Source organism: the organism of the source record quoted next, unplaced genomic scaffold, assembly GCF_019419815.1.
Source record: "Pyrus x bretschneideri cultivar Hongxiangsu unplaced genomic scaffold, Pyrus_bretschneideri_v1 Contig4, whole genome shotgun sequence".
Lineage (NCBI taxonomy): Eukaryota > Viridiplantae > Streptophyta > Magnoliopsida > Rosales > Rosaceae > Pyrus > Pyrus x bretschneideri.
The window spans coordinates 1,129,729-1,273,009 of NW_025999723.1; the positions used below are offsets into that span (position 1 = coordinate 1,129,729).

The 143,281-nt window shown below is 35.6% G+C and overlaps 11 protein-coding genes, 1 long non-coding RNA gene and 4 pseudogenes across 22 annotated transcripts; 11 read left to right on the top strand and 5 right to left on the bottom strand.

Annotated features, from left to right (window-relative positions):
- Positions 1–331: 331 nt before the first annotated feature.
- On the bottom strand, positions 332–3,990 carry LOC103936568 (protein phosphatase 2C 57). Its single transcript, XM_048565032.1, has 11 exons — positions 3,592–3,990; positions 2,655–2,783; positions 2,261–2,363; positions 1,982–2,092; positions 1,789–1,868; positions 1,600–1,653; positions 1,233–1,349; positions 1,083–1,137; positions 939–971; positions 787–833; positions 332–698 (listed from the first exon to the last, which is right to left on the bottom strand). The coding sequence occupies exons 1-11, from the start codon at positions 3,900–3,902 to the stop codon at positions 572–574; spliced, it is 1,167 nt and encodes a 388-aa protein (XP_048420989.1). The 5' UTR covers positions 3,903–3,990; the 3' UTR covers positions 332–571.
- Positions 3,991–4,482: 492 nt separating this feature from the next.
- Positions 4,483–6,511, bottom strand: LOC103936567 (protein PLASTID TRANSCRIPTIONALLY ACTIVE 7). The gene is made up of 4 exons (XM_009346418.3): positions 6,361–6,511; positions 6,184–6,240; positions 6,023–6,082; positions 4,483–5,005 (listed from the first exon to the last, which is right to left on the bottom strand). The coding sequence occupies exons 1-4, from the start codon at positions 6,406–6,408 to the stop codon at positions 4,670–4,672; spliced, it is 501 nt and encodes a 166-aa protein (XP_009344693.1). The 5' UTR covers positions 6,409–6,511; the 3' UTR covers positions 4,483–4,669.
- A 2,448-nt stretch (positions 6,512–8,959) lies between these two features.
- LOC103940162 (RNA-binding KH domain-containing protein RCF3) lies at positions 8,960–13,505 on the top strand. The gene is made up of 8 exons (XM_009350245.3): positions 8,960–10,053; positions 10,587–11,063; positions 11,304–11,552; positions 12,075–12,329; positions 12,445–12,524; positions 12,691–12,799; positions 12,897–13,023; positions 13,145–13,505. The coding sequence occupies exons 1-8, from the start codon at positions 9,361–9,363 to the stop codon at positions 13,162–13,164; spliced, it is 2,010 nt and encodes a 669-aa protein (XP_009348520.2). The 5' UTR covers positions 8,960–9,360; the 3' UTR covers positions 13,165–13,505.
- Positions 13,506–15,611: 2,106 nt separating this feature from the next.
- On the top strand, positions 15,612–17,447 carry LOC103940163 (50S ribosomal protein L9). Of its 2 annotated transcripts, none has more exons than XM_009350246.3 (6): positions 15,612–15,772; positions 15,933–16,103; positions 16,196–16,330; positions 16,428–16,547; positions 16,866–16,970; positions 17,055–17,447. In XM_009350246.3, exons 2-6 carry the CDS (start codon positions 15,951–15,953, stop codon positions 17,217–17,219), a joined length of 678 nt encoding a protein of 225 aa, XP_009348521.2. In that variant the 5' UTR covers positions 15,612–15,772; positions 15,933–15,950; the 3' UTR covers positions 17,220–17,447. The 2 variants fall into 2 exon arrangements, with proteins under 2 accessions (XP_009348521.2, XP_048420999.1); XM_048565042.1 differs by having other exon boundaries at positions 15,615–15,772; positions 15,938–16,103.
- Positions 17,448–18,169: 722 nt separating this feature from the next.
- On the top strand, positions 18,170–25,343 carry LOC125468711. 7 transcript variants are annotated; one of them, XR_007251075.1, is made up of 5 exons: positions 18,170–18,340; positions 18,595–18,771; positions 19,299–19,465; positions 19,589–19,729; positions 25,212–25,343. XR_007251075.1 is itself a non-coding variant. In XM_048564956.1 (5 exons), the coding sequence occupies exons 1-4, from the start codon at positions 18,295–18,297 to the stop codon at positions 19,681–19,683; spliced, it is 495 nt and encodes a 164-aa protein (XP_048420913.1). In that variant the 5' UTR covers positions 18,185–18,294; the 3' UTR covers positions 19,684–19,729; positions 25,212–25,343. The 7 variants fall into 7 exon arrangements, 5 of the variants coding, with proteins under 5 accessions (XP_048420916.1, XP_048420915.1, XP_048420913.1 ...); XR_007251074.1 differs by lacking the exon at positions 25,212–25,343 and adding an exon at positions 20,026–20,206 and having other exon boundaries at positions 18,172–18,340; positions 19,599–19,729; XM_048564956.1 differs by having other exon boundaries at positions 18,185–18,340; positions 19,579–19,729.
- On the top strand, positions 25,336–26,326 carry LOC103936576 (kinesin light chain-like). The gene is made up of 2 exons (XM_048564954.1): positions 25,336–25,959; positions 26,053–26,326. Exons 1-2 carry the CDS (start codon positions 25,604–25,606, stop codon positions 26,300–26,302), a joined length of 606 nt encoding a protein of 201 aa, XP_048420911.1. The 5' UTR covers positions 25,336–25,603; the 3' UTR covers positions 26,303–26,326.
- Positions 26,327–27,640: 1,314 nt separating this feature from the next.
- Positions 27,641–29,938, top strand: LOC108866348. Of its 3 annotated transcripts, XR_007251268.1 has the most exons (3): positions 27,641–27,878; positions 28,640–29,040; positions 29,326–29,938. XR_007251268.1 is itself a non-coding variant. In XM_048565664.1 (2 exons), exons 1-2 carry the CDS (start codon positions 27,770–27,772, stop codon positions 28,920–28,922), a joined length of 345 nt encoding a protein of 114 aa, XP_048421621.1. In that variant the 5' UTR covers positions 27,641–27,769; the 3' UTR covers positions 28,923–29,938. The 3 variants fall into 3 exon arrangements, 1 of the variants encoding a protein (XP_048421621.1); XR_001952224.2 differs by having other exon boundaries at positions 28,651–29,938; XM_048565664.1 differs by having other exon boundaries at positions 27,641–27,842; positions 28,651–29,938.
- Positions 29,939–32,373: 2,435 nt separating this feature from the next.
- On the top strand, positions 32,374–35,882 carry LOC103940165 (putative carbamate hydrolase RutD). The gene is given in 11 exon segments (XM_009350249.3): positions 32,374–32,585; positions 32,722–32,923; positions 33,570–33,652; positions 33,819–33,919; positions 34,062–34,157; positions 34,288–34,341; positions 34,469–34,617; positions 34,854–34,971; positions 35,083–35,154; positions 35,156–35,171; positions 35,305–35,882. Coding segments are annotated over 11 exon segments (1,209 nt in total). The 5' UTR covers positions 32,374–32,464; the 3' UTR covers positions 35,502–35,882.
- A 1,301-nt stretch (positions 35,883–37,183) lies between these two features.
- Positions 37,184–39,391, top strand: LOC103936563. The gene is made up of 4 exons (XM_009346411.3): positions 37,184–37,341; positions 38,717–38,789; positions 38,883–38,938; positions 39,049–39,391. Exons 1-4 carry the CDS (start codon positions 37,280–37,282, stop codon positions 39,161–39,163), a joined length of 306 nt encoding a protein of 101 aa, XP_009344686.1. The 5' UTR covers positions 37,184–37,279; the 3' UTR covers positions 39,164–39,391.
- Positions 39,392–39,456: 65 nt separating this feature from the next.
- Positions 39,457–42,666, bottom strand: LOC103940168 (protein ABIL2). The gene is given in 11 exon segments (XM_048565348.1): positions 39,457–39,787; positions 39,900–40,045; positions 40,139–40,227; positions 40,312–40,354; positions 40,460–40,552; positions 40,686–40,785; positions 41,191–41,304; positions 41,306–41,342; positions 41,445–41,527; positions 41,755–41,894; positions 42,476–42,666. Coding segments are annotated over 10 exon segments (984 nt in total). The 5' UTR covers positions 41,863–41,894; positions 42,476–42,666; the 3' UTR covers positions 39,457–39,616.
- Positions 42,667–60,750: 18,084 nt separating this feature from the next.
- LOC103936557 (cyclic nucleotide-gated ion channel 1-like) lies at positions 60,751–67,894 on the top strand. Of its 2 annotated transcripts, XR_007251180.1 has the most exons (7): positions 60,751–61,605; positions 62,269–62,614; positions 62,733–62,927; positions 64,694–64,992; positions 65,103–65,226; positions 65,337–65,504; positions 67,514–67,894. XR_007251180.1 is itself a non-coding variant. In XM_018644824.2 (6 exons), the coding sequence occupies exons 1-6, from the start codon at positions 61,532–61,534 to the stop codon at positions 65,421–65,423; spliced, it is 1,125 nt and encodes a 374-aa protein (XP_018500340.1). In that variant the 5' UTR covers positions 60,751–61,531; the 3' UTR covers positions 65,424–65,642. The 2 variants fall into 2 exon arrangements, 1 of the variants encoding a protein (XP_018500340.1); XM_018644824.2 differs by lacking the exon at positions 67,514–67,894 and having other exon boundaries at positions 65,337–65,642.
- A 2,337-nt stretch (positions 67,895–70,231) lies between these two features.
- On the top strand, positions 70,232–78,927 carry LOC103936575 (annotated as a pseudogene).
- Positions 78,928–91,002: 12,075 nt separating this feature from the next.
- Positions 91,003–95,722, top strand: LOC103936574 (annotated as a pseudogene).
- A 12,353-nt stretch (positions 95,723–108,075) lies between these two features.
- On the top strand, positions 108,076–122,256 carry LOC125468955 (annotated as a pseudogene).
- LOC103937738 lies at positions 112,474–116,321 on the bottom strand. Its single transcript, XR_007251121.1, has 6 exons — positions 116,092–116,321; positions 115,451–115,991; positions 115,159–115,287; positions 114,755–114,827; positions 114,368–114,432; positions 112,474–114,164 (listed from the first exon to the last, which is right to left on the bottom strand). It is a non-coding gene; the product is annotated as an uncharacterized LOC103937738 (long non-coding RNA).
- Positions 122,257–142,038: 19,782 nt separating the features above from the next.
- LOC125468956 overlaps positions 142,039–143,281 on the bottom strand; it is a 4,248-nt pseudogene continuing 3,005 nt past the window's right edge.

Here is a 143,281-nt window from a genome sequence, read left to right on the forward strand (position 1 = left end):
GTTCCCTTTCTGGAAATGTATCATGGGTTCAAATCAGAGCTATGACACGAAATCTGCGAATTCCCACTACTTTCTTTTATCTTCCGACGATCCATTTCCTCTTCAATCCACTCAGCCAACAGTGTGGGACATTGGATGCCTACCCCCAATATGTACGAGAAGTGTAAAAAGTTAAGAACACCGATGAAAATTGTATTAAATTATGGTGATGTTCGGCGGTGTTCTGCCGTAGCTTTTCATAATTTTCGGCGGTGAACTCTCGAACAACATTCAGAAGCAATTTTACTTTCTGGCCTTGTGTTCGATGGTTGTTTTCTTGAAGAATGATATGTGAAGGGTTTATGCATGTACATATATTTTGAATTTTCAAGAACTGTCAATCACAAAACTAGCAATCCAGCCAAATCATCGATCACGTGAGTTCTTATTTACTACTGAGACCTACATCCCAACGTATCAAGGTGTGAGGCATGTACAATTCAGATTATACAAACGTAACGTGTGAAAATCCATGTTGATGATTTCCATGATTCCGTTATATACATTCTTCGGACTCCGGGATGTCTCACGTTCATGTTGAAAGCAAAGATGTCGAGATCCAAATTCCGAGCGACACAATCCCAACCGTAGCAAAAGCTTGGCCGAATTCATATACAACATTTTGTTGTTGAAATGGCAAACCTTGCCAGTCTGTCCGCCTGCGGATGAATAAAAAACTAGATCAGAAAACTCTGAAAATTAACAGGGAAGGTGAAAAGCCAGATTGCAGAGCTGACAGATACATACCCTAAATCTGCAATAACAATGCTGATGTTATCTTGCGAGCGTTGATCCTGTTCGATATGTGAAAATATCAGGTCATTAGATAACTAACTACCAAAGAAAACGATTTAACTAATGTGCGATGAGAAAAACAAATACTCTATGTAATTTGTTACCAGAGCAGCTTCAGCAAGCGCGTCGCAAGCTAGCTGAAAAAAACAAGATAGGAAAAAACAGGCGGTATAGTTAAGCACTAGATTGCCATTTTTATTACAACGTTAAAGCCGATTGACGCATTTAAATGAAGGCAGTAGTTAAACCTGAACATCTCCGTGTTTTCGAAGCTGATTCCTTACAAAAGTCACCGCATCTGAGCTGAAAGAGTGACCAAATTTTACATGAGCGATCAATTTCATGAGAAAACATGGCATTCGTCTGAAATTTTACCAAGAGCGTTAAATCCAACAGACCTGTTTATGTAGTCCCATAAGCCATCTGATGCTAACAGAACAAATTCTGAATCTGTCCCGAAAGTTACTTGAAAAACGTCTGGAGATGCAGTAACAAGGTCACCGTTGAATTGTACTCTGGCATAACATAAAAGGAGTTTGAATCGAAGTATTCTTAGATAGGCACAACGACATTCTAAAATACAGAGAAAGAACCATCTAATTTACGCTACTTACTCCGCTACTCTACATTAGTGCACAAACTAAATGCTTTTGAAAGCGTTCTACAACATACTGGCTAGCAGTGAACCGATACAAAAGCGTCCTAAACTACAAGGAGCAAACAAAATAGATGAAACTGATCGTCGAGAACATAAGGATTACCTACCGAGAAGCAAATTTTTCTGTCCATCTCCTTTCTTCAACTCCTTTTTTCAGCATCCTTTCCATTATAAAATGCAAAAAGCCATCAGTATATGCATCTTTGATTATCTATATGCCAAAGCTCCCATGAAAAAGCTGATAACAATTGATCTGTGTGTTTTGGAAAGATGAGCAGAAAGTTAAAAGACTCTACTCGTTTTTCTTTGTCTTGAACCGCATGTCACCAAACGCACGAGAAACAGCAATGTCGCCGCAAATTCTTCCATTGCTGATCTGTAGACGCCATATGCAAGTTGTCATAACATATCCAAGCTATAGATTATCAATGTCTCCTATTTTATACAGAAGAAATCTGACAATCATAAACAAAGAATAGAAAAACACACCCATCCACCTTCTTCTCTGATTCTTTTGATTTCTCGAAGAGAAGCCTTGTTGCTCCCGTACGGTCTATGAGGATGCGTAAGAACCTCTGCCTTTCCAGAACAAGATTGAACCTGCACCAGCCAGTCAGCTGATAAATGCAGCAAATTACACACAACCGGGAAATTGCTTCACCATTTTCCTATCCCACTCAACCTTAACATTCCTACATTCGTATCACTTTCCGGTATTTGACAAATGAAGTTCTGCGTGAAATACAAATGCTGAAACAAGGTACATACCGCACAAGAATCACCAACATGTGAAATAACCAGCGTATCGTTTCCAACGAACATAAGGGTAGCTGTCGAACCAGATCCGTCTTCCTCCCCATTGCTTTCGAGCCTTTACACAATCAAACACCATCTAAACCTTCAACCCAATTATATACATGTATACAAAACATATTTGAGGCAACATGGTTTACACATTTGATGCAAATTAGACCAAAATGAATTTAAGGTCTCGTTTGGTACGACTTCTGGAATAACTAAAAGTGTTTTCTGATAACCAAAAGCTCTTCTTTTGTTTGGCATAAAGACTTCTAAAAGTTATACATGTTTATGATAAAAACACTTCTAACATAAGTGCTTACGAGCATAAGTCCTTCCTACCAAACAGTCCAAACCAACTTACCAATTTAACAATTTGGAGTCAACTTTTTCAAACGTCTCCAGCAATGCCTCTCTAATGGCCTTGAAGTCGTTTCCACGTAGTAGCAGCCCGCCCTGCAAAGCCGCACAACACTCCTTGTAGAGCTCATCTCTGTTACAAAAAACCATTTTAATCCTTACTACAAAAATTGGCAATACCTAACAAATCGCAAAATGTGCAAGTCTAATTTTCTCAGACTAGTATATGTGTCACATATAATCGTCGAGTCTAAGTATTTTATCTCTCGCCCTTTGAATCTCAGTAACATCAAGCAAAATTAAAGACATCGACTTAACTTAGTTTTTGGGCTTAAATATTAAAATGGTCCCTATGTTTTAGTCGTTGGGTCAATTTAGTTCTTATGTTTTCAATTTGGCCAATTTGATTTTGTGTTTATTTCCGTTAACCAATTAAGAACATTTCCATCTAATTTTTGTAAAATTTTTTTTATAATAATATTATAAACTTATTTATTTGATTTATAATATTTAAAAATGAAATAAAACTAAAAATTTAAAAAAAAAAAATGTTCTCCTCCCAACTCCCCAACCTCCTCCCTAACATTACCCCCTCTCTTTTCTGTCACAACCTTAATCAATTTTCAGATTTGAAGTTTTATCTCTTATGTGTGTTATTTCTCATTGATTTGCATTTTTCTGTAAGGAGAAAGGATAATTATATCTCTTATAATTGTTCTTCTGAATTTTTTAATATAGATTGAATGAAATGTCCTTAATTGGATAAAAGAGATAAACACGATGACTAAATTAGTCAAATAAAAAACACGGGATTAAATTGGCCATATAACTTTAACACAGAAACCATTTTGACATTTAAACCTAGTTTTTGTGTACCAGTATAATATGTCCATAATCCAATTATTAAAATTTTAATTACATGGAATTAGTGATGGTCCAACCTGAGGAACTTGACCGAGTTGAACCCTGCATGGCCGTCAAAAACGGCGGCAAATGAGAACTCATCAAGGCCTTCGGACCGGACAACGACGGCATCTTCCATCTCCTCCCGGGCACCCTGCAGACTCGTCGAACCCCATCGGATTCCAGCCACCTCGGTCAGGGAAGAACCCGGCGCGTCAATGGCAATCGCCGAGCAGCTTGTGCATCTTGCTTTTATGTTAAAGCTGCTTTTTGCGGCGGCAGTCTTGAACGAGCCGCCGTGGTATTTGGTTAGGACGAACCTCTGCAGCTGTGGGCTTATCAAAGTCATTTTATCACCAGCAGTAGTAGCACTACTGGCACTGAGTCGGTGAGTTGGGACGAGTTAGTTCGGAACTAGGAGGAATGGTGGTGGAGGTGGAATTGTTGTTGTGAAGGATAAAGAGAGAATGAAGCTGCACCTCTAACTGGATTAACAGATTGGGTAGGAACGTGGGACCCCTTTACATTCATTTGACACTTTGACCTTTCACCACAGGTATGCCACGTCATATGTGGCCCACTTTAAGGTGGGGTCCCAAAGATGCTGACTAAGATTGTCAGTAGGTGGAGAGATTCGAATTAAATTTTAATCTCAATAACATCATTGTTAAATAAATGCTTGTTATGTGTTTAGAAAGTTCACTACTCATTCACCGGACAATTGTCACGTGATAGTTTAGTGACATGATAGAATCTCCTTTTGAAGAGCCACTTAAATGAACCGAGACGGTATTGTCTTTGTGTACTCGGTTCATCCAAATCATTCTCATTTTTTTGGGGTTTGCTAACAATACTGAATACGAACACCTTTAGACATCACATACTCAATAGGTACACCTACAAGCATCACGTACTTAATACAAACACCATAGCACAACACTCGTTAGGTCATCATAATCCATCGAGCAACACATTGACAATTGGCTCATATCGCATATCATCACCTTACAAGTTTACAAGTTTACTTAACATCGGAGACTAATGATAAACAAGATCAACTAAGGGGATTAAAAATCAACCATTACAACATGTATCAATGGTGTAACTAATTTACTCTTAAGTAAATTCTTCTTTCAAGTAAGAAGGCCCTGGCTTGAAGGGGTCAGATTCTTCATATGCCTCTGGTCTAAAAAATCCAGCATCATTCACTCGGTTGCTTATCACTTGAAGGATGGCTTTCTTCTTACCCCCGTACTCGTCTCTGTTGTTCTCCACATACTCAATGGCCTCGGCCGCTACGTCATTGACAAAATCAAACCGGTTATCCTCCGATAACAGTAGTCTCTCAATGTCCATTCCCAAGAGCTGCCCTCCGTCTTTTACCTTCCGAACCTGCTCCTCAAGAAATGGCACTCTCTCCATCTTGTATCCCAACATGTCATCCTTCTTTGTCTAAAGAATAAATATTGGCAAGACGGATATCAGTAAGTAATCGAAAACAATACAGAGAAAGCATGCTACTGATCTTGTTACAAGAATCATACAACTTCAGCTGAGGAAAAGATCAAATTTGCAGATAAAATAACCAGACACAGTTCCATAAACTCGAATTCACCACGAGAGCTAGCTCAAACGAGTAATGGGTTGTTTCCATAACATAATATAACTACCAAACATCTGTGTTTTCGGATTACATACACACTAAACCACACCAAATTGCAGAATCATCAACATGGACCGTATCCTTTTGATAAGCATTCACTTACATGAACATTCAAAATCTAGACTAAATTGCTGCTCCTAAAAATACCGTCCAAGTTTTGTGCGAACTTTGTTAATTTTGGGCCAAAAACTGATTTTGGCGTTTTTTTTTTATTTACAAAAACTAAAAAAAAAACTGAACCAAACCTATACTTGGACCGAACCAAACCGAACCGAACCTATTACGTTTGGTGCTAAATCGGTACAACCATTCATACCATACTGAAATTTTGCTACGGGTTCGGTTTCGATACCGAACAGTACCAAACCGAGCCCAGGCCTAGTCCAAGTTAGCGTTGCTTGCCGTTAATCAATTCTACCTCACAATTGGATTGCTTAAAGCTTGCCAAGAACTCTAAAAACCCATTACTCAGGCTTCGTTTAGTGTCTAGGATTAGACTGGATTGGATAACCCACTATTTCACTTATTTTAAGTAAGAAATAGATGTCAACTTCCAAATTTTGTCTCAATAGTTAAAACTAGGAGATGCATTAGTCATGACGAAAACTTATCCCACAAAATTTGAAAGTCATCCGTTTCTTCATTCAACATAGTGAGTTGTCCGATTCAATTCAATCTAATCCTAGACACCAAACAAGTCCCTTTTAGTGCCCAATTAGATACAATTCACAACCATCATACTCAACTTTCTATACAATTAACAAGGAAAATTAAGGATGATTCAATTGGGTATTTTTCTTTTGTACCAATTTTCTTCGCCGCCACACTCGCCGCCCTCTGCCATCTTTCTGCATTCGGGAAACCACCTGCAAAAATTTCACTTCAAAAAATCGAAAAAATAATTTCATAGAAAACAAAATTGAGAAGAAACCCAACAAAACAGTCAGAAATAGAAACAATTTGTCACCTTCGGCCTCAGGGAACAGCTCGAAAGCATCGAACTTTCCACTCTCAGCTGCACCTTCTGTAGTGGATAAAATAAAAGTGAACGTAATAAGTAAGAAATTAAGAACTGGAAATTCGCTGATACTGAATTTTATTTTTGTCTAAATTATTTTAGAGAGAGAGAGAGAGAGAGAGTTACAGGGGAAGGAGGTGAGAGAGTGAAGAAGGGGAGCGTGGCGGAAGCCATAGCTGTGCGTTATCCCCTCCTCCGCCTTCGACCGTCTTTAGGTTCATCCTTTATGCGTTTCGCGGCAAACATGTCCTCGCGTTAATCTGAATTTACATGTATGCCATCGCATTTGGTGCAACCGTCAAGAGACCAACCAAATGGATGATGACATGTTTACCCATTTGAAATTAAAAAAACTCGTAAATGAGAATGATATTTGGTTGTTCATGCATAAGACCATTTAGTGCGTAATATGCATGTGATTAACATTGAAAATGAATCTCACACTGATAAGAGGAGGAATCTTACATGTGCTTATAAATAGTCGGACTACTTATCGCTAATTGGTTTTATGGTGAAATCTTAACTTTTTTCATAGTATTAGAGCCACGTGTCAAGTCCAATGGCCACACGAGACCCACGTCATTCAATTTGTGTTGTCCATGTGTTAGGTTTGAAATTTCACTACACGTTAGAGTGCGTGTTGCGAATGAATCTCGTATTGATGAGATAAGAGACTTTGCATATACATATAAATAATTAAACTATTTTCCATATTGCTAATTAATTTATGGTAAAACTTCAACTTTCTTCAATTAACACATGAACTATGTCAAAAGTAAGATTATACGTGTAATTATCTCCTCACAAGTTAAGATCCGACATACGAATTTGGATGGCAACACTAGGGTTGGAGATTGGACTTTGACAATGAAAAACGATATAAGCAGTCTATAAGTTTGTTCACCGTAAATTGATTTGGTCATTTCGTGGAAAATTTGTCAATATTTTTGTTAAATTGTCATGTGAACGACCACGAGGTCACCTATGTAAGGATATTTTTGTTAAACCAACCCTCCACTTACACAAGAATATTGACATATTCTTATCAGAATGATTTACAATGTATAAATTCTGTCACATCCCCGCCCGGGCCCCCACCACATCCCGGGCCCGACTCTACTGTAGCACGATATTGTCCACTTTGGGCCCCAACCACACCCTCACGGTTTTGTTTCTGTGAACTCACATGAAAACTTCATAGTGGGTCACCCATCATGGGATTGCTCTCGCGCGAACTCGCTTAACTTCGGAGTTCCGATGGAATCTGAAACCAGTGAGCTCCCAAAATGCCTCGTGCTAGGTAGAGATGAGAATATACATATAAGGCTTATATGATCCACTCCTCTGAGCGATATGAGATGTTACAAATTCAGCAACTACTTCTATCGTTTTTCATTATCAGAAACCAAAGTAAAAATTTATGCCACTCTTAGAGACTATTTTAGCTAAAAAACCAAATAATAATATGAATTTGTAATAACAAAGACGTATCAAATTAAAGATGGTGAAAATCTCTTTTATTGTAATAAATTGGTTTAAATGAACATTTGCTTTACCATTCATGCAGGTCGAATCATATTTCTTCTAATATTAAAGGAATGTAACAAAAGGTGAAATTAAAGTTGTACTAATATTGTGAAGCACTCTCTCTCCTCCCATTCTTTACATCAAACCAATTGGTTTTCTTTTGATTAGAAAACCCTAAATAAAATAACATAACTATTCACTTTTGATTGATTTTCTTGTCTGCAAGGAATATGATTTGAAGAAATTAAATACGGATACAACTGCAACAAGCTCACTTTGCCATTAAAGAGAAATTAAACTATAATCAAGTTGTAAATCAAATGCAAAAGTTGCAAGCAAGGTGTTTAGATTCCTTGTACCAAAAGCAAATGCAAATGCAAATTTATATATAAAAATATCTTTTCAAGTTTAGGTCTTTAAACTATGTGTGGACTAGGATTCTTTTTGAATCCATTCCATCCGGATCCTCTGGATCCTTCAATGCCAAAGCTAGAGACAAAAATACGATTAACATGAAAAGATTAACATGGAAGAAGATGAATAGGAGAAGGTGAACATCAAATTAATTCCTAGCCATTGAATTCTCGGTTGGACGGATATGATTAAAGGATCTAGATGGAAAAAATCCGGGAAGGATCCTATTCTATTATATGATACATGAGAATTATATTAACTAATCTGGTCTAGATAATGTGTTTGTTTCTTGAGGCTGACTTGGCCATAGCTTAGGGTAAATTTCAGAATTAAAAAAATAAACAGCATGTAGTTTTATGAGCGGAAGTTGTCCAATTCAAAACTAACCCGACCTTTTTAGTAATATTAGCCTTACTCGAATTGTAAAAGAAAATTAGCTCACTCTGTAAAAATTCCAAGCTCCATCTTCAGTTTGTTTATTTGATTACGGGTTTGATTTTTATTCCTGTAAATTAAAGTAGTTTAAAATATTTTTTGTTATTATGACAACGTGTCTGTTCTCTTGCACTCAAGTCCGATTTCCATTTCCCTACTCTAGGGTAGATAGAAGACAATGTGTACCATTATGCAAACCGTGTATCTTCCACCTCACAATTTCTGTCGTACGCTATCCATGCTCAAGTCAAGAGTCCAAGAACCGCTAAACCGTCGTCGTTTCGTCATCTTCATGTGAAAGAGACTAAAAGTATAACAATTATTATTTATAATTTATTATTTTTCATTATTATTACCTCACAGTTGGGTTCTGGGGAAAGTAAAGTAAACCAGACTGAACTGCTAAATCTGGCAAATCTCCTCACGGACTCTGCAAATTGGACTCCTTCTCTCTGTCTCTCTCCTCCCTCTCTCTCTCTAGATTCTCCAAATCTTCTAGGGTTTTCAAATTTGAACAATTTTCTCACGCTTTCCGACGAACCAAACAGAAAATAAGGAAGGAAAAAAAATGGAAAACAGAACAAACAGAGGAGGACAAAGGACACTAGGAAAATGACCGAGCTCAGAACTCAGAAGTGACCCTTACCCTTTGCTTCTTCAACTCCAGGACGAAGACAATCTGAACCCCTAGACCTCCGATTCCCGGAAAGTTAAAAACCCTAGGTTTTTTGAGAGAGGCGGTTTTGGGAGATGGAGAGGTCTAGATCTAAACGGTACTACTATGAACAGGACTACGATACGGAGACTGTGGGTAGGACCAGGCCTCGGTACAATCACCACTACGCGAACAACAACAACCACCGCCACCGCGGAGGTGGAGGCGGCGGCGGCGGCGGCGGTGGTGGAAGACCCTCTAAGCCTCCTCAGCAGGACCCGTCGGTTACGGTAACTACGACGTACCGTATTCTCTGTCACGATATGAGGGCCGGAGGGGTGATTGGGAAGTCCGGTAGCATCATTAAGTCGATTCGGCAGCACACCGGCGCATGGATCAACGTGCATGAACTGATTCCGGGAGATGAGGAGCGGATTATTGAGATTACCGACACGCGGCGGCGGGACCCGGATGGGCGAATGCCGTCCTTCTCGCCGGCGCAGGAGGCGCTTTTTTTGATCCATGAGAGGATTCTGGAGAGTGATGTTGCTGGGTTTGGCGGTGAGGAGGAAGATGAGTATGGTGGTGGGGTTAGAGGCGGCGGCGGTGGTGGTGGGAATCGAGTGGCGACGCGGCTGGTTGTGTCGAGAATGCATGTGGGATGTTTGCTGGGGAAGGGAGGGAAGATAATTGAGCAGATGAGGATGGAGACTAAGACCCAGATTAGGGTGTTGCCTAGAGATCATAATCTGCCTCGATGTGTTTCCATGTCGGAGGAGATTGTTCAGGTTTCGGAACTTACAGCTTTACCTGCATTCTGATTCATGTGTTGCATATCACGGATTGATGAACTTTTCAGCTGCATTCCATTTTTAGTAGTAAGTGTCATGTTTGGAAACTTTTGTTTCCGATTAAACTTATTAGAAACTGCGAAAACCATGCTTATTAGAAACTGCGAAAACCATCACACCGGACATAAAAACGATTGTTGGAAGCTTAATGATGTAGTCAATGACTCGCACTAAGAATAAATTAGGTTGAATGACGGAGTATTTTCGTGTCCATGGAATTTGCTTGGGTGTCTGTAGTTCTAATTGGTAGTGTTTTTGTGAAAAAATGTTGAGATTTTAGTTGCATCATGTTGGACAGGAGAGCACTGAGTGTATTTGAACACCTCTTTCGATATTTAGTTATATTGAAGTTTGTTTAATGTAAACCATTGATTTTAGTAGTCGCTGCATTTTAGCAAGAGACTCAAATGGCTTTACGCAACTCTTTTAAGTTAGCATTCCTCTGAGCATATGTTGCATTTCTGCTGCAGGTAGTAGGCGATCCGAATAATGTAAAGAGTGCTGTGGCAATTATTTCATCACGCTTGAGGGAGAGTCAGCATCGGGATCGCAGTCATTTCCAGGGGCGAATGCATTCACCTGAACGGTTCTTTCCTCCTGATGATGATTATATTCCTCATATGAACAATGCAGGAAGGAAGACACCCATGGATGGGGCTCCCTTTGGACCACGATTATCTAACCCCAATATCAGAAACAACAACTATGCCCCCCGTTCATCGGGTTATCCAATTGAACATGGGTCTGCTCCCATGACTGATAATACACAGCCCTTTTGTGAAGATCTTGTGTTTCGAATACTTTGTCCAGTTGACAAAGTTGATCTTATAGTTGGAGATTCAACCGGAATTATGGAACTGCTTCAAAATGAAATTGGTGTGGATGTCAAGGCTACTAACCCTGTGGTTGGTGAAGATGAACAGATAATCATAATCTCTTCTGAGGAGGTACTTCATAATTTTCTATTGTTTATCTGGATGGATAGTATTTAACTTGCAAGGGTGCATTTTCTTCTGTTGTGTGTTAATTTGAAGAGATGATACACCCTTGTTGCTGGTGACTCTGCTAACTAATATGGACATGTTAATCGTAATGGTTGGCTTTTTGACATGCTTATCCTCCCCTGCCCTCTCCGTTGTTCTATCTTTTTTGTGGAAAGATGTTGACCGTTTTATGTGTGTATATAGGGTCCTGATGACGAGCTGTTTCCAGCTCAGGAAGCTTTGTTGCATATTCAAACTCGCATTGTTGATCTTAGTCCAGACAAAGAGAACACTATAACTACTAGGCTACTTGTCCCAACAAGTGATATTGGATGGTTAGAGGGAAGAGAAGGGTTGTTAATGGATATGAGGCGACTTACTGGTGCAGATATACAAATTCTTCCCATAGATGATCTTCCCACGTGTGTATCAGGGGATGATGTACTTGTACAGGTTTGTCATTCTACTTGCTAATTCATGGAAATGCCAGATTTATTGTTATGCGCCTTTCTTCTCGTTATCTGAGAAGCTTCATTGGCAGACCTTTTTTTGTTGGTTTGGCTGAATACCATCTTAGTGGACTTGCAAACTAAAGATGAGTTCTTACTTTTGAAACATCACATGATTGGCTCCTTTTTAAGCGGGCCTTGTTTATTTAGATATATGGTGATTGTCGACTGTGATATGTGAAAATTTTACTGGAGGATATAAAGGGTCTGGTCGTATCCAATTATGAATCTATCATGTTTGCCTAGAATATCATGTGAATGCTTGCTTCTATCCAATATCTGTGTGTGTTTGAATGTGGCGTCTACATTTTTAGTGTCATTTATCAGGTGAACTGTTTCGAACACTAAAATAAAATAAATGGTCAAGAAAAATAAATCCCCGAGGTTATAAAGGCCCGGACTACCTGGTGGAGAGGATCAATTACAATTTAGCCAATTCTGAATATCTCCTGCTTGTCATATACAGATTGTAGGGGAAATAAAAGCAGCTCGACATGCTCTTGTTGAGGTGACGTCAAGAATACGGAGTTACTTATATAGAGAGTTGTTTCGAAAGGATACACCACCACCTGCTTTTGCACCAGGCCCTGCAGGCAGTGCTTTCGCAATAGACCCATCTCCGAATAACACATTTCCAGTTCGTGAAGCTCATACTGGAAATGATCCTCCTATGAAAATGTATCAGAATGTGCCAACTGGGGGAATAGCACAACCATCAAAGGTTGCTTTCTCTATCCATTAAGCTGTTTCTTTTCGCCTTTGATCTTTTGTTCTCTTCAGTAATCATTATATGGTTGTACTTGAGTCTATCCTTTTTTCATTCACTGCTATTGTAGGATGCTGGAGGGATTGCCAATGAAACAGTAAAGCCACACGAAAGTGAACGCCGTGAAGATGCTCCGAGCTCTTTGAATAGGTAGCTAATTTCTTCTCCGCTTAACTATTTAGGCCTCTTATTAATCATAGTCTCTCTACCTCCCTCTCTGTCTCTCTCTCTTTCTACGCATATTTTTCTTTTTATATTTGTTACCAATCAATGTTGAGTAATTCTTATTATTGATGCTTTCTATATCTTCTGTTAGAATGCCTGTGACGCTTGTCACTAGGAGTATACTTGAAGTTGTAATACCAGAGCAGGCAGTTTCAAAGCTCATAACGAAATCGAGAAACAAGCTTGCTCAGATCAGTGAGGTCAGCCTGATGAACTCTTTTATTCATTTGCTGCCTTTGTTTTCCGACTTTAGCTATGATTAACAGTATTTTGTGACTTTTATTTCGACCTGAACAGTTATCAGGAGCTAATGTGACCCTGGTAGAGGATAGACCGGAGGAAACACAAAAGATCATTCGAATTTCAGGTACTCCAGAGCAGGCCGAGAGAGCTCAGAGCTTGCTTCAGGGCTTTATTTTAAGCAGTAAGTCTCTCTCTCTCTCTCTCTCTCCAAGTGTATGTTGTATGTCAGCCTACGTTCATTCTTGCATTTCTGATCGTCGCCTGCCCTATAATTTGACTCATAAACCCTCCTTTTTCATCAGCACAAGAAGACGGCCCTTAGACGAGCAGGAGCAACATCGGTGCTAAAATTTTGAGCCGGTCCTGCCGGGATATTTTGCTATTCAGATCACTTCTGGATGTATTGTCCTGCAAGGCAGGGAGTTTTTTGCTCCTCAGTTTGGGCACACATCGGTTTTATATGAATGTATCCACTGTAAATGTAATCTTAAAATGTTTTTAGATCTCGTTCTCTTCAACATTTCGATTTTCCTGCACGAATCTGGGACGTGGGAACACAATTTTTTTTTCTGTGTGTAGTATGTTTCGCGTTTATGATCGATGATCACGCTTCTGGTGCTGTACTTTTGCATATTCAAGTGTTGCAAATCAAATTAAGCTGTATCTCACTTTTGAAATGAATCTTTGCTACTATTGGTATACTGCAATTGGAACTGGATCCCCTCCAGACCCAATAAAACTGAGCCTACTGAGCAAGGGATTCAGGCCGTTGAAATTTGATCCAATAGCTACAAACAGGGGGTTCCTCTAAAAGTTATAATAATTGTGGCTGTTGGATCAAATTTCAACGCTCTGGATCCCTTGCTTAGTAGGCTTAGTTTACAAGGGTCTGGAGGGGATCCGGTTCCATTGTCCTTAACCACCAGGGGGTATCTCAGTGGTTGGAGCAAATTTCAGGCCCATATTCAACACAATTCGTTTTGGGTTCGATTTTTTATGCTGGTAAATTACACGGTAGTGACAAAGGAAGGTTAAAATGCTTCATTTAGTCTGTCTTGCGATTGGAAAGGTGGACTGCTGTGACTTGACCACTAAATCTCATTGGCCTTTAAACACCGAGTAGACCTTGTGAATGGTCCTACTAGTCCATTATTGGTTACACAATCATCATACCCATTGACTTTGGTTCTTGTTGGACTTGCATTAGGATTATGCTCTCAAGTTCGAATCTCTCTATAATGCTAATAAGATAAAAATACGAAACATTTCTATTGTAGAAATGAGTATGGTAGATTGATTAGAGTAATGTGTCTATCTCTTTACATCAAATGTTTTAGTATCTCCGTCTTACATCAAATGTTTTAGTATCTCCGTCTAGAGTGGTCTTTTAGAGGAATACACAAAAGAATTGTAAGCACTTATGCTCATAAGCTTGTTTTCTAAAAGTGCTTTTATTAGAGAGAAAAAAAACATTGTTAAAATTTTAAAGTTTTATGCAATGCTTAACTACATAGTATTGAAAAAATGTAAAGTCCACCAACACATGTGGGTTCTACTTTTATTAGGATGCCGGTACAACTGTGGTATGAAAAATGTGATAAGAGCAACACTTGTGTAAATTTTTAAGAGTTAGGCCAATCGAAGGGCCAAATGGCTCATTTTAGCCCTATGGCTCTGCAAGAAATTATATTTTAATGAACAATGCTAGGCTATATTTTATAGGTATTTTAACGAAAAGCTCCCGGTACTGTTCACTTTAACGAAAAACCACATTTTTACACTAAAAAGTCAATCATGGTATTATTTACTTTACCTTTTATTTTGTCATTTTCGTTAAAACTCAAAGTTTTCAAGCCATTTTCATTAGTTTTTCTTATTTTATACCATCTCCAACCGAAGGGGTCAAGGGGTCATAAGCCAAATATAACCTTTTGACAAAAAACCATCCCCAACCAAGAGGGCCAAAGGGCTATAGGCCAAACATAATTTATTATTTTAGTTAAATTAATATGGTTGATTAAATTAAACTACCATATTAAAATAAGATTTTCAGACATATTTTGAGTATCACTTGTCGTCAAATGAATAAGCCTCCAGATTTCTTATCTTTATATAATCTCAATAATTTTTTGGATGAGATTTCGAGTGACACGTATTGCTAATGTGAGTAACTCTCCAGATTTCTTATCTTTATGTAATCTTAATAATTTTCGGATAGGATTTTGAGTGCCACGTGCCGAGATGTAATTGGTTGTGCAAATTTTAAATTCGTCAAAAAAAAAAAAATTCAAATTCGAACAGTAACCTGACGGCAACATGACGTTAGCTAGCCGTTGCTAGCTGGAGTCATGCTGACGCCAAGTAGCGTGTTGGCATTCAAATGGGCCTAGTTGAACGACTGGCAAAATGTCAAGCTTGACATTCTAGTGCTAGAGGGCTGGTTAGTTGGTTGGCAAAATGTTAAGTTTAGAGCTTGAGGGCTTGCAAAATGTCAAGCTTGACATTATGGCATTGGAAGGCTAGGCTAAAGGGCTAGCTAGCTGGTTGGAAATGGCCAGCCTGCTGAACTGATTTGGGGGTTTGGGTCTGATGGAGCCCACAAACCCTTTGGCCTAACCCTCAGTTGGAGATGATTTTTGTGTCATTCCGAGCTATTTTTAGCTCTATTACACTTTGGCCGGGTCGGTTGGAGATGACCTTTGGATGCGTACTTTGTGAGAGTGCAAATTCGTTTCATTTTCAGGGGTGTTTTAGACAATTGGCTTTAAACCCCTGATTCTGAATCTCTCTCCCCCTTCGGCCCTTTCTTTCAATTTTCACTCTTCCACTGTGACTTTCAACCCCGTCGCACCAAAACCCTAAACCCCTCTATCCCTTCCCACTCGCCACCGTCGTTGCCGCCACATCTCGCTACTCGATCGCCGTAACCGGTACGTATTCTTCTCTTGAAATACTAATTATGATTGTTTTTCCTTTCATCACCGTGAAATTAATTACGCATCGCTGTTTGGTTTCGGAGAAACCGAAGGAAAATAATTTCAAAATTGATTTTCTCTTCTGTACGGTTTCTGATTAAATGCTTTGAATTAGGTTAGAAGAAGTTTGGGAATGGCGTATTTGCGAAATGGCAGAAATGTCCTCCGTCAAATCGTTAAAGACACCAACATCCACAGCTCCGGGGGCTCGGATCGGATGATGAATCCGCTGATATATGCTTCTAAAGGAGTTCGATTCCGACATTTGGAGGTTATCCTAACGACGGTGCGCATTTCTCCATAAACTCAGTAATTAGTGTTGGATTTTGATTAATGAATGATTAAATTTGATTAGTGGGATTAATTTGATGAATTTAGAGCGTGGACAAGCTCGGTAAAGCCGGTGAGACGGTGAAGGTTGCGCCGGGGTATTTTCGCAACCACTTGATGCCGAAATTGCTTGCTGTCCCAAACATTGACAAGTATGCGTATCTCATCAAAGAGCATCGCAAGGTTCTTTACTTTGTTCTTGGATGGATTGTGTTATAAATGTTCGTCTGCTGCCATTGTTTTGTTTGATTCAGTAACGCTTGTCGTGGATGTTTTTCAGAACTCCCTGCTTGAAGTAGAGGAAGAGGTTGAGGAGGTTAAAGTAGTTGCTGCGGTGTCTGAGGAAGCTAAGCAGAAAGCATATCAAAAGGCGGCGAAAATCCTGGATAATGCTCGTCTGGTTCGTAACATATTTCTATATATTTTAATTGTTGATTGAAGCATAGAGGGACGCATATGCCGGTTTATGTTCATTAATGTGGTTTTTTTTTATAGACTAATAGAATGCTTGATATAGTATAGAATGCTTGTTAGAAGTATGAACTGAAATTCGTTCAAATTTGTCGTTGATCTCGATTTCTTAATGTAGTTAAGCTCTCTTCTTAAAGTGGGTTGTGAAACTATAATTTCGAAAGCTGGTTGAATCTCTGATGCATACAAGAACTTAAACCTTTAGCTTTACATATAGGGGTGATCTGAACTTTACAAACTTTTACAGGTATTGCGGAGGCCCATCGACCTTAAAAAGTTCCGTGCGCGTGCAACAAAAGAGGACCCTATAGAATTGAAATCCCCCGTGACAACCGAGGATATAGTGGCCGAGGTATATGGTTTGTTCTCTATGGATTCAAGCTTCCTTCAAATTTTCTCTCTTTCCTTTTAGCTGATACAGTGTATGTTGGTTTAGGTGGCAAGGCAGCTTTCCGTGCAAATTCTACCCGAAAACGTCCATCTCCCATCTCCTTTGTTAACTGTGGGAGAGTATGAGGTGACACTGCGCCTTCCTAAGTCCATCTCTTTGCCGCCGGGGAAGGTTCAATGGACTCTTAAAGTTAAAATCCGAGCTGCATAAACACTGGACACCGTACCTTTCAATTTCGACCTCTCAGAACGTCGTGGGGCTCAACGTTATGTTTTTTGTGGGATAATTGTTGTATTTTCTGATGCCTTCGTAAAATTGAAGACATTATATCTATAGTATTAGACTTTTAGTTGCCCGTGGTGGAAATGCTTGTTTCTGTGTCATAAAGTTTTGATGCCAAAACCACTTTTCAATAAACAGATGGTTCCTCCTCCTCCAGATTATGTGAACATGGTATATACTACAATCGACTTTATATAAAATGGGTTTACCGTCGTTGTGGTTTCTTGGGTCACTATACAAAGGCAGTCTAACATATGATGTTGTATTAGTGGTCGGTGAACCTGTTTTATGTAAATCATTGTGTTTTGCAATTTTGTTATACGTTTATTACCATCGTGCCTGGACATAGCTTTCAATTGGCCTTTTAGCCATTTTCTGAGATTGACATAACTCCTCTCCTTGGTCTATGACAATGAAAATCGAGAGAAGTGATTCTCCAGTTTGTCCACCGTAAATTATTTAGGTCATTTTGTGAAAATTAATATCCTTGTTAAATTGTCACGTGAACGATTATGTGACCACCTTTTTAAGGGTATTTTTGTCGAACATGTCCCTCCACTTCAAGAGAATATTGACAAAATGTTTACAGAATGACCAAAATGATTTACACTGACAAACTTGGGACCACTTCTCTCTATTTTCATTGTTAAGAATCAAATAAGGAGTTATGTCAATCTTAAATACTATTTTGACAAGAAGGCCCTCCCAATTTTGTTAGGGGTTACTATAAAAATAAGGTTTTGCGAACGGACTAGTTAGAGAGGGCCCAAAAGAAAAGGGCCCGGTCTGGGATATGGGTTTCGTTTTTTTTTTTTTTGACGAGCCGAGTCATCCGACCCAAACCAACCCGAACTCGCTGAGTTAACCCGCTCACTTCAGCGTCCACCATTCTTCGTTATCCTTAACCGCTTTTGACAGCTCGGCCAGCTTTCTTAACCGCTTTTGACAGCTCGGCCAGCTTTCCGCTCTCACCCTCTTCTGCAACCCTCCTCAACCACCACTAATGGCAGCTGACCTTCTTCTCTCTCCTCCCTTCTCCAACAAAACGGGTGCTCTCTCTCTCTCTCTCCAGAATTTCCATATATTTCAGTTTTAATTTGTTTTGATTTATGATTCGCCGGTTTGATTCACCGAAGGTTGGATTTTTGGCAAAAAAATTTCCAAAATATTTGGAAAAAAAATGGTTTTTTACATATTTGAATTTGTTGGGGTTTGAATTCCCAATTGGAGTTGTTCATACAATACAACTACTGGGCTCTTACACACTAATGCTTTTGCTTTGGACAATCCGGGATGGGCAAAGTGTGCTTTCATCACATGATGCAGTCTGCCCATTTGCACAAAGGCAGCACTGCCTTCTCTGTTTGCCTCCCGAAAGAGAATTGCAGCATCAAGCTTTTCATGGTAACTCCAGCAGAACTTTTGCTTCTGTTGGCTCATTGGATGGAAACCTGGCAGACCAAGAAAAGCACTTTCAAAGGTCAAAAACTTTGCAGTTCTTTTGATTTGGTTTCTTTTGTATTGATTTTTGCTAAGTGCAGTTTCTAAAATATTAAGGGCTCGTTTGATGCTTAGGAATGAATTCGATTGAATAACTCATAAGAATCACCATGTATTTTGAAGTAAAAAATGAAAGGTTTTTCATTGTGTAGGAATTGGAGGGGATAAGTTATGAGGTGTTGATATCCTACTATTTTGCGGGGACCGGAAGCGGTAAGTTTACTTCATGAGTAATCCATCTTCTACCTTCAACTCAGAAAAAAATATTCATTTCTTCGATGACATACCTTGAATCTAGTGAGTTATCCAATCAAATCCAATCCTAGGCACCGAATGAGCGCTTAGTTTCATCTAAAAAAATGATGAGCCAATGACCCTAAACCAGTTTTAATGATTAGCAGGTTCAGAACTTCTCTTAAGCAATCAAGTAATAGATTGGATGGGATGAAAAATTTTGAGAGAGAATTGCAAGAGTTACTTGATGAATTCAAAGGTTGATTATGATAGGGAACAAGAATGATGGTATAGACCTACTTCAAGCCAATTATGAGGCTGTGAAGGAAAGGATGAATGGCGGCGTTAGAGGCATTGAAGAAGCTGCCACCATCGACATCATAGCTCTAGGATACATGGCTATTGGCGACTTGAAATTTGTTGATTCCCTACAGGCTATGGTAATTTCTTTTTTCCTTCTCTAGGGAAAGCATGTATAGTTTTTCTCTCCCATTGCCCGTCTGTAAGCTGTTATTGCTCTCCTTTTTGTTGGTGCATTTTAATGGACGACCAGTTGAATGAAGTTGTTGACAGTCTGAAGGATGGTGAACCGCTTCTGGATTCAGTCCTCGTGCACATGGGGAGCATGTATTCAACTTTGGGGATGTTTGAGAAATGAATGTCTGCATACAGGAGGGCTGTCAGTAACATGGAGAACATTTACGGTAAGCTCTCTTGTCAATTTGGAGCTTTTACTACTCGTAACTCAGCTGGCTGTTCCGAATTGGGTTATACGACTTCTTAGGTGAATGATACTAGGTGGTCAAATTACTCGATCTCCTGAAAATGCGTTATAATAATGTTGTGCATGAGTATTATTTAGTGGACATAATCTTACACAAAATGAAGTCATGACGTATGTGACTTTGCACGATTCCATTGTGGCTTCACTGATTGCTGCCTGCAAGATTGGAGTTTTTTTGTGTGTTTGTTGAGTGGTTATTGCCATCTTTTCTGCAAGGAAAAATTGTGTTTTTCTTACCACGCCAATTTTGGGCATGGCAAAAGTTCTCAGCTCCATCGGAAGAACTTCAAAAGCAGTAGAATTCTACAATAGTGCAACAACTCTTCTAGAATCAAGCAGAGCTGCTGAAAGTGAGGATTTGGTCATACCTTTATTGGCCTCGGCAATCTTGAGCAAGTCCACCCTTCCTTAGGAGGCTGGCCCAAAGCCTAAAAAAATAGGCTGGCATCCAAACAAACCCCACCACCCTTGAAAATAGGCCAGCCCAAAGTCCAAGTTAGTTTGTAAGCTGGCTCAAAATGGGTTGAGATAGGAACCGACCTATCTGGCGTCATAGCATGATGTCAATGGACAACACAAATTTTATTTTGCATCAGGCGCGTGGGAACACTCACTCGTGACCTCGCGTCCCCGACAAGATGGTAGGCGCACTAAAGGGGCGCGGGACTTGGGCCACGTGGCTAAGGCTCGGCCATTGGATTTTCAACCGCTAGTTTTTTGGACTGTTAGATTTCCAACGGTCAAAAAAATTTGAAATTCAAACCCAAAGGCTAATGACGCGGCACAATCTGGACCATTTGATTTTTAGATCAACGGTCTAGATTTTTCGGCTAAAAAACTTAAAAAATATAGATACAATGTCAGATATTAATGATATTTTTTTTTTATAAATAAAGAAAATGTTAGAAATTAAAAATAATGTTGTAAAATTGTGAGAATGAATGCCCACAATGGTGTAATTGTTGTTATGTGATGTTTTCAAAAGAGCAATAATGTGTAACTGTTGTTGTGTGAAGTTTTAAAACAGAGCAATCATTTCATTTTTTTTTTTGTCACGGATGTGACTCTATATAAAGAACATTTCGTGTGTGATTACAATACAACAAAGAAAAAAAGTGAAAGCAATAATATCAGTATCCCTTCATTCCTCTTGTTCCTGCAATTTTTCTGTGTTATAGTTACGAAACTAAATAGTGTGATATTTCCGCTTCTCTCATGTCCTTAGTAAAGATTATTTCTATAACTTTTGCTTATTTATAACACGTTATCAGCACGACTCTCTAACCTTAACTAGTTCTCATCTCCCTTCGCTGAAAAATGCTTCCTTTAAGGATTTTATTGTTCTTCTCACTCATTTGCCTCACCTGCTTGATGTACCCTTACCAAGATCTACTAGCACTGTGTTTGCTACCCCAGTGTTTATGTATATTAATTTTATTGCAATCAAAGATGATGTGGTACAATTGTCCATCTTAAACTGCAGATTTAATTTTATTGCAATTTTAGGTGGTGCGGTATAATGGTCCACCTTGCACTGCATATTTAAAATTTTCTATTGCTTGAGTGGTGCGGTATAATCATCCACCCTATGCTATATTGTTTCAATGAGAGCGGTGCAGTACAATCGCTCTCCTCATTAATCATGTAAATTTCGAGCTTAAAATTTCGAGTGCTTATCATTTTAGCTTGAAGATCAAAATGAAAATTTTGTAAGAATCAGAAGTTCTAACACTACATTCCTCCATAATACATATTATTGCAAGTTTTTACACATCTCATTTTTTTTTTAAGAAAAGAAAATGGCGAACTTGACAAAACTTGATTTTGTTGCTCTGGATTTTACTGGAAAGAACTACCTTACCTAGGTAGTGGATACCAAGATTCATTTGGAGGCAAGGAATCTTGGAGAAACTATCAAAGAGGAAAATAATGCATCTTCTCAAGATCGGGCAAAGGCCATGATCTATAGCCGTGATCACCTTGATGAATGACTGAAGAGCGAATACCTAACTATTGAAGATCCATTAGCCCTCTGGAAAGCATTGAGAAATAGATACAATTACCAGAAAACGGTGATTCTTCCAAGGGCTTGTTATGAGTGGACACACCCAAGGATCCATGATTTCAAGTCGGTTGCTGAGTATAACTCTGCACTGTTCAGAATTAGCTCCTAGATGAAACTTTGTGTGGAGACCATCGCTGAGGAAAATATGTTGGAAAAGACTTTTAGCACATTTCATGCCTTCAACGTGCTTCTACAACAGCAGTATAGAGAGCGAGACTTTACAGAGTACAACCAGCTGATATCGATTCTCCTTGTGGCTGAATGAAACAATGAGATTCTGATGAAAAATCATCAGTCCCGACCTACTGGATCGGCGACATTCCTAAAAGTGAATGATGCTTCCCTTGAAGTGAATACCACATCATCTCGTGACAATAATTACAAACGAAGACGTGACCATAAGTGAGGTCGGTGGAACGGGAAAGGCAATAATCATGGTGTCCAATTTTGCAACTAGAGTCCAATGCATAATTCCAGCCTGAGCTTCAAAAATGCAAATAGTCACAAAGATAAAGCTCGTATGGATAGCACTCATAGAAATCCTGAAGGAGCCTGCCATATATGTGGTGGCAATGAGTTGGGCACATATTTGTCGTACCCCAAAACACCAGGCTAAACCAATGGATGCACCTGATCCAGTGTGTGATTTATCAGGGCAATTGAACACAACTCACTTGAATATGTTAGACTTCATTGTGGAAAGAGGGAATGAAGTGTATTGGTCTGATTGAATCATTTCTGTTTGATGTACTTATATTATTGCTTTCACTTTTTTTCTTTGTTGTGTATTGTAATCACACATAGAGTGCTTTTCATATAGAGCCACATCCGTAATAAATCAAAAATGAAATGATTGCTCTTTTGGAAAACTTCACACAACAACAATTACACTACTATTTCTCTTTTGAAAAACATCATATAACAACAATTACACCACTGTGGGCATTCATTCTCACAATTTTCCAATACTCCCCCTTGGATGCCCACATATCAACATTAGTTGCCTCGTTAAAACCTTGCTCGGATTGTTGATAAGTGTTAAGTATGCTTACGCGCCCAATACCCATTGCCACCACACATATAACATGTTCTTTCAGGATTTCTAGGAGTGTTATTCATATGAGCTTTACCGTTGTGGCGATTTACATTTTTGAAGCTCAGACTTAAATTATGCCTTGGACCCTGATTGTAAAACTGGACATCATGATTCTTACCTTTCCCGTTCCACCAGCCTAGCATATGGCCACGTCGTCGTTTGTAATTATTGCCACGAGAGAATGTGGTATTCACTTCAAGGGAAACAACATTCACTTCTGGGAATGGCACTGATCCAGTAGGTCGGGACTGATGATTTTTCATCAGGAGTTCATGGTTTTGTTCAGCCACAAAGAGCACCGATATCAGCTGGTTATACTTAGTAAAACATCGCTTTCTATATTGCTGCTACAGGAGCACATTGAAGGCATGAAAGGTGCTGAAAGTCTTTTCTAGCATATATTCCTTAGTGATGGTCTCCCCACAAAGTTTCATCTGGGAACTAATTCTGAATATTGCAAAGTTGTAGTCAGCAACCGACTTGAAATCCAGGATCCTTAGGTGTGTTCATTCATAACGAGCTATTGAAAGAATCATTGTTTTCTGGTGATTGTATCTATTTCTCAATGCCTTCTAGAGGGCTAATGGATCTTCAACCTTTAGGTACTCCTTTTTAATCCTTCATCAAGGTAATGACGGATAAAGATCATGGTCTTTGCCCGATCTTGAGATGATGCACTGTTTTCCTCTTTCATAGTTTCTCCAAGATTTCCTGCCTCTAGATGAATCTTGGTATCCACTACCTAGGTAAGGTAGTTCTTCCCAGTAACATCCAGGGCAACAAAATCAAGCTTTCCCGAGTTCGCCATTTTCTTTTCTTAAAGAAAAATGAGATGTGTAAGAACTTGCAATAATATGTATTATGGAAGAATGTAGTGTTAGAACTTCTAGTTGTTACAAATTTTTCATTTTGATCTTCAGACCAAAATGATAAGCACTCGAAACTTCAGGCTAGAGATTTACATGATTAATGATGAGGGCGATTGTACCGCACCGCTTTCATTGAAACAATATAGCATAGGGTGGACGATTATACCGCACCACTCAAGCAGAAGGAAAATTTAAATATGCGGTGCAGAGTGGGCGATTATACCGCACCACCTAAAATTACAGTAAAATTAAATTTGCAGTTCAAAATGGACGATTATACCGCACCATCTTTGATCACAATAAAATTAGCATAAATAAACACTGGGTTAGTAGTTAGGAGTTATACCAAACAAGAAATCAAAGATATAAGTAATTGTTATATTGAGAATTAGGAGCAAGCATGATGCTAGCAGATCTTGGCGAGGATACATCAAGCAAGTGAGGCAGATGATGAAGAATAATAATAAAATCCTTGGATGAAGCATTTTTCGATGAAGGGAGATGAGAACTGGTTAAGGTTAGAGAATTGTACTGATAACGTGTTATATATAGGCAAAAGTTAGAGAGATAACCTTTGTTAGGGACATGAGAGAAGCGGGTGCAAAATATCACATTGTTTAGTTTCGTAACTATAACACAAAAAGATTGCAGGAAAAAGAGGAAGAGAGAGATACTGATATTATTGCTTTTACTTCTTTTCTTTGCTGTGTATTGTAATCACACACATAGTACTCTTTATATAGTGCCACATCTGTAACAAACCAAAAGTGAAATGATTGTTTTTTTTTAAAAAAACTTCACATAACAACAATTACATTATTATTGCTCTTTTGAAAACATCACATAACAACAATTACACTACTGTGGGTATTCATTCTCACAATTTTACAACAAGTATCCCTCCCTTCCTCTTTTTCCTGCAATCTTTTTTGTGTTATAGTTACGAAACTAAATAGTGTGATATTTTGCATCCGCTTCTCTTCTGTCCTTAGTAAATGTTATCTCTCTAATTTTTGCCTATTTATAACAAATAAAATAATAATTTTTTATTATTTTATAATAATAAATTAATAATATTTTAATAAAATGGACTAAGCTATTTAGTTTTAGGGATAGAGATGCAATTGGCCAATTATTATTTATTGCAGTCAATTACTATTCATTTAGGTAGATTAAATGAACTTTGGACCAACTTATTTTTTAAGGGTGAAGTTGCTCATAAAGAAGGAAAGTCTACCGAGGCAAAAACTCCTTTTCTAAGGTTTAATTGCTTTCCCCTTCTTTGTAGAATGGATTACTTTGCTCCTTGTGCACTGGCTGGTTCTTAGCCGGTTGAGTTTGATCACTTTCATTCTTTCTTGTCGTTTTTCAGAGTTTTGAACATATACAAAAAATTATATGGAGAAAATGATGGACGAGTTGGAATGGCTATGTGCTCCCTGGCCCACGTGAAGTGTGCAATCTGTCTCTCTGTGTGTGCTGTGTGTTGATCTCTCTCGCTCTCAATAGCTTCTCAGTTTCAAGGCTCTAATTCATTACAGGAAATGCAAATGAAGCCATCTCTTTATATAGAAAAGAGATAATTGAACATTGCGATTATTCAAAGCTAATTTCATAAGTTTCTGTAAAGCATATTGTGCTGCCGTTGTATGATAGTGGCGGTTGCTTAGTTATTACTCTTTGACTAGATGTTGTCGGGTACACTTGGTAGATGTTGGAATTTTTTCTAATCGTAAAACCTACAGTTTCTCTCTCTGTTAGCATATGAATTTGACAGGTGCTTGTAGAGGAAAGGAAGGCCGAGAGCTGCTGGAGGAATGTCTGATGATCATAGAGAGACATAAAGGTAAAGAGGACCCGAGCTCAGCGACACACCTTATTAATCTTGCAACTTCGCATTCACGCTCAAAGAATTATGTGGAGGCTGAGCGCTTGCTGAGAGCAAGTTTGCGGATCTTGGCAAAGACAGTGGGGCCTGATGAACAATCCATCACGTTCCCAATGCTGCACCTTGCCGTTACGCTCTACCATTTGAAACGGGATGAAGAAGATGAACAGCTTGCCCTGGAGGCTTTGCGCATTCGTGAAAAAGCATTTGGAAAGGGACTCCCTTCCCGTTGGTACTGTTGTCGTTTTCCTTAAGCTCAAATAAATTACAATGTCATTTCACATTTGTTCTTCGTCTGATGAGTTATGAATGATGTATTTGACAGCGGAGGCTCTCGTCTGTTTGGTGTCAATTCAAACCAGATTAACGAAGGACGACGAATCGTTACTCGGTCACCTGAAGAGGGTTTTGAGCATCCAAGAGAAAGAGTTCGGTCCCGAGAGCGAGGAGGTAACGATCACCTTGAAAAAAATTGTATTCTACTTGGACAAACTAGGGAGGAAAAACGACTTTTCCCTTTGCAGAAAAGATTGTCTGCACTTCGATTAATTCGTTCAGTAATCTTTATAATCTAAACTTTAATTTTGTTGGCACCGATAGTTCCGGCGGGCATCGTTCATGAAGTCAGACAACAATAATTTGGAGAGATTTATGACCATTACACGAGATGGTAGATCATGTGTTCTCGTATAAATGGTGAGATATATGTGTTAAAAGGTTAATAACTTAAGAATTAAAATTTTTCACCATTTACGTAAAAACACGTGATGTACTATCTATATTCCCGTTACAATTAAAAATTTCTCAATAATTTGGGTGTTGATAGTGAGTTACAATAGGAAGTGAGATTCTCCATCAATTTTTGTGTCAATATTATAAAATATCGTGTTAAAAATAAGAGGTGGCAGAATCCATAGAGAGTCTTATTTTTGAAAGAACAACTAATCATACCCAAATTTATAAGAAGGGTGATTTGAATTCGACTGCGGGGAGTGACTATATTACCCTTAATTAGTTGATCTAATCATACTTCAATCTACGGGAAGTGAGAATCAGGCTAAATATAATGGATAAGCACACTATTCTCAATCAACTGACGTAACCCGCATTATTAATGACATGTCCGGTAGATGGTAAGATCTTTTCTTCACGTCTATTTCTGCAAAAGGACAATCTATGACCTCACCTGGGCCCCATGTGTAAATTACCAATTTGCTAAAATACTACCCAAACTTTCAAGATTACAAGTCTAATGTCCCTTTCAAAAAGGAAGCACAAAAATGACATCCAAATGGAAACTTCAAATCGAATGGGATGCCATATTGCGAATTGCACATCCAATTATAGGACCACTAATGGAGAGAAAAGTACATGTCATTGGTACACAGTTACGTATCATTTCGTGTCAATAATACAATATTAAATGTTAGTTTTCTTTTATATAGCAATTATTCTTTTCTTAAAAAAAAAAAAAAAAAAAAAAAAAAGTGGGATTGGCTAGTGGTTTTGTCACGATAGTCTAAAAGATCAAGAAGAGTCACAAAGACATTTCAGTATTCCCTAACCACCATCATGTTATTCATCAACACCAGGAATTGAACCATGACATGGCGTGTGAAATACAAATCTAAAATTCGTCCTCAATTACTGTGTCACCAATAATGATTTTACGTAGCAATTATGAGTGACACAGAATGTGATGGGGGTGTTATAAGCATCATTACGTAACATCTCATGCTAATTATATAATATTAAATATTAATTTTTAATTACGTGATATTGTGTAATTGACACAAAATATAACAACGATAACTAAGTCAATTTCCCACCAACGAGGCAACGAACATATAATTTCCCACCAAAATTAGGACCTGGTACATTTTCCACATCGCGGTACAACCCTCTTCAGTACAACGTACTACTCCATGCAAATGAATTCGCACTAAGTTTCAGACTTTGGTGTTTTTGGATATGTATACCCTTTAAGTTGTAAACGGATATTACCGACTTGCAATATTATAGCTAGCAAGCAAGCGACGGTGATGTCGGAGGCAAGAAAGGAGGAGGAGGAGGTCTCTCTGTCGTCTGCATCTTCTTTTCCGGATCTCAGAAAACGTATGTCAAACCCAGTATTCCCATCTCCTTTTTAAGGTAGTTTTCTCTTTGTTTTCAAAATTTTCAGATGAAAGTTCAGTGCTTTATTGCTCAATCTTTGTTCTTTGAATGGGGTTTTCTAGTTTCCATTTGATTTTTTTAAATTTTGTGGAGTGATTTGAGTTGGGTTTGATGTAAATTTTCCATCTTTTTTTTATAAAAAAAATTGACGTTTCTGTATGAATCTGAGACCAATTTCCACTTACAGTAACAGAATATATATAGCATGAACTAACTTGGTATATGTCAATTTTGATTAGGTCTTCAGTGTGTCTACTAAATTATCGTAGAGTATTCAATTATATAATCTGGTTTGATTTTAGATTCCTAATTTTTAGGAGCGATATTCTACTTTAAACTAATCTAAATTGCAGGTAGAGGGACTCGAATTAAGGGGCACAGCCTCTAGGCTCTAGCCAATGTTGCTATGCCCACGACCACGAGTGCTTAGATTTCCAGTTAAAAGTTACAAACACTGAATATAATTGACTTGATGTTTGTTTTGGTTTTGCTTGTAGTTGTACTACTAGTTTGAGTCTTGAAATTATGTCGAAAGCATCAATCATTTGTGTCCTCCGTGACTCTATGAGGTTGTAGTGCTAATTTTGTTGCACCTCTACGTAAGATCGTCTGAATTTGCGTCTTTGTTTCTGCTTTATATGTTCCTGCCTTTCTGCGTTAGACAAGTTAAAAGCTTTTGAATTCCTAATTACGCATTCAAATTAGATGCCTACATGAGCGTACTTTTTCGTTGTAAGATTGATTACAGATAGACAAGGTATGGCAGCAGCAGGAGCACAGACTGCATGGCAGCGTAGAGCAAACTGTTGTTTTGTCCAAGAAGATGCGAGGAGCGCTCCAAGATTTTCTTCCTACCCGTCGTCATCTTCCTCAAAAGCAGAATCTGATATTGCACCTGAGAACATCAAACCAGATTGCATGCCTTATAACCGAGGTCCTGAACTAGCACCCAACACCAAGTGGTGGTTGAACCTGGAACCCAACTGTGGGCCTCAGGAGGAGTTACTTACGAACAGCTAAAGTTCTGGAGGCTGAACTTGAAGTTTTGAATACCGGAATTGTTCATAAAACTCCCATTAAAAGCGACTATTATCAGTGCAACGGGGAAATTATGCTGGATTATCGGTTCATTACAAATGTCTGCCTGTTTCCCCCATAATTAGAGTAATATGCCATGTTACTGTCTGGGTGGTGGTTTTCACACTCCCGTTATCTCCTTCTGCTGTCATCCCTTTGTTTATGCTACTTAATTCTTTGATTTATTCAATCTAAAGGCTAGAGAAAAAGGAGGGGGGCACGGGGAGAAAAGAGGAGTGCGGAAATCACTTCCCTTCCTTATTTATCTCCACAAGCCTTGGTATTTTTCATTCATTTAGTAACATTTGGAAATTCAGTGATCTCAATTGGTAATCTGTTTCAGCAGGGATGAGGTTGAAACCCAAAATGATGTACAAGACGAACGAACAAAAGCCGAGCTATCGGAAGCTTTGTGTCACTCTCAAACGCGAGCGAGGAAGGCAGAGAAAGCAGCAAAGCAAGCCTATGCAGAGAGGGAGCACATAATCACTCTGTTTTTCAAGCAGGCCTCACAACTCCTTGCTTACAAGCAGTGGTTGCAGTTGCTGCAGCTCGAGAACTTCTGCCTGCAGCTCAATAACAAACACCCACCATGGTCCCCTTACAGAGGCAGGCACATGAAGAAGGGCCAGCGCAGGGCCGGAAAACGGGGCAGCAGACGAAGGTCCGAAATTAACACGGGCGTTGTTGCATTCGCGGTGGGATTGGGTCTTGCCGGGGCGGGTTTGCTCCTCGGATGGACAATGGGGTGATTGTTTCCAACCGTTTAAACTACTCTTCGTGCTTTGCTTACCTCTTATTTCGCGGATTGGATTTCACTTGACTGTCTCCGTCTCCATTGCATGTGCTCGGAGTAGAAGTTTCGTATAAATGTATCGCCATGCTATTAAGTATAGAAAAAGAATATGTTGATACTATTGTAGATTGATCTATATTAATCTATATTAAATTAACCCGCATTACAATACAATTTTATACACTACAATAACAATATTAGATGGTATGGTAGAAAGAAATAGTAATTTGTATGAGTATATATTCTAAAAATTAATTGATATGGGTCAACCATTCCTATTGATGATCAAATTTTTTTTTTTTGAATACATCCTTGAATTCATTCGGGACGTGAGCAAAACTCATATCGGAAAAGAAAATGGCCCATGGTTTCCCTTTATTGGATGACAATAAGTTTTGTTTGAAGAGACTTGTGTATGGAATGTCTTAAGTACGATTCAATTTGTTTTTAGATTTGATAATCTTGTAAATACAATAATGAACTTGTAGCTCAGTTCATTGTTTGATAAAAACATTCTCCCTTACATCTGAGATCCTGTTTGTAAGTACAAGAACATGTTTTTTTTGTACATAATATTTAATTATCCATAATTTAAGCATGTAATATACGCACACGTAACCACTAACCACCAAATCTTCCTTTGCACATGATAAATGTGGGATATTATTTTTTTGGACAGGAACGATGGACGACAGCCGACCTTATCGCTATCCGACGCTCAATCCGACTATCCAACGTTGAATCAACTACTTTTTAACCTGCCATGATTTTTCATCCAATCCAACCACTTGTTATCCAAAAAGGACACCCATTCAAAACAACAGACAAGCCAAACACTGTTCCATTGCTTTACGGAAGAGGAGCTCGAACTAGACCGACAGTGCCGTATTTAGTATTCTAACATTAGATGGTGCTAATCAAGATATGTTAGACACTAATCCGGCGGTGATTTGGAACCTACCTATTTGTGCTTAGATGGAGTTTAAGCAGGTTTAAGAAATTTATTATATATCAAATAAATAAGTGCTTATTTAAAAATAAAAAAAATAAAAAACTATACTTGTATTTGATAATATGGGTATATTATTTTAATTAGGTTATTTAACATATAACATACAAATTTTTGCTTTAGTATTTTAGTGAATGTTATAAGATGAAATTTTAAGTGTTTATGCGTTCGCAATACTTTACGAAATATTTTTCAAATGTCTTGTGAATTTATAATGAATTTTGAAAGAAATAACGATGTTAAACATATGGTATAAAAAGAGTTATATATTATCCCTTTATTAATTAAAATGTTAGGTGGCACAATTTGATTGGACAACAATTAAAAAAAAAGAAAAAGAAAAATGTGGAGTCGGTCACATGAAAAATGGAGAGAAAGTTTTTCTTCTTCATTAAAACCAAGGTCCAAGAATAGCAGAGCCATGTTGTCTTCCATGTGTTCCTTTTTGTCTGAAATTATATTTTCTTCTTAGTTCGAAGCTTCTGTTACCTAGCATTTGCACAATCAACCGTCATTGTGATCTTCTCTATACCATTATGTGGTCCTTAAAGATCCTCACAGACGCTTCTTCGGACTGCCACCACCTGCCCAGATCATTAGCAAAATTTACCTCCACCAAAGCGCACATTTAATACCTGAATCAAGGAGAGTCAAACTTCTAGAATATGTTTGTTGGACAATTTGGCTATTACTTTTGATCCTTGACCTTTTTTATTTTTAGGGTTTAATTACACGATCGACGGATTAAACAATCCCATAAAAAAGACGAACACAATTGTCAAAAGAAAGTGACAACGAACCCCACGAATTGTTCTTTACAGTAACAATTAATCATACGTGGCCAAAAAAGTAATAATTTAATTAGACAATTCGTTGACAAGTCAATTCAAGTCACAATTGGACCTAAGCTCATTACTGATAATTATACTTTGCAAATTTGAACCGCACTAATATTTTTTTTCTAACAATTAATTGTCTAATCCACTAACGCTGTCATTATACCCAAAAAATGTGAACAATGCCCATGTGCCAAAAAAAAAATATAACAATTAATTAATTAGATTAATTATGCTTAAGTCTTTGAAACTCAATTTAAGTCTCGTTAAATTTCTTAAAACTCGAAATGTGCCGCCTAACTTCTTAATAAACTCAAATTGCTTCTCACTTCACTCCTTATTGATCGAGTTTAAAGAGTTTAATGAGACTCGAATTGAGTTTTAGGGACATATGTGTAATTAAGCATAAATTAAAGGAAAAATTAATGAAAAAGATTTGAAAATTTTGAGTTTTAACAAAAGTAACAAAATAAAGGGTAAAGTGAATAGTATCATGATTGATTTTTTTAGTATAAAAATATGATTTTTCGTTAAAATAAACCGTACTAGAAGTTTTTCGTTAAATTTTTTTAAATTAAATGAACTATTACATTACATGCTAGATGCTTCCTATTCTCTTCTTATTGGGTGAGATTGTTGATTTTGACCCGATTCGGCACAGCGAAGTATTCTCCCCCACACCGAAACAACCGCTGATTATCCGCCACGTGTTCCCGCCAACCGCATCCTATGAGGACGCGGCCACATCCACCAAGCTAGCTGAACACAACGCAGACTGCTCCTCTCTCTCTCTCTCTCTCTCTCTCTCTCTCAAATTCTATCTTGCTCTTCCGCCCCCATTACGATGCCGTTTTGCGAGGTCGGGTCGCCGCAGAATGCCGCGGCGGACGCCAAGCTCAACGCCGGAATCAAAATCTTCTACAGAACGTACGGCCGCGGACCGACCAAGGTCCTCCTCATCATAGGTCGCTCATCTCGAAGATTTTCAATTTTTTTCTCTTTCTTTTTCTGATCGGATTTAATTTTAATTTTAATTTTTTACGAACTGGTTTCTGGCCGGAAATTTCTGGGTTGTTGATGGATTTTGCAATGGATGGACAGGATTGGCGGGGACGCACGACTCGTGGGGCCCACAGATACAGGGCCTGACGGGGTCCGTTATCCCCAATGATGACCAGAGGGCGGCAGCCGCCGATTGCTCCGACAATGAGGCTGGTTTTAGCGGCGGTGGCATCGAGGTGTGCGCCTTCGATAACCGGGGCATGGGTCGGAGCTCCATCCCCACCAAAAAATCAGAATATACGTGAGTTTTCATCACTCATTGAAAAAGTCAAATTTTTTTCAGCTCCAGCTAATTTCAAAGCATTTTGCATCGTCCGATGCCAACTTTTAGCAGAAAAATGTTTTCAAATGTGTATTTTGCACTTTTTGTTGGCCGGAAAATTCTTCAATTGAAAGATGAAATATAAATTTTGGCCAAAAAATGTAAATAAAAATAAAAATATATATTCTTTTACATCTTTGGTGGTGGATCCCGCCAATCAAAAAGAGAAAGTTAATTGGAATCTCAAATTTACGTCAGTTTTATTGGAGTAGAACACCCATTTACATGTTCCGGAAGTGTAAAATGGGATCTAAACATGATTTTTTTCATCTCTCCATCGGAGATGCTCTTACTGCTCATTTGGTGTTTGTTAAGCTCAATTTAGTGAAAAAGTTTGATTTTTTTTTTTTTTGGACAAACGATAGGATAAGTACATCAAATTTATGTAAACTACGAAGGGGAGATTCAAATTAGGACGCCGAGGATGGAGCACACTGCTCTAGCCCACGTCTGCAAAAGTTCGATTTTTATTGAAGATATGCAAAACGTCTTACTTACTTGTATTTCCCGAAAATATGGGAATCGAGAGCTGAGCTGATGATGTCTATTTTTCTTTTTGTTGCAGAACAAGAACAATGGCAAAGGATGCAATTGCATTGATGGATCACTTGGGCTGGAGAGAATCCCATGTCTTCGGGCATTCGATGGGTGAGTTAGTACTTTCTTTTCACTGAGGCTCGTTGAAATTCAGTAGTTTAAGTTAATACTTTGCTTTTGGCACTGACTGAAGTACAAATGTTTTGTTAAGTTTATTTGGATTTAAATTCGAATTCTTTAGTGTTAGACTCTTACTTGAATTTTACTACCACGACAGGAGCTATGATAGCTTGCAAATTAGCAGCAATGGTGCCCAGTAGAATTCTGTCGTTGGCTTTGCTTAATGTGACTGGAGGAGGTTTCGAATGTTTACCAAGGGTTTGTAGCTTTGTACATAACTTGTCATCGTTGTATCAAATTTACCTTTAACGTTGTTCTCAGCTGCCCATGAACTAGAAACTGTACTTCAGTTTACAGTTGAAGTTGAAGTGTTGTCACTGATATGTTCAATATTTTTCAGCTTGACCGACAAACAATATCCATTGCTGTCCGTTTTTTAAGGGCAAAGACTCCTGAGCAAAGGGCGGCTGTAGACTTGGACACTCACTACTCGAAGGTTATCAGCGCTCTCGATCTGTCGTTTTGCTTTCTCTTAACTCAACATCAACAATCAGTGAAAGAAAAACCAGTTAGGAATGGTGTAAAGAAGAACAACTCTCTCACACTTTCACTGTGTTAATGTGCAGGGATATCTTGAGGAACATGTTGGATCCAAAACGAGAAGGGAAATTTTATATCAAGTAAGAAATCCGAAAGGAACTACTTATTGAATTACTTTGATTTTCGTTTCATTATTGCCAGCAATGGTTGAGCTTTGATACAATTTGTAGTACAACATCCATGCTCTGATCTGGAACCTATCTCCAGGAATACGTAAAGGGTATATCAGCAACCGGGATGCAGTCTAACCATGGTTTTGAGGGCCAAATAAATGCATGCTGGACGCATAAAATGACGCGAATGGAGATTGAATTGATCCGCTCAGCAGGATTTCTCGTTTCAGTCATCCATGGCAGGTGCAGTCAACATACCATGCAGTGCCTCTCAGATGTCCTATTTTTTCCTTCTTGTATATAGTAGGAATGGAATTTGTGTGCCTACAGAAGGGCACCGGTTCATGTGTACATTTCCGACTCTCAAACAAATCATCTCTGAAAATCAAGTTTCTGTGTGAAATTTGTCAGTTTTGATTTTCCATCTCATTACATCACATTTCTTCAAAGAACCATCTTGACATTCATTAAATTGACAGGCATGATGTCATTGCTCAAATATATTACGCAAGGAGACTGGCAGAGAAGCTGCATCCTGTTGCTAGAATGGTAGATCTTCCCGGAGGGCATCTAGTGAGTCACGAGAGGACTGAAGAGGTATATTTTGCTTGTCATTAGTTATGAGATTTTATGGAAACATCTGTTATAAGATTCAATGATGCTTGGCGGTGGAAAGGAAATCTTATGTTAATTTGTACTATATATCAGGTAAACAAAGCTCTTATGGAGCTGATCAAGGCAACGGAAGCAAAGACTGAGCCACACGATTGGACAAATTTGCCCTGAAAAAAGTTCAGGTTAGCAAATTTAACCAAAACGAAATGTTCCTTCTCTATTGTGTATAAGACCATGGACCAAATGGCAGCATGCCTGCTGTATAGATGTCAATATCATCCGTGATTATGTGCTAATATATAGTGTCTTTTGCAGGGTGGATAGTTACAAGAATTTCGCTTATCAGAACTAGTACCGGAGAAGGGAGAAGTGTATCGTTCATGTGCAGTGTATTTGAAAAGCTACATCTTTTCCTCTTATACCTCTTTGGCCTCTTTACATTGGCATTTGAGAATGCAAGGAGAGCCTTCAGAACTATAAAACCAGCAAGAGTTGGACATGCCATCACATAAGCTGCTGCTGATCGTGAAGAACCCCCCACGTTTTGTTCAACTGGGGTTCATTGATTTTTCATTATATCGGCGTTGGTGAATGCTGTGTGATGTGTTCTTCCCGGAAACCGGGATTTATTAACAAGAAATGAGGCATTTTATACAGACATGTTGCAATCGGAGGCAGGAACGGAGAGAGATCACAAGGGCCAATATTTAGGCAGATCTCAATCCTCAATTCACTTGCAACATATGAAGATAATAATTTTATCCATTTATACCGGAGACAAACTAGTCTTTACAGATTGTTTCGACTGTTACTATATAATTTCAACTGTTCAATTTTTTTTCGTAATTTGAAGAAAATAAAAGGGAAGAGATCTTCGCACTCCCCTTCTTTTATCTTTGCACTCCTGCTTCTTTTTCTAGTCTTACGACTTTAGGATTGAATAAATCAAAAGAAAATTAAGAGACAAAAATACCTTAGGACTTCAAAACTGAATGAATGTAAAGGAGTTTTAACAAGCAATTATAGTATTAACTCAAAACCTTTGTATCATTGTATGTAAGAAAAGCTTACATGTATGGCATTTATTTTCAAACTAGAATAGTGCGTGACGATGAATTTGTTTCACACAAGTTATACTCACGCAAAGGGTAATTTGGGAAATTGAATTATCAACTAACATATAGAATCACAATTAACTAGAGCCAATACTAACACAAGAATAATAGACACGTACCTGAGAACGAAGAAGACATGATGACCATAAATAAAGATAGTCTTCTACTCTCACAAAACTGTATGCTTATGCTTTCAATGGGATTTAGCACATCTTTAAGCGTGAATTTGGAAAGCAGGGCCATCTGCAGTTGTGATCCTCGTCGCCCGGTTGCGCCGGATACCTCTCCTGTCCCTGAAGTGGTTCGCTCCGATTGCGGCCTCTTCATATCCACCTCTTAGGAATACAATAGATCTCTAAATAACTCATAATTATCCACAATAAATCCTCCACATTATTATTTTGAATGTTTCATATAACCTATCGTTACAAAACTCTATCAACTTAACTCATACAGTCACTATTGAAATAATAGTTATGTTTTATCAAAATCTTACATTGTATACGTATAACAGCAAAAATATTCATAGGATATACGTGCAGCAGCATCAAATGCTGGTTAATTTACCTCAAACAAACATATCATCTTACCCGAGATACACATGTCTTTAGAATCGATAACCGTTGTTCATAAATTTGAATTTAAGACCTCTTACAAATTGAATACTGAATGTCGTTAAACCAAATGATGACGTTATAGATGAGAAAGATAATGTACCTGGCCCTTGCATGCATCTGAGAAAATTTTGTTGTTTGCTTGGATGAGAAGAAGGTGTCAAAAAATGAGTGAAAGGAAGGTAGGTTTCAGGAGAGAGAGAGAGGGGGAGAGAGAGAGAGAGAGAGAGAGAGATGCTATTGTTGTGCTGAATAAGATGCCATCTCTCAAGAAACGGGAGTTTATTGGATAGTGGCATGGCTGATATACCGCTGGAATATACGCAATATATGCCTTTCGCGTCTAAAACCCCAAAAACCCAGTTTCTGTACCTTTCTCCCACCACTAGAAGTAGGGGTACTTCCGTCAGTTTAAAACTAAGAACGAAACCCTCCTCTACTACGTCGTTTCGTTTTGTTTTTCCGGAAATGCAGCGTTTAGTTGGTCTAGAAGACTAGAACCCAATAAACCCCAGCGAGACGCCCTGCTCATCGTCTCCAACTTCTCAGCTCCACAGAACCATGGCTGCAGCACCTTCTGGCACGACAATGGCAGATGCCCAAACCCAGTGGGAGTTTAGCTGGTCTCTCTCTCTCTCTCTCTCCTTCCTCTCGTATATACCGATATCTATTTTTCTCTCCATGTTTTTCCGTTGAAATCTCTTTACTTTTGTAATTAAAGTCAACAGTTTCACCTGGATTTTTTCTAGGTTTGATTATTTTCCTCTTTCAACCCCTCAGGAACCGAAAATTAAAGATCTTCAGTTGATTTTTTGATATGGGTTTGTTTCGATTTGTAAAAAGCTCTTATCTCTATGTATATTCCTCATGAATTTGCTTTCTTGAGAATCTGTTTGAACCAATTGCAGTTTATAGTCTCTGATTTTCGAGTTCCTAGTTTCTTTTCGATAATTTTGCTTCTTGGTTAATGTTTGTGTAGCTTATATGGTTGGTTTTATGGTATTTCCACTCCATTGGATTTCTCTACTGTGTGCTCCCCATTGTTGTTGTCTTAATCTTGTGTGTATGTGCTGTAGCTTACTCTTTCGTGTTAAAACCGAACTCATCTTGTTCGTTGCAATATACAATACGTGCAATAACCGATGTTCATCATTCAGAGTGTGAAATACATCTCAAATTTTTTTGTAAAAGTTGAATTGCTGCTATATTTCGATATTTCGCTTCAGTGTTAGTTTTTCCAATTTTGGTTGGAGCTATTCATAGGAGCTGATGAGGTTTTAAGCTATGTTAGGGAGTAGTTCTAGAGCTGTTGGTGAGGTAGCTAGATCCAAATATGCTGAGGCGAACCTTGTTTAAAAACGTTGTGCATGGATTTTGAGATTACTCTAGATATTTTTTTGGAACAACTTGAATTGAAAAACTGCAAGGGGAAAACTATGCATCAAGGACTACGGGAGTATGTACGGTTGGATGGCCTGGTAAAAGTTTTACGAGGGCTGTTTCTCTGCGAAGCAGAGATCATGGATTCAACTGCACAAAATGGGTGTATCGGAGATGAAAATGCTTCGTTGGATGTGTGGGCACACGAGAAATGATAAGATTAGGAATGAGGATATCTGAGGTAAAGTAGGAGTAGCCGAAATTGATGGAAAGATGAGAGAAAATTGGTTACGGTGGTTTGGACATGTGAAATGAAGGCTTACTGACGCTCCGGTTAGAAGATGCGATTACGGGACAGAGGTTCAGGGCCGAAGGGGTAGGGGAAGACCTAGGAAGACTTTGGAAGAGACTCTAAGAAAAGACTTAGAGTACTTGGATCTAACGGAAGACGTGACACAGAACCAAGTGCAATGGCGTTCTAGGATTCATATAGCCAACCCCACTTAGTAGGAAAAGGCTTTGTTGTTGTTCTTGTTGTTGGAATCTATCTGCCTCTGTGAATTCTTTAGCCCACACAGTAGAAACATTGTCATTAAGAAAATGAAATTCTATGTGCAGTGACTTGGAGGTAGATTTTGAGTCCGAGGAAAGTGCTTCCATTGTCTATGCAACATTAGCTGTTGATAAGGAGGTGATGCTTCATATGTTAAAACTATGTTTTGCTCAGTTCATAACTTCATATCGGTTTGATTGTTTTCGTATCTGATTCCATATGTTACTGCAGTTGCAACCAGACAAGGTGAAAAGGCAGATGTCAGTTTCCAACTGCAAGCTTTCCGTGTAAGCATTTCCGTTCAATAAAATTAATTTTCTGAACTTTTATTATACTTGGTAAATCGGCTACAAGAAAAATCTGCCGAACCCGTGGTGGTTTTTATTCTTATGTACAGGCACTTCGAGGCTGTTGAGGCGAGATTTCTTCGAGCATCATACAGTGCTTTGTTAGATGCGTTGACACTCGCCACGAAAACAATTGAAGAATTTGGAAATGGATTGGAACTGTGAGCAGTTAGCTTTGCTAGTTTTTCAATGAAAGGGTTTGTAACACAATTATTCAAAGCATGAATTGTAGTTTGATTACTTGGCATACGACCTATAGCATTCAGCAATATGCTGTACAAAGCATTTAAACGCGATTTATATGTCGTTGGATGTACAATCCCTCGATTGAATGCATTATGCTACTGAACCCCATAATTTATGATTGCTTATGAAGTTTCGGACAGATTTGGCAATTTTCGAAGGCGCAATCGAACGACAATGTATTTCCTCTCGACATAATAGCTTTGAGAAGTCTCTTGCCAAGCAAACTTCTGAAATGGGAAGTAATATTGATATATATACCATACTGTTTATAAATTTGAAAACGTACATTGCTCTATAGAAAGGAAAAGGTAATCAAACGAATGCGAAAGCTGGAAGCGGCAATTTTCTGCTTCCAATGTCCATTCTCAATATCTAGTATTCATCCAAGTACGTGTATAACATGTCATCTTTCTTTGACTTTCGCCGGCTAAGCAAGGCCTTGAGTAGCCGTTTACTTTTGCTGGTGTATTGTTCAACCTCCCTGCCATTATCTCTTTCAGCAGGCAATCGCATTGAAGCTGACTTCCGAGGCTCCGAAGGGTGCTGTATATACATAAACATCTCAGTGTACGATTATCACAACAAAGGGAACCGTAATTTCAGAAGAACTGACACTCGGTAAACATTGTAAAAGTAGTCCTAGTCTTAGACTCACCCGTCGTCTGGCATTAGCAGGATTTGGAGTTGTCGGCCTACTTGAGTTCGGGGTAGTTGACCGACTTTTGTTTGGGGTCGTTGGCCTACTTGCAAGAGATCCAGACCGTAAAAGTGGAAATCGATGAGGTGAAACTGTTCGCTTGTCTGATTTGATAGTGAACATCATAAAAATCAGATTACTAATATCCAATTCACTACAACGGTGTCAATATCGCAATTTCCAAAATTCATACTCACCTGATTCTTTTTTAGGCATGGTAGAGGTAAAAGAAAAAACTCCACGTCGCTGGGGAGGTTGTGGAGAAGGAGACAGAGAACGCCCTTTGCTGCATAAAACATGACTATCGTTAATGAGAAAGGAAATTGGGTCACCAACTTGGTTCAAGCAAAGATACGGCAGTAATATTTACCTGACTGTACATGGTGGGGTTTCTCTAATTGTAGCGCGAACAGCTTTAGGAATTGAATCAGATTATAACAAGAACCAGAATATGTTAAACTCATGCTTAGTCACACGCACTGAAACAAGATGGGAGATTGGGAGATAGAGCATCCTACCATTCCGAAATTGATGCCATTCGTCTTCATCATCTAGGTTGCATCCTTGGTATTTGGATTTATTTCTGCTGCCTTCGTGCATGGTCTCACTAACTGAAAGTGATTTTGAGTTGTGAGAATTTTCGTTCATTTATATCTCCGTATTTCCAAAAAAAAAAAAAATTAGTCATACAAAATGTGTTGTATAGTTTGCAAAAGTAAATTGAGAGGATGGGTGTGTACTTGCCTGGAAAGATGTACCGCTTGTGGTATTTAGGAGTATCTATAATCGACGACTGTTGAGAAAGACCCTCATGATCGATGTATTCTTGACATGTCCTTATCCTCTAAAAGAAACATAAAAGAGTATTGGGACTGAAAAATATAGCCAGAAATTAACGGATTGAATTGAAAAGAGTCGACTTAGGCTTTCCTAAAAGGAATGACTACTCTTTCTGTAGCACCAGAATTCCATCAAATCAACCTACGGAACAATGGTTTAAAAAGGTGATGCGAAAAAAATTGTTTTCCTGACAGACGATTATCATGTAAAACTTTTGAAAACTGAGCTACGAACCTACGTAGTAGACTTATTATCTTATACCACAGAACCCAAAAGGCATTTTCCACTGATCATTTCAAACAGAAACACATATCAGACAAGCTTGTTCAAGATTTCTTTCTAAAATTAGACCTGAATCATAAATGTCTACCAGATGTTGACAAATTCATTATTTCAACTGTTACCTTACCTGTTCAATGCAAGATACCCGAAATTCTGTGCCAGAAACTTCATCCACCTTTTCATCAAAGAGATCGTTAACCTTATATGTAACAGAACCCAAATGATCCACCGTATTCACGAGTAGCCTTAATGGCATAATCTTTCAATGTTTCTACCACTCTGCACAACAAGAGGATTTTTGTTTAATTTAAAAAAAATATATTAAGGATGGAAAGAATTAGCATTACAAAACCCTGACTGCAAGGAACCCGAACAACTCACATTTGTTTCTGGTCATCATTTGTGTATGACAGTTCAAAGTACTCTGCTGCTGAGTACAATTGTCTTCTCAAATTCTTCAAGTCCTGAAAAAATAATGCAATGCACAAATAAAATCACACAACTTCAGTTGCAAGGTATTTTTGCACTATAACAGGCTAACATCTCCCGAATTCTGATATTTATAATTGAGGTATACGGAAAACCAAAAAGTATTTCGGGAAGATAATAAAAGCCCATACAATTTCATTTCACTCAACTTGCAAAACTAAGAACCAACTAAAACAGTAATACTTAAGCAAAAGAGGAGTACCTTGAGACTATCAGAGAAGAGCAAGCTCTGATGCATAGAAACCTCATCAAAATTAGATGCTACCCGTGGGATGGGCATTGTAGAGGTAGGCATCGTTCCCACGAGCATAAACTTCGAAAGCAATCCAAGATATCCTTATGCTGCAAACAATCAAGATAAGAACATTTGAAGTTACAGTGTGGTAAATGCACAACTCAGCCCCTGAAACCCACCAAATATCGAAAATTAAGTAAACCAAATCCTTCCAAAGAGAAAGAAACTCTGAGAGAGAGAGAGAGAGAGAGAGGGAAGGAGGGAGGGAGGAAGAGTTAGGTTATGCACCAATGAAAATTCCATTCCAACTTTGAAAATTGTAGACTCAAATAAAATCACCAGGTTTTGTGTCTTTGCAAGAAAGAGAGGAGCCTCTCCTTAAACAATTAATTAATAAAATACCCCAATCAACTATTTTAATTAGAGAATAGTCCTACCAGAGATAAAAAGTATAACGGGAATAAGAAATTCAACAACATAAAAGCTTAGTGCTTTGCCTCATCTCATCAATCATTTCAGACAAGAAAATAACAATAACTAAACATTTCACAACACTTTAAAGCTCATTTAGCTGTCAAATTTCAGCTCCCTCTCTTTAATTGCTGAGATAATTCTGGGTTTTCAGGCTTTTTTTTTTCAAAATTCGAACACAAAAGAACATGAAAATTAGATAGAAATAGTGGCCTACCGATCCTAAAAAGCATCAAACTTTGTCAAATTCATCACCCTTTTCTCTGTCACAGAAGGTAATTTTGCAAATGATAAAAAATTACAGTACACTTGAGCAGTTGGGCATTATCTCAGCTGAAAGTTCTTGACTTTCTTCTGTCTCTTGAACACAGTAACAAAAATTCCAATTGGGTAAGTTTTTGAAAGCAATCACTAACCTGGTAACTTTTTTCAGTGCTAGTTCTTCTGGAGCTGAAAGTAGAACTACCCAGAAGGCAAAAATCCAGAACCCGACTGATTCGAATTCAAAGTTTGAAACTTGTGGAGTGTACGAAACCTAAATGGCGAGGAAGAAGAAGGACACAAATAGGGAGCTCGTTTGAAAGTGGACCGTTTTGGTTTGGTACAAGATTTGACTAATCCAAAAGAAAACGACAGCTCTTCTCTATAGTTTTGGAGATTCTACTTGAGGACTTAAAAAAAAAAAGCAGAGAGAGGGAGGGGGAGAGGAGTGAGAGCGTGGAGGGACATCCATCAAGACTAGCATGCCTGTGTAGCAGCGATTCTGAGGCAGTTTTGATGTATTAGTGAGCAAAAGTCTCTCCTTTTGGTAGCAAGAACGCTGTTGGACTGACTTAACCAAGTGATTGCAAACTTTAAAAAATAATTCAATTACTTATGGCTTATTCTATTAACACCCAATATATTATTAATTAAATCTTACATACTTAATATACCTCACATTTGTTTCTCAATTAAAAATTATATTAATATACCCACATACTTTCTCATAATACCTTTACACCCCACATTCTTATACACCTAATATTTTCCACATACACCCCACATTTTCCATACACCCCACATTCTTCAAATCTTATAAGACCATCTTCAACTCTTGGGGTAAAACCTAAAATTTTTAGCCTATAAACAGTTTTTCTGCTCTAACCCTTCTGGCATAAATTTTTTAGCATGAGATTATTAAATAATAAATTTAGGCTAATTTTTTCTTTTAAACTAATTTTTTTTAAAAAAAAAAATTATGTACACTATCATAATTTAATTTTACGAACATTTTAACCTAAAAATATTTAAATTCCGATAAATAGTGAAAGATCACTAAATTTGGGTGAATTTTGAGTTAAATAATTTTTTTTAATTATTTTAGCCGTTGAATTTAAATTTGGGTCGTCAGATCTTTTTTTACCGTTAGATTTGATTATACACGATCTCAGCCGTTGGATTCAATAAATCCTGAGAAACATGCCCATGTGGGTTGGGTCCCGCTTGTGGTGCCCACACCATTTTTTGAGTTAAATCCTAGGGGGAATTTGACTTTTGTTTGGCTTCTAGCTCTTAGTCCACATATTTTGCATGGGTTGGGTTGGGTTGGGAGGGGGAATAAAACCTAAAAAATAGCATTTAGCCTAAAGTTGGGTTGGGTCTAATATCATTTTCAATTTTAATAAATTAAATTAACTTAGGATTAAAACCCTAACATTCTCTAAAAAGAGAGAAGTCTACAATCCGGTATATTGAGCTTGAATTTCATTGGGTCATCACAGCCAATCTCCTTTTCTCTATGTCACCTCCCAGACTGGGCCCCCACCACATCTCGGGTTCAACTCCACCATAGCACGATATTATCCGCTTTGAGCCCCGACCACGCCCTCACGGTTTTGTTTCTAGGAATTCAGACAAGAACTTCCCAGTGGGTCACCCATCATGGGAATGCTCTCGCGCGTTACTCGCTTAACTTCGGAGTTCCTATGAAACCCAAAGCCAGTGAGCTCCCAAAAGGTCTCGTGCTAGATGGAGATGAGAATATACATATAAAGCTTACAAGATCCACTACCCTCGGCGATGTGGGATGTAACACTCTGTCTCTTAAGCCATTTGCTAACAAAAAAAGGATTTCTGCTAAAACAATGGCAACTAGAAAGAACCTAACAGAGCAAAAGTAAATCCCATAAGATGAATAAGAACGGAAAAGGCGTTGCTGGGTTGGCCTCCTATGAAATTGGGTAGTATGGAAAGCAAAAGCAGACTTAAATAATTACCGATGTCGTTGAATAATTAAAACAATGACAAATATGAAATTTTACTTCATGTGAAGCTTTCGAAATATTGATATCATGTTCCATTCGTTAAATTTTTTCTCAATCAACATGTTTATAGTTTCAATAGTTAGAATTTTGAGAGGGATTTTGATTGTTAAAGAAGATAAATAATACATTAATAGTAATTTGGGATATATTTAGAAATTTCTTATTTTCTTTAAACCTCATAAGGTCGAAATTGTCATTGCATAGTAAGTTACATAAGCCACGTAATATTAAATTTTAATGTAGAGTGCATTCAACATTATGTGGGGTGCTAATAAAAAAAGCCTTACTTATATTATAACGTTTGGTGTAACAGGTTGTGTTTCTAGTGCACTAAAAAATTTATTTATCTTTACTCATTAGCGACTTTGTGGGTCCTAACTTCTCGTTAGTGTTTTATTTTCATTTATCTTTTGGGAGTATTTTTGCTCACCACTTTAATTATGGTGTATGCTCATCATACACCTCAACATTTGATACGTGTCATTTCAACTAATTATAATTAACTTTAATAATAAATGTTCTTTTCTAATTTTGAAAAAGATTAATCATAATTAGTTGAAATGACACGTGTCAGATAATGAGGTGTACAATGAGCATGCCTTATAATTTGTCGTGGTGAGCAAAAATGCATCCTTATCTTTTTATCGATAAGGTGAGGGCCCACTTTCTATAACACAAACAGTGGACCACATCCAAACATTGGAAATTGCGGTGTTGTTTTTTCTTCTACTTCTTGTTCTTGAGATGGAGGAGAAGAGCCTATTTTGTTGGGTTTCCCACTTCCGATGGTGGTGGGGGTGGTGGTGGTGGTGGTGGAGGGAAAGGGGTTCATGGGTTCCACCTCTTTTCATAAAATGATTTGAAACTTTGAGTCTTTGAATATTTTGGACTTCGTGGGAATTTTCCCATAAAAAACCCTAACCTCTTTCTAGACAAGTTTGATAGGTTTAATCTTTCCTTTTTCTAGACTAGTTTGATAGGTTTAATCTTTCTTGTCGACATTACGGAAACATCATTGTAACAATATCTCAAATGAATTGTGGCATAGTTTTATTTTTCTTGCATAGCATACATAATTAACTTAAAATACCATTCCAAGAAAGTTCGATTTTAAGAAAGTTCCTCAATTGGTAGACATGCGTAATTAACTTAAAACACTGTTCCAATAAAATTCGATTTTAGGGAAGTTTCTCGATTGGGAGGGAAATGGTACGCTGCTAGGCCCGCTGAAGGCCTTGTAATTGATTTTGTAAGGCAAGGAAAGCTTCTGGTATACAGTCAGAAGTTCTCCCGAGTTATACTAGCGCCTATACTACTACACATATAATATAACACACATGAGAAATGCCAAGGAGATTTTTTCAATAGTTGAATTCTTCATAGATCATTTGTCATCTCACTGTTTAACGTCAATTTTGGTGTTAACATTATAAAATATTGTTCCAAAAATATAAGACAATAAAAAATTCATGATAATTTCACTTTTGAAAGAGTCTCTTTACTATTCTTAACACACATAGGATTGGATGAGGAAATATGCGGGTGTTGAAAAGCACATGTCAATGACCACGCACGCATGCTGTTGGTAAAAGCCTAAATACGTGACTTGGAGGCACTCATCATGCCTCATTAAACAAGGTCACCGAGGAGAAGTAGAAGAAGAAGATGAGACCCCATTATAACATCATTTTCAACTTCCGATTCTATACATATGTAAGTTAGATTAGTTAATCAAAACGCATAAGTGTCTCTTCTCGCATTTCTTACGGGTTCAAATTCTCACCCTACAAAGCATGCAGGTTTATTTATTGATGAAGGTTTAGGGTGACCCACCACCGTTGAAAATGAAATAAAAGGTGTTGATTGATTTGGAGTAGACAGCTAATGTGGATCTTACTGAATACCTCGTTTGCTACTTTTTTTTTCTTTTTCTTTTTCAACCCATAAACCTGTCTGGGCTTTGGAGTTGTGGACTTGTAGTTTCAGCTTTGTACTTTTGTTTTTGGTGAATAATTTATAAAGAAAACTAATGAAAATGACTTGAAAACTTTGAGTTTTAATGATAAGGATAAAATAAAGAGAAAAATGAACAGTAACAGGTTTGACTTTTTAGTGTAAAAATGTGGTTTTTTGATAAATTAAACAGTACCGTGAACTTTTCGTTAAAACTCCCTAATTTATGTAGTATGATCAGTGGCGTGATTGATGGCAATTGAGTTGGGTGGGTCGTGCAAATTCAAAAGACTAATAAATAAGCAACATAAGTACATAACATTATTTGGTTTTGGGATAGGATTTTCACATTCGATTGTTAATCTCTCACACCAACTCTTTATTTTTGCCTGTTAAATTAATAAAAAAAAAAAAGAAGAAAAAAAGACACCGTACAAGATTAATAAAGGTGTGAAAAATTACAGAAATATGTATGTTTATTATTCAGCTCAAGAATCTTATTCGTTAACTCAAAAAAAACTTAAACCCCAAGCCCAAACGCTAACTCAAAAGTCTTGTCTGTTGTCTTATCTTTGCACTCGAGGTTTTGTGTTCTGAGTTCTCTTCAATTCTTATATCTTTTGATGTGTGTGGAAATATAGTCATCTAGCAAGGCTTGGACCATTAAGTCATTGTGGATCGTTTTAAAAATAGGGTCATTTTTGAACTGTTTGGGTTTAGGCTTTTTGATATTTAGGCCCATATTTAAAAAGGCTCCTAAGTTAACAGGTTGTTACCTTTTTTTTCAAAGGGACAATGGCGAAACCCAGATAAAGAAAAAAGAAAAACACACGTACAGCTGAATGAGATAAAGGCAAGAAGACGTTCGTTGGTGATGGAATTAGCACAAGATTGGTTGTTTTGATTCTAACAACTTAAAAACCTCTATGTATATTTATTTGTGTATTGTATTTGATCCCTATAAACAGCTAAGGCAAACTAAGTTACAACCTTCTCCTTGTACGTTTTTAATTTCTTCTATCATATTTGTCTTCCTTTTCTCTCTTCTCATGTACGACTCTATTATGTGTACCATATGCTCGATGAAATATCTTGGTTGACAAACTTTGGTAGTCTTCAACATTACTCCACCATATCCTGAATCCACTCTTGACAAACCTCTACAAATAATAATAGTTATCAACATATGTTGACATAAACTTTCGACATACGTAGGCATAAATTGGCAGTTGCCTACTGTGGGAGGAAATGGCCTAATAAAACATTTTTGCTTGATATTTGACCTCATTATTTAGAAATCATGACTCCGTCACTGCTTGTCGTCGTTCAGTATAAACAGCAGCTCAAAAGTCAACAAATATGGCGGTCAGTCTCAGAAACGTACGATGCTCGTCCTCCTTCAATCATGCAGCGGAGCCAGTATTTGCCGCAAGGTGTGCCGCTCACCGACATTGACTGACGCGAGGTTTGACAATTAATTGTTTATCAGCGGAATTTTATTTAAACTAATCTTCCTGCAACTTGCATTTTCACGATAGCAATAAATTAGTTATTTGTGTGTTCTGATTAGTGATTATATATATTCTTTAATCCCAAGTCTTTTTATAAGGTACATGTCATTTTACCAAACCTTAAAAATAAAAAATGACCGAGTCGAGAATCGGACTGAAATTAATACTAAATAACAACCTTCGTGTTAGAAATGCAGATAAAACCGGCATTTGATGAAGACATCAAGCCTTTGATTATCAGAAAATATTCACTTCTAGACCTGTTTGGATTCCACTTAGCAACCGCCGTATATCCAGCCACAACATATAGGACAGGAATATCAATGATACTACCTGCAGGCTGCAGCTAATTGACTCATTAATATAAAGCAACTTAAACAGAAAAGAAAAAAGAAAAAAGAAGTACAGACGCGAGCTGAATGAAATGAAGCGAGAAGACGAAGGAAAACAGTACTCGTCGTCCTCCAGTCCAAGCAGCAGCTCAAAATTCCACAAAAAATGGCGGTCGGTCTCGGCAACGTACAGTGCTCGTCCTCGTCCGATCATGCAGCGGAGATACTATACCTGCCGCCGTGTGTGCCGCTTATCGAGGGTTCCAGGAAACCAACCCGGACAAAGACGGGAGATTGGACTTCTAACTTTTTATCAGCGAAATTTTAATTAAGGTAATCTTTCCTGCAACTTGCATTTTATAACAGTGATAATAAATGGTTTGATCGCGTGTTCTGATTAGTGATTAATTGTTATATGTTCAAAACTTGCATTTTATAACAGTAATAATACATATCTATTGATGCTCCTGTCCTATATGTTGTGGCCGGATATATGATGGTTGCTAAGTGGAATCCAAACAGGCCTACAAGTGAATATTTTCTGAAATCAAAGGCTAGATGTCTTCATCAAATGCCAGTTTTATCTGTACTAGCCTTCATGTGCGTGACATTTTTTGAATCACGATGTACTACACGCTACTTACACGTTTTAAATATATTTATACGCTTGAATTGCTTCTATAATATTTTTTATGACAAAAAGAAAGTCAAATATTTGAAATAAGTGAATAATATTAGACCATGCTAGAAGAAACCCTCAGTGTAGATAACATCGTTTGTTAAAAAAAATCATTTGACAACTAATTGAATCACATCATTATGCGTGTGTGAAAGACATTGTTTATAACGGGCACCACACACGCTAGTGTTTAAAAATAGAGAAAGAATATTTAATAGACAACCACGTACAAAAGATATTTTTTGAATCACAATGCGCTACGCGCAACTTACACATTTTAAATGTATTTATATGCGTGAATTGTTTCAATATTTTTTTATTTCATTATTTTCTTTTTTTATCACCAATGCTACATGCTCTTAAGATGTTTTGCACACTATCTTCACGATTTTCTTTATTTTTTATTATATTTTCATTTCCCCTTCAAGTGGGCACCATCAACTTTCACTAATCCCTTCATTTTTTTTTTCTTTGTTTCCACTCATATATAAATATATATATATATATATGTATATATAATATTTTTATGATGACAAAATTACAAAATTACCCCCTGTATTATTTGATGCATTACTTTGAGTTGTTTTTTGAACTTTTTTGTTTAGGGGTATTTTTGTCCTAACATTTTTTATGAAGCCGGTGACCCCAAAAGGGCCTCTGTCTTTATATATAACTAGCCTCTCTGCACGCACTAACGTGCGTGCGAGAGGCATTTTTGCATCACGGGCGCTACGCGCCCCAAAGATGTGTTGTTTTAAATATTCTTATATTTCTTAAGTGATTAATTTATAAAATGTGTTTGTGTCCATCACAACAATTTCTTATTATTTTCAATTTTTTATTATGTTCAATCATCTAACTTAGTCTTTTTGCACCTACCCATTGTACCCAAAAATGAAATTTATGAATTGTACACTAACCAATCCATCTTTTTTTTCTTTTTTTTTTTTTGCTTGCTAATTATTATGGTGTCTTTTTTTTTTTGTTTGGCTGATAGAATTTGATTTCACGAAATGAGCTATGCTTGATCATTATTATGACTTTGGTAATTAAGTTACTCAATCTAGTTAGAATTTTGTTATCTCCATCAGTACCATTTTACCCTTATATATTGTACAGAAGATCAAGAGTTAGGTTCCTTAAACTCTCATATAAAAAATAAAAAAATATGCTTAATTATTTAATGTTGTATAGAAAATATGAAATGATCAATATATTTTGTAACATGAGGATTAGTGGCTGTATTAAAAGGGTGCACAACAACATTTTTTTATTATGGTGGACAAAAAGGTATTATGGACAATATTTGGCGTCATTCGAGCAGGTTGGCAGATCATTTGTTCAATGGTTGTGTGAATGGGATAGTTGATGCAGTTAGAGGAGCGAGTACATAATTATGGGTGTGCCATTTTGGGTTGGGACTGAGATGTTCAACATTAGAGCATGGGCCAGGCTACGTGGTTCCAATTGCTTGAGTTGAAGAAAGGTTGATGAGATAATGGTGTTACCGTACAATCATCCCATCATTCCAAAGTGATAATAGTGTTATCGCATGCCATATTGTCATATTGCCACATTTGTTGAATAATTTAGGAGCATATGTGGTGAAGTACATATGTAAAAAATTTACTGCGTGCGAGATGCATTTTTGCATCACGGGCGCTACGCGCTCCAAAAATATGTTATTTTAAATATTCTTATATTTCTTAAGTGGTTATTTTAAAAATTGTGGATGTGTGTCCATCACAACAATTTTTTATTATTTTCAATCATCTCCAACGAATTCCATAAAAATTATTTAAAAATTAATTGAATGCAAATATGTGATTAAAACTGAAAATGGAGAGAGAATGAAAATTGAAAACATGAATTACTAACCCAATAAAAATTTCAATTTTAGGAAAAGAATATGTTCTGAAAAAGATTTTCACCCTAAAATTCATCACCATCTATTTGTATAAACAATGAAGAAGCAAACCTGAAGAGAACTGGTTGGATTAATTGGAACACTGCCAATTTCATTGATCCTTCTTCCCATGCGAATAAGAAATCAAATTGAGTATCTAATTATAGCTTTAAATGTAAATAGAAAGTATTAAAAGGCTTACTAAAACTATTAAAGCAAAAAACAACATTAATTTAAAATTTGGACAACCTGATTTCTGCATTTTCCTCTGATGTTCAACTGCAAGTAGAAATTCTGTTAGTTTAAGGGATTTAAGGATTAAGTGCATCTTTTCAAAGAGGATTAGCTTGGAAGGGATAATTAAGCATCTTTAAAAGAGGAGTTAAAATGTTCACATCAGTAATAACAGTAAAAAAATACGGCATTAATGTCAACAACTTTAATTTTTTTTTTTTAACAAACGATATTATCGAAAATAGAAGAGGAGTGGAGTATTATATGACCTTTTTTTTTTATTTTTTTTTTATTTTTCAATAAAACACAACTAATATTTCTAACACACTCACCACTGTTGAACGCAATATCATTTCTACATTTATCTTCTGGTACGTGGGTTCTTGGTAGTTTTTGTTTCTACGGTTGTTCATGGTTCTCTCTGAATTTGGAACTGATGACACCATTTTGAACGTCCTTTTCATTTTACGCTTAGAAATTTTTCCCTTGGCTGAGCATATGAAAGGTATTGAAGTGAAATTTGTAAACTGCAAGTAACTGAATATGGGGAGTTACTGCTTGGTAGTGGGTGAAAATTTTGATCTAACGGAAGTTGAAATTGATTAAATAAAAGAAATTCAAGGAGAGAAGAATGATAGGATAAGTAGGATTCTCCCACGTTGGTTGGTTTCTTATTTTTTAATATATTTTTGTGAGATATTAATATCTCTCCCTCCTAAAATATAGGAGGCACGGGCCTTTATTTTTTTCCAAATAAAACAAAATTTGAATTTACAGTTTTATTTGAATGAGGTATCTGGAGAGGATCCTCAATCTTATAAACGTGGTGTTTTTAATTATTTTAATGTTTTTTTATTGATTTTTTTATTATTAAGAGAGAAAATCATCTGGAATTATAGGTGGCAAGTGCATCGTGCAAAATGGAGTGGAGTGAAATTCATCCGGTTTTAACTGTTTGTATTTACCATTTGTCTCTTTTTCCGCAAAACTTCTTCTCTTTACAGCTTAACCCACGTGGTTTTAATCCTTTTTTTTTTTTATTATTTCAGTTTTTTTTTATGACAAATTACCCTTGCGAATTTGTTTCTACTATTTTCAGCGAGTTTTAATTTTTTTTGTTTGGAGGGTTTTTTGTCCAAAACTTTTTGGTGAAGTCTTGAGATACCAAACTCTCATTCTTGCCTTCTAACTGCTCTCCATAACTGCTAACTTTTAGAGGATAATTATCATGATTTTTTTAATTACCATATTTTGTTTCCAATACAGTTTCTGATAAGTTAAATTCTTTTTTACGTTTTTGTCCTTGATTTTGAGATTTTTTGGACTTTGATTGTGAAGGAAACAAAGGGACTTTCTTGGCATTTCTGAATGCTTCACCAAACTGGCCTTCTCCCTTTATATATATAGATTACCAAGAATACACTTTCCCCACCTTCCCTTTTCTTTGAGGCCTGACGAATAGGTCTGCAAACAAAATTGATGCATAAATCTTTAGAATATATTCCAAATGAGATCTAGTTTATGTTTCTATCAATTATTTAGCATGATTCCAAATGGTACTTAGCTTAATTATCGAACTAAGAAGGCACACATCACACCACTTTATTACAAAATTGGAAAAAAGAGAGTGAAAAATATTCAAGGAATCAATTCCAACTAAAATATTGAGCATTCAAGGAATCTGAACTCATAAATGATTACTAACTTTTTTTCCACTCAGCCAAATATGTGGTAAACTGCCAAAAAAAAAAAATATCCAAAACATAAAAGCTGTACTGAAAAGCTGAAACATGCAAGGAGGGCTTTTGAGATTAGATGAAGAGAAGTTAAGGCTTTTGAGACCGAAGATGAAGACAACCCAGTAGGATAAAAAAAAGGTATCTTGCACATTCCTTTTTGATCATCTCATGCTTCTGAAAGTTAACATGCCAACTAAACCTTTCATATTACATTGTGCGATGAATTTTCAGCATAAATTGTGAAGGAAAGGATGTCGATGGAATGAAGACTCTTCTAATTAACTTCTAACCAAAACAGTGGGAGTGTAATTAAGGTGTTGGATGAGGTAGAAAACATCAGATAGATGTTTTGATAACTATAACTATTTGCATGTATAACATAGGAGGCCATTCATAAAATGCAAACACATTCCGAAAGTGTCGAAAGTGCCAAGGCTAATTAAGGTTAGGGGAATTTTTGGAAATAACTCGGTGCTAAAAGAAAAAAGCCAACTGTTCTGCTATTCTCACCTTTCGTTTTCTTCAAGGCTCACTGCCAACATGAGCTCTACGGCAAGAATGGACTTTCCCACCTTTCCTTTTCTTCGATCTCCGACGAATAGGTCTGCAACCAATGAGTATGTAAAACCATAAAAAAACATGAATTGTATTTGTTTTAATAACTTGAATCGGATTTATAAAAATTGAAAGAGCCTGAAAAAAGAAAATACGACGACACAGTAAGTTGTAGGATAAAAAAAAGGGGGAGGACTGAGGTGCCAACTGAAATAATTCAGGGGGAGGACTGAGGTGCCAATTGAAACATCAAGTATTGGTACCAAAACACAAAAGAACTTAAAAGTCAAAATATAAAGCCTCCATAACAATATTTACTTTATCACACATCAAGTATTGGTACAGAAAGTTTATACATTTGAAGTAAATCAGTTAAGTTATTGTCATGTTTCCTGCAAAAGATCGTAAGCACCTAACCAACTGCAGCTATATAATACCATGACTTCAATAATAAGGAAACATATAACATTGAGAGGTAATTTTAGACACAACTTCCCCCCATCTGTTCGGAATGCAACCATCTTTTTGTTCATCACCCTTTGTCTAGTATGATAAGGAAGAAAGGCATACCAACCAACGCAAAAATTCACAAAAATGTGAAGGTCAAGTCAATCTATCCAAAAACTTAAAAAGTAAACTGTGAAAGGAAAACATGCAGTTATTCCAATTTTATTTCAAGATGATTAAATTAAAAGAAAGATCAACCCAAAAAAAACACAAACCAATGTAATTAGACAGATCCTTTAGCAAAAATCAAATCTTGGTAACATCCAAAGGTTCAAAAAACAATTAATCAAATTTGCAGCAATGAGAATGTTCATGAATAAAACCCATTACCAGAAAAAGCCAGTAAATGAAAAATCAAATTTGGGGATATTAATTCATTTCTGATGCAATCAGAAGATTCGAAACACTGTAGAAAGCAAATACAATTCAGAAAAAAATTTACAGATACATTTTTAAATTACAAAGTACCAGAGAGAGGTGGAAAGGAGGTGGAAGAACAGAGATGGAGATTGATATTGGTGGGTGGAGATATAAGGTTCAATGTTTACCCCCAAATCATTTATAAAAAAATTAAGAAAAAAGAAAGAAATACATACTGCTCGTGCTCCTCCTTTTAAACTCTTTGAGAGTTAGTGAGAGTTAGCTTGCTGAAATCAACAGTTTTCAATCAAGATCAACAATCAATCAAGGTTTTCTTCAAGCGATTATGTCACAAAATTTTCAAATTTGAAAGTGTAGCATTATCGAGAGAAATAGGTTTTAGTGTAAAAGAAATCTCTATTTGGTAGCTCTCTCTAAATCCAGTTCCTTATAGCCTGCAAATGAGTTGTGGAGATAATTTTAGTGAAAATTGGAAAGATTATGTAGTATGCTCGGTAGAGAAGGAAGGAAGAGGACCTTTTTTTCATCATATCGCCACCTCCATCTTTGTTCTAGACAACGTCCCAGCACCTGTATTATAGGTTTGACGTATAACAAAGTTTAAAACAACCACATATTATGCATGTATTTAGTTCACAAAAGAAATCAATGCTGATATTGTATATCGAAGATATAAAACTGTGTACTTGCCCTCTATCCGATAAAGGCACTCAAAATCAAAAGATGATGGTGAATTGGTGAAGCAGATGCTAAGATTAGCAATTGGATTAGCTTTTGTTCTACAATTGGTGATGCATATGCTAAGATGGCTTTGGAAAACAAAGCGATTGGAGTCATACCCTTCCAAATCAAGAGAAGCAAGTTGGCAAAATTTATCATACATTAGAGGCATACCTTTCTGAACTGTGCAATCAGAGTCGGCATTAAATTGGTAGTAGCCTGAAATTAACAATAAAAAATATATATCAAAATAGAGTCGGCATTAAACAGAGATGCAGGATAAAAATAAAATATGTCACGTATAAAGAGGTCATATTCGTCCATCTCATGCTTCTGAAACCACACAACGAACTCGTGAAAACCAAACTTAGCCTCCTTCCGATTACTCATCTCTAAATACTGGTGGTATGCAGTTGATTAGTGTTGAACCTCCCACCAAACACAAATTAAAGAAAATCCAAAAATTGCTCTTCAAAAGGGAGAATAATAAAAAATAACTCACGTTTTTTTCGTTTTACTTTTGCTTCTCTTTTCTTCACCGACCTCCTCCTCTGCTTGTTCGTCTTCGAGTTTCAGTCTTGCTGCCTTAATCTACAAAACCCAAAAGTGACTACAGTAAACACAAAACCCACCAAGGAATTACCTCCATTAAAAATGCCACAAAAAAACACATTAAGCTCCACATTCAATCATCAACCCAAAAACTTGAAATCCCTCGAGAACTTGAACAAACCCCCCAAAAACCAAGGAAAATACAAAAAATCTAAGACTGTATCATATAAAAAGAAAATGCTTACCAGATTGTCTTTGAGTGAGTGCGTGTTCTGCCTCAATGCAATCTTTGAGAGAGCAAGAGTGATGGAAGCTACTAAGGACACATAAGGAAAGATGGAAAAAAAAAAGAGAAGTGTGCAGATGATGGGACCAAATAAAAAAACTGCAATTGGAAAAAATCTTGAATCAAAGGTTGAAATCGAAAGCTAAATGGAAAGGAAAGTTGGGGTGCACAAAATGGAAAACTTACTTAAATATGGCGATCGGAAGAGAGAAGGGAAGATGAGCAACAGCCAGGAGATTGGGCTCCTGAAAGTGGGCGTCCGGGATCGAAGGTGTGAAGAGGATGGGCTCCAAGACGACGTCCTGAAATCTGGTTTCGAAAATTGGGCTCTTTTCGAATATTCATCTGTATATAGCGGTGGTATGTGGGCAGTTGTTGTTGAACCTTCAACTGAACTCAGATCATGGGAATCGTTGAACTGCTCTTTGGTTTCGTCGTGGGAATCATCAAACTGTTCTCTGGTTTCGATCGTGGGAAGTTGGAGTAGGACTGATAACTGAACTGGCAACTGTCTATTCCTTTTCACTTTCCATTAGGTTTCAAATTCTGTAGTTAATGTTATTACCTCTTTATCCTTCTTTTGGTATTAAATCCTTGATTTACGCGGAGTCATTAAGTAAGGGCATTTTAGGAATTATTGAATGCTTCACCAAACTGGTCTTCTCACTTTATATATATAGATAAAGAATTCTGACGTGAAGGTTATTATTTAGTATTATCCGATTCCCGACCGGTCATTTTTAATTTTTAAGGCTTGCATAATTTGGTTTGGTAAAACAACAAGTACATTACAACGAGAGGTTATTCAACATAACCGAAATATAGAATGGTACACGACTCGCCCAACCTAGAAAAGAAAAGGTAAAAACAGATGCAGAGCCGAACGAGATGAAGTGGAGACGTCGAAAGCAAAGCAAACAATGATCGTCGTCTAGTCCAAGCAGCACTCAAAAGTCAACAAGTATGGCGGTTGGTTCGATCATGCAGCGGAGGCACTATGTCTGCTGCCGCGTGTACCGCTCATTGAAGGATCCAATAAACCAACAGCAACACTGAAAATCTCGACACGGACGCAAGATTTGACTTTTAGTTTTTAATCAGCGGAAATCTTTATTAAACTAATCATTCCTTCAACTTGCATCTTCTCACAATAACAATAAATTAGTTGTTTTTTTGTGTTCTGATTAATGATCATATGGTCACGACTTGAATTATAGTAATCAAACACGAGCTAAATCCACACACATATATATTGATGCTCCTGTATGTTCTTGCTGGATGTATAGTGGTCTGTATATGTTCTTGCTATGGGGTCTCTTCTTGGTGGACCAGTATCATATCTAATTTTCGTCCCTTTTCCCCTTCGGGTTGGAGAAATTATTTGTAATACTTATCTGTAGCATGGATATATGTTCTGATAGTGATGATCAAAGCTCTCATCGGACTGTGAAAGTTTGAGGGCTTTGATCCCCATTATTTGATTATATCTATTCGTTCTAGGCAATAACATTAAAAAACTCTGCTCAAAATATGCGGGTTGAGTGGGAATTTTCTTTTATAATTCATAAATCAAAGCATAAAGGTTTTGTCAATGTTCTTATTTAAAGTTGAAAGGTTTTGTCAAAATATTTGGTTTGCGAGGGTCACATTGTAGAGGCTGATTCAAAAACCTGTTTCTTTCTATATGTCGCGTGCCAAATTTGTCTGTCGCTTCGGTTAGGGGGGATTCTTGGTGTGTCGAGAGTTGCTTGGGAGGTTCGGATTGAAGGTGAACTCCATTTTCATTTGCCTTTGTATATGAGGTGTTTACTTTTGGTTCTTTGATATATTCTATTAGGAACGTTAGGAAGACTAAATTTTATAAATAGTGACATGAAATTTGATGATTAAATTATTACTTATGTGTTGACTAACGTGCTTATTTTTTAGGGTATATGACATAATTATTGATGATTGGATTATTAATCAGTGTTGATTAACATGCTTACTTCTTATTGATGACAAATCATTTAGTTTACAAATTTGATCTCCCTAGCATTACTTTATTTTTTTTTATTGGCGACACATTATTTAACTTACAAATTTAATTTATAAATTTAGTATGTCTAACATTACTCTATTTCTAATGCATAGTTTTTTCTTTTCTTTCGTGAAACAACTATTTTGAATCCTCCAGCAGCTCCTTTTTTTGTTTAATTTTTTATCATTTTTTTAAGAAAAACTAATGAAAATGATTTGAAAATTTTGAGTTTTAATCAAAATGACAAAAATGTGTTGTAAGTGAATAGTACCATGAATATCTTTTTAGAGTAAAAATATTTTTAACGTTAAAAGTAAATAGTACCAATAGTGTTCTGTTAAAATTTTCTTTTTTTGTTGTTAGTTTTTTTTGGCTTCACTTGAAATAAAACGACTTCGCAGAGGATTTCAATTTACTATCATTATTGAGAGAGTGGGCGAGGACATCAATTACAGGAAATGCACCTTCTCCCTTACACCTATACTAAAACCCAAGACAAAGTTACTATTCATTAACAGTAAACGAACTAAAACGACCCTCAGCCAATTCTGTGTGCCTTTTTTGCACAGTAAAATACCGCATATGGCCTTTCTATCCACCAATTCTTCATTTGTGGAGCCTTCCTTTTAATCTATTCTTGATTTTTTTTTTTAAGGGGAAACTTAATACGAGTCCAATTTTATGAGCCATTATTAGTTATAGTCCAATTTTGTTTTAAATTTTGGGTTAGGTCCAGTGATTTATTATCCACTTAAGCTTATTTGTATTTTCTTGCCAAATTTACCCTCAAATTGACTAATTAAGTAATTATTGTTTTTTTAATTTGTGATTAATGTTATCCTTAATTATAAGTTTAGGGATTGAAATCTCTTTTTTTCTTCTCATTTCCCCAACCGTTAATTTCTCTTTTCTTGTTTCTCCCTCACAATATCTTTCTCTTCCTATGTTATTTTGCTGAGTAATCTTCTTCCATAATATTCCTCTTCTCCTCCTCTTCCATAACAATGATGAATATACATTTGATTGGTTAAAAAAAAAAAAATTGCATTAGTGTTTTGGATTCTTCGTTTTTTTTTTTTTTTTTTTTTTTTTTGCTTCTTTTTCTTTTATATATGTATATATATATATTTTATTTTTTTTCGAAGTTCTATTGAATTAGCATTTTCTCTAGTGTTTCCTCCCTCAATATCATTTTTCTTTCCCATTTTTTTTATTTGTTTTATCTACCTATATCACTTGTCCTTTTTTAATTTTTTCATATTATAATGTACATGTATCATGAATAATTGTATTTATCTACCTATATATATATATATATATTATTCTATTGATAATTTAAGATTAATTGTGTTTATCTACCTATACCATAGGATTTTTTTATAATACTCTACCCATATTAGAGATTAATTGCATATGTATCATATGTTTTTTTGTTTGTAAATTAACTACCTGCATCGCAGATTGATTGCATTGCCTACCTGCAACACAGATTAGTTGCATTATCTACCTACACTAGTTTGATTATATATTATTTAAATATATCTTCATGACATATTTTGTATTTATGTACCTATATCATAGGTTTTTTTCTTTTCGTAATCTACTGTTATCAAGAATGTATATCACAGTAGATTTTGTTGTTGAAAAACATGGCATGAATTTTAATTTTAATTTTTTTTCCTTGGATATTGAATAGATTAAAGGCTTTAATGATTCAAATTTGGATAAATCAAGAAATTTAAATCTATTTTCATTTAGATTATAAAAGGGCAAAATAGACATAAAAAGATCAGTTATACCTAAACTGATAAGGCACATGGAATTGGACTCAATTGAAAAGTAGCTCAATTCTTTGGACTCGGATCTAAATGCCCCTTTTTTTAAACCCACATACAGGACAGAGAAAGATAAAATAATAATTAAAAAATTAATGGCATGATAAAAAAATATTTAAATAATGTGAGTTGAACCAGACCACATAATTTGTGGCATAAAAAAACAATAAAAAATTATAAAGAAATTCAATGCATTGAAATAATTGTAAAGCAAGTTTGTGTGGCTACAAAGTCAAGGATGATATTATAAACGCAGGCAAGATTGACCCTTCTGAGTTGATTACAATGCAAACGCTCAAGGATACAGTGGCAGTAGGGAAGCAGATTGAAGATGGAGTGCCATTGATGGGACGTGATGCTGAACAGATCCAATGGCCAATGAAGTGGATTTTCTTCCCTCCTAATTTTCCTTTCCTTTCCTTTTTTTTTATTTGAATAGTTATAGTTAAGTTACGTTAATATTTTATGTTAATTTTTTTAATAGCTAGAAGAAGATAAAAAATAATTTGTGAAAGAAATGAAGAGGAGAAAATGAAAATAAAAGAAGAGAAAATCATATTTTACGGCGAATTCATCTGAAGTAGACAAGCAGTGGAAATAAAAAAAGGTGGAAAATGACAAAAGGAAGAAGAAAGGTCAAAAGGTTGAATAAAAGAACAGAAGAAATGGAAAAATGGACGGGAGAAAGGGATGTGAAAAAAAAGAAAATAAAAAAATAATAAAAAAAGAAAAAGATTTTTTATGTGGAAAAAGAAAAGAAAAAAAATATTAAAAAAAGGTTGTTGAAAGTGGTAGGAGAAAAGAAAAAAAAGATACTTTTGGCAATTTGGTTGAAAGGCAATACAAGGAAGAAAGAGAAACAGGAAAAAAAAAATTAATAAAAAAATGATAAATAAATATGTCAGTGAATAGTATCAGGAAAAGTAAAAATATAATTTTTTGTTAAAAATAAATAGTACCAAAAGTGTTTCGTTAAAACTCCAAAAAAAAAAATGGAGAGGGGAGAGAGCCGAAGCAGAGAGCAAAGGAGAAACAGAAGAAGGCTGAGGGGAGAAAGCAGAGGAGATGAAGAAAAAGCATAGAAGCAGAGCAAAGGGGTTTTACAGGGTTTCTAAATTTAATTTTTATTTTTCTTATTATGAATTTAATGACAATTTGAACTAGGTATCAGAACTAATTGTCCTTAGATACAGCTACGATGTAACCATGACTATGAACATGAGTGTAGTACTAGCAGGTCATCTACAATTTAAGCACTTTTACAAAGTTATCAATGCTTTTATTCATTCAAATTGAAACACTATTCAAAGGTTATCCATGTACTCATTACACTAGATTCAACTTTGATGACTTTTCAAACATAATTCCCTAAATAATTTTTATTTCCGTAGCAACGCGCGAACATTAATGCCTAGTTATAAATTAAATATAATCCCGCCAAAATTATAGCCCAACGGAAAATTATTTTTAAATGAACAATTTCAAGCTATATTCATATACCATCTCCAACCGAAGAAGCTAACTATAACTTCCTTAATAATTTATTATTTTTAAGTTTATTCTTTAACTTTATTGATTACTAGAACTGAGTTGTTTGTGTCTAAGATTTGGTTTCCATTTAAAGTGAGTTGTTTGCCATTAGCCAGCTTCACTCCACTCTCTCCCTCTCAAAAATCAAGCACATATTATCCGCCACGTCAGGTTATTAGCAGGGTTCCTACAGGGCGTCGGAGTACTAGATCTCTCTCTACGTACTGATGGCCGAGCTCATAACGAGGGCGTTCCTTAAGGCCGTTGCAGTTCGCGCGTATCAAGTATTGGACTTTGATCGGTTAGTACTTCTTTACATATTAATACTGCATTTTTTTTCTTTCAAAAAAAAAATATATGAAAGTCCCTTATTAAGAGGGATCCCGCTCCATGATTGGTAATATTATCAGCAGTGTTTAAAATATATCAGTACTAGTATAAATATCGATATGTAAATTTATGAAAATATCGATGGATATATTGATAATAATATCGATATAGGTTGTTTTCGATGAAAATGATGAAAATTTAAAATGACATTTTAGGAAATATCAAATACTGGTTTAGATGAAATATAAGAGTTTATCCGATATATAATTGATATATCGGAAATATCGATGAAATACGTCGATTTGAGCTGAAATTTAAAAGTTTCTCTAATATGAGGTAATGTTTTTATACTTCAAACTTCACTCCCTTTTCATATCTTTTTCTTATTTTTTCGATATCGACCATATCAAAGAAATCGCAAATGATGAATACCAGTACAGTGTCATGTACTGCTGATACTGTATATCACCCTGTGATCAATACTTGGACATTATTTGATAATTACGACTGTACTACGGCTATGCTATCCCACTTTGTGAATAGCAAGTGAAATCTCTGCTAAGAAGCTGGTCGTATGTTGTAGCTTCATCATTATGATTCTAATTCTGTTGTTAATTTGCTGTATCTTTTTCAGTAGGAGAGCTGTTAGCAATCAACTGGAGCGATTGTGGTACAAGATTGTTACAATATCATTTGTGGTTGCTATGGCAATGGATCCTTTGTTCTTTTATATTCCAATCATCGATCAGTATAACAAATGCCTTAGAATGGACAAAAAGCTCTGGAAAATTTCTCTTATTTTCCGATCACTCACGGATATCAATGCCCTGGTGCATTTGCTATATCGGCTCCGTCTGCTTTTTGAATCTTTTAGGGTGGAATTGGGTAGCTCACAAGTTTTCGGACTAGTACTGACAGTAGTAGCATTATTTGTCACCCCCTTCGGTATTGAAGTTTTGGCTCTTCTTCCCATCCCACAAGTAAGAGAAATGATATAAATATGTGTACGTACTTATGTGCATACACATAGCTTGTTAATTAAACCATTTTTAGAGATATCTAAATCATTTTTAATTATATTTATTTTATCTGATCTAGCTGCTAATAGGAGTTGATTTTTACAAAATATGGGGCTCTGGATCTTTTCGACAGCGTATGTCTATTACCAATTGTTGTCTTCTAGCTCAATATCCACCAAGGATGTACAGAATTCGCGAGTTCAAGAAAATCAAGAAATTTGATATAAAGTTTAAAACCATGATCTATTTTGGTCTCTACATTTTTACCAGTCACGTAAGTTTCATCTCAAGTTCTCAACTTATCTCATTATTATGCTGAAAATTTAGCTCTCTTGTCCCTCCATATACATACTCCATCACCATGCAGTGGTCGGTGTTATTGAGAAATTTTTTTATTATGGGGCGTATGAAAATAAATTGTGGGTATTAATAAAACAAAAAGCAGCCTTTATATTTTATGATTTTGATATTAAAAATAAAACATAATTACTAAGCGTAAACGTTGGAAAATTTATAAGTATGGTTGCGGGTAAAGAACTCAGAAATTTTGTTAGGATGTATTGAGAAATTCGCTGTCTAGAGATACAAATTGAGTATAAACACAACCACTCTAAATAAAGCTATATAGAATATCATGAAGAAGTTTAAGGTTCCACCAGAAAATTAATTAACAATATGAACAGTAGCTCAATTATTTAGAAGTATTAGCTTGACAATTGGCTCTTTTTTATGTTATTATTTATTTTTTATTTGATAACTAGACTACTTATCGTTTGCCAAAAAAAAGAAAAAAGAAAAAAGAAAAAAACTACTTATCAATAAAACTTTTTGTCAACCAAAATTGGGTTAAAAGATAATTTGATCTTCTATTACAAAATAAAATTATAGACAGTAATGTAATTTCACATAAACTAAATTTTTTTATTTTTTCTAAACCTCACCTACATGTCATTCTATCTTTTTTGGTTGAAACCTACATGTCATTCTATTATGAGTAATGCTATTCATATCATATTTTTGTATCACATTTTCATATCACCTTAGGTGGCTTTTGATGTGGACAACCACATCATTTAAATTAATCAAATTTTTAAATTTAGTTCATTATTTAATAAATTAATAATTAAGAAAAACTAGTTAATTAAATGATGATTGTGATATATAAGAAGTCTTTCTCCTTCATTTCCTTGGGTTTTGCAAATTTTTCAAATGATGTGGTTGTTTACATCAGATGTCACCTAATATGATATAGAAATATAGTATAAAAACATAGTATGAATAACATTGTTATTCTATTATTCCTGTAAATTGATGTGGGTGTTGGGATCAGACTGTACTACAACATCATTTCCCAAAATTGATGTGTCATGGTCAAACTCTTCCACTTCATAAAATAATGACAATGTTACATTGATTGGTTATTATTTCTCTTTCACTTGTAAGAAGTTAAAAAAAAAAACTAATAAAAATAACTTTAAAACTTTAAATTTTAACAAAAAAAAAAATAAACGAATATTTTTATTTAATGATAAAAAAATAAATAAAATAAAATAAAATAAAAACTTTCTACGAGCGCGTGCACCCAACCCCAATTATCATCAAATCGTAAGATTGATGATGATCTGCATTTTGGAATACCAAAAAATCCAAAACAAAAGAAATCAATCGATAAAATTAAAGTGAGTATTACGATCGAATAAAAAGGAGTCCAAACTTTTACTTGGCATTGACACATATATCAGCATCTCTCTTCACCATGAATGTAAAATCCGAAAAGTTTGACAAGGTTTTTAGGCTGGAGTTCATATATGAGTATTAACTCATTTTTAAACTCCATCGCCCCTTTCCTTGAGCAATTTGAAAGCCTCTTTAACAGCTTTTCTTGTCCAACACACCACTCCTTATCATCAAATTTCGTTGTTTCAATCCATAACCACGAAGAATTTGATGGTGGATATTGGATAAGTAAATAAATTAATCATTGATCATTTGCTATTTTTAATTTGATCAACCAGTTGTTAATTAATGTGTTATTTTTAGGTACTCGGAGCTCTTTGGTACTTTTTTTCTATTCAGCGAGAGATTTTATGCTGGCATTCTGCATGTGTAAATTATAGTACAGATCCCAAAACATGTATGGATACTTTCTGTCGAACTATTGCTTCGAGGAATATCACATTTCTAAATGAGCATTGCTCAACAGATATTTTAGATGGTGCCTCATCAGTGCCCTATAATTTTGGAATATATCTTGATGCCCTAAAGACTCTCACCGTAGACGACGTAAAATTTTCAACAAAGTTGTTATACTGTTTTTGGTGGGGGCTCCGAAATATAAGGTCTGTATGACAATAAACACTTTCAAGTAGTTCCACAACATTGTTTATAAAGTCAATCGATAATTTCGTTTCCCACATAAATATTTACTTGATCTTTAAACTCGTTGCAGTAATTTTGGCACGAATCTCATGACAAGTACTTTTGTGTGGGAAAACGTGTTTGCAATTTGTATTTCTATCAGTAGCTTCCTCCTACTTACATTTGTCGCTGCAACTGCAACTGCAGGGCCGCAGGTTGGTATTGAACTCTCTCCCAATATATTTTTCTATCATTTTATCATTTTTCCTCGGCTTAATTTGTAAATTTGGATCTTGATGATTGGTTTGGTGATATGGTTACAAAGAAAGAGGCAGCACCAGGCGCGCAAGAAGACCCCCTGACAGTAGTGGGCACTAATGGCGAGAGCTTGTCAGCACCACCAATCATTTAGCAGCTGCAGCAACGTTCTTAATTATGGCCAAGAACTCCGGGCAACTCTTGCTCGGACTCAAAACCAAACTGGTTGATAATGGTATGTTTAGACGTTTCAATAATCTGTACGTGTTAGCCACATTAGCATTTCTATTAAGGATTGTTGATGTTTATATTGTTAGAGACAGTTTATACAAGCATGAATGTCAGCGCCGCACTTTGATGCGGGTTTTTAGAATACCGTTTAAGACAATACTATTAATATATAAGCATAAATGTTTTGTAAATGTTCTTATTTAAAGTTGAAAAGTTTAGAAAGGGCATAACAAGGACTGACAAAAACAAAATATTTGGTTTGCGAGGATCACATTGTAGAGGCTGATTCAAAAACCTGTTTCTTTCTATATGTCGCGTGCCAAATTTGTCTGTCGCTTCGGTTAGAGGGATTCTTGGTGTGTCGAGAGTTGCTTGGGCATAAATTTGGGATTTTTAGGTTGTGGACTAAATAATTTGGCTTAAAATTTTGTTGCCCAATTTCATATCAATTGAAATTTAGGCTTTTTACCTATTACCAATTTGAAATTTCTTACCAATTGAAATACCAAATCATTCTTACCAAGTCAAATTGACGTTTCAAGGTTCCAAACTACTTAATTTTATACTTCTATTTCTAATATAGTCTACTATCATTTTACTTAAATTCAACATGCATGCAACCAAAAAAAAAAATATATATATATATTTTTTTTTTTCGGTTTGGTTCGGGATTCTTAAACCATATATGTAATCCCGATTCCCGTACCAAAAGGTTTGGAATCAGTTATGTATGCATCCCAAAAATTTCGGTATCATCGGTTTGGGAAATTTTCGATATGGGATAGGGATTTTTTTTGTTTGCTTTAGGATTTTCGGGAAAATTTTCCAGTCCTAGTTAATCTCTCACACTTAGGGGTGGTTCGGTATGGGATACCATACCGAAACTAGTATCCCGAATCCCAAACCGAAATTTTTCGGGACGGGAATTTGAAGACCAATCCCAAACCAAATTTTCGGGAATCCCAAATTTCGGGAATCCCGAAATATTTTCGGGATTTTGGGACAAATCGGGAATCCCAAATTGAAATATGAAATTATGAATTGTTCTTCAAATATATAATTCAATAACACATTTATGAACTAGGAATTTCATTTCATTCACACTACCATTTAATTGAACACTGGCATGCTTAACTCTTTTTATCATAGTCAAAATTCAAGTTAATTAAACTCTTTTTGCAATCTGTTGAGAGACAAAAGAATCAAGCCTTCTGAAATCATCAGCCATGGCAGTAGCAATAATCAAATCCACATGAATATCAAACAGAACATGAAAAATATGCAAGGTGTAGGGCATTCTAGGTTGCTGAGCATGAATTAGAAACTACTAGCATCAATTATAAAAGAATAATATATATATATGTATAAATATATATAATAATTAATATTATATATTTTCGGTTTGGTATGGGATTCCCGAAATATCGAGAAGCCAATCCCGAATCCCGTACCGAAATTTTGGGATTGGTTCGGGATAACATCCCGAAAATTTCAGGAATTTCGGTTTGGGAAATTTTTGGTTTGGGATCGGGATTTTTTCGGTTCGGTTCAGGATTTTCGGAAAATTTTTCCACCCCTACTCACACCCAACTCTTTATTTCTGACCGTTAAATTTAAAAAAAAAAAAAAAAAAAAAAAAAAAGGAAAAACCACCGGACAAGATTAATAATAAAGGTGTGAAAAATTACAAAAATATGTAAGTTTATCATTCAACTCAAGAATCTTATCCATCAACTCAAAAAAAAACTTAAAGCCTAAGCCCAAACGCTAACTCAAAAATCTTGTCCGTTGTCTTGTCTTTACACTCGAGATTTTGTGTTCTGAGATCTCTTCAATTCTTCTATCTTTTTGTGTGTGTGGAAATCTAGTCAAGGCTTGGACCATTAAGTCATTGTGGATCGTTTTAAAAATGGCGTCATTTTTGAACTGTTTGGGTTTAGGCTTTTTTATATTTAGGCCCATTTTTAAAAAGGCCCCTAAGTTAACAGCTTGTTACCTTTTTTTTTTTCAAAGGGACAACGAAGGGCCCAACTTAGAAAATAAAAAGGAAAAGCAGATGCAGAGCTGAACGTAATGAAGTGAGAAGACGAAAGCAAAGCAAACAATGATCGTCGTCCAGTCCAAGCAGCACTCAAAAGTCAACAACTATGGCGGTTGGTCTCGGCAACGTACTCGTCCTCGTTCGATCATGCAGCGGAGGTACTAGTCTGCTGCTGCGTGTGCCACTCATTGAAGGATCCAATAAACCAACGACAGCACTGAAAATCTCGACACGGACGCAAGATTTGACTTTTAATTTTTAATCTACGGAAATCTTAATTAAACTAATCATTCCTGCAACTCGCATCTTCTCACAATAGCAATAAATCAGTTATTTTTTGTGTTCTGATTAGTGATTAATTATCATATGTTTACGGCTTGAATTATAGTAAGCAAACACGAGCTAAATCCACACACATGTATATCGATGCTCCTGTATGTTCTTGCTGGATGTAAAGTGGTCTGTATAGTGGATTTGAAGTTGAAAAGTTTAGAAAGGGCAAACAAGAACTGACAAATTTGCGAGGGTCGCATTGTAGAGGCTGATTCAAAAACCTGTTTCTTTCTATATGTCACGCGTGCCAAATATGTCTATCGCTTCGGTTGGGGGATTCTTGGTGTGTCGTCGACAGTTGCTTGGGAGGTTCGGATTGAAGGTGACCTCCATTTTCATTTGCCCCTATATATGAGGTGTTTACTTTTGTTTGTTTGATATATTCTACTCAGAGTAATGTTACGAAAACTAAATTTTGTAAGACAAGTGACATGAAAATTGATGATTGAATTATTACTTAAGCGTTGACGTTGACTAATGTGTTTATTTTTTAGAGTATATGACATGGTTATTGATGATTGAATTATTATTTAGTGTTAATTAACATGCTTATTTCCTATTAGTGACATATCATTTAGTTCACAAATTTAGTTTAAAAATTGGGTAATACTACGGAGACTAAATTTGCAAACTAAATAATGTGTCATTAATATGAAATGAGCACGTTAATCAATGTTTAAGTAATAATTCAATCAACAACTTCTATATCATTTAGTTTACAAAATTTAGTCTACAAATTTAGTCTCCCTAACATTACCCTTAAAAATTTGATCTCCCTAGTATTACCTTTTTTTTTTTAATTGGTGACACATCATTTAGTTTATAAATTTAGTCTATCTAGCATTACTCTATTCCCAATGAGAAGTTTTTTCTTTTGGGGTGTGCTATCCACACACCATTTTTTACTTCTCACATACCTCTTATTAATTTATATCTGTTGATCTTCTTCATTTCATCTGATCCGACGGTCGAAAATTAGAAATGTGTGTGAGAAGTAAAAAGGGATGTGTGAATATCACACCCCTTTTCTTTTCTTTGGAGAACCAACTATGTTGAATCCTCCAGCATCTCCATTTTTGTTTAATTTTTAAATCATTTTAAATGCTTTTGTTTTTGGTTTTTGGCTTAACTTGAAATAAAACTTTGTCATAGAGGATTTCAATTTTTTATTTTTGAAAATGGGAACTACTGTGGTAAATCACTGTTATTCACTCTTTTTGGAGGCCGAAAAGACTCACATAGACATTTCACCCTCTCCTGACCATAGAGGGATTTCAATTTTCTATCATTATTGTGAAAGTAAGTGAAAACTTCAATTACAGGAAATGCACTTTATAAACTAAATGTTGGGTAAAAATTTTAAAACAAAACGAAGCTTGAGACTAAAATTATGACATCAATCGAAGGAAGTTTGAGCCTTTTTTTGGTGGAGAATTTGAAGGCTTTTATGAGTGAAGAATAGAAGCTTTTGATACTTGCTATCCAAAGAAAGTTTTGGTATCTTGAGCTTTACTTCGTTAGAAAACTTGAGGAGTTGAAATTGGAATTTGGTTGGTTTAGGGCATCTTCAACCGAAGGGGTTAAATATAGCCTCGTCCAGAAATATAATTCTGTAAGAAATTATTTTTAAATGAACAATGTCAGGTCATATTCATATACTATCTTTAACCGAATAGGCTAAATATAGCCCCTTCAATAATTTATTATTTTTAAGTTTATTCTTTAACTTTAATTATTGGTTAATTGAATTAAACTACCATGTTAAAATAAAGTTATTTAAACATAATTTGGAGTCTCACGTGTCGCTAAATGTTGTTTAAGTTTGATTAACTCCCCAAAGTAGTCCTAAGATTGAGATTGTATTATCTGTTTATTTGGTATTGTGACATATTTATTAAATATTCTTAAAATTAAGATATGTTTACCCAATTGAATTTGAATGGACAAAGTAGATCGAAAAACTTGATGCATGCAGGAAAACATGTTTTAAAGATTCTCTTTGTTTCTGCTGCCAGGAAAACAATAATATCAATTCCGTTGTTGGTTTGTATACAAAAAGGGATTCGACTATTGGTTACTATGTAATCCAAATTCGTATACAGGTATGCTACTGTTGGAAAAGTTCAACGTCTGATTTTGTGCACATATGATTTATGTGAACATCTACGTAATTACTTATTTGCTCTTTTAATTAATGCGTTATTGTCACAACATTTTGACAACCAAAAATTTCTTTGAACAGCGAGGTATCAAAAGATTATTTTCTTCACTTCATTAGAAAACTTGAGGAGTTAGAATTGGAATCTGGTCGGTTCATCCAGTATATATACTTTTATCTAGCTGCATTTCTGTTCTTCAAGATATCAAATTCAAGCTTCTCAATTTGAGGTATCCTTCATGCATGCCAATTTTTAATGATCGGAGTACTCTCTGCAATTTGTTATTTGATCTTCTAAATTCAAATTTTTAATGACATGATAAAGGGTTTGGTCCGATTCGGTTGCCCATTTGCCATAACCCATCATTGATTTGAGATTTTGATAAGGTGAATTCCTCTCAATGTGTTTTATTTGTCAATGTTTCAATATTTGTATTTAATTGATTAAGTTTTTGTCTTTACAAGTTTAAATGAAGTTTCAAGTATTGAAGTTGAGTCTCAATGCCAGTGCGAGGCATTTAAAAAAACTTTGTTGTCGCATTGGTCTACTATCATCTAATATTTATGATGTTCTAGTTTCACTGCTAATGCAATTTTAAATATATTTGCAGTAATTCTAGAGCTTTTGAGCCAAAATAGTTTTTGGGATTGATATAACTCTTTACTTTGATTCTCGAGATTGAAAATCGATAGAACTGGTCCCTTCCACTATCAACTATTTTGGTCATTCCGTGAACAATCTCTTTTCAATAAGGATAAAATGACAAAAACATCCTTGTTGTTTATTAATTTTGGCCAGCTGAGGGTATTTTTGGCATTTTGATTCTTATTTAAGAAAGATTTTTTATGGAATGACAAATGATTGACGGTGGGCAAACTCAATGACCACTTCTATTGATTTCAAATCTCAGGGACCAAAGTAAGAAGTTATGTCAATCTCAAGAATCTTTTTGGCTAAAATGCCTAGTTCTAATTCAACACATATTTTAAAGCTTCTCTTTGTTTCTGCTGCCAGGAAAATAATAATATCAGTACTGTTGTTAGTTTGTATACAAAAGGGAGATTCGACTACTGGTTATTGTGTAATCCAAATTCGTATAGAGGTATGCCACTGTTGGGAAAGTTTTAACTTTTAATTTTGTGCACTTATGATTCACTTGAACAACTACTTAATTACTTAGTTTGCTCTTTTGAGTCGGTGTTATTGTCACAACACATTGACAACCAAATAAGAAGTATGGCCAACAATATGACATCTTTTCAGTTGAATTTTGTCTAGGCTTCGAATTGAGGACAATTTGAATTGGTCTATTTAAATGTGAATGTTTGAAAAACTACCGTGGTGTTTTTACTTCTTTGCATATATAATCTTCTCCTTTTTAATCATGTTTCAGATGATCCGATATATTTACTTTTTGCACATTTGAGCACACTGAAAGAATATTGTGTAAATTGTCCATTATGTTCAAAATTGAAATTAGATACAATATTTGTAATCCATTTGAAATCTACACACAATGCTTGCAACACATTTAGTCCCTTATTTTAGCACTTGTATACAATACTTGTAATCCATTTGACACAACTAGCTAATAAGTAGAACTTTGATTTGTTTTCGAAAAGGGATTTTCTACATCGATAACATCATCATCTGCATGAAACAACTAGCTATTTGCTGCAGAGAATACTACCAAACTTCGGTTTCTGCCACTTGCTGCAGAGAATGCTACTAAACTTAGTCATTCAGGTATCATCGCTGTAAGCTTCCATGTAACTAAACTCTCTCTCTCTCTCTCACACACACACACACAATTTCTTTCTACTGTCAGGCTAGCAGGGAATATTGAATTACTGATCATCACGGAGTGTCATAAACTCGATTGAGTGGTTATGGATTACAGAAGAGAAGCTTCAGATGTGGAGAGCCCAGCAGAGGGGTTAGTACTTCTTTACATTAGGACTGCAATTTTTTGTCTTTAATTTTTTCAAATATATTTTTGTATCAAACACTGGGACTCATATCCTTACTGCCTTTGGCTGGCCAAAATACTTCATCGATCATAAGGCTGTAACTTGTGATTATGATCCATGCGCAACCTTCACTTATGCAATATCACCTTACGCCTTCATTTAGCTTTCTTCATTTCATCTGTCTGCCTATTTTTACTCATGAACTCTCATATGCACATCCTTCTGCATCGTCACACAGCCCTTATATGTGCTTCACACTAAAGAATGCTCGTGAACTCTCATATGCCTATCCTTTTATGTTTATTCATGATTCTGATGGGTGCAATTTGTTCTTTTTGTGTCGTTTTAAGACCTGTTGCAGGACGTTGTAATGTATTGATTAAACAGACATTTTATGCCCTAAGAAAGCGAAAACTTGAACAGAGGAAATTCCTTCACATATGGAGTAACATAATTGTTATGTCCTGTGTGTTAGCCGTCTCACTAGATCCTCTGTTTTTGTACATTTTAATCATTGATCAAGATAACAAGTGTCTTCAGATGGACAAAAAGCTGAGCACTAGTGTTCTTGTGTTGCGATCACTCACGGATATCATTTTCGCTGTGCCTTTTATATATAAAGTTCACAAAAGCGTTAAATTTCAAATGCACAAAAAGTTGGGGGCTAATGTGGCCGCAAATACCACGAGAACTGTGGCCTCAAGCACCCAGCAAATTGAAGGAAATTTGTATAGGAAATCAAAAGGAAGAGCGTTGACTAAAGTCGGCAAGAAAATAGCTCGGAAGATGTCATGGTTATATTCCTCCTACATAAATGATTTTCTAGCTCTTCTTCCCATCCCACAAGTAAGAGAAATTAAACTCTTAATTTTTTTTTGTTTGTGTGCAGCTATTCTTAACCAGCTAGCTGTAATTAGTAGATTTCTAACCCCTTTTTATTTCTTTTCTAAAGCTGCTAATAGTAGTTACATTTTACAATATGAGAGGCGCTGAATATATGGAACATAGAAAGCTTCTGAATGTTTTCATTTTTGGTCAATATCTACCAAGGATGTATCGAGTTCACCAGTCGTCCAAGAAACTTGGAGAGGTTGTTGGAACTTGGGTTAAAGGTCTATACAATTTTATTCTCTACATTCTTGCCAGTCACGTAAGTTTCGCTTCGATTATCATTTTATTAAGGGCTTCAAAATTTTGAATTTAACCAAAAGCTTTCTTATAACTTCGTTCAATGAAAATGACTTGAACTTTAATGAAAACGACAAAAGTTTAATATAATATTAAAAAAAAAGTTGTTATTAGTTAAAAGACAAATAAACCAATCAAAGCATTCTTCAGGCATATTAGTTAGAGAAATACTAAGGAGATTCTTTTAAAGTGAAACTTTTATGGACTCTTTATTATCTATCTCATAGTTTAATATTAATTTTTATACTAACATTATAAAACATTGCACCAAAAACATTAGATGTCAAATGATTTATAAAAAATCATACTTTTGAAAGAATCTGCTTAGCATTTCTCTATTAGTTAAAAGACATGAAAAAATTGAGATTAGGACATTGGGTTGACCACCTTTAATTTTATAAGCTCGGCATCTTCCGCCCATTTTCCTTCTTTTCAAAACGAGAAGCCCATTCGCTTCGGTCTCAATTTTTCTCTTTTAACTGATACCCACATCCACATCAAAATGAGGATTCTTTTCAGGATCCACAGCCAATTCAGATTTAAGAATCTGGAATGCTTCTTTCTTTTGTTTGTTAAATTTTTTTTTTTTTTGAAAAAAAAAATTGTAAATTATTTATATAGAAATAGTGCCACTGTCTAGTAATGATAACCATTAGTTCTAAAAAAAAAAAAGACACCGGTTTCAGAAATAGTGTCACTATTTAGGATATAGGGTTTAGAATTTAAGATTTCTAAAAATAGTGTCACTGTCTAACAAGGTTGTCTTCGAGATTTTGGAATCATTATGCAAAATTTATAAAAGGGGTCCTCAAGATATTCCTCCAATTTTTTTTTTTTTTTTCACAAAAGTGAAACAAACTTCAAAACTCATGCTAATTATCAGTTTTCAAATATCATTACATAATAAGTAAAGAAAGCTACAAAAATAACCATCACTAAATAAACAATCAGTTCAATCTTAAGAAATCAAATGAAACAAAAAGTACATTGAAGTTTCACTTAAAGATTATTTTTCGTGTTTTTTTTTTTTTTTTGGCAAAATCATCAATTAAATTGTGGTTGTAACTTGTAAGGGCGACTAAAATGTTATTAAATTGGTTAAAAAAATCATAAATGATATAAACCAAATATAGTAATCGATATAACTATTTATAGTAACCATATTGATCAATGCAAGAGATATAATTTGGGGCCCCTTTAAGTAGACTTGGTAATTTTTTACACGATCTGTTAACACGACACGAAAATAACGAATTTCGGATCAACATGATAACTAATCGGATTGATATTGGTCACAAGATAAGAACCCCTTAATAATGAGTTCTTAACAAATTTACACGAATGTGACACATGGGTAACCCGTTTCAACATGTTAAGAAAAAAATTATTTTGATGATTTTAACTTTTAAACTACTAAAAAAACTTACTATAAAATACAATTGTTATAGTGTATATGTATATATTATATATTAAATATGTATTATTGTATTCTATTCTATATAAATTAAAAAAATTTAAGTTTTACTTATTTATTTATTTATTTATTTTTATAGTATATGATAGACAAAGATTGAGATTAAAAAATTATAAAATACATTAAAAACAAAAATATCAAGTAGTCTAAAAATACCAAACACATTAAACAATTTATAATAATTAATTTACAAGTCCGAAAAATGTGATAAAATATGCAAACCCTCGTGATCCCATCTTCTAGCTTTAACTATGGGTACATCGTCGTTTAAATTTTTAAAACCATACAAACCCTCATGAATGGTATTTTTAAGGGAGTCCAAAATAAATATAATTCATAATCATTAACATGCAAGTCTGAAAAATGTGAAAACATATATAAACATGCAAGGTTCCTTAACCTTGAAGCACAACTTGCTTCGTTTTGCATATCCTTGAATATTTGGTATTTTGTAGTAATGTACTAATGTTTTTTCATTAGACTCTTATTTCGGAGTATATAATACTTGAGAGACAAACGTTGTTTTTCTTCATGTTTTGAAGTAATATTTATGTGACAATATGGTATGCATATTAATTTAGTATTATGTTTCCATTTTTTGGGGTCAAATTATGTTTTTTATTTTTTATTATTTATTGATTTAACATATATTTTCTTTAACGGGTCGAGTCATATTACCTAATAATATTAATGGATCGATTTTGGGTCAGATTATATTACCCTTTTACTTTAATAAATGTTACATGACATGACCTAATAAGATATCGGATATGTTACGAAAACAATATGAATGCTAGCATTTCTTGAAATAGCAAATAGCAAGCACTATCTAGAAAGGGTAACCACTATTTCTAGAAATACTAATCACTGTCTAGAAATAGTGACCACTGATTGTGACCATTATTTCTAGAAATTTATTATTTAAAAAAAATATTTCTTATTAATAAAACTTATTCAGTGTTTTTTATTAAAAATATGTCGGTAATAATTTTGGTATGTGATAAATAATTCATATTATTATGTCTTAAAAAATGATTAATTTTTAAACTTTACACATAACAAAAAAAAACAGAGAAGAGATGAGAGGAGGAAGAAGTGCCATGAGAAGGAAAAGAGATAGATGATGATGATAATGGGTGAAAGAGGAGAGTGATGATGATGGTGATAGGTGAAAGATAAGAGAGAGAAATGATGGGGATGGTGAAGAGAGAAGGGGAACAATGAAGGATGGTGAGAGAGAGAGAGCGGAATGAGGGGACACACGAGACCCATGCGTCTGCATTTTTAGATATTTTTCAGTTCTTTAAAGTATTTTATTAAAAATTTCATTAAATTACTTTTTGTTAGACCATCTTAAACCTTAGGCCCAAAACCTAAAATTTTTAGCCCATAAACAGCTTTTTTGCTCTAACCCTTCTGGCCCAAAATTGTGGCCCCAGATTATTAAAGAATGAATTTAGGCTAATTGTTTTTAAATTAACATTTAAAAAAAAATATGTAGACTATCCTAAATTAATTTCATGAACATTTTAACCTAAAAATATTTAAATTCCGATAAACATTGAAAAATCACTAAACCGACACATGAAACTCATGAAACACTGTAGAAGAATATGAAACACATGATAGAGATGTATAAACACAAGACACATGAGCAAACACATGGTTTTGGAAGATGGTAGAAAGAAAAATTGGAAGAATTGTAGGAGAAAATTGAGTTTTGTGTGGATGTTTCAACAAATATATAGGTATTTATAGAGTTTTTGGGTGAATTTTGAGTTAAATATTTTTTATAATTATTTTAACCGTTGAATTTAAATTTGGACTGTTAGATCTTTTTTTTTTACTGTTAGATTTGATCATATTCGATCTCGGTCGTTGTATTCAATAAATTTATAAATATAAAACAAAAGTATTAACTAAATTAAATGTGGACCGTTGGATAACCAACAGCTCATTCAAATATGAGCTATTGATCAACCAAAAGAGCCATTGGGCTCATTTTTATTGGTAAACAAGTAGGAGACACACCCATGTGGGTGGGGGCTCCACCACTAATCTTGGCCTAAATATGGTTTTTTTTTTTTTTTTTTAGGTTTTAGGTCCAAATTAGAACTTGGATTGAAATGAATTGGGTGGAGAATAGAAGGGGAATTATAGGTTTTAGACCATGAGTTGGAATTGACCTTAAGAAAAAAATTTGGAAAAACCTTTTTTCATTAAAGCTCTCAAATTTTGTCTTTTCATTAAAGTTCAAGCCATTTTTATTAAGCAAAGTTATTAGGTTGTTTTTTGTTAAGAAAAAGTGTAGAGAAGTCCTTTTTATTAAGGGAGGTTTAACAAAACATTCTCAGTACTGTTCACTTTTAACGAAAAACTATATTTATACATTTGCCTGATACTATTCACTATACCTTTAAAAATGACTTTACATTAAAAGAAAAGTTTTTTTGGATTTTTCATTAGTTTTCCTTTTTTATTTAAAGCTTCATGTTATGTATTCACTAATGTCAGATGAAGCTTTCTTTTAGAAATGTTTGACTAATGTTCGATTTTGTATGCGCGTTTCAAATTATATGTACACTAAAACTTACTTTCATCTTCAATTATTACAAGATAACTTTTTTGTTTGTTCGATTTGGTTCACATATAGAAACTCTTAGCATTGCCCTACACAAATTTTCCTTAACTTTATATGTTCCTTAGTTGATAAATCATTTGCTTATGAATTTGTTGCTTTTGTAGATACTTGGAGCTATTTGGTATTTCTTTTCTATTGAACAAGAGATATTATGCTGGCACAATGCCTGTGCAAATCATAGTCCAGATCCTATTGGGTGTATGAATACTTTCTACTGTGGGCATCAAACTACTAATTCGAGAAATATAGCATTTCTAAACGAGCATTGCCCGTTAGATACTTCAGATGGTGTCTTACCCCCATTTAATTTTGGAATATTTCTTGATTCCCTTAAGAATCATAACGTAGACCATATAAAGTTCGGAAAGAAGTTCTTTTACTCTTTCTGGTGGGGCTTGCGAAATCTAAGGTACGGTGTATCCATTGACAATCAACAATTTTTTAAAAATATGTAACGAATATAATTTTTGGGTTATCTAATTCGGCAACATTGTCTATTATTTTGCAGTAATTTTGGAACGAATCTGACAACAAGTACGTACGTGTGGGAAAACTTGTTTGCGATTCTCGTTTCTGTCGTTGGCTTGTTACTGTTTTTATATTTCATTGGAAACGTGCAGGTTGTTATATTGAATCTCGATGTACTAACTTTCACCAATTTCCCATGTTTAGGAGTTTGGGGCCGTGGAAATCATTCTTCGAGTATATTAAGTAATTGGTTGATTTGTTGCGTCACAGACTTTTATGCAGAAGGAAGCTGCAGAAGCAGTGCAGATGGAAGCTACAAAAACGGAGGAGAGGAGACAAAAAGCAGAGGAAGACAAGGAGACGAAACAGAAGATTTGGATGAAGAAGCTAGATGTACGCAGGTGGATATCCGAAAATAAATTCCCTGATGATGTCAAGAAAGATATCATGGATAGCATAGCGAAAATATTGAAAACAGACAGAGATGCTGATGTCCACAATCCATTCCTTGTTCTTCCCTGGCAAACCAAAAGATCTGTTAAACGCTATCTTTTCATGGATACACTAAAAAAAGTATGCTCTTCAAAACTCGATCTCTCTCCATCTATTAATTGCATCCATTTTCACTGGCAATGTTGTTCTGATGATATATGTATGTCCATACGCGCGCATGTGTATAGGTAAATAAGCTTAAGGACATGGATGAAAAAGTGTTGACGTTGATTTGCGACTATCTAATGCCAGTGACGTACGGTGAGAACAGCTTCATTTTTCGAATGGGAGATCCACTCGATTGCATGATGTTCATTATCAAAGGAACATTGTGGACCTACGGGTCGAGTGACAATCAAGTTGGGCAAAGAGTCTCATCAATGGCCATCAAGCGCGTCGGGAAAGGTCACTTTTATGGGGAGGAGCTTCTCGATTGGGCATCAGACTGTATCAACGAACTTCCAGTCTCCAGCAAACATGTCAAAAGTCAGACAGAAGTGGAAGCATTTGTGCTCATGGCCAAGGACTTGGAAACCGTAGTCTCCAGATGCAAAACATATTGGGACTTGCACAATTGTAACAAACCTGAAGAGGTGGCAGTCTCGACCATTCGTCGTTTCTGTACAAGGGCGCAACGACGTCCGCCCCTGTCCCTGGCTAAAATACGGGATGACATTTGTCGTAGAACGCTCTAAACCTTGTATACAGAGAGTGATTGATGTTAGATATGTTTTGACAATAGCACCATAATATGGTTCAAGTAATTTTTTGTTTTTTATTTCTTGTCAAAGATGGTTTAAGTAATTAAGTCAACTGCAAGTGTTTTATTGATGGTTTTTAGAACTTACACTTCTTCTATTTCACATGATGAAATAGTCAATAAACCCCCCCATATTCTGCGAGAATCCAAAGGATTTCAAATTTTTTATTTTCAATTTTTGATTGGCTGAATTTATGATCGACATAACAACATCGATGTTATGTAATGACATGCAAATTATTCTTTGTTATGATGCTTCAAAGTATATAATACTCCAATTTTTTTAATAGTTAAATCGTAATTTTTATATTTTAAACTAATAATTTAACGGTTAAAATCGGATGCATATTCAATAGTCTCAGACGTCATAGAAAATTCGATAGTTGTGTAGATGTTTCATCATTTTCCTTCTGATGGGTGCAATTTTGTTGTGTGTAATTCTGTTGTCAATTTGTTTCATATATGCTTTTGCTACATTGTAACATGAATTATAAATGCTTGAATTTAAAATTGTAAAAGAAAGCTAGAGCTAGCTCAACCCCAAAAGAAAGGGAAGTACCAAGAAGCATTTTGTGATTGTAAATTAAGTCAATTGATTCCTCAATATTTTTTTGGCTTATTTTTATCTATGCCTTATGAAATTTTATTTTGATCTCATTTTGCTTCATGTGACCTAAAAATCACCATTTTATCTCTAAAACTCGACTTTTGGACTCTCTTTTTCTTGAAACTTATAAGCCGCCTTTTGAAACATATGTGGGATCCAACACCCAATAAAGCTATACTACATGTGCAAAAAGTTTGATTATAAAGCTCCATTATGTGTTAACATTCAACAATCACTCAATTAGAGAATATTAAGTTTAAAAGAAATTGAAGAGATGAAAAAACTAAAAAAGAAATTGATTAGCATGGTATACCCAAATCAAACTCACATAAGAAATTAATATATCTAAGGTAATGTGTTGCAGATTTTAAGTTTTATATAATCGACTTTCAAGTTTCTGATGGCAAAATAAGATCAAGATCGAGTTCCAAAAGGCAAAGTGAAGCGAACGTTGAATTACAAGAAGTGAAATGGTAAATTTCAAATTACAAAGAATAAAATAAGATTAAAATTGAGTAGTAAGGAGCAGAACTAAAATAAGTGTATTCTTTAAAATTTTAGTCAAGCAGGGCAACTTTCAATATAAGTTTGACTCTAAATCGGGAAATAAACAAACATATCAAGCAATTTGACAAAAGCGTACAAAAGTCATTGCAAAGCTTCACCCACTCTCCACACTCTTAGTTTTTTTTATTTTTTTATTTTCTCTTTTAGTACAACGATATTTTTATATTAAGCGAAGTAGGAGTTTAGCTAAGCTTCATAATAGGAAACCTAATTTGATATCAAATTCCTCATCTATGAGATTTAAATCTAAGGTCTTTCACTTACAAGTAAAGAGGAGTACCACCAAACCGTAGTACTGAGTGGCTCCACCCATTAGTGTAGATACTATCGTTTGTTCTAAAGAAATAAAAAAGGAAGGTTAGGGGAATATTTGGAAAAGACTTGGAAGTTCTTTCTCAACGACTATGTACAAACACTGTTTAAACCCTAAATTCTAATTATTTTTATTTTTTATTTATAATAAAATTGAATCCAAAAAAGTGTTCTCTTGACATGACAAATAATCTCTCACTCGTTGGGCGCTATATTTATTTCTAAATACCGAATTCATATTAAAAAAAAAAAAAAAAGACACACTAGATTAGTAGAGGTGTAAAAAATTTCAAAAATATGTATGTTTATCATTTAGCTTAGAAATCTTGTCCGTTAGCTCAAAAGACTTATAGTTCAAGTAATTAAAAAATTATCTTATCTCTACACTTGAAATTCTGTGTTCGAGTTCTCTTCCCCAATTCTTCTATCCTTTGATGTTTGTGGGGTGTGCGTGTGGATATCTAGTCACCTGGCAAGGCTTGGGCCAGCAAGTCATTGTGGATCGTTTTAAAAGTAGGGCTATTTTTGAACAGTGGGTTTACGCTTTTCTATATTTAGGCCCATTTAAAGGGACAACGACGGGCCCAAGCCAGAAGAAAATAAAAAAGAAAAACATGCAGAGCTGAATGAGATGAAGCGAGAAGACGAAAGTAAACAGTGCTTGTCGTCGTTCAGTCCAACCAGCAGCTGACAAGTCAGCAAAAATGGCGGTTGGTGTCAGAAACATACGGTGTTCGTACTCGTTCGATCACGCAGCGGAGCTACTATGTCTGCCGCCGCGTGTGCCGCTCATCGAGGAATCGAGGAAACCAACTCCAACACTGAAAACCCCGGCACCTGCGGGAGGTTTAACTTTAATTTTTATCAGCGGTATCTTAATTAAACTACTCCTTCTTGCACCTTGCATTTTCACAATAACAATAATTAGTTCTTTGCGTGCTCTGATTAGTGATTAATCACCATATGTTAACGACTTGGACTTGGATTAACTACCATATGTTAACGACTTGGATTGGGATTAATTATCATATGTTCACGACTTGGATTATCATATGCTCCTATTTGTTCTTGGTGTATACTGTTGCATTTACTATTGCTATGCTCTGAACTCTTGTGACATGTAATAAAGGGGATATACTCTACTGTGTTCTTAAGTGGGAAGGTTGTGTTTAGTTTGACTCTTCTTGCAGGATAATTTTAGTTGATTTAATAAATTGAACTCGTTGGTTACTAATTGTCACACATTTTAAGTCTTTACCTATGGGTTCATCACTACTTTTGTGATGGCCAACACACCTCCACCCTTGGTTTGACGAGTAATTGGGTCGGGGTGTGTCATTGCAAATGAGAAGTAATTTTCGCAAACACTTTTTCGTTTTTTAAATACCTCTATTTATTTATGAGATTTAGATTGAATAAATCAAAAGAGAATCCAAAGATAAAAACAAACATATGATAATATAAAGAAAAAAGAATGTGCAAAAATCAATTTTCCAAATTTATTTTTAAATAGAATTGTGGGACCATGATTTTTTGGGCCATGACACGTGGCACCTCAGGTGAACGGAAAGACTGGAACGCTCATAAACCATGAAGCTCAGGTTATCGGATTAGTTAGGCTTCCTAGTCAAAATCAAAATAAGCTATTTCGACGAGCGAACTTGTCGTAGTGCGTAGTCAGACAACCACTCAGCTACAGGTATTACTTGTCTCCAAGTAAGGAAACCCTAGTTCAAGTCAAATTAGAATATCTTAGGGATTTGGCAAGTAATCATAATCCTAAAAGGATTAAATATCTTAACCTAGATTCCCTTCTAGATAATTCACGATCTAATTGGGATTACTCTCTTAAGATCTCTATAAATTTCGTAGGCTGGGTATTTATTAAGGATCTATCTCGATTTGATGGGTGAAATTTGTTCTTTTAGTGTCATTTCAAGATCTGTTACAGTACATCTGAAACCAGTAACTACAATGGCATTATATGCCTTAATAAAGGGAATGCATGATGAACAGGGGAAATTCTTTCAAATACTCCCTTTTCTTCCTTTACTAGCCTTCATGCACATGCCCATGCGCTTGTAGAAGACATTTTTTTAATAATCTTAGATCATGTTAGAAAAAACCTCTCACAAACCAATCAAAGTAGCTGAATTCACATAATAAAATCGATCTTTCAATTTCCATCTACATTCAATTGAATTTACATTTAGAATAGATAAAATAATATTTAATAAATAACTGATTGAATCACAATATTGCTTGCCCACTGTAAAGCTAAGCCCGCCCCCTCCCTTTTAGTGTAGATAATATCGTTTGTTAAAAAAAAAAATCATTTGACAACTAATTTAACCACTTTATTATGCCTGTGCGAAAGATATTTTTTATAATTAGCATTACACGCCTCTTAAAATGTTTTGAACATGTTTAAAAATAGAGAAAATAATATTTAGTGAACAACTGATTGAATCACATTATTGTTAGCCTATTGTGAGGTACTAATTAAAAAAAAAAGATGTACAAAAATAATTAATTATTAAAAAAGCACTGTCAAAATGATGAAAATATCCCTGCATTATTTTGGGTTGCTTTTGAAATTTTTTGTTTTGGGAGCATTTTTGTCTAAAATTTTTTGATGAAGCTTGTGACCCAAAAAAATGTTATTGGCTCTATATATAATGATGATATTTGTTATGTCCTGTGTGATTGCCGTCCCACTAGATCCTCTGTTCTTTTACATTTGATCATTGATCAAGATAACAAGTGCCTTCAATGGACAAAAAGCAAAAAACTACTGTTCTTGTGTTGTGATCGCTCACATATATTATTTTCGCTATACCTTTTATATATAAAATTTAGGGTTAATTACAAAAGAAGAAGGAAGAAGAAGATGAGAGAAGAAAAAGGATAAAAATAAAATAAAAAAAAAAAAGAAAAGAAAAACCCAGTTCGTCCCCCTGCAGAAGAAGAAGAAGAAGAAGAAGAAGAAGAAGAAGAAGAAGAGAGAAGAAAAAGAAAAAAAAAAAATCAGTTCGTCCCTGCAGAAGAAGAAGAAGAAGAAGAGGGAAGAAGATGGAAGAAGAAGAAGAGAGAAGAAAAAGAAAAGACAAAAAAAAAAAAAAAAAAAAAAAAAAAGGCCCAGTTCGTGCCCCTGCAGAAGAAGAAGAAGAAGAAGAAGAGAAAAGGAGGAAAAAAAAAAAAAAAGCTCAGTTCGTGCCCCTGCAGAAGAAGAAGAAGAGGAAGAAGAAGAAGAAGAAGAGGAGGGAAGAAGAGGGAAGAAGAGAAGAAAAAAAAAAGAAAAAAAAAAAAAGCTCAGTTCGTGCCCCTGCAGAAGAAGAAGAAGAAGAAGAGGGAAGAAGAGGGAAGAAGAAAAAAAAAAAAAAAAAAAAAAAAAGCCCAGTTCGTCCCTCTGCAGAAGAAGAGGGAAGAAGAGGGAGGGAAGAAGAAGAAGAGAGAAGAAAAAAAAAAAGGTTTTTATTATTTTAATATTTTAATAATATTAAATGATTTTTTTTGTTTTTAATAATTTTTTTATTAATTTTTTAATAAAAATGGGTTCCGGATCAAGTCACGTCAGCATTTAACTGAGAAATAAACGGCCAAGCTAACGGAAGGTATAACATTGACACAAATTCGTAAGATGAGGTATGACATTGTCAATTTTAAAAGATAAGGTATGAAAGTGTCATTTGACCCATACTTGAGGTAGTTTTTTGTAATTAACTCTAAAATTTACTACCGTGTGAAAGTTCAGGATATGTCGTGGTTATCTTTCTCCATTGTAAATGATTTTCTCACTCTTCTTCTTGTCCCACAAGTAAGAGAAACTGAAGTCTAATTTTTTTGTGCAGCTATTCTTAATCAGCTAGTTGTAATTAGTGGATTTCTAACTCCTATTTATTCCTCTTTTTTAGCTACTATGGTACTTACTTTTTACCATATGAAAGGCGCTGGATATGTGGAACATAAAAAGGTTCTGAATATCTTCTTTCTTGGTCAATATCTACCGATGATATGTTGAATTCACCGATCGTCCAATTAACTTCGAAAGACTGCTGGAATTTACGTTAAGGGTTTATTCAATTTTTTTCACTACATTCTTACCAGTCACGTAAATTTCGCTTCAATTATCATTTCTTTATAATACTGCATTCACTTTTGCTGGCTGAAACTTTCTTTAAAAGAGGTAATTGAGATATTTGTGATTCCTATTCAAATTTTTATGGGTTTTTATTATAACTTGTGCCCGAAATTGTTCCACTCAATCAACAAGATCTCTGAAATTAAAAATTGATCAATGTAGTTCTTGAAAATGGGTGTCGCAAATTAATATGGTTTTTCCGTTACAATTATGTCAGAAGTTTGCTATGTGCTGACGTGGCACATAACTGGATCCCACAAATCTAATTAAACATTGTCGTGTGAATTAAAAATATTAGATAATTTTTTTTATTCAAATGATAATTTTAATTAAATTTGTGGGACCTAGTTATGTATCATCACATAATAGAATTTTTGACAGAATTGTGGAAGGAACACATTGACTTGCGACACTCATTTTTAAGGATTATATTGATAAATTTTCAATTTCATAGACCATCTTGATGGAGTCAGTCCATTTTAGAGACCATTTATGATTAAAACTCATATTCTATTTGTTGTTTATCATATAACCTAATCTAATCAACTTCCATTTTTTATAAGAAAATCGACATTACATTATGAGAACTGAAAATTAAACAAAGAGAAAAACTGAAGATTAAGCAAGTAAAACTACGTATAAAGCTTGATCATCAAACTATTATTTATAGCCTTAGTCTCTTATTTGAGTCAAACTGCGCATAAAGGTTTGATTCGACCAAAAGAAAAATCAAACTAATATGTGTAGCCTTAGTCTCTTATTATAATAAAGGAACTCAAACCGCTCGTCTAAACGAAACACTAATTAGTCCAAACCAACTGCATATATATATTATTAAGTAGAACTTTGATTTGTTTTCGAAAGGGTTTCCGGAATCGGTATATAACATCATCATCTGCACGAAACATCTAGCTATCTGTGCAGCTATTCTTAACCATCTAGATGTAATTAGTGGACTTCTAACTCCTATTTATTTCTCTTTTCTAGCTGCTGATAATATTTACTTTTACCATATGAGAAGCATTAGATATGTGGAACATAAAAAGGTTCTGAATATCTTCCTTCTTAATCAATATCTACCAAGAATATGTCGAATTCACAGGTCATCCAATAAACTTTGAAAGACTGCTGAAATTTTGGTTAAAGGTTTATTCAATTTTTTTCTCTACATTTTTGCCAGTCACGTAAGTTTCGTCTGGATTATCATTTCATTATAATATTGTATTTGCTTTTGCCAGCTGAAACCTGCTTTTAGAAACCTTGGACCAACTTTGAATTTTGTTTGCGTGTTTCGTATTATACATGCCCTCAAACTTACTTTCGTCATGACAATTGCAAGACAACTTTTTGTTTGTTCGATTTAGTTAATGTAAAAACTGATAGCGTTGTCCTGCATAATGCATTACATATTCCTTAATTGAAAAATAATTTGATTATGAATTTGTTACTTTTGTAGATACCTGGAGCTTTTTGGTATCTCTTTTCTATTCAATGAGAGACATAATGCTGGCACAGTGCATGTGAAAATCGTAGTCCAGACCCTATCGGATGTATGAATACCTTCTACTGTGGGCGTCAAACTACTACTTCAAGAAATACAACATTTCTAAACGAGCATTGGCCGTTAGATACTCCAGATGGTGCCTTGCCACCATTTAATTTTGGAATATTTCTCGATTCCCTTACAAATCATAATTCAAAACATATAAAGTTTGGAAAGAAGTTCTGTTACTCCTTTTGGTGGTGCTTGCGAAATCCATGGTACACAGTATATCTATTGACAATCAACAATTTATAGAAAATGTAGGGTGTGTATAAAACAACCTTTTTTTGTTTTGCTGGTAATTTAGGAATTAGTTTTTATGTAATCTATATTATTTATTTTTGCAAACATTTCAATGTTAGAAAATTTAAATTCTGAACAAAAGAAATTGTTGAGAAAATTGAATTTTTTTTCATGGATTAGTGAACAAATGGATGGGTAATTATAGAGTTTTGGCGAGTTTTGTGTTGGATTTGATTTGGATTAATTAATAATGTTATTTTGACTGTTGGATTTAAATTTAGGCAGGTGGATCGTTCTTATTACTGTTAAAAAAGATTAAATTGAATTTGAGCCTTTGGATTTAAAAGGGATGTAGCTGGAGCGTCATACTGGATCAGAACCAGGAGGAGTTACAACCATTGATTCCCAACGGCTCGGCAATGTAAACTGTAGAACCCCTGCTTATAGTGCACTCGCCTGCAGAGAATTCCTCTGTCCTGGGTTGCTGACTGGCGCGGGGCCCGCGTAGGCTGTCCTGTCCTTTTTTGCTGGTCATAACGTGGGCTCCTTTCCACTTGCAACCTTATCGGGTTGTGTTATATTATTTGTTAATTTTAACGGGTAGAATTCGGCTCAGGTTTTATTTTTCATTTATTTTAACGAGTTTGATATGATAAAATTATTTAAGATATTTAGTATCTCACGAAAACGATATGAATACAGCAAACACAATACAATTGTCATGTCTAAGGCAAGTTTAGGCACTCTCTACTTCCTATTAAACACTTGAAAATTAATCGTGACGGTGATCTAAACTGCTTTAGACAGGGACTTTTTATTAAATACTTAGATAGTTATTATATTATCCATACAATAACTATCTAAGTCAAGTCGCCAATTGTTTCCAAAAAAAATAAAAGTCGAGTTGTCAAGTCAACCCATACTCTTATCCACCAAGTCAAGTCGTCAATGATGAAATTAATCAAAACATAAAAAATGAAAGAAAACAAGGGTAATGCTATTTACGTATATTTATTGCTTTTGTTTATTAATCTTTCTTAATTCATTTGATTCGATAATTAAAAATTTAAAAAATATATGAAACGTAAAAATAAATATGTATATAGCATCACCTAAAAATTATTGAAATTTCGAGATCCCCTTTGGTTTAATATTGTGGTTGCGATTGTGAAAAATGCCTTGCACTTTGACGTTATGTGTACTGGTTGTCCTAGAGGTTATGTTATTTAATCTTTCTTTTTCCTTAGAAAACAAAAATCCTTCTTGGTATGAAGGAATTTTCCATGGCTGCGTTGGATAATGATTCAACGGAGTTAGGTCCTCTTCTGCCGACATGTTAGTGAGAAGAGGGAGGGAAAAGAACTGGAGGACAACCATGGCACTGAATTATAAGTGGCAGTCGTGGGCAGTGGTGAAGGGGTGATAAAAATTAAACCAAGTAAATTTGGAATCATTAAAATTACGTGGCAGATTGAGGGCCATCTGATGAATATCAATGGCTAGGATTAAAAGCCTTGTATAGTGTTGTGGGGGAAAAACACTACGATTAAAAGCCTTGTAAAGTTTTTTATTTTTTATAACAAACGATAGTAACTACACTAAGAGTAGTTTCAACATTGATAACTCCCATGGGCTATAGGCAACTCAATTCCCTTAGTGAAGAGTAATTGTCCAAGTGCATCTCCATCTCTAAAGTGAATAACCCAGACAATTTGTATTAAAATATTATTATTTTTGTTATAAATAATGAAAAGATAATTTTATTTATAATTTCGAATAATAATAAAAAAAATTGGTTAAAAGTATTTAAAAATATTGAAATGTGGTGTAAGGTGCAAGAACATAGTTAGGTATTTATTGCCTCGGTATTTTTTGTATTTTTAATTAATTTTGTATATTTTTTTGTTTTAATTAATTTTTGTTTTAACTTTTTAATAGTGGCTGACGTCACCATGACGTCAGCATTGCGTCATTTGGCTTGAGGGCTAGGCTGGTTAGTAATCGACTCGGTGAGCAATTGGGCTCACCCGGAGCCCAGTGGATTAGAAGATGCTCAACGTTGGAGTTGCTCCTTGAGATGGAGAGTCGGAAGTGGTCTAAGCCTTACAATGGATTAGCAATAATGTGTTCAAATTCGCATTTGGTGAGAATCTAACCTAAGACCTCTCACTTATAAGTGAAAATATATAGCATTAGATTGTAACACTAAGTGGCAAACTTTGTATAGTTTTGAAGAAAAAAACATGCGAAAATCCAAATTCATAAAATAATTAGGTTTGTGGGTCCCACACACGTGGTACACGCCGACATTAGTTGGGTGCATATTTGCTCATCATTCTTTAGTGGTTGTAATGCTCACTATCTACTTATTATTATCGGATGAATTTAAATTTTAAGATTTTTGTCTATCTTTTACGCATACTCAAGATTTAAATTCATCCAACAATGATAAAAAAGGTGGTGCACATAACCATCATTTATGGGTGGACCCAAAAAACTCCCATGAGCTAGCTAGTAGCTACTCCAACTTTTTTTTGGTCCAAAAGGAGAATGTATTAAAAAGGGCAAAACCCAGTCGAGAACAACAAAGGAGGCAAAACCCAGTAAAAGGCTATAAACCAAGCAAGAAAAAAGACCAAACAGTGGTTAAAAAGGGTTAGTGGTTCGAAAGAGATTTATAACAAGAGATAAAGCGCAACTTCTGTCAAATCCTAGACATCCCACTAACCAAGAAAAACACAAGGAGACAGCCAGCTACTCCAACATGATCGACACCTTTACTTCATTTTCCACGTTGGTGGGTTACCTGTGCCCCTCGGATAATTAACAGATAATCCAACGTTTTTCACGTTGGTAGGCTACTCTGAACCTCTCAATAATTAACAAATAAACCTGCATGCTTTCATAGTGCATCTACACTATTCGGTTCCGGGAAGTGATAAAACTGAAAGTTGAGAGTTGAATAATGTTTGTACGTAAAAATAACCAGATCGTAATACTAAGTGCGTGAGAAGTTATATTCTAAAATTACTTTAAATATAGAATAACGAGATTCAATAATGATGTGTTACCTATTGTAAGGATTCAAATTTTCTCCCCTCCAGTCTTGTCCCCTCCTTTTATTCTGCGATGTTCAAAGCATTTTCAAGTTAATTTAAAGTTCAAGATTATGTCAAAACTTACCATGAAGAAGAAACCACTAATAAGGAGAAAAACAAACAGAAAAAATTAAAAATTGGGCCACTAATTGGGTTTGAGGCCCACATAGAAGAAGATAAGAAAAGTTTCTTGTTTTGGCTTGCAAGTCTGTTTCCCACAGCGATTCCTACCAGTCCACTCCATTGATTGTCGTCCAAGTTTCTATATGTTTGTCTGTTGATACAGTTCGAATCAGTCTTACTCTTCTAAGGTCTTTATTTTGAGGATGTATGAAGATTAAATACACATTATTCATAAGATTATATTAGTTCTTAAAGGTTTAAAATATTTGACAACTTAATGAACCAAAACCAAATTAAAATATATGAACCATTAGAAAACTCATTTTCTTGTTTTGATTAAGTTGTCAAATATTTAAGCCTTTAAACTAATATAATCTTTTATTAATATGCATTTGATTCTTATAGGTCTCCAAAATGAGTACCTTAGGATAGCATGACTCCAATTAGAATATAGGAATCTCGGCCGTTTAGTGACGGAGCCTATACTTTAACATTTGCCTGCCTGAAACTATCTACCATCTGCCATCTCAATCTATATTCATCTGCCATATATCTGGAATCTGCCTACCCATCTGTCCGCTTGTAGCAGAGCCTACTTGTTCGTGTAGCGGAGTCTGCCTAGCTACCTGTTTGCATGTCCGCCTAAAGAAGCTTATATCTGCATCTTCTTGTTGACAATCTTATGTTGCGTACCGGGCTGTTGGGAAATAAATTGGTTATAAATTTGTCATTTCAGAGATTCGAGCTCAAAACTTCTTACAACTGAATATGAATACAACTAAACTGTAATACTGAATGACTATATATATTCAACTTGAGTGTAAGAGGCTAATGCACCGCATATTATGAAAGTCGAATCTAATAGCTAAAACACTCGTAGTATTCAATGCTACGTAACTTTAAAGTCATACATGTGTCTCTTGTTTTGCACTCTTCTCATGTTTTGTTTGCAATGTCTCTTGAGATGGATTTTCACACTACATTTCTACAATTCTTCTAATAAAGATGAGATCTAAACGTGTCGTGGGGTCTTATCCATTAAACTGTTAGACCCGTGCATATTATAAAATGACTTACGTCATATAAAAGACTTACGTCATATTAAAAGACCTGCATCATATAACAAGACAAACTTGAATTCTAATAAATAGAATTGCAGTGCAGCTAGCAGCTTCAGTTTCTGCCACTCAACCCAAATGCTAGCTCTCTGCATGCTATTCTCTCTCCATCTTGTAAACTAAAAACCTCGTCGTAGCTATTTATTATGTAATCTTTATTACTCATCATCAAGGTCATTGAGTGCATATATATTTAAGTTATTGTGGATAGAATCGTCAAGGAAATGAATTCAGATGTGGAGAACCCGGCAGTAGAGAAAACAGACAGGTTCGTACTCTCTCTCTCTCTCTCTCTGTATTTCGAATTCTGACCTTAGCTTGCTCTTATTTGTCACTCTCAAAGTATAGCAGCGCACCATGTTGCGCAATCTGGTGTAGCGACGGGAAATGTGTGATAAAACATTGGGATTCACGGAACGCATACGAATTTATGCTATTTGGAACGCAACGATTGAATATATGGTCATTATAACACCTTATGTTCCTTTATTTTTAAATTTTAAAACACCCAAAACCGCATAGTGCCGAAGTCGAAGCGCCGGTGGCGAGGCGACGGAACTCATCTAATCGGATGAGAGGCAGTAGCTGGCATCGGAGTTATATATGGCGGCCAATTTGATTCACTTGTCAGACTTCAAAGATGCGATGAGTAGACTTCAGTGAAAACTTTAAACAGAGACAAACTTCTTTCTACAGACACAGTGACACGTTCATAACCATTCCTCCAAGGAAGCATTGCGTCACATTTAACAAAGACAAACTCTTATTTATACTAATTTATGGGATTGGCTACAAATATATACACAATCGTATATAATATTTCTTTGGAGTGAGGTCCCTCTTGCGTTTCTTCAGGTGCCCTCCTTCAAGATAGCTTTACTTGATTTGATGTTCTAATGAAATCGTTTCCCTTCGAAAAAGAGATATATATATATATATATATATATATATATATATATTATATTATATACATATATGACCTAGTTGTTGATTTGTCTGAACTTGTGTAAAGTTGCTAATTTCTCTCTTGAGTTTTAATTTTAGTCGATTATCCCTTGAACTTTTATAAATAGTCAATTTCTCTTTGGTGTTAGATTTTGAAATTTTTCATCCATCTTGGTCACACGGATAACACATACCAATTGTATAAGGGCAAAAATGTAATCTTGTTTTGGTAAATTGGGCACAAAGCCAAAGCCAATACTTTGTAATGTCCCAGGGGAGGGGAAAATTGGCTAGAATTAAAGTTCAAGAGAAAATTGGAAACTCTATACTAATTCAGGACATAAATTTGACAAATAGTAATATGTTGTAGGCCTATTTGATTGAGCTATCTAAGGGACTAGAGAGAGAGAGGGGGCCGGCGACACTAAGAGGGAGAAGAAAGAGATTTAATTGTGAGGTGTATTTGTATCACCCGATTGTACCTTTATTTATAGTAGTAGTATAGACAAAAATCTTATCCTTTTAGGATTACAAACTCTTAATAGGTAATCAACTCCTAATAGAAATATAAAAGATACTAGGATTTACACGATTACATTCCTATTCTAAATATGATTGCATCACAATATATATATTTATCATCTGGAATATCAAAGTGAGATTTGGCCTTTTTTTAATAAAGTAATTTTTGTATTTTGTTGTGTATGTAGTGAAAATTTCTAAAATATTTTGGTAGTAGTCTGATTTCATTTAGACTTCTTGTGGACCTGTCGTGGTCTTCAACTATCCACATGAATTATATTTGATCATTAGATAGTAATTTTATTAAATATATAAGTATTGTAGTCAATTTTGTAAAATTATTGTTAAATTATTATTCATTATTATGTTACATTATGCAAGGACGGATACTTGTTTTAGTGAAGAATGTCTGAAATATATCTAATAGCTGCTACTAGAATCGGATTTATATCTCATTTTATCTTGTTTAATTTGTTAGCTCGAGGGGTTCATATATTAGGGTTTAGGGTAAATGCATATGAATTTCATTCGTTGTTTATTGCGTGTTTCCCAGAAAGGTTGTAGAACGTGGGAGAACTGGGAAGATTTTTGATGTGCTCAAGCGGACGATTTTTGATGAGCATCAGAAGCCTTACCTTGAAAGGTGGAACAGTATAATTGTGATCTCATGTGTATTTGCTGTCTCTCTGGATCCTCTGTTCTTTTACGTTGTGAACGTCCATCAGGAAAATAAGTGCCTTCATACGGACAAAACGTTGAAAATTGTTGCTCTTGTTATGCGATCTCTCACGGATGTCATTTTCCTGATGCATTTGATATGTGAAATTTTAGACTCTGCAAGGGACAAAATATGTGAAATTTTATACTCTGCAAGGGACAAAAAGTCGGAGCCTTCAGCCTCCGGAACGAATACCCCGAAAAATGAAACGTACAAGAGGTTAATTCAATATGCCAGGAAAATAGCTAAGAATGTGTCGTGGTTATCCATCATAATTGACGTTTTAGCTCTTCTTCCCCTCCCACAAGTAAGAGAAATTAACTAAACTCTAATTTTTATTTATTTTTTATTTGGTAGCTAGCTGAAATTGATGGATTTCTATGTTCTAACCCTGGTTTATCTTTTAAATTTCTGCAGCTGATTATACTAATGTTTTACCCAACGAAAGACTCAGGATTTGTGGAACACAAAATGTTTGTGAATGTGTTTCTACTCGGTCAATATGTTCCAAGAATTTTTCGAATTCACCTGTCCGCCAAGTTATTCAAAGACAAGAATGGGAAATGGGCTAATGGTCTATTCAACTTGTTTCTCTACATTCTTGCCGGTCACGTAAGTTTCAACTGAATTGTAATTATATTTTAATACTTTGTTAATTACTAATGTTGGATTATGGACCGATACAGTTTTTTCGAAATGATTGTGTAGAAATATGACTATTTAAATTAATCATGTTGAACGTTTATAATATATAGGGTTTGAGAAAACTCATATGTGGTAGGATTTCGGATTTCTAAATTAATTACAATTGATATTACGTTCCGTTAATTAAGGAGAAGATTCCGGATTAATTAACTCTATAATTCTAACACCACCACCATGTCATTTAATATTACGGTCTAGTGACATTCCTCTTCACTTGTAAGTGAGAGGTCTTAGGTTCGATTCTCGCCAAAGACGAATTTGAACTACATTGTAAGTCTTAGCCCACTCCCCCACTTCCTTAATGTAGATACTATTGTTTGTTTATAAAAAAACACAACCACCACCACCACTCACCAGTCACCACCCCCCGCAATTAATTGACGATCTTGATTGCATGTTTTGGATTTAGGTACTCGGAGCTTTTTGGTACTTTTTCTCTGTTCAACGAGACGCATCATGTTGGCACGAGGCTTGTGTAAAACTTAGTGTTGCATGTGAGGACACTATTTGCATTGGATGCAAGGACACTTTGTACTGCGATAGTGGGAATATTACTGCAAGATATATTATCACACCTCACAAGCCTTGCCGCCCGTGGCATACTCTATATGCTGGGAGTCCTAAAGAAAGAAAAATTATCAAACAACTAAACAAGAGTTGCCCGTTGCGTATGCCATATGATGAGAATACTACTGCAATAAATATTACCAAACATCTAAACGGGAGTTGCCCGTTGGATATTCCAGATGCTCCATTTAACTTTGGAATATTTCTCGATTCCCTTAAAAATGAAAACCCGGATCAAAAGTTCGGAAAGAAGTTTTTATACTCTTTTTGGTGGGGCTTGCGAAATCTAAGGTACATTGTATATCCATTGACAATCAACAATTTTCAGAAAAATATGTAACGAATAAATTTTTTGAGATTATCTAATTCGGCAACATTGTCTAATATTTTGCAGTAATTTTGGGACAAATCTGGTAACAAGTACGTATGTGTGGGAAAACTTGTTTGCGATTCTCATTTCAGTCATTGGCTTGCTACTGTTTATATATCTCATTGGAAACGTGCAGGTTGGTATATTAAGTCTCACTGTACATTAACTTTCGACAATTTTTCTGTGTTTGGGAGTTGGGACTGCGGAGATCATTCTTCAAGTATATTAAGTAATTGTTTGATTTGTGGCGAGACAGGCTTTTATGCAGACGGGAGCTACACAAACAGTGTACATGAGACGACAACGTAAAAAAAAAAAGGAAGCTATAAAAACACTTAAGAAAGTATGTTCCTCAACCTCTATCTCTCACCATTAATTTATGGAATACATTGTTTTAAAACAAAATGACATTAACATTCGATGTTTGAATTACAATAATGATAAGATTGCACTATAATCTTAAAGTTTATAGTCCATAGTTATGCAATAATGCTAAGTTAGTCAACAACACAGAATCACATTGTTATTACTAAAACTAGGTTAATGTTACATTCATTACAAAATTATTGTTCAAATTAAAGAGTACAGTAGATTAACCTGTGTATGTAAACTACAGATACCAATGCTTAGAGACATGGATGAAAAAGTGTTGAAGATGATGTGCGACTATCTAAAGCCAGCGACGTACGTTGAGAACAGCTTCGTTTTTCGAACGGGAGATCCACTCGATTGCATGCTGTTGATTACCGAAGGGACAATGTGGACCTACACGTCGAGTGATAGTCATGCTGGGCAAGGAATCTCATCAGTGGCCATCAAGCCCCTCGGGAAAGGTGACTTTTACGGGGAAGAGCTTCTCGATTGGGCATCAGACTTCACCGAAGTTCCAGTCTCCAGCAAACATGTCAAAAGTCTTACAAAAGTAGAAGCATTTGTGCTCATGGCCAAGGACTTAGTCTCCCCACTCAAATCACATCGGGACTTGCTCATTCGTTACAATCTTGAAGAGTCGAAGGAGATGACACTTTCTGCTTTTCTTCGTTCCAATACCAAGGCGCAATGACTTTCGCCTCCGTCCCTGGCTGAAATAGGGGATGACAATAGTGTTGAATTGTAATCTTGTCTTGGCCCAAGACAATGGATCCAGCCCATGTTGAAAAGGCATACAAGCACAATGGATGATTCATGCAAATGCTAGAGAATTCTAGAAAAAACATGTACGTTGAATGCATGCATAAAATATCTATGGCCTTTTATAGAGAGACCTAGAATCTTGTAAAATTGTGTGGACATACGAAAAGCTAGAAAGATCTAGAAATAAGGTAAGTTGGCAAACCTTGCCTATAAATAGGTGAGGTGCTAAGCTATGTGATGTAACCAAAGTAAGAAGTGAGAGTGTCAAGTAAGAAGTAAGAAGAAGCAACAAAGCTTCTAAGAGTGTTTGAGTGTTTCCTCTTGTACTAAGTTTGTGTGAGAATAAAAATTTTGTATAATACTTTGAGTGTTCTTTCTTTCTCTTGCCAATCAATTCTGCTGCATTACATTCTCCTTTGTGAGATAAACATCTCCAAAGTAATGAAGTCTTTTTAAGCCCCAACAAAGTGGTACAGAGCTATGGCTAGCAACGCTATGGCAACCTTCCAAGTTCCAGTACTCGACAACAATAACTTCGATAATTGGAGTATCAAAATGAAGGCCCTTTTGGGAGCACATGATGTCTGGGAAGTCGTGGAGAGAGACTACAGTGAGCCAGAAGATGAAGCTACTTTAACCCAAGCCCAGAATGAGAGTTTGAAAGATTCAAGAAAGAGAGACAAGAAGGCTCTTTACCTTATCTACCAAGCATTAGATGACAATGGCTTTGAGAAGGTCTCAAGTGCAACCTCCGCCAAGCAAGCATGGAAGAAGCTTCAAACCTCTTACAAAGGAGCCGAACAAGTGAAAAAGGTTCATCTTCAAGTGTTAAGAGGTGAATTCGAATTTCTACAAATGAAAGGGTCTGAATCAATCTCCGATTATTTCTCAAGAGTCTTAGCTGTTTTCAATCAATTAAAAAGAAACGGAGAAAAGTTAGAAGATGTTAGAATTATGGAGAAGATACTACGCTCGTTGGACCCCAAATTCGAGCACATTGTCGTGATAATTGAAGAAATTAGTATAGAGCAATTAATGGGTTCGCTATAAGAATATGAAGAGAAACATAAGAAGAGGCAAGGGAATGACGAGCATCTCCTTAAGATGCATGTCCAGCCAAAGAAGAAAGAAGAAAGCTTCAACAACGAGAGAAGCAGTACGAAAGAAGTCGTGGCCAAGGTCGCAGACGTGGACATGGACGTGGACGTGGACGTGGTTGGAACTTCAACAACCATAGTAACTACGAAAGAGGAGAAAGCTCAACAAAAGGTCGTGGAAGAGGACGCTTAAACTTGAGGTATGAAAAATCTCAAATTCAATGCTACAATTGTCAAAAGTTTAGGCATTATGCTTGGGAATGTAGAGCTCTAAGCAACAGACCTGATAAAAAGGTCAATTATGTGAAAGAAAAGAAAGAAGAGAATGGCATTGTTCTACTAGCATGCAAGAACAATGATGGAGACCAAGACTATACATGGTACCTTGACACCGGCGCCAGCAACCACATGTGCGGAAGAAAAAGCATGTTCGTTGAGCTCAATGAATTAGTGAGTGACAACGTTTCTTTTGGAGACGAATCCAAAATACCCGTAAAAAGAAAAGGTAACATCCTTATTCCCCTAAAAAATGGCGGTCACCAAATAATTTCAAATGTTTACTACGTGCCCAATATGAAAAGCAACATTATGAGTTTGGGTCAACTTTTAGAAAGAGGTTATGATATTCACATGAAAAATTATAGCCTTTTTCTTAGAGATGACAAAGGAAGATTAATTGCCAAGATAAAAATGTCAAAGAATGGGATGTTTCCCATGAACATTCAAGCAAAATGTCTCAAGATATGTTACAAAAACATATCCTGGCTTCGACATCTTTGTTTTGGGCACCTTAACTTTGGGGGATTTGAGTTATTATCCAAGAAGGAGATGGTGAGAGGCTTACCATGCATCAGTCATCCTGATCAAGTTTGCGAATGATGTTTACTTGGGAAACTGACACGTGCCTATCCTGGTATTCAGGGAATATCAATCCCAGGATGGGTGACCTACTGGGAAGTTCTCGTGTGAGTTCCCAGAAACAAAATCGTGAGGGCGTGGTTGGGGCCCAAATTGGACAATATCGTGCTACAATGGAGTTAAGCCCGGGATGTGGTGGGGGCCCGGGTTGGGATGTGACAGAAACAATTCAGGAAAAGCTTTCCAAATGAGTTGACCACAAGAGCCCAAAAGCCACTCGAGCTTATTCACACCGATGTGTACGGTCCAACAAAACCAAGCTCTTTGGGTAAAAATAATTATTTCCTTCTCTTCATTGATGATTTTTCAAGGAAAACCTGGGTATATTTCTTAAAGCAGAAATAAGAGGCCTTTGGAGCATTCAAGAAGTTCAAAGTCGCTATAGAAAAATAGAGTGGTTGCAAGATCAAAGCCATGAAATCTGATCGAGGAGGAGAATTCACTTCGAAGGAATTTCAAGAATTCTGTGAAGCCAATAGAATTCGTCGACCTTTGACAGTTCCAAGATCCCCTCAACAAAATTGTGTGGCGGAAAGAAAAAATCAAACTATCCTCGATACGGTTGAATGAAAGCATAGACATCTTATTGAAACCACAGTCACATTGTTACAAACAGGCAAAATACCCTATCAATTTTGGTCTTTTGCATGTCAGACAACTACCTATCTTATTAATAGGATGCCTACTCCCATATTGTCTATAAGTCTCCCTTTGAGGTCTTATATGGTGATGTCCTAGTTATTCATCACTTAAGAACATTTGGTTGTGCCTGTTATCCTTTATTAAGACCATATACTTCCACTAAACTTCAAGCAAAGACTACATAATGTGTCTTCTTGGGCTATGCATAGGGATACATTTGTTATGCAATTTCTCAAAATAAATTCTTTGTGTCTAGACATGTGGTGTTTAGTGAACATAAATTTCCTTATATAGATTTATTGGCATAAACTCAACACAAATCTTTTCCTTCTAATAAGCTTGATGATCTTTCTCCTTCTCCTGTGGTTACATTGTAAAACATGATCACCTTGCTTTATCTAGTCATTAACTCAAGTGCAGTCCCCCCATCATTATCCCCATTTCATACTTCAAATCATTATAAGTCACCACCAAGTTCTCCACCTGTTGTAGTGTCTCCACCTATATCTCAAAATCCATCACTCTCACCTGAGTCACAAAGTTCCTCTAAGTCCATTACTGGTGCAGTTTCAGACACATCTCATATCCCTGTGGCACTTGGTCATAGTACTGATACTTTGCAAGTGGTTCTCTTCATACCACCATTAAACTTACATCCTATGCAAACTAGGAGTAAAAATGGCATCATTAAGAAGAAGGCTTTCCTATCTACACTTGTTGCCGCCAAAGATATTGATTTGTCTCTGTGTGAACCATCATCATACAAATCTACTCTTAAGAGTTCAATGTGGTTTCAAGCAATGAATGAGGAAATCAATGCTTTGCATAATCAAGGAACATGGAGTTTAATATCTTTACTTGCAAATAAGAACTTGGTGGGGTGTAAATGGATTTTCAAAATCAAAAGGCATTCAGATGGGTCTATTGCAAGGCATAAAGCCCGATTGGTTGCCTAAGGCTTTAGTCAAGAACCTCGTCTTGATTACAATGAGACTTTTAGCCCGGTTGTTAAACCTACCACAGTGAGAATTGTTTTAGCACTAGCAGCTTATTTCAATTGGCTCATTCGGCAACTCGATGTCAAGAATGCATTCCTCCATGGAATTTTGCAAGAGGAAGTGTACATGGCTCAGCCAGCTGGCTTTGAAGATCCCCAGAATCCATCTTTGGTGTGTAAAGTGCATAAATCTCTCTATGGATTGGAGCAGGCCCCAAGGGCATATAATGATAGGTTTACTTCTTTTTTGCCTCAGTTGGGATTCCATACCACTTACTCTGATTCCTCCTTATTTGTGAAAACTGTTAGTGCAAATGTTGTGATATTATTGCTCTATGTTGATGATATTATCATCACAAGAAGGGAAACTAATGAGATACAACAAGTGATTCGTGACTTGACTTCTGAATTTGATATCAAGGACTTATGTCCTCTTCATTTCTTTCTGGGAATTCAAATTTCAAGATTGCTAATGGTTTGTTTCTATCACAACATAAATATATGCAGAATTTACTTGTCAAAGCAAAAATGATTGAGTCAAAGCCCTGTGATACACCTTGTCTCCCATATAAAAGATTACTTACGAATGATGGTGAGCCTTACTCTAATCCTACATTGTATAGAAGTGTAGTGGAAGCACTCCAATACCTCACATTCACTAGGCCCGATATTGCTTTCTATGTGCATTAAGTTTGTCAGTTAATGCAAAATCCAATGGTTTCTCATTTCACCGCTGTCAAAAGGATTTTGAGGTATTTGAAAGGTACTATGGATTTTGGCATCTCCTACTCCAAAGGAGATTTCACCTTACATGCTTTTAGTGATGCTGATTGGGCGGGTGATCCCAATGATCGAATATCTACAACAGGTTTGGTTGTGTTCTTAGGCAATAATCCTATCTCGTGCTCCTCTAAGAAGCAACAAACAATTTCCCGTTCATCAACTGAGGCCAAGTATCGTGCTTTATCTTCCACTGCAGCTAATCTTGACTGGATCCAACAAATTCTCACTTTCCTGCATGTTCCAATACCTGCAACTCCTGTGCTCATTTGTGATAATCTCTCTGCTATAGCACTGTCCTTCAACCCTGTCCAACATCAACGGACAAAACACATTGAAATTGATTTGCAATTAGTTCGAGAGAAAGTTGCCAAAAACAAGCTTATGGTGCAGTTTGTGTCATCCAAAGAGCAATTTGCTGACATACTAACCAAAGGGCTCAGTGTTCCATTATTTTGTATTCATTGTACCAATCTCATGTTAGGATCATCCAAACATGAGATTGCGGGGGGATGATAGAGATATATTGTAAGGCTAGGATATTGCCACTTGTATGAAGATTAGAATTTTAGTTAGGCAGTTAGTTTGTTAAGGAGGTTGAGGTGTGTATAATTACTCACATATGTACTTGCTTAATGACTAAGAAAATACACAAAAGTTTTACAGATTTCTACATCTCTCTCTAGAACTCTCGACTCTCTCTCTCGCTCTCTCTATTTTTGTTGGTTAACACATATTACTAAATAAGGTAAATTACACAAAACTACACTATCTGCATGAAACATGCAGCTATTTGCTGCAGAGAATGCTACCAAACTTCGGTTTCTGCCACTCGAATGCGCTCTCTCTCTCTACTTGATCCACCTTATAAACTGAAAGCCTCCTAAACTTAGCCATTCAGGTACCATTGCTGTGAGCTTCCATGTAGCTAAACTCTCTCTCTCTCTCTCTCTCTCTCACAATTTCTTTTACTGTCAGCAGGGAAAACTGAATTACTGATCATCAGAGTGTCATAAACTCGATTGAGTGGTTATGGCCAACAGAGATGTGGAGAACCAGGCAGAGGGGTTAGTACTTCTTTACATTTAGACTGCAATATTTTTTTTTTCAAATATAACTTTGTATCAAACACTGGGACGAGCTGTACTGGCTTTGGCTGGTCAAAATACTTTATCGATCGTATGGGTGTAACTTGTCATTATGATCCATGCACAACCTTCACTCATATGTTGCGTTGGGGCAATTTAAGTGTTAATTAGTGAGATTCTCTCATCTCCGTCATGTCCACAAATCTCTAGACTAAAAAGTTTAATAAGTTGTAGGGAAATGAATCAATACAAGGAAATATTAATTCACATGTTATCATCCTAAGTCTAGGTTATCTCTCCCGTAAACCCCAGCCAATCCTGTAAATGTCTCGATGAATATCTCCTTCATGCCAAGCAAATTGCAGATGCTCTTGCTGCCATCAATAAACCAGTGGATCCGGAGTACTTAGTCACACCCATACTCCATGGACTTGGCCCCGAATATCTTATGCTTCGCACTGTCATTATCCAGACCACACCTCTCCCCACCTTAAATGATCTTCGCGCTCATATTCTTGATTTCGAAGCTCAAGACCCTCATCTCACTAATTCCTCTACTTCATTTCATACGGCTCTTTTTACCAATCACCGACCACCAACCCCATCTCAACCCTATTCTAATCAATCCTCCAATTCATCTGGTGGAGACCATAATAATCGGTTTAACAACAATCGAAGCAATTCTCACAGTGGCAGTAACCATTACAACAATAACTATTTTCGGGGCAAGTCATTTGTGTTTCAATATCACCTTACGCTTTCAAATGGCGAGCATTTAGTTTTCTGCATTTCGTCTGTCTGCTTATTTTTTCTCATGAACTCTCATATGCATATCCTTGTACATGACACAGCCCTTATGTCAAGGTCGTCTCTGAGATTTCGGAGGCCCTGTACAAAATTTATAAAAGGGCCAACCCCTCCTTAATATAGTTCCAAAACAAACTTTAGGACTTACTGATTGTAGATTTACAAATATCATTAAATAACAATTAAAAAGACTTACAAGCATAGCTTTCACTAAATAATCAAAAGCACTTCAAACTTAAACAACCAAATAAGGTAAAAAAAAAAAAAAAAAAAAAAGCTTAAAAATCACTAACTTCAAAGTTTCACTTGAATATATAACATTATTATGTAATAAATTGGAGGAAAAAAAAATCGTTTTTTAGGGTTTTGTTATATCGGCACTTCAAATATCTCATTATGCACTCCAAATTTATAAATTTAGAAAAATATTTACACTTATAAGGAGTGCACAATTAGATTTTATGCTTATAAAAGCAATTGTTTTTTACTACATATAGTAGCATTATTATATATAAATTTAGATGACAAAATTTTTTGGGGGCCCTTCAAATTTGAGGTCCTGTGCGATTGCACCTTTCGCTTCCCCTCAACGTCCCCTCTGCCTTATGTATGCTTCACATTAAAGAAAGCTCATAACAACATCGTACCGGATCTTTTTATGTTTCTTCATGATTCTGATGGGTGCAATTTGTTCTTTTTGTGTCGTTTCAAGATATGTTGCAGGACAACGCAAATCAGCGATTACAATGGCATTATATGCCCTACTAGAGGGAATGTGTGACGAAAAGGGGAAATTACTTCCCATGTGGAGTACGACATTTGTAGTGTCATGTGTGTTTGCCGTCTTACTAGATCCTCTGTTCTTGTACATTTTAAGCATTGATCAAGATAACAAGTGCTTTCAAATGGACAAAAGGCTGAGAACTACTGTTCTTGTGTTGCGATCACTCACTGATATCATTTTCGTTGTGCCTTCTATAGTTAAAGTTTACATCAGTGTTAATTTTTTAATGCAAAAATAGGTTGAGGGCTAATGTGGCTGCAAATACCAGAATATTTTTTTTTGGAGAACCAAATACCTGAAATTTGGGTAGGAAATTCAGTGTTCAATTTCTCCATCATAAATGATTTTCTAGCTCTTCTTCCCATCCCACAAGTAAGGGAAACTCAACTCTAATCTTTTTTGTGCAGCTATTCTCAACCAGCTAGATGTAATTAGGGAAATTCTAACTCCTTTTTATTTCTCTTCTCTAGCTGCTAATAGTATTTACTTTTTACCATATAAGAGGTGTTGGATACGTGGAACATAGAAAGTTTATGAATATCTTCATTCTTGGTCAATATCTACCAAGGATATATCAAATTCACCGGTTGTCCAAAGAACTTCCACATACTGTTGGAATTTGGGTTAAAGTTCTATTCAATTTCGTTCTCTATGTGCTTGCCAGTCACGTAAGTTGCTTCGCTTGTCATTTCATTATAATGTTTTGTATGGAATATTAATAAAAAAGATTTCAAAACTTTGAATCTTAACCAAAAAAAAAATTCTAATAATTTTATTTATTAAAAATGGCTTGAACTTTAATGAAAAAGACTAATGTTCATATAATATCAAAAACCTGGAAGAACTGTCATTAGTTAAAGACAAATAAAACAATGAAAGCATTCTTCAGGCATATTAGTTAATAGACATCATATAAAAAGATTTAAGATGGAGTTTAGAATACCTTTAGTTTTAAAAGTTCAGCATCTGTCGTGCATTTTCCTTCCTTTTAATAACGCGAAACCCATTCTTTGTGGGAAGTTTTAACAAAAAATCCGCGGTACTGTTCATTTTAACGAAAAACCACATTTTTACATTAAAAAATCAATCATAATATTATTCACTTTACCCTTTATTTTGTTAAAACTCAAAATTTTCAAACCATTTTCATTAGTTTTACTTATTATCTATTTGTTCAATTATTTATACTATATCAAACTCATATGTATTAGTGAATCCTACCTCTATTAAAAAGATTGTACGAATAAGTGCAAATAGACAGTACATAAGACAGCACTACCCACTTTTTCAGGATCAGCAGCCAATTTAGATTTAAGAATCTGGAATGCTTCTTTCTTTTGTTTGTACATTTAAAGTAAAATACAATTTCGTAAGTTATTTATAAAGGGAGTCTTCCTGAGATAGTCCTCCAAATTTATTTTTTTACAATATGCTAGAAAGCAATAACTAAAAGTGAAACAAACTTTAAAATTCATGCTAATTTTCAAATATCATTACATAATAAGTAAAGAAAGCTTTGAAAAGAAAAAAAAAGAAAAAACCATCACTAACAATCAATTCAATCTTAAGAAACTAAAACCTTCAAAAAGTACATTGAAGTTTCACTTAGAGATAATTCTTCATGTTTTTTGCTGCAAAATCATCAATTAAATTGTAGTGGTAAGGGCCACTAAAATATCATACAGCTGTTTCAGAACATAACTGACTTGAATTCGACTTCTTGGACAATAATCTCAAACCGCTCTGCCGCTAAAGCGACAAAAATTCGCCAAAAAGCCAGTCCCAACTTCGGGATTGCCGATGATAACAGAGACCAAGACCGTGAAATTTTTTCCCCGACGATTGCAAAATCAGGATAAAACGATGTAACCCAATTTTTTACCCCAAAAAAACAGAGGATCGAACTCGGAATCAAACACGGAGAAAGCGAGACGAAAACAGAGAGAAGCAAAAGCTTGCGAGAGACAAAATCAAACATAAATGGGTAAAGTGAAGAAAAACAGGCAGCAAAATGGCAAATCAAAGAAAAAACCAGGGGCATTTCCGTCCGTACACTGATGATGAACAGTGTTATAGGGAAAACTGAGTTTTAGCATTTATGACTGGTAAATTTTATCCACGCATAGTTGCGGGAGTAAAAATATAACCATCGACCATATTTTTAACATATAAATAACCACAGATTAAGATAAACATTAAGTAGAAAATGGAGCAAATATTTTTACAAAGCTGTCTAAATTCATGTAACTTCCAGAAAAGACATTGTATAATTACTTGAACATCTAATATCCGATAAGAGCTCATTTTCCATCGTGTTAGCAGTAATACTTTACATGAATGAATCGGACAGACAATGACAAACTATGATATCAATAAATGAAAAAAAAAAATCAACAGTCATCATTTATATATAGGAATAATAAAAAGCCATTTGCATTAGCTCTGGATCAAGTTCAACTCAAGGCTACAAAAATTTTAAACCCGAGATTCAGATGGCATTATTCAACCCCAAAATCCAAATAGTACATTTAACCGACTTAACACGATGGAAGGCACAAATCAAATCTAGGAAATCATACTCAACCTACATTGCAGAAACGAACACTGTAGCTTATATGCATTCTCAATGTCCTCAGCAAGTCCTCTCTCCAATGGCCCTGCAATCCACAAAAGGTTTCTGAAATTAGGTTGCTCCTTACCATAGTTATTTTATTCTTCTTATTGGATGTTTCAGCAAAGCATTTGATTGACAAAGGCTGTTTCACAAAATGAAACAACAGGATCAACCTGCAAACTTAAGGGGTGGAAAAATTACTTTAAAAAGAAAAAACGTGAAGAGAGGATGAGGATTGGGAGCAAACAATTACCTTGACCTCTACTTCCAAATAAAGCTCTCTTAGGTCCTTCATTATTCGGACATAGCCTATAACACATTAATTTATGTTTAAAAAAAAAAAAACCTAAAAATTAAGCACCAATTCTTTCACTTCAAATTCCATAAAAAAAAAACCTAAAAATTAAGCACCAATCTCATGTTAAGGATCATCCAAACATGAGATTGCGGGGGGATGATAGAGATATATTGTAAGGCTAGGATATTGCCACTTGTATGAAGATTAGAAAGTTAGTTAGGCAGTTAGTTTGTTAAGGAGGTTGAGGTTGAGGTGTGTACTCACATATGTACTTGCTTAATGACTAAGAAAATACACAAAAGTTTTACAGATTTCTACTTCTCTCTCTAGAACTCTCTCTCTCTCTCTATTTTTGTTGGTTAACACATATTACTAAATAAGGTAAATTACACAAAACTACACTATCTGCATGAAACATGCAGCTATTTGCAGCAGAGAATGCTACCAAACTTCGGTTTCTGCCACTCGAATGCGCTCTCTCTCTCTAATTGATCCACCTTATAAACTGAAAGCCTCCTAAACTTAGCCATTCAGGTACCATTGCTGTGAGCTTCCATGTAGCTAAACTCTCTCTCTCTCTCTCTCTCTCTCTCTCTCTCTCTCTCTCTCTCTCTCTCACAATTTCTTTTACTGTCAGGCTAGCAGGGAAAACTGAATTACTGATCATCACGGAGTGTCATAAACTCGATTGAGTGGTTATGGCCAACAGAGATGTGGAGAACCAGGCAGAGGGGTTAGTACTTCTTTACATTTAGACAGCAATATTTTTTTTTTCAAATATAACTTTGTATCAAACACTGGGACTCATAGCTGTACTGGCTTTGGCTGGTCAAAATACTTTATCGATCGTATGGGTGTAACTTGTCATTATGATCCATGCACAACCTTCACTCATATGTTGCGTTGGGGCAATTTAAGTGTTAATTAGTGAGATTCTCTCATCTCCGTCATGTCCACAAACCTCTAGACTAAAAAGTTTAATAAGTTGTAGGGAAATGAATCAATACAAGGAAATATTATTTCACATGTTATCATCCTAAGTCTAGGTTATCTCTCCCGTAAACCCCAGCCAATCCTCCTGTAAATGTCTCGATTAATATCTCCTTCATGCCAAGCAAATTGCAGATGCTCTTGCTGCCATCAATAAACCAGTGGATCCGGAGTACTTAGTCACACCCATACTCCATGGACTTGGCCCCGAATATCTTATGCTTCGCACTGTCATTATCCAGACCACACGTCTCCCCACCTTAAATGATCTTCGCGCTCATATTCTTGATTTCGAAGCTCAAGACCCTCATCTCACTAATTCCTCTACTTCATTTCATACGGCTCTTTTTACCAATCACCGACCACCAACCCCATCTCAACCCTATTCTAATCAATCCTCCAATTCATCTGGTGGAGACCATAATAATCGGTTTAACAACAATCGAAGCAATTCTCACAGTGGCAGTAACCATTACAACAATAACTATTTTCGGAGCAAGTCATTTGTGTTTCAATATCACCTTACGCTTTCAAATGGCGAGCATTTAGATTTCTGCATTTCGTCTGTCTGCTTATTTTTTCTCATGAACTCTCATATGCATATCCTTGTACATGACACAGCCCTTATGTCAAGGCCGTCTTTGAGATTTTGGAGGCCCTGTACAAAATTTATAAAAGGGCCGACCCCTCCTTAATATAGTTCCAAAACAAACTTTAGGACTTACTGATTGTAGATTTACAAATATCATTCAATAACAAGTAAAAAGACTTACAAGCATAGCTTTTACTAAATAATCAAACGCACTTCAAACTTAAACAATCAAATATGGAAAAAAAAAAAAAAAAAAAAAAGCTTAAAAAACACTAACTTCAAAGTTTCACTTGAATATATAACATTATTATGTAATAAATTGGAGGAAAAAAAAAATCGTTTTTTAGGGTTTTGTTATATCGGCACTTCAAATATCTCATTATGCACTCCAAATTTATAAATTTAGAAAAATATTTACACTTACAAGGAGTGCACAATTAGATTTTATGCTTATAAAAGCAATTTTTTTTAATACATATAGTAGCATTATCAAATATATATTTAGATGGCAAAATTTTTTGGGGGCCCTTCAAATTTGAGATCCAGTGCGATTGCACCTTTTGCTCCCCTCAACATCCCCTCTGCCTTATGTATGCTTCACAGTAAAGAAAGCTCATAACAACATCCTACCGGATCTTTTTATGTTTCTTCATGATTCTGATGGGTGCAATTTGTTCTTTTTGTGTCGTTTCAAGATATGTTGTAGGACATCGCAAATCAGCGATTACAATGGCATTATATGCCCTACTAGAGGGAATGTGTGACGAAAAGGGGAAATTACTTCCCATGTGGAGTACGATATTTGTAGTGTCATGTGTGTTTGCCGTCTTACTAGATCCTCTGTTCTTGTACATTTTAAGCATTGATCAAGATAACTAGTGCTTTCAAATGGACAAAAGGCTGAGAACTACAGTTCTTGTGTTGCGATCACTCACTGATATCATTTTCGTTGTGCCTTCTATAGTTAAAGTTTAAATCAGTGTTCATTTTTTAATGCAAAAAAGGTTGAGGGCTAATGTGACTGCAAATACCAGAATTTTTTTTTTTGGAGAACCAAATACCAGAAATTTGGGTAGGAAATTCAGAGTTCAATTTCTCCATCATAAATGATTTTCTAGCTCTTCTTCCCGTCCCACAAGTAAGGGAAACTCAACTCTAATTTTTTTTGTGCAGCTATTCTCAACCAGCTAGATGTAATTAGGGAAATTCTAACTCCTTTTTATTTCTCTTCTCTAGCTGCTAATAGTATTTACTTTTTACCATATAAGAGGTGTTGGATACGTGGAACATAGAAAGTTTATGAATATCTTCATTTTTGGTCAATATCTACCAAGGATATATCAAATTCACCAGTTGTCCAAAGAACTTCAACATACTGCTGGAATTTGGGTTAAAGTTCTATTCAATTTCGTTCTCTATGTGCTTGCCAGTCACATAAGTTGCTTCGCTTGTCATTTTATTATAATGTTTTGTATGGAATATTAATAAAAAAGATTTCAAAACTTTGAATCTTAACCAAAAAAAAAAAAATTCTAATAATTTTATTTATTAAAAATGGCTTGAACTTCAATGAAAAAGACTAATGTTAATATAATATAAAAAACCTGGAAGAACTGTTATTAGTTAAAGACAAATAAAACAATGAAATCATTCTTCAGGCATATTAGTTAATAGACATCATATAAAAAGATTTAAGATGGAGTTTAGAATACCTTTAGTTTTATAAGCTCAGCATCTGTCGTGCATTTTCCTTCCTTTTAATAACGCGAAACCCATTCTTTGCGGGAAGTTTTAACAAAAAGTCCACGGTACTGTTCACTTTAACGAAAAACCACATTTTTACACTAAAAAATTAATCATAATACTATTCACTTTACCTTTTATTTTGTTAAAACTCAAAATTTTCAAACCATTTTCATTAATTTTACTTATTATCTATTTGTTCAATTATTTGTACTATCTCAAACTCATATGTATTCGTGGATCTTACCTCTATTAAAAAGATTGTACAAATAAAGTGCAAATAGACAGTACATAAGACAGCACTACCCACTTTTTCAGGATCAGCAGCCAATTTAAATTTAAGAATCTGGAATGCTTCTTTCTTTTGTTTGTAAATTTAAAGAAAAATACAATTTCGTAAGTTATTTATAAAGGGAGTCTTCTTGAGATAGTCCTCCAAATTTATTTTTTTACAATATGCTGGAAAGCAATAACTAAAAGTGAAACAAACTTTAAAATTCATGCTAATTTTCAAGTATCATTACATAATAAGTAAAGAAAGCTTTGATAAAAAAAAAAACCATCACTAACAATCAATTCAATCTTAAGAAACTAAAACCTTCAAAAAGTACATTGAAGTTTCACTTAGAGATAATTCTTCATGTTTTTTGCTGCAACATCATCAATTAAATTGTAGTGGTAAGGGCCACTAAAATATTGTTAAATTGCTAAAAAAAAAAAAAATCATAAATGATATAAACCAAATATCTTAATTGATGTACCTATTTATGGTAGAATGTTTTATTTCCTCTATTTTTGCAACACTCAAAAATGATAAACCAAATATCTTGTTCGTAATCTGCTCTCTCAAAATATAAGTATGATATCATAACAGATTGATCAACGCAATAGATATAACTAGCACTGATGCCCGATGTTGCGGGTCATCAACGGTGATATCATTTTTTCAGTAGGACATGACATTTTAATTACATAATAGAAAATGATAGAAGACAGAAATTGTAAAAAGGAACAACACAACTCACCACAAAACGAAATTGCTAGGGTTTCCTCCAAACAACAGAAATCAGAAACACAAACTTACATACAGCTGTTTCAGAACATAACTGACTTGAATTCGACTTCTTGGACAATAATCTCAAACCGCTCTGCCGCTAAAGCGACAAAAATTCGCCAAAAAGCCAGTCCCAACTTCGGGATTGCCGATGATAACAGAGACCAAGACCGTGAAATTTTTTCCCCGACGATTGCAAAATCAGGATAAAACGATGTAACCCAATTTTTTACCCCAAAAAAACAGAGGATCGAACTCGGAATCAAACAGGAGAAAGCGAGACGAAAACAGAGAGAAGCAAAAGCTTGCGAGAGACAAAATCAAACATAAATGGGTAAAGTGAAGAAAAACAGGCAGCAAAATGGCAAATCAAAGAAAAAACCAGGGGCATTTCCGTCCGTACACTGATGATGAACAGTGTTATAGGGAAAACTGAGTTTTAGCATTTATGACTGGTAAATTTTATCCACGCATAGTTGCGGGAGTAAAAATATAACCATCGACCATATTTTTAACATATAAATAACCACAGATTAAGATAAACATTAAGTAGAAAATGGAGCAAATATTTTTACAAAGCTGTCTAAATTCATGTAACTTCCAGAAAAGACATTGTATAATTACTTGAACATCTAATATCCGATAAGAGCTCATTTTCCATCGTGTTAGCAGTAATACTTTACATGAATGAATCGGACAGACAATGACAAACTATGATATCAATAAATGAAAAAAAAAAATCAACAGTCATCATTTATATATAGGAATAATAAAAAGCCATTTGCATTAGCTCTGGATCAAGTTCAACTCAAGGCTACAAAAATTTTAAACCCGAGATTCAGATGGCATTATTCAACCCCAAAATCCAAATAGTACATTTAACCGACTTAACACGATGGAAGGCACAAATCAAATCTAGGAAATCATACTCAACCTACATTGCAGAAACGAACACTGTAGCTTATATGCATTCTCAATGTCCTCAGCAAGTCCTCTCTCCAATGGCCCTGCAATCCACAAAAGGTTTCTGAAATTAGGTTGCTCCTTACCATAGTTATTTTATTCTTCTTATTGGATGTTTCAGCAAAGCATTTGATTGACAAAGGCTGTTTCACAAAATGAAACAACAGGATCAACCTGCAAACTTAAGGGGTGGAAAAATTACTTTAAAAAGAAAAAACGTGAAGAGAGGATGAGGATTGGGAGCAAACAATTACCTTGACCTCTACTTCCAAATAAAGCTCTCTTAGGTCCTTCATTATTCGGACATAGCCTATAACACATTAATTTATGTTTAAAAAAAAAAAAACCTAAAAATTAAGCACCAATTCTTTCACTTCAAATTCCATAAAAATAAAACCTCTGAAACAAAAAGTTATTGGGCTTTCTCTTGTGAGGAGGAGTTCAAAACTCACAGTTCCGCAAGATGGGCATCGGCCGTAGATTCGATTTGTCTCGGATTTCACATTCGTTTTCTGCCCTTTGCAAAAATCACAGAGCAGCCACCCTCTCCCATTGCAATCCTCGCAGAGAATCGCCACGTCGGCCTTGGAAAAAACTCGAATCAAAGCAAAAACATGTAAAAGAGCGGTGCCATACCTGTGGAGCTCGAGCATGGAAAGGCTCTGGTTCCTTGCAAAACAACAGAAAAAACGTGTACAAATCTAGCTTCACAGAGATACACAATTCTAGGGTTGGATGAACGCAGGTTTTTTTTTTTTATCATTTCAGGAGAGATGAAGCAAATGAAAGCAAATGAAAGCAAATGGAAGCCACTGGAAGCAAATAGAAATCCTGACAAATGGAAGCAAATGGAAGCCACTGGAAGCAAATAGAAATCCTGACAAATGGAAGCATGGGAGAAAAAGTAAGGTTTCAGAACTTCTGAAGCCTCCTTCCAGGCAGAAGTGGCCAATCCTGCAATTCACCGTACAATCTCACCAAACTGAAAAACGATGAAGAGAATGAGGGACAAAACCGGATAGGAACCGTTAATGAACAGTAGCTTTTTATACCAGTTGCTTTAACACGTTGAAAAGCGGGGAAAGAACCAGTTGATGACTACTTTATCTACAACACAACCAACAACGAAAAGTCGGGAAAGAAGAGCAATGACATAAATTTTATTGTTTGTTGCGCCAACTCACTTTTTTTTAATATTTTTTCTCTGGCCACCCGCATTTTTATCACATTTTTTAATATTTTGTTTTTGTCTTTTATAAGTTTTTACTGTTTGTTGTGCCACGAACTATGTGACCGGTATAAAGTGTTATTGTTTATTGTGCCATTTCACCGACTTTGTGGCGCCAAAAAGGAAAATAATTATAAAAATAATTGTTCTAGGGAAAAAATAATTAAAAAATATGCGTGGGTTTTGAAAAGCAAAGAAACGCAGATGATGCACAGCGGCACCAGAAAGAAGAAAGGGCAAAATGATCAACTCACTGCATAATTACAGAAAAAGGGTAAAAAATTGCTCAGCAAGCGAGGGACAAAACCGGTGGAGCACGGTTAATGAACAGTAGCCATCCACCCGGTTTTAGTATATAAAAGCTAGATAGTAATGCCAGCGTGTTGCTACGAGATTACAAATTAACTTTCTAGCAATGTATAAACTTGAGTTAGTATCGGTGTAACATTGACTGATCTAACAAAATTACCATAACAAAGAAAAGAATTTTATTTGCTATAAAAAAATTATTGTTTTGATACCTTACGAAGGTAATTTGTTCAAAAAGTCGAAAGCAAGCGGTTTTTAATCTTGAAATTCCACAACATCCTTTGAAAAATATCGTCCATCATCGGATGGAACTATTGTACCCCTAGAGGAGAGAAAAAAAGGATAAGTTACTAAGATATTCTCATATTAAAAAGAAACACAGTTGAAATTGAACGAACAAAATATTCAAACATGGTAAGTAGATCATGGGGGATAATCTATCATTTTTGGCCAAGTGAGGAATTTCTTGAGTACTGAGAGAGAAAGAAGTAGTTCCACATTATTTTATGATACCTATTGGGTTATCTTGCATTTCACTCTATTTATAAAATCGATTACTGACATGGTTACAACCTTGCCAACAACACCTCTAGTATTGGGTGTCCATTTAATTTAACTTGAATTTCTCCTTCAATCTTGGATGTACATAATGCTTCAGTTTCATTTTTACCGCACAAAAATTGAGAGTCTAAATGGGTTTTACATATAGATGATAAAACTGCAACTCAGTTGAATCGAAGACAACGAAAATTTGAGTATTATTTACCATAAACTGACTTGCAAAACATGCAAGAATGAAAATGAAGAGAATTTGCTTCATCGTATTTAGCAAGGAAATAAATAGCAACGAAAATAGTATGATTTGGTGAACCTTACCTTTAACTTATTCTGACACTAGGGGGAGTCATGGAAAATGTTTCTTGTAAGTGGATAACTGCACCAAAGATGAGAAGAGTTAATGTCAACCCTCAAGAGAATAAAAGTTAGTATATCAATGACTTGATCAATGGAATAAACTCCTAGCTTTTAGTTCTAAACTCTTAACAGAATAAGAATTAATAGATCAATGACTCCATGACTATAATGAGGTACTTTTATATGAATGTTTAAAACCCAAATACTATCAAACCAACTCCAAGTTTGAGAAAGTAGTGGAAAAGCGAATCATCAAAATAAGAAGATTTAAACTAAATTAAACATTTTTCTCAACATTATTAGACGTGTAACAAAAAGAAGTAATGGAAAGAAAAAGTTTGTCGTGAGACTTGTTGTTAGGTGTTCATTTGGACTATTGACGACTATGAATAATCTTGTGGGACAAAAGAAATAAAATGAGATTAAAAAAGCAGGAAAAAAGATTTATCAAATTTGTAATTACATGAAAGATAAACTAAATTAAACATTCTTCTCAACATTATTAGACTTGTAAGAAAAAGATGGAATAGTAACCTGAAGAGAAAAAGTTTATCGTCAATCTTGCTCTTAGGTATTCACCAGACTTGCTCCTAACTCGAGCTGTTTCTAAAAAAGGAAAAATTTACATTATTTTGCAATAAATTTCATTGTAAGAATATGCACAATAACTTCAAAATTGAGTTTTGGAGAAAGAGAGGTGAAGTCACCAAGTAACCAGAGACCAAATCCATTTTTTCCTGATTACCCAAGTGGTAATCCAACTTGAGAAATCCTATAATCAAATACGCAAATAAAGTAGGTGAAGTCACCTTGTAACCAGAGACCAAATCCATTTTTTCCTGATTACCCAAGTGGTAATCCAACTTGAGAAATCCTATAATCAAATACGCAAATAAAGTTCAATCAAACTTCAGCATGAAATATAAATTAGAAAAGCACTGAAATGGAAGCAAAAACGATTGAAATTTGCCTAATGTGATGTGTACAATTTCAACATCTGCTTGTGAAAAATATATTGATGCTATGATGTATGCTGATCTCAGTTCTCCAAAATGACATCAACCGTTGACCACCAGGTAGGTAAAAAAATCCATACGATATCTTACAAACATGACATAAATTATTGCATCAAAGTTGTATTCCCAAAAGAAAATTCATACTTCTAGATGAACCCAATGTATGATTTTTGCATATACCTTGGTGGATTTATTCTCTGGATGAGTTTCTTGTACTCATCATCCATGTTATATGAAAAACTCATTCTAACTCCTGCAGTAAATCACAAAAAATGAAAAATAAAATTAGACAAAGGGTTGGAGAGAATAAATAAGAATAAATCGGAGAGATGAATAACCCTTCTAATCAGGGTGCTTGACGATGGTGGTGACATTATCCATGTCAGGTCTTTCCAGCTTTCGCCAGATCATGCATATCAATTAAACGAAAAAGGAGAACATCACCCAAATATGTAAGACTTTTGGCTTATATGCATCCCAAATTAAGGTTCCAACAACACTATAATTACGGAAATTCAGCTTCCCACATCTCATAAATAATTAAACGAAAAAAAAAAAAAAAGAGAGGGAGGAATAATGCATACCAAGGAAGAGAAAAAGCTGGAACGGATCAAGATGTTTGACGATTGAAGTGAATTGGGATCTGGTCTTCTTTTTTTCCTTGAAGTTTCAGTAATTTGTGAGCACCATCCATTTGTATTTATAGTAATTGCCTGCACAAACCTCAATCACCTTACAATCTATCACCGTCCTTTTAGTTCTACCATATGTGAATGTCTTCATACTTGTCAGCATATATATATATATATAATTTATATATATACATATATATATTTATATATAAACTGAATTCTGAAAGCAATGAGAGAAATATACCTTTGGGGCGTCGATGCCAGAAGGGTGAGTGAGGGATCTAAGATGTTTGAGAACAGGAATTTTTGAGCTATTTGTGCGAAAAAGTTGAAGAGCTTCGAACAAAGTGGAGTGAGTTGGCATGGGCTAAAATAAACAGGATGAACTCTAGAAAGTAGAAAATGTTGTTGTTCAACCAAACTCAAAAGTAAAGAAACCATACTATTAACATATAAATAAGTTTTATATATCAATGTTTACATGTACGTTGTTTGATAAGGTAAATTAGCAAGATATACAGTGATCAAAAGATTAAAAGCAATAAACTGCTCATTATTCGAAATATACATGAAAGTTGTCATTTACATGATCCAAATGGTAGTTAATGCAGAGGACAAAACAGAAGGAAACAAATATTATAGCAACATAAGTTAAATAATTGCAGCAAGCAAACAAATAGAAGACTGAAAAACTGGAAATGAAAGCAGGTAACATTGAGTTTTAATAACCGAAAAGGGACCTTCTTTAAGCAGCTCCACAACAACATTTATATGTGGATGATGAGCTGCAAAAACAGAAAAGAACACACAAATTAAACTAAAAATATAGAATTTAACACTAAACCAAGGATTAAATATCAAATATAAAGTCATTAGGATTGAGACCTTTGCATTGAGGAAAATCTACTACATTATGAATTCCCTCCTAATAAAGCCCAATCAGGGGGTTTTCCGGTGAGCCACGAACAACTAACTTTGCGTGACACCGCCATCCCCACTAACACCAAACCCAGATAATATCAAGATCAAAACTAACCAATACCGGAAAGATATTTCTTTTTATTTAAATTTTAAGAAAAGGCCTAAACTTAACGAAAAGGTAAATTACATTTTCATACCTCAGGTTTGGGGGCTATTTCAATTCCTTACAACATTTTCAAAACATTTCACTTTCATACCATAAGTACTATTTTATTTCAAAATAATACCTCCGTTACATTTTCCATCCATTGATCCGTTAAGTGCTGACGTGGATGCCACATATATGCCACGTGGCAAAAAAAAACCTAAATCTTCAACCAAAAAAAAAGAAAAAAAGAAAAAGGTTAGAAAACTAGATCCCATCACCCCAACCCCACCCCACCCCGGGCGGTGTCGGAGCCTCATCATCTTCCATCCGTCGTTCACACCCATCCTCCACCTCCTCCTCCGCACCCATCCTCCACCTCCTCCGTGCACCCATCTTCCCATCTTCCCCCTTCCAACCTGAGCCCAACCTGCAACCCAGAAAGAAGAAAAAGAAAAAAAAAACCAGCGCACCCACCCTCGCACGCACCCTCTTCTCTCCTCTACACACCCCACTCCTTAAATCCACACTCATTGGGGAAGACGGGATCTGGATTGTATGGAAATGGAGAGTTTTTTTTTTCTTTTCTTTTCTGGGTTTTTTGTTTTTTTTTTTCTTCTGGGTTGCAGGTAGTGGGTGTGGAGGAGGAGGTGGATGGTGGGTGCACGGTGGGTTTGGGGAAGACGAGAGGGGGAGGAAGATGAAAGATGGGTTTTTTTTTTTTTTTTTTTTCCCCTCTCCTCTTCTTCTGGGTTGCATGTTGGGTTAGGGGCTAAGGAGGGATGGGTGTTGCGGGTTTAGCTTTTGTTTTTGGTTTTTTTTTATTTTTTTTTTCAGGTTTTTTTTTTAATTAAATTTTTTTTTTTTTATCACGTGGTAAATATTTAGCAGCCACATGGCATATATGTGGCAGACACGTCAGCACTTAACGGATCAATAGATGGAAAATGTAACGGATGTATTATTTTGAAATAAAATAGTACTTAAGGTATGAAAGTGAAATGTTTTAAAGATGTTGTAAGGAATTGAAATATGTCATAAACCTGAGGTATGAAAATGTAATTTACCCTTAACGAAATTAAGGGGAAAAAGAAGTTAAGTAAAGCACCAATTTGCAACTGTCAAAAGTGAAATATGAGACTCCAACTGTCTTGAAGAACTTCGTCGCCTCATCGACAATGACTGGACGGTGGAGATTGAACTCATGTGTACACGCAGAGCACCTGATTGTACACCGAATAGAAAACAAAATTTAAATCAAGTCGAACAATAATTATGAGAAAATAAACTAAAAGGGATTTGAGCTGAGAGTTACGATTCGAAGTGTGGGCAGTGGAGGGTGCAGGTTAGCGGCGGTGGAGGAGGGGTTCAGCTAGGGCTCAGTGAGAAAGAAGGTAGTGCTAAAGGCACTATTTGACAGCCAATCATATAATAGCCACAAAAACAACGCTAAAATTTTCTACGCACACAAAAAGAAATTGACAAAATTTAACCAAATGTAATTTCAGCAGTGGAAAACAAAAAACTAAATAGAACAGAAACAAAATCTCAAAATCCAAGTAAAATGAAGAACAAAAATCCCAGGACCAAAATTAATATTAAAAAAAGAAAAGAAAAATAACCAACATACAAGAAAGACAATATAATCGATGAAAGTAAGGAAATCCATTTGCAAAGAAGGTTTTTGTTTGCGAACCTCAACAACAAGATCTTGTGAACAGAAAGGAGAATTAAGCCAAAGAAAATTGAGCCAAGCTTCAAAATATTGATTTGAACTGGTATCTTAAGTTTTGAAGGGTGCGGGCACAGCTGGAATCAGTGAGACCAAGACAACAATTGAGAGGCTGCAATCAAAATAGAGGCTTGATCGATGATGATTTCTATGATTTCACGGGTGTGGAGGCAGTCAGAATCCGCGAGGCACCAAAAACCGACAGCGAGAGAGGGCGAGTTCGAAAACAATAGAAGAGAGGTCTGTGAGAAACCAGCGGAAACAAAGGGAAAAATCCAGAAGATGCAACCCAAATAGAGGGTGGGTCGATGATGGACGCGTGGATCGAATGGGCGAAACAACCATTCGACTGTACAAATGTGGAAACAGCAAGGAAAACAGAGGAAAAAGTCAGGGGCAAAGTCGTCCGCGCACAGGTCATCCACAGTGACCACCCCGGTTGAGTTTTAGTATATACTAGTAATTGTGCCCGTGCGTTGCCGCGGGTTTTAAAAGTGTATGCATGAAATTTGCAGAAAGTTCTACAGCACATGTATGTGAATTCATCGTATTTCCAGGAAGGAATAAAAGTAACGAAATAACAGATGGTCCAGCCTTGTTTTGGTAATGGAGCAATTGTAAGAAACAATGTATTTGTAATCCAAAGGTTAAATTTGTGTTGTGGGGTGTAAAAAAATGTTGATTCAAATGTGAGTTTGTGAAGGTTGTTAAGTGTGCAAAATGACAGTTATCACGGATGAAAGTGTTTAGGTATTTAATATTTAAGTAAGGGTAGAAATAATATTGTTCTTGTTAATAACTTAAACAGCTAACAAATAATTTTATCAAAGCAAATAAAAGATGGTGCTAGAATGGTGTACCTTGAAATGAATGATGATTGGAGGCAATGCTTTACACAAAAACTGGTTGTGCTGTAAAATAACAGTAAGCAGGAATAAATTTGTATGTATGAAATTGTTTTCAGAACTGGAAAGTTAGGAATCAAACACTGCACGAAAGTAATAAGAAATATAAATCTAGGCTAACAATATGCTTTAGCATTTTTCCTTAGGAACCTCATATATCAGAAGTAATATTTAGCAAATAGTAATTGTATAGTTTCAATCTTATCACTAATGTAATCATGTTGGTTTCTAATCGAAAATCTTATACTGATGCATATTTGGAAAAAAAAAAAAAAAATTTTTGATCTATAACTAAAGAATTGTTTAATGAAATTGAATAATAATATTGTTAATAGAAGGAGACGGTACACAAAAATGGATCAGATACATTTAGTTCGCTGTTTCTCTATAGTACGCAGGTATAAGTTGCTTAGTTATTTCAACTTGCATAATTCGGACAAACGATCATCATTTCCATTATTCCTTCTCAGAATCAACTGTTACGAATCTGTAGTTAAAGACTTTCTTGTATTGGCTTAGTCATAATACATGGCTAATGACTCTGCTGATCAGTGAGGGGTTTAAAATGGATGACTAAAAGTATAAACAAAGATGTTCCTACCAAAGATGTACTTGTCTCACATACTTTAGCTAAATGAAAGAAGACTTTAAAAACAAAGGAATTGTTAAATGTGAACAGGGTAGATCTGTGATGGGAACGTCTTGACTAATACTTTTAGATATTGACGTAAACCCCTCAGTGATCAGGGAAGGGATTAGTCATGTATTCTAGACCAAGTCAAAATAAGACAGTCATTATCTACATTGAAAACCATGTGATGAAAGGATTTAAAATTTCTGAAACCTTTTGAGACTTACATTGTGGTCTGCAGTCTTTTGATCCCCAATGGAGGTTACCAAGAAGGAACATCACAGAGCAGGTCCTATGGAAGCTCCTAGACAATTGGTAAAAGATCATTGCCTACAAATCTGAAAATAGAACAATTCGATCAAATAAAAAAATACAGATAGATATGTTTGTTATACAGAACCTGTGAAAATGGTGCAAGTTTCTATAATAGAACCAATGGGAGGTCAACGGTTCATCAAATACGAAAATCAAATACTGATATTGTAGTTTAATGGAAAACCTGAAAAACACAAATAGATGCTAGAGCAACATTGTGACAGAGTGAATGCAGAAATGGATATATTAATTGAGATGTTTGATTTTAAACAAATGAAAAACTAATGAAAAGAAAAGTCGATTAACCAAAAAAACTCAACAATAAACAAAGCTGTTAAAACATTAGGAATAATGGAAAACATTACGAAAATCAAATATATTTTTTTACGATGATCTGAACAAAGATTGCACCCAGACCACACCAAAAATTGGTCGGAAAGCCGATGACAATTGGGGAGAAACGATTTACAGAGATGCAGAACTTGTCTCAAAACACAATTTTTCCTTAATGCATTACATATTCCTTTATTGATAAATTATTTGCTTACGAATTTGTTACTTTTGTAGATACTTAGAGCTTTTTAGCGTTTCTTTCCTATTCAACAAGAGACAACATGCTGGAAAAAGCAAGAGCCAAAAATAGTCCAGATCCTATTGGATGTATGAATACTTTCTAAAATACTTCAAGAAATATAACATTTTTAAACGGGCAATTGCCCGTTAGATACTTCACATGGTGCCTTACCACCATTTAATTTGGGAATATTTCTCGATTCCCTTAAAAGTCATAACTCATAGCATATAAAGTTCGGAAAGAAGTTCTTTTACTCTTTCTGGTGGGGCTTGCGAAATCTAAGGTTCCTAGTATATCCATTGACAATCAACAATTTTTAGAAAATATGCAACGAAGTTTTTTTTGGGGGTCATCTAATTCTGCAACATTGTATAATATTTTGCAGTAATTTTGGGACGAATCTGACAACAAGTACGTATGTGTGGGAAAACTTGTTTGCGATTCTCATTTTTGTCGTTGGTTTGTTACTGTTTCTATATCTCATTGGAAACGTGCAGGTTGGTATGATGAATCTCTCTGTACTTTAATTAACAACAATCTTCGAGTATATTAAGTAGTTGTTTGATTTGTGGAGAGAGACTTTTATGCAGATGCAAACTACAAAAACGAGGAGAGGAGACAAAAAGCAGTGGAAGACGAGGAGACGAGACGGAAGAATCGGTTGAAGATGCTAGACGTAGTCAAGTGGATATATGAAAATAATTTCCCTGATGATATCCAGAACGAAATCACCAATAGCATCGAGGAAACGTTGAACAACGACAAAGATACTGATGTCCACAAGCCATTCCTTATTCTTCCCTAGCAAACCCAAAAATCGTTAAAACGCTTTCTTTTCATGAAGACACTTAGAACAGTATGTTCTTCAAAACTTGACCTCTCTCCGTCTATTAATTGCATCCATTTTCACTGCAATGTTGTTCTGATGATATAAGTCTGTGCGTTCGCGCGCATGTGTATAGGTAGATAAGCTTAAAGACATGAATGAAAGAGTGTTGACATTGATGTGCGACTGTCTGAGCCCAGTGACGTACAGGAGAACAGCTTCATTTTTCGAGTGGGAGATCCACTGGATTGCATTGTGTTCATTATCGATGGGACAATGTGGACCTACAGGTCGAGTGATAGTCAAGTTGGGCAAGGAATCTCATCAATGGCCATCGAGCGCCTCGAGAAAGGTCACTTTTACTGGAAAGAGCTTTTTGATCGGCCATCAGACTATTTCACGGAACTTCCAGTCTCCAGCAAACATGTCAAAAGTCTGACACAAGTAGAAGCATTTGTGCTATTGGCCAAGGACTTGGAAACTCTAAGCACTAGTTTGGTACTTGAAGTAATTATAAAAAACATGGGTATAAAAAAAAGTTTGGAGCTTTTTTGTGTTTGGTAAACATTCAACTTCAATTTTTTTTCACAATTTTAGGTGAAAAAAAAGCCAAAAACACAAAGCTGCAAAACTCATCTTTGAAAAACCATCTTTTTTTTTCGTGCCCAACTTCTAAGCAAACTGATTTTGCAAGAGGGAGAATGGCAATCGTTGAAGCTATCTCTCTTGTTCCCCCATATCTAGAAACCCCTAGCATCAACCACGCTCATTCCGACCAGGGGTTTCTGCCTTCTTCTCTCGATTTCGATCTCGCACCGTCTGATCTCGATCATACGGTCCTCGACGAGCTTCAGAAACTTCATTTGAAAGATGAGTGGGAGGATGTTAGAGAGCCTGATGAGGTGCAGAAGCTAGATTCAATAGCGAAGGTATATGAGGATGAAGCTGGTGAGTGGCAGAAGGTGGATTTGAAGACGGAGGATGGAGCTGGTAAGCTGTAGAATGCATTTGCCATGTCGGCTAGATGAAGAAGAAGAAGGAAATTAAAATAAAAAAGATGAAGAAGGAGTAGAGAAAATAAAAAGAAATAAAGACAGAAAATTGGGGAGTGCGGGAGACTTCTACATAGATTATTAATAAATGAAGATGGATGAAAGAAAGATAGAAGACTTATAGAGAGACTATTAATAAATAAAATAATTATTATTTTACATTTAACATCATACTCATTTTATACTCTTTTTGGTCATTTCACACAGTCACAGCTGTTTTACATAAAAGTTTACCAAACACTATCATACTGCTTTTTTTCCAAAAGCACTTTTACAAAAAAGTTTACCAAACACTCTGTTGATTTATTTCACAACTGCTTATTCTCATAACACAGTAGAAACAGTTTTTTTTTTCAAAACACAGCAATACCAAACAAGCCCTTAGTCTCCAGATTCCCAATACAGTGGGCGAAGAAGGGTTCTCAAGAGGAGGAGGACATTGCAGCTTCTATGTTAGCAAAAGCATTCCGTCAAGGAAGGAGATGGTGGTACTTATGGGTTGTTTGTTGCGCCGGACTATCTCGGACTGGACTAGCTTCAAGGACTAAGCTGGACTAACTTAGTGAAGTGTTTGGTGCAGTGTTGGACTAAGAAGCTGGATAATAACAAATTCTAATATTATATTATTTAATATATAAATTATTAATATTTTATTATGATCTTATCTTTTTCTCCATCTTTTCCTATCGTTTCCGTCCCACTCTCTCCCTCTTGTCTCAGTTCTTCGTCCCACCCTTTCCCTCTTTTTTTTTCCTCCTAGACCTCTCGATTCCTATCTCTCTCTCATTCCCAGTCAAACTCTTTATCGATTCTACTCTCTATTTCTCTGTCCTCCCTCCCTCTCTAGCTATGCATTGTTCGAACGGAACCTCACGGCTCCATTTTTTCCCGACGAGTTGCAGGTTTCCCGACGTGTTTTCCGGCCAACCCTCATTGAATTGGATGAAGTTAGCATCGCCAAAAAATTCCTCACCATCCCTGGACCGAGATCTTAGCTTTGCATGCTCGAATCTGTCACGGATTCGAAAAAGCCCAAACAGGCTGAGACTTCTAGGCCATTTTATATGAAAGTTGGTTGTGAAATGGATTTGAAAGAGAGTTGGAAAGTTAATGATTGATCTAGGTAACCGGAGATGATGAGGAGTCTGTCGGGAGTGGTCGTTGAGCATGACGAAGACAAGAGAGAGAGGATAGTCTTAGCTAGTCCCATGGTTATTGGAAGGGTCTCGCTTAGACCTCTTAGTGAAGGGTTTTGTCCATGCGAGTCCTCTTTAGTCTTATTAATGCTAGTCCCAACATGGAACAAACACGGTGTTGGACTAACAGCTAGTCCAGTCCAGTCCAGTCCGACTTAGTGAGGGCAAACAAACGCCCCCTTAATGTATTAGATATGTTTTTGATGAAACTGGGTTCCACCATAAAACTAACTAGCAAAATATGGGGAGTAGCACAAGATCATATAAGCACATAACAAACCTTGTCCCTCACCGATGTGGGACAACTCTCAACACGCCCCCGCACGTGTGGCGCATAGCAAATCTAGTCATCCAGTTGTTGTCCACATGTAGGCTTGAAAATCCGCCACACGTGCGGGGGTGTGTTGAGAGTTATCCCACATTGGTGATGGACCAGGTTTGTTATGTGCTTATATGGTTTTGGGCTACTCCCCATATTGCCAATTAATTTTATGGTGGAACCTCAATTTCATCAGTCTTAAGAATCAACCGACATTAGCACGAGTTGTTTAAGTAATCAAGTCACTGCAAGTTTTTTATTGATGGTTTTTTAACTTAGACTCCTCCAATTTCAGACGATGAAATAGTCTATAAAGCCCAACCTCATCTTATGTGCGACTCCAAAGGATTTCAAATTTTCTGTTTTGAATCTTTGATTGGCCGAATTTACAATTGATAGTGATGCGATAGTGAGGTTTGACTTGATCTTTAATTAAATAATATGGTAGTTCACTATTGTTACTTCCAATAATAAGTAAAAACTATTCAAATGCTCACATGTGGGAAAAGCCAAGCAATTTTCTCTGCTAGGAACAAAAACATTAAAATAACATTAGAAAAGTGTAATGCTACATAGACTACATTGATCACGTATTTGTATCACATCTTTAATAGAGAAAGCGTCTACCAACACGTGTATTTCTCATCTCTAGTAGAAAGATAATACAAATTTTCTACTTTATAGGCAACCAATTTTCTACGTAAAGTCAAGTCGTTAACGTATACTTGTCTACCAAGTCAAGTCGTCAATGATAAAATTAATCAAAGCATAAAAAATAATTGAAATTCCGAGATCCCCTTAGGTTTAATATTGTTGTGCCTGAGAGTGTGAGGAATGGCTGAGTACACTGGTTGTCCGAGAGGTTCTATTATTTAAGCTTTCTTTTTCTCAAAAAAAAAAAGAAAAGAAAAGAAAAAAAAGGCCCTTGGTTCGCGTTGGATAATGATTCAACGGAGTTGGGTCCTCTTCCGCGGGCAGGTTAGCGACAAGAGGAGGGGAAAGGACAGGAGGGCAACCATGGCAGTGAATTCTAAGTGATGCAGACAGTCGTGGGCAGTTGTGAAGGGGTCACAAAATTAAAACCAAATAAAATTGGTATCACAAAATGTGGCGGCCTTTTACCAAAATTGTGATAATGAGTGTTGTATTTGCATCAATGCGTGAATTTGAATCTAATCAACTTTCTAATCTAACATCTAATTTGACAAATTTATAATTTAACAAAACAATTAGTATCGCTAAATTAGGTGGCATAATTGAGAGCCATCAGATGAATTTCAGTGGCTAGGATTAAAAGCCTTGTGTAGTGTTGTAGGGGAAAAAACCATGCAGAGGATCCAATTCAGAAAATAATTAGTCTTGTGAGTTCCACACGCGTGGCACACATGTGTCATGTTATTGGGTCGAAAAGGCCAATATATTAAAAAAGGGCAAAACCCAGCAGAGAACTACAAAGGAGGATAAAAAGCAGCAGCAAAAGGAAGGCTACAAACAAAGCGAAACCAAACATTGATCAAAGACGCCCTTTATTTTGAGCCATTCACAGCATTTTAAGGTTACTTCAAAGTTCATGACCATAAAAAAAAAATACCCGCTAATAAGAAGATAGGACCCACAAAGTGGCTAATGATGAGGAGAGGTGGAGAGGTGGAGAGGTGGAGAGCTGGGAGTTAATCATTAACTAAAAAGTGTACCATGTTTGAATCTAACTCGGGTTCGCGTGATGGACGAGCTGGATCAAAAAAAGTTTTTTTTTTTTTTTTTTTTTAACATAAAAAGAAGAGTTTGCCAATTTTTGTTTTATCACCAAATACTAGGTTCAACCATGTTACCACCGTTCACTTTCTCATTAGTGTTACTATGTTCATTATTGTTCTTCTTAGCAGAATCTTGAACTTGAACAACTTCAACTGCTACGTAGACCGCTTGTCGGGCCTGATAGATGGTGCTAACTCTTCTCAAAGAAACCGTACTTGACACTCACGCGTCGTACACATTTTGTGTGTGTTTAACCTCAACTGATAACCCTCTTTGCAACTATAGAGACAAAAGAACCATAAAAGCTGTTATTTTATCGTAATTATGTTTATGAATTCTAGTACGGGTTTGATCTCAATCGATTCTCATTACCTTAACAACTAACTATTTCAGTATATAGCAATTTCGACGAATTTGTCGTGTTTCTTCATTTTCAATATTTTCAGTTTGATTATCCATTTATTTGTTCGTTTATTATGTGTGCTATGATATTCATCTAAACTTTAAATGAAAAAAAAAATCCCGAACTGCTCAAATGCACTGTATTTTTTTATCATTTGCAAAATTACCTCCTGTAGTTTGCCAAAAAAAAAATAAAAAATAAAAAATAAAAAATAACTCCTGTAACCGGAAAGGGTGATGAAATTTGACAAAGTTTGATGCTTTTTAGGATTGGCATGTTACTATCTTTGATCTAAGTTTCCTTTTTTATCAGGATCACCCATCTGAATGTGGAATTTAAAAAAATGATTATAACAGACTACGTATTACAGTAACAAAAAGTAATTATGACTATTTACCTTAATTAGCGTTCGATCACCCAATCCTCGTTCCCTAATATTGAAAACCAAGTACTATCGCAGCAATTAAAAAGATGGTCTCCAGGATCCCATTATCGGCGGCGAATGAGGCGGTGGACATATTAGCACCTCTGCATGCTCCGAGGATACGAGGATTGAAAGCCAAGACCGACCACCATCTTTGTTAGCTTTTGAAGTGCTTGGACGGGACGAGGAGCACTGCGTGCTTTCGTGTGCTAATTTGATCGATTGTGATTAAACTATATATGTATATTTTTTTTGATATTTAATTCTTTTTCATATAATACTAAGACAATTCTACTACGTGTGTTGAAGAATAAATTGGTTACAGACTTACCATTTACGAGATTCGGATTAAAGATCTCTTACAAGTGTAGAGGTATCACTGTCCCTAATACTGAAGATAAATGCTAAGGAGACTCTTAAAAGTGGGACTCTCTATAAACTCTCTGTCATCTCATATTTTCACACAATGTTTTATATGGACTATCATCTCATATTTTCACACAAAGTTTTATATGGACTATCAGCCACCTCATTTTGCTTGCACAATGTTTTATATTGTTGACACAGAAATTAACGTTAAACTGTGAGAATGAGACAGCGAGACCATGAAATATCTCTCTTTGAGAAAATCACCTTAACATTTCTTAATCTAAATGGTTGTATATATTCAAAATGGGTGCATGAGGCTGATGCACCTCGTATTATATAATTGGCCCCTCCATTTAGAGTTTAGGATTGAAAAAAAGATTTAATAGTTGTGAAAGTTGAATTTAAAGGCTAAAATACTCGTATTATTCAATGTTATGTAGTATTGAAGCCGAAACCGTGTCTCTAGTTTTTTTTCCCCTTCTCATGTTTTTTTTTTTTTTTTTTTTTTTTTTTTTTTTTTAAACCTCTTTCATTTATGAGATTTAGATTGGATAAATCAAAAGAGATTTAAAAGATAAAAACAAACATATGAGTACAACCAATAAAGAAAAATTGATATGATTCAACCTGAAACTCATTTGAATGTAACGGGTAACAACGGGGCTCGAGAATTGATGTTTATTCGAATCATAGGGGCTAATAATCAACGATATGCTCATATTGGTGACATTTTTATTGATGTAATCAAGGAAGCAGTACAAGAAAAAAGAATGTGCGAAAATCAATTTTCCTAATTTATTTTTTAAATATAGGATTGTGGGACAATGATTTTTTGGTACCACACATTTCACCTCAGGTGGCAGGAAATACCAGAATGCCCATGGCCCATAAAGCTCAGGTGATCGAACTAGTCAAGCTTCCTAGTTAGAATAAGAATAAAGTTATTCCAACGGACTGACAAGTCGGAGCGCGTAGTCAAACAACCATTCTGCTACATGTATTACTTGTCTAGCAAGTAAGGAAACTCTAATTCAAGTCAAATTAGCACATCTTATGGATTAGGCCAGTAATCTTAATCCTATGAGGATTAGATATCTTATCCTAGATTGTTTTCAAGATAGTTCCCGATCTAATTGGGATTACTCTATAGTGATCTCTATAAACACTCTATAAACATCCTAACTAGGAATGGGCAAATACCCATCGTTTATGGGTAACCGCAGTTACCCACGCATTTAAATTTCACGGTTACAGTTTTGGGTAACCGTTTAGATAAATAAACGGTTATGGGTATAACCGTTTACTCGCGAAATTTAAATGGGTATTTATGGGTATTAACCGCGGTTATAAACGGGTAACCATTTACCCGTTTATTTTATATATGTAAAATTAACATAAAACCATGTTTCCTATTGGACAAAACTTAGATCAATGCTATTGACTATAGTGCATGGTTTATGTAGCTAATATAATATAGTTTTCCTTAACCACTTTAAATTTTATGGTCCATTATATATGTTATGTTAATACTTTACATTCCGAGTTAAATAACCCAAGAATATTGTCTTTTAACAGTTTTTGTAACCCAAGAATACTTAGTAAATTTTATATTACCTTCATTGATAACAGTTAAAAATATCATTTGTAAACTATTATTTGAATTATTAGAATGGTATAAGGACTTAAAAAAATTAAAATGTGGAAATGTATGATGAATGTACCTATAACGGTGTTTAATTGTCAGAAAAAAAAAATTATGACAAATTTTTCTTTTTTAATTTTCAAGTTGTTAAAAAAACACATAGATGGGTGAAAAATGAGTAAATGGTAAAAAAGAAAGGATAAATGGGTAAACCGGTACTAAACAGTTACGGTTAAATGGGTACGCGGTTATGGGTATGGTTAACTGTTTGTAAACAGTTATGGGTTTGGGTATAACCGTTTAAGCAATTACCAATGGGTAAATGGTTATGCAGGTATAAGAATAAACAGTTATGAATAAATAACCGCGGTTACCCGCTGGCCATAACCGTTGCCGATCCCTAATCCTAACTTGAGTATTTATTAAGGATCTCTCTTGTTCTTCTTCAGGACCTCTCTTTGACTCTCTGATCAATACATATTCTCTCTCCAATACAGATATTCCCATGGTCACAGTCGTCTATGTGTAGAAATGGAGAAGCATATCCTCGATGCCCCGCCATAGGCTATATGTCAAGGAGTGTCCATGACTTCCGTTGACCATCGACTTGAGAGATGTGGGACTTATTCTTTTAGCATATCCTCGTAGTACTCGTTGGTACGAACGTATAGACGAAAGCCGTTTGCGAGTCCGGATTATAACGGTATAGTTACGGATGTTTGAAATTGGTTATTCAAGGTTTAGTGTTAATTAAATTAAATCCCCAATCAGAAATTGGTTATTCAAGGTGAAGCCCAATCAGAAATGGAGGAGAAAAAGAAAAAAAAGAAAAAAAAAAAAAAAAAAAAGATTGGGCGAGTTGCCCAATCGGGAAAGATGAGAGAAGAGAGATGAGGACACTAACCAACCAGAGGAGAGAACAAGAGGGAAATGAGGGAGAAGGAGAAGGAGGGGAAGTCGAGTTCCCTTGACCCGCAACCCGTTTTCAACCCGGTCGGCAACACCTCCCTTTTCGACGATTTTCACCCATTTTTCCGACGAATTGCTTTCATAAACCTCTTGAGAACTCCTCCATAACCTTCCCTCTATCCATTCCATCTCAAATTTGGAGAGATTTGGCCTTGAAAATAGAGAAATTCGCAAGAAGGGGAGCGGCGGCTTTGGCTTCGAATCACCCAATCCCGAAGCAATTTCTTTCAATTTCCACCACCCATAGCATCCTCTTGAGGCCTAGAACAAAGCCCAAGCAATGGTTTGGACGACGAAGTTGTTTTGGAGTCGGATTGAACACACCTACAACCTAGGGTTCCACACGGTTTTGGTGAAATTGAGGTACTTCCAAGCCAATTTGGCCTTGGCCACATGTATAAAGTTTACTCTACTCACTGAGATCTTTATTTCTGTAAATTTTGGTAATTTTTAGAAATAGTTGGATTTTCTGGCGAGTCGGGGCGGCCGACCGGCGCGTGCGGCGGCGCGTGGCTAGTGGGCCGCAAATGCTATTTTTAGGCTATATCGAATGTCTTGAATTCAGTTTTGTCATTTGAATGACGTAGGTTGATCGTTGGAACCTAAATTCGTTACGATACGTTACTTGATAAAAATGGGAATCGATGATCCGACCGTTGGATCGTCACCAAAATTGGATACATTATAATACGTAATATTTAAAGATCATAGGAATTTAAGGATCGGGAATCCGACTTACGGATCTTCCTGAATTGGATTTGTAAGTTAGTAAAATAAATGTTCATGGCCACTTGTTTTAGGCAATTGGTGGAGATCTGACCGTTTGATCGTAATCAAATTTTAATATGTTATTCTAGAAACATATTGTGGATCGTTGGGAGTTGCGGATTGGAAATCTGATATGCGGATCTTCCGGGTCAAGTTATACAGGGTTGTAAACCCTACCGTCGATCTTTGATCGACGGTTGACTTGTGGTCAATGGGTCTCAAACTATTTTAGAATGTCGTTGAGGTTGTGTTTTATGTGAATTACGTATTCTACGAATAAGAGTTCTGAGATGTGATTTAATAATTGGCCACAGGGACCGATCATTCAGGACGCCTCGATGCGTGCGCTAGAGAAGCATAGCGTGGACTCCAGGTGAGTGGATCTTTTCCTTTTTATTGTACATATTATTGAGAGTTCTATCGACACTTTTAAATTGATTAGGTATATTACCTTCATATAATTATTGTGAATGCTTGAAGTACCTATATGAACTACGAATGGCTTGATCCCTGTTTAGGGTACGTAGGCAATCTAACGAGAAGTTAGATACAACCATAAAATATTTAAGACAAAAGCCTTGCTTGGGAAATTGAGAAATGCGAAGGAAATTGGTAAAGGCAAGTTTTAGTTTTGTGAATTAGTTAGTTAAATTAGTGTTAATTGGGTTGTCATGGATAATTATCCCTGAAAATAAGTAGTTCGGGAGTAGGGCGTTATTGATTGTACACTTCACACCGTATTGTTTATAATTGAGAATGCTACGACATGGTTGAGTATTAGATTGCATCATGGTATATCAATATGTATATTACTTGCATATAATTATTGGGAATGCTTTCAAGTGCAAAGGTGAACTCAGGACACCCAGGTAAGTTCAGGTGAGTTTATGGTACTAGTTGAATCGATTGCGTTATAGCTTGACTACAATTATGTGTTAGGCAACTTCGATACTATCGTACTGGTTGCCATGAGTTGCACATGTTATATTGAGATGCATTGAGAGCTCATAAACCTGCACCCCGGTGTTAGTGCCCGTGGCCAGGGCACAGTCCTTCACGTGATGTTCACCTCTCGCACCTTACGCTCACCTTGGATCCAAGGTAGGTGCACAGTCTTGTCGTACATACCACTTTAGGTGCTTTCGACTCGTAGGTGACCCGCAATTATTCGCCCAGTCTTCACGTGATCGTAGCACTTGAGCGTATTTATTTACACCCAGTCCTGTCGTACAGACCACTTTAGGTGGTTCCGACTCTTGTGCAGGTATACTTATTGAGCTATTGGCTAGCCAAGATTGATGAGATATGGATAAGTCATACAGGTCACTATAGGTGACTCCGACTTATATGCTAGCCAGGATTGATGAGATATGGATAAGTCGTACAGGTCACTATAGGTGACTCCGACTTATATGCTAGCCATGATTGATGAGATATGGATAAGTTGTACATGTCATTTTAGATGACTCTGACTGATATATCACTTTGTATTGATTTAGTTCATTTGGCCTACTTATTAATGTATGGTGGAGTTGATGGCAAACCGTGGTTTTGGTCATTTCTGAGTATGGTTTGGATATATGTATATATGTTGTACTGTCTTATGGAAAACGATACGGGTTTTACATTTAAGGGCATTACTTTTAGAGAGGTAATAACTTTGGGAAACTTGGTTTTATTGCTTACTCACACCTTCTGTTTGGTGCCCTCCAGGTTTTAGCTGCTGAGTTTGTATCGACAAGAATCTGTGGCAAATCTTAGTATTGATGGATATTTCTGAGGGTATGATTCTTACCCACATTACTGTACCTTACTTATGCTCTGACATCGCGTGTGAAATGGGTTCGCTCCCACTCGTAGCGCACTCTGGTATTAATAATTTTTAGGTTCAAATTTATTCACTTTTTATACACTATCACATTTTATGGCTTCGTCACCTTTCAGGTGTCGGCCAGCACAGCTCGATTCAGGGTCCAAGTGGACTTTCTGGGTCGGGGTGTGTCAGTAGATACATTATTGTCACAGTAGGTAAATTAGTTTTATATAAAATTAAAAAGTAGGTAAATTATATTCATACAAAAATAAAATTGTGGATACATTATTGTTAAATAAGAACATGTAAATTTTTATCCTAAAATTTGGAACAATAGATAAATTATTTTTGTACATACATTCATTTTTAAAAATTAAACAATAGGTACATCATTAGCTTTACAAATTATACACATTAGTAAATTATTTTTGAAAATACGTTAGTGTTGTAAAAATTAAATAATAGGTACATTATTATTCCACAAATTTTATATGATAGATAAATTATGGTATATAGCTAGACGTACATTATTTTATTGATAAATATTTTAAAAGATAGACTATTTCACTAAAAAAATATATTTAAATTGAAAAGTATTGTTAAGATTAAGAAAACTTTCCAAATTAATTCCTATATCAAATTAGAAGCAAATTTTATGGAGTGAGAGAAACATAAATCAATCAAATTAATTACAAAACATAGAAATCTTGAATTGTCAAATAACTTGCAATGCATTTGGAATAACAGTGCCTTTTTATTTTATTTTTTATTTTTGTAAAATCATTAATCCTCCTTAAAATCTGCATATGTTTAATTGCGCACATTAAACATGCAAAAAGGGTATTTTAGGCATTTGAAAAATTTTAAATGTGTAAAGTAAAACATAATTAATGAATTTGCTTATGTGGAGTTTATTCATTGGATTTTATTTGAGTAAAAAGGTTATGTCGGGTTTTAAATGAAAGAAGTTGAATTTGAGGGGTTAAGGTCCTATAATAGAGGTGTAAAAAATGTCAAAAAATTGTATGTTCATCATTTAGCTAAGGAATCTTGTCAATTAGCTCAAAAGACTTAAATGCTATCTTAATTCTACACTCGAGTTTCTGTGTTCGAGTTCTCTCTCCCAATTCTTCCATCCTTTGATTTTTTTTTTTTTTTTGGGTCAATTGATCTTTTTAAAAATTTGGCCATTTTTGAACAGTGGGTTTACGCTTTTGTATATTTAGGCCCATTTAATGGGCCCTAAGCTCTCAACTTGTGACCTTTTTTCAAAGGGACAACGACGGGCCCAACCCAGAAAAGAAAAATGAAGAACACACGCAGAGCTGAATGAGATGAAGCGAGAAGACGAAAGCAAACAGTGCTCGTCGTCGCCCAGTCCAACCAGCAGCCGCTCATCGAGGGACCGAGAAAACCAACTCCAACACTGAAAACCCCGGCACTGACGCGAGGTTTAACTTTTAATTGTTATCAGCGGTATCTTAATTAAACTACTCCTTCCTGCAACTTGCATTTTCGCAATAACAATAATTAGTTCCTTGCGTGTTCTAATTAGTGATTAATCACCATATGTTAACGACTTGGATTTGGATTAATTATCATATATATGTTCACGACTTGGATTATCATATGCTCCTATATGTTCTTGGTGCATATGTAGTGGTTGCCAAGTGTAAATCCAAACCGGTGTAGGAGTGAGTATTTTCTGCTAATCAAAGGCTAGATTTCTTCATCAAATGCCAGTTTAATCTGCATTTCTGACATGAAGGTTGTTATTTAGTATTATTTAATTTGTAAGGTTTGCATAATTTGTTTGTTAAAGCAACAAGTACATTACAAAAAGACTAGGGATTAAAGAAAATTAAGAACCTTGGTCAATACTGCCTGCAGCTAAGTCATTATAATAAAGGAACTTAAACAGCTCGTCTAAACGAAACACTAATTAGTCCAGACCCACTGCATATTAATAAGTAGAACCTTGATTTGTTTTCGAAACGGGATTTTTCTGGATCGATAACATCATCATTTGCATGAAGCATCTAGCTATTTGCAGCAGAGAATGATACCAAACTTTGGTTTCTGCCACTTGAGTGCGCTCACTCTCTACTTGATATACCTTGTAAACTGAAAGCCTCCTAAACTTAGCCATTCAGGTGTCATTGCTGTAAGCTTCCATGTAGCTTAACTTTCTCTCTCTCTCTAATCTCTCACAATTTGTTTTTACAGTCAGTATAGCTGGGAATACTGAATTACTAATCATCACGGAGTATCATAAACTTGATTGAGTAGTTATGGCTAACAAAAGAGAAGATTTAGATGTGGAGAACCAGGCAGAGCTGTACTTGATATACCTTGGAAATCATGGATAGCATAGAGAAAATATTGAAAAAAGACAAGGATGCTGATGTCCACAAAGCCATTCCTTATTCTTCCCTGGCAAACCAAAAGATCTGTTGAACGCTCTCTTTACATGGATACACTAAAAAAAGCATGTTCTTCAAAACTCGATCTCTCTCCATCTATTAATTGCAACCATTTTCACTGCAATGTTGTTCTGATGATGTACGTATGTGCTCGCGCATGTGTATAGGTAAAAATGTTAGGCAAACCTAGCCAGCCAGCTAGTCCTGAAAGTTGGGTTCAGCTGTGCTGCTAGTTGATGTCATGTAGTGTTTTTTTTTTTTTTTTTTTTTTTTTTTTTTTTTAATTCTAATTTTTTTTTCTATAAATACCTAAGCCATTTTTATACAATTTCTCCAACCGAAAGGGGGCCAAATGATCATGTTTAGCCCTATAGCCCTCCAAGAAGCTATTTTTTAATGAATAGTGTCAGACTGTATTTTATACCATTCTTCAACTGAGAGGGCCAAAGGATCATAGGCCAAAACATAGCCTATTTGACAAAAAACTCATCTTCAGCGAAGGGGCTATATTTTAGCCCCATTAAAAAGTTATTATTTTAATTGAATTAATATGGTTGATTAAATTAAACTATTATAGTAAAATAAGGTTTTCAGATATATTTTGAGTGTCATTTGTTGCTAAATGAATAAACTTCCAGATTTCTTATCTTTATATAATGAAAATGATATGAAGAATTGGTGAAGAATTTAAATAAAATGAGGTAGAAATGATTTAGGTCTTTATAGAAAAAAATTAGAATTTTATTAAAAAAATTCGTCTAAAAAAAAAATCAAATCCAATAGTAATCTGACATCAACTAGCATAGGTTTGGGCTGGTGCAGACGGGCTGGCTCCTTTTGGCCAGCCTACTGACTTGGTGGGGCACACATGTTCTTTAGCTTAGTTCTCGGTTGAAGAAGATTTTCGTGTTAAAATAGACTATATTTTGATCTATGATCCTTTGATCGGGTCGGTTTGAGATCGTCCAAGAGCTTAAATTTGCCTTCGGCTTGTTTTTTTTGTTAAAAAAAAAAAAAAAAAAAAAAAAAAAAAAAAAAAAAAAAAAAAAAAGAGGAGGAGTTCACGTTTAAGTCTTGACTTCTAATTTATGAACAGTTGACGACTTAGGTAGTTATTATTTTGCTATGATACGGTTGGCGGTAGCTAAGTGTGAAACCAACAAAACGACCATGAGTCATTATTTTTCTGATGTTAATTTGATGTTATTGTCCTTTGGGTAGAAAATCGCTTGGCTGTTTCCACAGGTAAGCAATTAAACCAATGAAACAGACTCAGATATTTTAATGCACTGACAAATGTGCAGCCATATATACACACACACACACACACCAAGATATGCCTTGTGCGAACAAAATTTGATTTCACACGCTATTCTCGAACGCTGTTTGGCTGCTGAAAGTTCAGTACGAGTTCCTGCTTACAATTAACTTCGGATGAATACATGTTTAAATTTTAATTTTTTTAATTAAAATTTAGATACATGTCCATTTAAAATTGAGTGTAAGTAGGAGTTCTTGCTAAACTGTTCAGCAGCCAAGTATTTTCCTTTCTACAAAATGACTTGCGTCATGTAAAATACTACGTCACCTCATACTAAAAGACCTACGTCATATAAAAGGACAAACTTGAATTCAGTTGTCTTTAAAAAAAAAAAAAAAAAAAAAAACTTTAACGAAAAGTTTCCAATACTGTTTATTTTAACGAAAAATCACATTTTTACATTAAAAAATTAATTCTATTACTATTCACTTTACCTTTTATTTTATCTTTATCATTAAAACTCAAAATTTTCAAATTATTTTTTATTAATTTTCCTTAAAAAAAAAGTGACAATGCAGCCAGCAGCTTCAGTCCCTGCCAAATTGGCGGCAATTTATCTAACATGTCACCATAGCTGAGTAATTACGAGTTAATTATGTTTTTCAAAGTTTTACGTAGCTACAGTTTTGAATATATCGCTACCATAACATTATCATTGCATAGAAGTTCTCGTGTAATAGAGTTTGAGTGTTTCCTAGGCTGAACGGAACCTCATCCAAGTGGATAAAGGACAATCTCAATTGAAAGAATTGTGAGTCTTTCGTGGATCAAAGGCAAAGTCCAAAACCATTTATTCAGTAAATAATCAAGACTTTTTTTTTTTTTTTAATTTTTTAATTTTACAAATAATAAAAGAAATCATATGTATTCATTTGTAGGAATAGCAACGATTCGATTTGGGGAAGAAAATGTTATATTCATATCCATATCCACAAAAATTAACCATATTTATAACCACAAAATAACCATCGGGTATTATCCATAACTATACCTACCGGATAACGGATTCTCCATCAATTAACGGTTATATCCATTTTCGTTAACACAAAAATTATATTCGTTCAGTTGACACATTATAATTTAGTAAATATTAATTTCATTATCAAATATTTGATGTATAAAATGATTCAATGAATGAATCTTGTAGAGTATAAAAATTAAAGCTAAGCATTGATGATGTTGGCTGATCTTTGATATTTCCTGTAAGTACCACTGAATTCTCATTGGTTTTGATTCAAAATTTTGAACTTTTTTTTCACAAAATGCAACTTTTGTATTCTCAAAGTAATAGATTCGGTGAATAATGAATATATATATATATATATAATACTATTATATTATATATTATTCAGATCGAATTGGGGTCCTATAATCATAACTGAATAATATTCACAATTTTTCCCCATATTCAAAATATATCTAAATTTTCATACTCAAATTCAATCTATTCAGACGATTATTTATGATTATCGGGTTTAACGATTAGAATTACCAATTCTACTCATTTAAATTAACAGGAGAGGCCATTTAAACAAAACCACAAGTGTAAAAATAAATAATTTCGAACAACTGAGTTGCAAAATACTTTTTAATAATCTAAAGATTCAAAAAATTTCCATTTTTTTTTTCATGTTTTGATTAATTTTATCATTGACGATTATTTGATGGATCAGAGTTTACGTCGACGACGACTTTTCTTTTATTGGGAAACAGTTGACGACTTGCCTTAGGTAGTATTATGTTGCTATGATACAGCTGGCGGTAGCTAAGTGTGAAACCAACCAAACGAGCATAAGACCATATTTTTTCGGAGCTGGCTTCTCTGCCATTTCACTTTCCGTACACTTCCATTCTTTTCTCTTTGTAAACACGATTAAATCATGTCAATATTTCATAATATTGTTATTGTTTATCTTATTATTTTTATAAAAAAATAATATAAAATATTGACGTGATTTAACAGTGATCATATAAAATAAGAGACGATGGAAATGTATAGGAAGTGGGATGGCAAGAAGCAAGCTCCTATATTTTCTGATGTTGATTTGATGTTATTGTCCTTTGTGTAGAAAATTGCTTAGCTGTTCCCACAGGTGAGCAATTAAACCAATGAAAGAGACTCAGCTATCTTGGAGAAATTTTTAGGTGTACCGGGTACACCAAATTTTTTTGGTGTACCCTCACTCATAACATTTTGATTTTTATTATTTTATTGAAAAATAAGTGAGGGTACAAACAGTGTTATGAGTGAGGGTACACCAAATTTTTTTGGTGTACCCGGTACACCTAAAAATTTCTCGCTATCTTGAAGCACTCGAGGTGACAAATGTGCATCCAACTATCTACAATGTAGATAACCAAGAGATGTCTTTGTGTGAATAAAATTTGAATTCATCCAACACTTGGTTTTCCTACATGTAGAGGGGACTTTCTTGGATGTTCTTAATCGTTAAATTTTTGTTAAACATATAAAATTTAAGATTTATTGGTTAAAACATCTAAAATACTGATTACTTTGGAACACTTAAGAAATTTTGCATGTAGATATATTATATACACACACCAAGAAAAGATGTCTCTGTTCTTAATCTATTTATAACTTCAAAGGAAAATTGGGTGTGTGAGAGAATCTTTAAAAATGTAATTGAGTTAAAGTAAATTATAGTAATGGTTCCTCAACTTTAATCAAATTAGAGCAATGGTCCATCAACTAAAAATTCATTACCATTAGTCCCTCAACTTACCAAAATGTGTAACTATAGTCATTTTCATCAATTTTGTTAAAATAAGTTATGTTAGAATAACCACTTATATAATTAGGATCCCTCAACTTATCAAAGTGTGTAATTATGGTCATTTTCGTTAACTACGTCAAAAATTTGTTAAAACGAGTTATGTTGGAAAGACCATTGCTACAATTGGGTTAAAGTTAAAAGACCATTTCTCCAGTTAAATTAAAGTTGAGGGACCAATGGTAATGGATTTTTAGTTGAGGGACCATAGCTGCACGTTTTGATGAGTTAAGGGACCAATGATAATGAATTTTTAGTTGATAGACCTTTGCTCCAATTAAGTTAAAGTTAAAGGATCATTGCTATAATTTACTCAATTGAGATATTCGTGGTTCATATTCAATAGTACTTTATGGATTTTTATCGCAAACTAAATAATGTGTCACCAATAGAAATGAGCATGTCTATCAACGTTTAAGTAATAAACCAATCATCAACTTCCATGTCTTTTAGTTTTTAATGTTTAGTCTAAAAATTTAATCTTCCTAACATTACCCAGGAACTTAAAATGCTTGTCTAAACGAAACACTAAGGTCATCTCCAACCAAAGGAATGCCAAATTACTCCTTTTAGCCTTATAACCCTTCAAGAAATTAATATTTTAATGAACAGCGCTAGACTATATTTCTTACCATCTCCAACTAAGGGGCCAAAGAGTCATAGGTCAAACATAGTCATGTGACAAAAAACAATCTTCAACCGAGGGGGTCAAATGGTTATAGGTCAAACATAATTTATTATTTAAATTTAAAGACTACAACAACTTAAATACAGTCACATCAGAATGGAGTGGAAAGCAAAACGGGCAAGTCTATGAGCAATGTCGTTGGCTTGGAGATGGATGTGGGTCGCAGCAGCTCTAGCGATTAATGACAACAACTGCCGTACATCTTCAATTATAGGTCCCATTAAAAAGGTTAATAGAACCACAAGAAAATGTTTCAAATTGAGTGTTAAAATAGTTATCCTCGGATCCTATATATATATTTCAAACATTTATACTTACAAAACATTTTGTAATTATTTCAACAATCCAAACAATTTATACTTTAGTATAACATTTATAGACCATCCTTACAAAACATTAGACAAATTCAAAAACCGTTAAGAAATTCATTTGTAGCGAAAAAAATAGACTAATATGGTTCTACAAAGAAACACTAAATTTATTCCAACGGTTATATAGTTTCAGATTTGAATGATTTTTAGTATACATGATCATTGAGGTATGATGACACACCCCGACCGAGATCAGGGAGTGCTGGCCGTCACACGAATGTGACGTAGCCATGTGCGCGTGCGGAAGCTATTAAGATAGTAATATAAAAGTACGAATAATTAAAAACCTAAAAGCATACAAAGTACTAGTGTATGTGAGACACAATTCAGAGCAAGTCTACAACAGTCCAAAGGAAAAGATACGACGTATTTACACCCGAAGGTGACCCTACAATGGTGAATGTCTGTCAGAAATGCCGGGATGCCCTCTGGGGTAAACCACCGAACTTGCTAGACCACTAGAACCTGGAGGGGCGCAAAACAAAAGCGTGAGTGGGCAAAAACAAAGTTCTTTGAAAACTCTTTAGCAAAATACATTCTAACCCCTCGCCGTAAAACCTGTATACTTCCCAGAAAATGAACATATATACGTATGTATAGATATGTCAATCATGCTCCATGATATGCCATTCATGCTTGAGAATATGCCACAACAGAATCTCATAATCAAATATAAATGCTCAAGCGTAAATCACATCAATAATATATAATCTAGCAGCCGGGAGTCACCTAACGTGACCTGTACGGCTGCATCTAGAGCTCCACTCTCAACTCAATAACTGAATCTGCACACGAGTCGGAACCACCTACTGTGGTCTGTACGACAGGCTGGGTGTAATGTATATATGTATGCTCTAGTGCTACGATCACGTGAAGCTGGGCGATAAATCGCGGGTCACCTACAAGTCGGAACCACCTAATGTGGTCTGTACGACAGGCTTGCACCTATCTTGGATCCAAGGCGAGCATGCGGTGCTGGTGAACATACACGTGAAGGCTGGGCCCTGGCCTCGGGCGGGAGCACTAACACCGGGGGTGCAGATTATGAGCTCTCTAAACCTCTCAAACTACCATTGCATACAAACATAAATACCACTTACCTGGCACTTACCTGTGCGTCCACAGCACCAAATACACATATATAAATGTATGCCGTTACTAATACATGCGATGATGAGTAAACAATATTCATATGATGCATGGCATAAAACAATTAACCTTTTCTATTTAATTTCTGGGAATTAATATGTATATAGGTATATACGGAAAACAAAAGCCCACTCACTGATAATTAGAAGGGTCGTAGCCCCCCTGCCTCGAGTATGAACGCTCGTCTTCGGAAAACGAATCACCTATACGCGACAAAGTTACGAAAACGTTAATTTAAAAGCACCTAAGCAACTTCTCGTAATAACTTCTCATACATTGTTCAAATTGGACAATTGAATATACCAACGTGAACTACACAACCTCAGGATCACACCCATATTTTTAAAATAATTTTTGGACCACGCACGCGCCCCCACGCGCCTGAACAGTCACGGACCCACGCGCCCCCACGCGCAGCCACGTGCACTGCACACTGACGGTGTCAACAGACGCCGTCAGGAATATTCCGTTATCCTGACGGAATATTCCGTTAACCTTAACTGACGCCGTCACTGTCGTTAGGAATATTCCGTTAAACTTAACGGAATATTCTCATTTCTTCTCCGGCCAGTCGCCGTCGCCGGCGCCGTCGCCGGAAAACTGGGAATTTTTCAAACTTTGTTTTCTCCTTCGTTTTTCAACCATTTTTCACGATTCAAAAGCCAAAATGAAGCTTAGGACTAGTAGAACAACGTTAGACTAGTTTTAAGGCCTAAAAATCAAGGAATCTCACCTGCAACAACGATCCAAGTTCGGCCAACTTCGAACCTAGCCTTCCCGACGTCCAAACTCGTCCAACGAACCACTCCGAGGCTCCTTGGGACCTCACAAACACAACTACAAGCTTAGAATCTCCTAAAACAAGCTAGATTAGGTTTGCATGAACAGTGTTCAAATCGAACCTCGTCGAAACGACGTGAAAACAACGATATCCTTACCTGAAAATGGCACCACTGGACTCCTCTCAGCTCCACGAACACGATGGTGGTCTTGGTTTCTTGATTGGTGAAGGTTTGAGTGTGTTTGTGTGTATGTCCGTGTGTTGAATGAAGAAGAAGAAGAGAAACTCGGGGAGAGTGAGAGAGAGACAGGGAAGAGACAGAGAAGAGACAGGGAATGAGGGAATCCCGGGGGAGTGAGACGAGGTGTAGGAGTGTGTGTGTGTGGTCCTACACACCACACAACACAAAACTACACGTAAACGAATAGATTAGGGGTAAAATTGTAATTTCTCATGTACGTTTTAATAATTCCGGGACGGGATGTTACAACCTACCCACCTTAATAGAATTTCGTCCCGAAATTCAAAACAACCTCATATAACCCTTAGTGATCGAAAAACAATCTAGGATACAAATTCCTCATCCTATTTTCTGTCTCCCATGTCGCTTCTTCAACCGAGTGATTCCTCCACAAAACTTTCACCAAATTCACCGTTTTGTTCCTCAGAACCTTCTCTTTCCGATCCAAGATCGTTAACGGTTCCTCGTCGTACGTTAAATTTGGATTTATCTCTAACGGTTGAGAAGGTATCACATGCAACGGATCGGCAATATAGTGTCGGAGCATAGACACGTGAAAAACGTTATGTACTTTAGCCAACTCCGGAGGCAACTCCAACCTATAAGCTACTTCACCAACTCTTTCTGTGACTATGTACGGTCCAATGTACCTGGGACTCAACTTCCCCTTCTTTCCAAACCGCACTACACCTCTCCACGGTGAAAGCTTCAAAAACACCCAATCTCCGACCTCATACGTTCTGTCCGTAGCATGTCGATCTGCTAAACTTTTCTGTCTGTCCTGAGTTGCTTTCAGGTTAGACCTAATTACTTGAACATTTTGAGTAGTCTCCTCGACAATCTCCGAGCCTACTAAGACTCTTTCGCCAACCTCTCACCAACACAACGGAGTGCGACAAGATCTACCATACAAGGCTTCAAATGGCGCCATGCCAATGCTCGAATGGAAACTGTTGTTGTAAGCAAATTCCATCAAATCTAACCGCTGGTGCCAAACATCACTGAACTGTAACACCGATGCTCGCAGCATATCTTCCAAAGTCTGAATAGTTCTCTCGGACTGTCCGTCCGTCTGTGGATGATATGCCGTACTGTAAAGTAGTCTCGTACCCAAAGCTTCCTGAAAAGCTATCCAAAACTTCGATGTGAATCGTGGATCACGATCCGAGACGATACTTACAGGGACACCATGGTACTTCACAACCTTCGAGATAAACAATTCTGCTAACCGGCTCAAAGAGTACTTCTCTCTCACTGAAATGAAATGTGCCGACTTAGTGAGCCGATCAACGATCACCCAAATGCCATCAAAGCCATTATGTGTACGCGGCAACTTGTACACAAAATCCATAGTGATATTTTCCCATTTCCACTCTGGAACGGGAAGCGGTTGCAACAATCCAAACGGCTTCTTTCTTTCTGCTTTAACCTGCTGACAAATAGCACAACTGCTCACATACTCAGCTATCTCTCTTTTTATACCCGGCCAATAGTAAAATGGTCGAATAGTATGATACATTTTAGTTGCCCCTGGGTGCATGGCATAA

What these genes read in the sequence shown, in the direction of transcription:
- LOC103936568 (XM_048565032.1), bottom strand. Translation starts at nt 3,902, where the DNA reads ATGACTTTGATAAGCCCACAGCTGCAGAGGTTCGTCCTAACCAAATAC. An exon ending in ACAGAAAAATTTGCTTCTCG is followed by an intron (nt 1,350 to 1,599) that starts GTAGGTAATCCT and finishes ATGTTATGCCAG; the next exon opens with AGTACAATTCAACGGTGACC. An exon ending in GAAAACACGGAGATGTTCAG is followed by an intron (nt 972 to 1,082) that starts GTTTAACTACTG and finishes TGTTTTTTTCAG; the next exon opens with CTAGCTTGCGACGCGCTTGC.
- LOC103940162 (XM_009350245.3), top strand. Translation starts at nt 9,361, where the DNA reads ATGGAGAGGTCTAGATCTAAACGGTACTACTATGAACAGGACTACGAT. An exon ending in TCATAATCTCTTCTGAGGAG is followed by an intron (nt 11,064 to 11,303) that starts GTACTTCATAAT and finishes GTGTGTATATAG; the next exon opens with GGTCCTGATGACGAGCTGTT. An exon ending in GGGATGATGTACTTGTACAG is followed by an intron (nt 11,553 to 12,074) that starts GTTTGTCATTCT and finishes TGTCATATACAG; the next exon opens with ATTGTAGGGGAAATAAAAGC.
- LOC103940163 (XM_009350246.3), top strand. Translation starts at nt 15,951, where the DNA reads ATGGCGTATTTGCGAAATGGCAGAAATGTCCTCCGTCAAATCGTTAAA. An exon ending in TCATCAAAGAGCATCGCAAG is followed by an intron (nt 16,331 to 16,427) that starts GTTCTTTACTTT and finishes GATGTTTTTCAG; the next exon opens with AACTCCCTGCTTGAAGTAGA. An exon ending in TCCTGGATAATGCTCGTCTG is followed by an intron (nt 16,548 to 16,865) that starts GTTCGTAACATA and finishes AAACTTTTACAG; the next exon opens with GTATTGCGGAGGCCCATCGA.
- LOC103936563 (XM_009346411.3), top strand. Translation starts at nt 37,280, where the DNA reads ATGGCTGCAGCACCTTCTGGCACGACAATGGCAGATGCCCAAACCCAG. An exon ending in CATTAGCTGTTGATAAGGAG is followed by an intron (nt 38,790 to 38,882) that starts GTGATGCTTCAT and finishes ATGTTACTGCAG; the next exon opens with TTGCAACCAGACAAGGTGAA. An exon ending in TCCAACTGCAAGCTTTCCGT is followed by an intron (nt 38,939 to 39,048) that starts GTAAGCATTTCC and finishes TCTTATGTACAG; the next exon opens with GCACTTCGAGGCTGTTGAGG.
- LOC103936576 (XM_048564954.1), top strand. Translation starts at nt 25,604, where the DNA reads ATGAATTTGACAGGTGCTTGTAGAGGAAAGGAAGGCCGAGAGCTGCTG. An exon ending in AAGGGACTCCCTTCCCGTTG is followed by an intron (nt 25,960 to 26,052) that starts GTACTGTTGTCG and finishes TGTATTTGACAG; the next exon opens with CGGAGGCTCTCGTCTGTTTG.
- LOC108866348 (XM_048565664.1), top strand. Translation starts at nt 27,770, where the DNA reads ATGTCGGAGGCAAGAAAGGAGGAGGAGGAGGTCTCTCTGTCGTCTGCA. An exon ending in TTTTCCGGATCTCAGAAAAC is followed by an intron (nt 27,843 to 28,650) that starts GTATGTCAAACC and finishes GATTGATTACAG; the next exon opens with ATAGACAAGGTATGGCAGCA.
- LOC125468711 (XM_048564956.1), top strand. Translation starts at nt 18,295, where the DNA reads ATGGCAGCTGACCTTCTTCTCTCTCCTCCCTTCTCCAACAAAACGG. An exon ending in TCCCTTCTCCAACAAAACGG is followed by an intron (nt 18,341 to 18,594) that starts GTGCTCTCTCTC and finishes GGATGGGCAAAG; the next exon opens with TGTGCTTTCATCACATGATG. An exon ending in TTGATTCCCTACAGGCTATG is followed by an intron (nt 19,466 to 19,578) that starts GTAATTTCTTTT and finishes ATGGACGACCAG; the next exon opens with TTGAATGAAGTTGTTGACAG.
- LOC103936557 (XM_018644824.2), top strand. Translation starts at nt 61,532, where the DNA reads ATGGCCGAGCTCATAACGAGGGCGTTCCTTAAGGCCGTTGCAGTTCGC. An exon ending in CAAGTATTGGACTTTGATCG is followed by an intron (nt 61,606 to 62,268) that starts GTTAGTACTTCT and finishes TATCTTTTTCAG; the next exon opens with TAGGAGAGCTGTTAGCAATC. An exon ending in TCTACATTTTTACCAGTCAC is followed by an intron (nt 62,928 to 64,693) that starts GTAAGTTTCATC and finishes TGTTATTTTTAG; the next exon opens with GTACTCGGAGCTCTTTGGTA.
- LOC103936567 (XM_009346418.3), bottom strand. Translation starts at nt 6,408, where the DNA reads ATGGCTTCCGCCACGCTCCCCTTCTTCACTCTCTCACCTCCTTCCCCT. An exon ending in GCTGTTCCCTGAGGCCGAAG is followed by an intron (nt 6,083 to 6,183) that starts GTGACAAATTGT and finishes AAATTTTTGCAG; the next exon opens with GTGGTTTCCCGAATGCAGAA. An exon ending in TGTGGCGGCGAAGAAAATTG is followed by an intron (nt 5,006 to 6,022) that starts GTACAAAAGAAA and finishes TTTATTCTTTAG; the next exon opens with ACAAAGAAGGATGACATGTT.